The sequence below is a fragment of the Cucurbita pepo genome, chromosome 7 (genome assembly GCF_057944985.1).
Source record: "Cucurbita pepo subsp. pepo isolate OVF chromosome 7, ASM5794498v1, whole genome shotgun sequence".
In the NCBI taxonomy this organism is placed as follows: domain Eukaryota; kingdom Viridiplantae; phylum Streptophyta; class Magnoliopsida; order Cucurbitales; family Cucurbitaceae; genus Cucurbita; species Cucurbita pepo.
In genome coordinates this window covers 10,603,544-10,725,112 of record NC_141804.1, presented here as the reverse complement: position 1 = coordinate 10,725,112, position 121,569 = coordinate 10,603,544, and the positions used below count along the sequence as shown (strand labels likewise).

The window sequence follows — 121,569 nt, the reverse complement described above, 5'->3', positions numbered from 1 at the left end:
TTTTAAAACAATTTTGAAAGTTAAATACTCCTTTTAAAAGGGTTATTTATTAAAAAATCTAAATTATTAAATTTTCAAAAATATTCATTTAATTTTTTAAAATCTCAATTAAAAATTTAATTTAAAATATTATTTTTTAACTTTTAATAATAATTTATATTTAAAAAATAACTATAAACTTTTAAAAACAATATTATTGTCTTTGATACCCGTGGTTAACATTATTAACAATATTAGCGGGTTGGTGTTAAACGTGGATTAACAATATTAACATGGCTTTGATACCAGCTGTTAAGATCGATGCCATTTGTTAGCTCTGATACCATGTTAGACGAACACGACTCTCCACAATGATATGATATTGTCCACTTTGAGCGGTATTAAACGTGGGATTAACAATATTAACATGGCTTTGATACTAGTTGTTAAGATCGATGCCATTTGTTAGCTCTGATACCATGTTAGACGAACACGACTCTCCACAATGATATGATATTGTCCACTTTGAGCGGTATTAAACGTGGGATTAACAATATTAACATGGCTTTGATACTAGTTGTTAAGATCGATGCCATTTGTTAGCTCTGATACCATGTTAGACGAACACGACTCTCCACAATGATATGATATTGTCCACTTTGAGCGGTATTAAACGTGGGATTAACAATATTAACATGGCTTTGATACTAGTTGTTAAGATCGATGCCATTTGTTAGCTCTTATATCATGTTAGACGAACACGACTCTCCACAATGATATGATATTGTCCACTTTGAGCGGTATTAAACGTGGGATTAACAATATTAACATGGCTTTGATACTAGTTGTTAAGATCGATGCCATTTGTTAGCTCTTATATCATGTTAGACGAACACGACTCTCCACAATGATATGATATTGTCCACTTTGAGCGGTATTAAACGTGGGATTAACAATATTAACATGGCTTTGATACTAGTTGTTAAGATCGATGCCATTTGTTAGCTCTGATACCATGTTAGACGAACACGACTCTCCACAATGATATGATATTGTCCACTTTGAGCGGTATTAAACGTGGGATTAACAATATTAACATGGCTTTGATACTAGTTGTTAAGATCGATGCCATTTGTTAGCTCTGATACCATGTTAGACGAACACGACTCTCCACAATGATATGATATTGTCCACTTTGAGCGGTATTAAACGTGGGATTAACAATATTAACATGGCTTTGATACCAGCTGTTAAGATCGATGCCATTTGTTAGCTCTGATACCATGTTAGACGAACACGACTCTCCACGATAAATATGATATTGTCAACTTTGAGCAAAACCTCTCGTGGCTTTGCTTTGAGCTTCCCAAAATACGTCATATCAATAGATACAGTATTTATTGATTATAAACCCATGATCAATCTCCAAATTAACCGACGACGTACGACTTTCATCCAACATATTTTCCACAATTAAAATGTTTTAGAGGTAATTTATAAGGTGTTGAAAGATGTTCTTCGTCTATATATTGATGGTAAAAATGTTTAAATTTTTTTATAAAGATAAATAATCTTAATGCTATTTTTAAAATTTTAGACGTATTTTTTAATTTTTATAAAAAATTAAGAGTATTATTAAAATAAAATATTAAATTTTTTATTTTTGAGATAATTACAAAATTGGATTTTCTTTTTATTAATTAAGCGTTAAATAAAAATGTCAAACCTTCCAATTTTGTAATATTTAATCCAATAATTGATTAATTTAACTAAAAAAAAATTAATAATATTTCTACCATCTTCTTCGTCTACACTGCGGCACTGGTTTTAGGGTTTAAACCGACACTTTCTTCCTCTAGGGTTTTAGGAACCAGTCTCACAACTCCATTTTCTCCTTCTCCTTCTTCTTCTTCCTCTAGGGTTTCGGAACAAGTCTCACAAAACCTTCCTCCATGGCGCCCGATGCTTCAGACGCCCTCGCAGGTTCTTCTTCCACTTTCCTCTGTATCATTCTTCCCATTTTCATTTTCATTTTTTTTTTTTGTTGTTGTTGTTGTTGTTGTTGTTTATATCCTTACTAGTTATGTGATGCAAATTCGCGGATTGTATTCAGCGAGGCAGACAGTGCAACAATTTCTCAACGCCTCTCGCATTGGAAACATTGATCTCTTGAAGAGTAAGTTTCTGCTTAATCAGCTTGAATTTGGTTACTTTTTTCGTGTAAATTTTGTCGATCTCTTATGGAATGCTTTGGTGTGTTCGAGTAGATTTGGCTGCTAGGCTTGATGAAGGGAAGGGACTGGCGGGAACTGTGGCTGACATTAAGGATGCTAATAAGCGAGGTGCACTTCATTTTGCGGCAAGAGAGGGAAAGACTGAGGTCTGCAAGTATCTGTTAGAAGAATTGAAGCTCGACGTTGATACAAGAGACGAAGATGGTAAGTTATCGTTTCTTATTTATTTGCTGGGGGAATTTGGATTAAAAAATATGGGGAATTTATGTTAAGGAATCACGACTCTCCACAATAGTATGATATTGTCCACTTTGAGCATAAGCTCACATGGCTTTGCTTTGAGCTTCCCAAAAGCCTCACCAATGAAGATGTATTATATCGTAGTATTTTTCACCGAGTTTACATCCATTTTGAATTATATCGTAGTTGAAGTATGAGGACATTCTGGAAAATACTTATGAGATTATATTGTCCATACAAAGAGCTCTATTTACCAATTCTGTGATTAAGATTTCACAAATGGTACTCCTTAATATCATAATTTACATTTGTCAGATACATGCAGCATGCAGGCTGAGAAAGACTGTTTAGCATGAAAAGAGGAATTTGATGTTGTAAAAGCTTTCTCTTAACAAGCATAGTGTTTTTATTGATTTTATGTCTCTCCCATGGTTATTTTTTTCAAGCACAATTATGTTTGACATCATTTGGATTTTTTTACAGGTGAAACTCCACTTATTCATGCTGCTCGACAAGGACACACTGATACTGCAAGATACCTTATTGAGTGTGGTGCTAATCCTGCTATAGCAAGTGACTTGGGGGCCACAGCTCTTCATCATTCTGCAGGCATTGGTAAATTCACTTTTTTTATATTCTTTTTTTTTTCTTCTGGCGCTCCTGCAGGTAGTAGGTGTTAGGATTCTGATTATGGGCATTTTGATTTGAGTAAGCAATGGTTCCTGTAATAAAAAAAATGTATTTGAGTAACAGTAGAGTTTCTTTCTGGAACCAAGTTCTGAATCATTTTACATCTAATTCTTAGGTCGTCTGGGTATCAGAAAGGAACTATTTTGTCTTTATCATTAAACATCTTACATCTAGAACATGTATCATGTGGCGTTGCTTAGTTTCTTAACTACTTACAAGTGTCTGTTATAAGATATGAAATTCTCCCGTTGCTTTCTTGTAGAGGGGTGAGAGTTAATGGTATTGGTGGGAAGGATGGGAGAATGTTTAGCCAAACTAAATATTGGGGTTGGCAAATCTTTGCGCCATGCTTAAAAGAGATTGAAATGATCAGGGCTAATTTTGCAGAAAAATGTAGAACTTTTATTAATTCTGATTTCTAATGCAGGAGATATTGAGCTGCTAAAGTTTTTACTTTCAAGAGTTACTGATGTTAATTCCCAGAGTGATGCGGGTACCCCTTTGATTTGGGCCGCTGGTCATGCCCAACAGGAAGCTGTAAAGCTGCTCCTTGAACACCACGCTAATGTATATATGCTCACAAGTTCATCTCCAGTCTGATATTTCTTATTCTTAAACATATAATTGATTGAAATATCTTGTGTACTCAAGGTTGTTTATTTGTTTGAGTTCTTTTAATTGGCAAGTTTCTCTTATGGAAATGTTGCTTAGTGGAAATTTTGCGTTTTAACTTTGGGATGATATTCATAGAACAAGATTTGTAAAGTTTATTCTTTCTTTAAGATTTCTCTATGAATTAATCTCCATTTGTGGGAAGTTATAATGATTTAGCTGTAGAGGAGTGTTGGTTCGTCCTTAACAAAATCCAGAGGTTTTTAATGTGTCTTTGTCATTGATCGTGGTTTAGCTCCAGCTACAAACATATTCTAATTTATTGTTTCAGCTTCTCTTTCATTTTACTTCTACTAGTTTGTCATGTCTGATTTTTTCGATAGCACGTTTTAAAACATTTATATGTGGATGATTTTTTCCCTTTATATGTTCCCACTGATGCCATAAACATTTTCTAATGCCTTTCAGCCCAATGCTGAAACTGACGATGATATTACCCCCCTATTGTCAGCAGTGGCTGCTGGTTCTCTGGCTTGCTTGGATTTGTTAATTCAGGTTTTGTTTCTGTTGACCTGTGCCTTCTTTTCTCTCTCTCTTTCTTTTTTCTGTCTTATTCGGCCATATACCAATGATATTTGATCAAATTCTAATTACTTGAAGCTGTAGTGCGTAAATGATGAACATTTTGCTTCGTCTAGTAGAATTTTGACATTTTTGCATCCTTTGCACTCAATCTACAGGCAGGTGCAAAAGTAAATATTAGTGCTGGTGGAGCAACTCCTCTTCATATTGCTGCTGATAGTGGGAACCTTGAGATTATAAAGAGTTTGTTACAAGCTGGGGCCGATCCTAATGCCACTGATGAGGTAGTGTGGAGCATAGTTCATGACAAAGTTCTACAGCATTGAACTCTCAGTTATTACTCTTTAAAAGAGAATGTCTTGTTCTTACCCTTTATTTTGTTGAATTATGTGATGGGATATCAGTGCATCATCTTTTTCTTCTACTTAGTTCTTTTTTAGATAAAACATCTTTTCATTGATAAAATCGAAGTTGTTGAAAAATCGTAGTAGAAAATACAGTGGAATTTATAGACCTTCTCAAAAGGGAGCTTGCAAAAACACATCCCAACTTTAGGTAATTACTAAGGTAGTAGAGATACCAAAAAAATTTAAGTTATCAATCTATCATATCTTACTCTTTCCTGCAAGAAATTGAAACTTTTCATTGATATTTGAGAAATCATTACAGTAAATAAAAAGAAATATTTGCTATGAGAAAATAGAAACAAATGGTAGCTTACTTCTAGTAGTTCAAGATCAAATCAACTAGTAACGGGCAAATATTATTTGATGTGCCCCTCGTGGTGAAATTATGCAATTTCAGTTGAAATTGATATTAAAATCTTTCACCGTGTCAATACACCCCATTTTTAAGATTAGATCAATAAGTGCTTGTTAAGCTTCTTGTGCTGGTTGAGAATATGTACTCGATTCGTTTTGAACTCTAGAGTGTCTATATCAACTTTTACATCAGCTAAAAGCTCTATGTAGATTTCTGTTTTGATCTCTATAGTTTCTTTGTTTGCTCTTTATGGTTGTTTGTTTGCCATAAAAAAATGAAAATTTTGAATTAAAGAAAACCTCTTCCAAGCATAAAATTGTTATTGTTGTATTGTAGGATGTGCTAAGGCCAATTCAGGTTGCAGCAGCTAGAGGTAGTCGGGCAGCTGTTGAGATTCTTCTTCCCTTGACTTCAGCAATTAAGACAATTCCTAATTGGACCGCTGATGGAATACTTGAGTATATGCAGAATGAAACCATGAAAGATCAGGTATGATCTTGAAATTCTATTTTAGCTGTCTAACTAGTAGATATGTTATTTTAGAACTCAAGGGCACATTTGTAAAACCTATAGAACAGATCCTATTCAAGTAAAGATTGAAACTAGTAGATGGGTTATTTGTGGCATCTTTATTTTTTCCATCAGCATTTATAGTCTTCAAAAGCTCTTTGCCGTCACTATCAAATTATATACAGTTTATGTTGGTCTCTGCTCCGATATGAACCTTCAGGTTGCCGCATCCCTTGAATAGTCATCTCTTGGTATGTAGTTTGTCTCTCTTTACAGGGATAGAACTTTTATCAGAACAAGAAAATTGTTTGAAATAAAGGGAAGAAGGTGAGTCATATACTAAAGATAAGCCAAATGCTGCGAAATGAAATAGCTGAAAATGCATTTTTGATCATTTGTTGTTGGATCACAAATTAGACTCTCTAACAGAAAATTAAATAGTAAAGATATCTGAACTTTGAAACGGAGAGCGAAATGATAAGAATATTACTGTAAATGAGGGGAACACACAGCTTTCACCCTTCAAGTTGGAATAGAGTAGCAGTGTGAGTGTATTAACTACTTTCTATCAATTGCGGTGTTTGCGTCTGCTTGTTTATTGTTTCTTGTATCTCATAGCTGCTTCGTATCCTAACTGCAAGGGCTAAATTTTGTAGGTGACCAGAAATCTGGAGGATGTTAGTATACATAAAGACTCCACATCACGAGTTCAGGATTTGCCCGAGGTGTGTTTATAACCCTCTTGATCAGCTTATTTTTTGGTTATGTATCTGTCCAAAGTTTTCATAGGGATCCATAGAACATTCCAACGTGATTGATAAGTGATGATGATGATGATGATGATGAAAATTCTATGGGTAATTAAAATGGTAACTTGCAATTTGTCTTCCATGTCATTCAACATATTGGTTGGGAATTTTTTTTTTAAATTTTTGAGAGAGAAACAACTATAATTTCATTGTTGGGAAAGGAAGTTTGAATGTTTGTTCAAGTGTTCAACCTATCACAGCTGTGAATCTTAGAGCGAATTAAGCATTAAATGGAAACCTTTAGATGAATCATTGGACAGTTTGTGTATTGTGTTGTACTTTGTAGGACGCCAATGTAAAGGCAAATTATTTATGTTTATGCATTATTTAAAATATCCGTGTCGTAATGAGGTTTTGGAATTACGTGTCAACACAGGATATTTACCAAACTTCGATGTGGTGCTTTGAATTATATTCAAATTAGTCATAATGGCTTGATTTTGTCCCTGGTAGCTTCATGAAATAGATGCTGCTTCATTCTTTCCCATAACAATCAACTTTTTCGTCAAATTTTTTTAGAATGAGAATGCTTATCCAGAGCTTGCTTATGAAGCACACTGACTAAAATGATGTTTACAAGTGGTAATATGGTTCTTTATTGCGCCTGCTGCTTTTGAGTCTAACGCCAAATGGTACGTAACTACTAGGTGTCGCCTGAAGCAAAGAAGAAAGCCGCAGAGGCCAAATCTAGAGGGGATGATGCTTTCAATACAAAGGATTTTCATACAGCGGTTGATGCCTATACACAGGTTGATCTTTGCCTGTTTCTGTGTCCTGTTTTGTATATTTCACTTGTAAAATTGCAGGCTTATTTTATGAACTCCTACAATCTGCTTGTTTTTAAGACATGCCAACCTCTCGCTACCAACCTAAACATGTCTCTACTAACCTAAAAAAGTGTAACAGCTTAGATCCACCACTAGCAGATATTGTCCTCTTTGGGCTTTTCTTTTCGGGCTTCCCCTCAAGGCTTTAAAACGCGTCTACCAGGGAAAGGTTTCCACACCCTTATAAATGGTGGTTTGTTCTCCTCCCCAACCAATGTGGGGACATCACAATCCACCCCCCTCCGGGGCAAGCGTCCTCGCTGGCACTCTTTCCTTCCTCCAATCAATGTGGGACCACCCCCAAATCCACCCCCTTTGGGGTCCAGTGTCCTTACTGGCACACCGCCTCGTGTTTATGGAAACAACGAGAAGGTTGGCACATCGTCTGGTGTCTAACTCTGGTACCATTTGTAACAGCTCTGATATTGTCCTCTTTGGGCTTTCCCTTTCGGGCTTCCCCTCAACGCATTTCCACGCCCTTATAAATAGTGGTTTGTTCTCCTCCCCAACCAACGTGGGACATCACAAAAAGAATGAGAGATATATTAAATGCCAACCTCTCATTCTTCTTCTTTTTTATTTTAATTATTTATTATCATTTATTTATTATTATTTTAAATAATTGATAGATGCTAGCGAGCTAGGGGCAGTACCAATTTTCATTTGATACCAATGACTACTGGCTTGGGAGGGAGTTGTTAGATCTTTTTGGATAGAATTAAGCTTCTTACGGTGTGGCTTTTTTTTATAACTGCAGTGTCTGCTTCATAGATTGAAGTTATGAGATGTTTGCAGAGACTCAATTGTAAAGTATGACTGATGCTACTGGACTACTATAACGATGTTATTTTGTAGGCAATCGACCTGGATCCAACTGATGGTATGTTATTTTCCAACCGAAGTCTTTGTTGGATAAGGTTAGGTCAAGCCGAGCATGCCCTAGCAGATGCAAAGGCCTGCAGAGCATTGAAGCCAGATTGGCCGAAAGCTTGCTATCGAGAAGGTGCAGCGTTACGTTTGTTGCAGGCAAGTCTTCAGTTTTACAGTGAATCATTTCGTGAGTATCGAATTAGATGACTTCTCTTATTATGCCATTGAAGTCACTGGTCATTATTGCAGAGGTTTGAAGAAGCAGCAAACTCATTCTACGAGGGCGTTCAGCTCGATCCCAACAATATGGCATTAGTTGATGCTTTCAGGTTCTCATTAACCCTGAATCTGTTATGCTTCTCTTCTTTTGGTAGTTCTTACAGTAAAATCAGTCAGTTTCATTCAAAATCATCATTTAATATAACTACAAAATGGAAAGACTTAATGATAACATCGATATGCTTTTCGGGTTATATATGCTTCCTCCAATCTGTTTGAAGATGTTCTTAGAACCTCTTAGACGTAGGGAAGCTTTAATTGTAGCACGTATGCTCGTGTTCGCAGGAGTTTTCGAGGTGTTACGCTTTATAATCCATCCCAATATATTCGTTTTCTTTGCAGGGAAGCAGTTGAAGCTGGGAGAAAGTTTCATGGCACAGATAAACAAAAATCATAATCCAGCATCTATGGCTGATTCTAGAGATGATCGGATCTTGGTGGTGGTGAGAATCCAATTTTCTTCCCTGTAATTTATGTCTTTTTTGGGGTTTTTCGAGGTGTTAGATACAATAATCAAAGTGTTAGATTTTGATAGAGAAGTTGAGGTGTGGCATTCATGATGAGCAAACCCTCTTTAGAATAACTTAAAACCAATGTTTATCCTTCTATTTATTTGGTATTAGTATCGACGCTCTCAACGTAACTTAATTGGTTATTTTATATCAGTGAACACGAAACAAAACAAAAAAAAAAAACAAATTATAGTTTAACGTTGTATACAAGTTTATATAGATATAGAAATGTTCGGTAACTTTGAGAGGTTTAGATTGTCAAAATTTAGTGTGACTTGTTTTTAGTTTGAATTAGTTATGAAATATAGTTATGGAATCATTTAATATTTAGAAAAATATATTAGTTAGGGAATATATCTTAGATATTTGATTAGTATATTTTATTTTATTATCAAGATTTAGTTAATTTATATTTTCATTATTGGTAGGTATTAGTTGGTATCTGGTATCTATTTAAATGTTGTGAATATCAATGAAGATTAAACTTTCATTGGACCTTCGATCCCAATTTTATTTTTTATTTTTAAATCTGTGAATCTGTGTTCTTTATTGAGTAATAATATTTTCACATCTATTCATACTTTTGAGTAGTAGATATTGTGTCATAGATTAGAATTAATTAAATTACAAATTTAGTTTTTTTTTATAGTCGACTGAAAATTAAAATTTATTTGGAGCTTTATCAATTATGGATATTATTTATGAGGTTTTACGGAATTATAATATATATTTTTTTTTATCAAATTTACTAAATTTTTGGATAATTTAAAATTTAATATTATTTATTTATTTATTTATTTTTAATGAAACAGCCCCTATCGATTATTGTCATGTTAATATTTAAAAATACTATTTTGCTAATTATACCTCTAAATATTCTATTTTAAATCATAAAATTTAAAATGTTTTTGGAATCCATTTTTTATTTATTTAATTTTGTTAAATAATTATAATAAATTAGGGTGAACATGTTTTTAAATGTTTACTTCGTCAGATTCAATTATTTATTTTGTTATGATAGTTTGGATTAAAAATATAGAAATTTCTTAACCCTTAAAATAAATCAATGTGATAATTCAATAAAATTCTTTTTTTATTGACAATAATATATTTTTTTTCATGATAAAACGAATGATTTGTATTATTTTTTATAATAAAAGTTAAAACTCATTTTTGTTTTAATTTTACGAAGTCAAATTGACAAAAAAAATATATATATATATATATATATATAAATTATTGTACTTCTTTGAACTTTGTTTTTATTACAATACTTTGAATTTTATTATAATTTAATTCACATGTAAATTATCTAAATAGATAATTAATAAAAATGAATATTTAATTTTGACAAAATATTTTAAGATTAAATTAGTTATAAAAATTAGAGAGATAAAAAACAGTTTTTTCAACCAAATATTATTTAACAAAATTAAGAAATTTTCTATATATATATATATATATATATATTATATATATATATATTCCCCGTCTTCTTCCTCGGAATAGTCTCTGCAAAAGAAAGTAAACTGATTCAGAAACAGAACAGAAGTCCATTTCCATCGCTCCATTCTTCAGATCCAACGCCCAATTTCTTCCCCACAAAACTAAAACCCATTTTCCCTTTCGCCCCAACAAATTCTTCCCCCGAAAAACCCTTAGATCCGTGCAAATTTCACTCTAAAACCCTCGATTTTCCTTCAATGTCACGGGTCAAATTCGCCGCCGTCTACGGCACCGTGCCCTCTCCGCCCGCCGCCACATTCCCCACCAATTCCGGTGGAGCTCCTCCATCTTTCCCCTCCAGTTCCTCCTTTCTCGAACACGCTAAAACCACCACGCAATCCCTAATCGCCAAACAGCGGCCATGGCGAGAGCTCCTCGATTTCTCCGCCTTCTCTCTCCCTTTAAGCTCCGATGACGCTATGGCGAGAATCCGCCAGAACGTGAACTACTTTCATGTCAATTACGCCATGGTGATGCTCGTCATCGTCTTCTTCAGCTTATTCTGGCATCCGACTTCGTTCTTCGTTATCTTGCTCGTCTTCGTCGCTTGGTTGTTCTTCTACTTCCTCCGCGATCAGCCTCTCGTTCTCTTCAACCAAACGTTCGATGATAAAGTTGTTTTGGGGGTTTTGAGCATTTTTACAATCATCGCTCTTGTTTCTACTGATGTGGGATCGAATGTTTTGGGAGCCCTAACAACAGGGACCGTCGTTGTTGCGTTGCACGCGGCGTTTCGGAGTACGGCGGATCAATTTCTCGATTTGGAGACTGCTACACAAGGGGGATTGCTGTCGGCTGCGGGAAATCAGCAACAACAACAACAACAACAACGAGGCTACACTCGGATTTGATGGGTACGTCTCAATTTCTCGAACTTCAATGAAAATTGGATTGAATTCCTTATTGCTTGCTTGCTGGGATTCATCATGTCAATTGGAATCTGGTTTATTCAAGATGCATAATCAATGCATGTGTAGGGTTTATGTCAAATTGCTGTTCTTCCTGGCTGGGATTGTTGTGACATTAGAGATCCTTGATGGGATTGTTGGATTGAATTCCTTATTCCTTGCTTGCTTGGATTCATCTTGTCAACTGGAATCTGGTTTATTCAAGATGCATAGTCAATGCATTTGTAGGGTTTATGTCAAATTGCTGTTCTTCCTGGCTGGGATTGTTGTGACATTAGAGATCCTTGATGGGATTGTTGGATTGAATTCCTTATTCCTTGCTTGCTTGGATTCATCTTGTCAACTGGAATCTGGTTTATTCAAGATGCATAATCAATGCATTTGTAGGGTTTATGTCAAATTCCTGTTCTTCCTGGCTTGGATTGTTGTGACATTAGAGATTCTTGAGCTAGGATTAGATGATACTGGTATGTCAAATTGCTGTTCTTCCTGGCTTGGATTGTTGTGACACTAGAGATTCTTGAGCTAGGATTAGATGATCCTGGTATTTAATTTCCATGGCTTGATTTGTATATTTGGGATGCAGGGGTTTCTTGAATTTGGTGTTCATTTTCTGAATTTGGTGGAAGAGTTCTTCATGCTTTTGCCTGTTTTTTTCATACGCATATGTAAATTATTCAATGATCAACAGTGGCTCACCTCGCTCACTTGAACATTTAGCAGGAGGAGCTATGATTTGCCTTTGTTCTATAATCTTGTGCTTGCATCGTTTGATTTGATCTTCTCTGAATTTGTGTTTATGATTTCAATGGCTTGATTTGATAGTGTTCTAACATTAGATATATGATATGTATCTCGATATAAACCCGTCGGTCTCATCGATGAATCTCTTAAAACAAAGTTCGTAGGCAACCAAATCATATATGAGTACGTACCTCTACTCTTGGAGTTACCATACTCCTCCTTCATTGTTATACGGTGCTAAACTAAACGACAATAGCGTAGCTTCTAGCGTAAAAGAGTGGCCCTTTCTTTTGTGGTACGAGTCGTGCTATTTGAATAGCCTTCAATCATCGTAGCCGAGCTCTACTAGTTTCGAGAGAGATAAAGACCCTTTTCTAAATTAGAACCGGGCCCAAAATGTCAAAGTAGAAAGTTAACTCTTTTCGGATCTCCACTAGTTTTGAGAGAGATAGGGACCCTTCCCTAAACCATAATCGAGCCCAAAATGCCAAGTAGAAAGTAGAAGTTAACTCTTTTCGGATCTCCACTAGTTTTGAGAGAGATAGGGACCCTTCCCTAAACCATAATCGAGCCCAAAATGCCAAGTAGAAAGTAGAAGTTAACTCTTTTCGGATCTCCACTAGTTTTGAGAGAGATAGGGACCCTTCCCTAAACCATAATCGAGCCCAAAATGCTAAGTAGAAAGTAGAATTTGACTCTTTTCGGATCTCCACTACTTTCGAGAGAGATACCGACTATTTCCTAAACTAGAATTGGGCCTAAAATGCCAAAGTAGAAAGTAGAAAGTTAACTCTTTTCGGATCTCCACTAGTTTTTTGAGAGAGATAGGGACCCTTCCCTAAACTAGAATTGAGGCCAAAATGCCAAGTAGAAAGAAGAATTTAACTCTTTTCGGATCTCCACTAGTTTCGAGAGAGATAATGACCCTTTCCTAAACCAGAATCCGGTCTAAAATTCCAAAGTAGATAGTAGAAAATTAACTCTTGTCGGATATCCACTAGTTTCGAGAGAGATAAGGACCCTTTCCTAAACCAGAATCGAGCTCAAAATCCCAAAGTAGATAGAACTCTTTTCGGATCTCTACTAGTTCCGAGAAAGATAAGGACCCTTTCCTAAACCAGAATCGGGCACAAAATATACCAAAGTAGAAAGTAGAATATATGCAATTTAAAAGCTCAATTAGCTAACACCTTTTGAATAATTTAGGGTTAGCTAGAGGAATCCTGGATTCATACTTTCAGGTTCAAAACTTGAGCTAAAATTTCCTCATCTCCCAGACATTTGGGTTTTTTTATGACCCATTAAATCTAATTATTTAATTTTTTTTTTTTTTTTAAATTAAAGTTCATATAGTTCCTCCCATTATTATTTTTTATTTTCACTTTAAAAAGTCCGACTAATTACAAAAATTACTTTTTTGTCTTTAAATTTTTATTAAAAATTAAATTATTTTCTTTAAAAAATAGAAACTTAGTTTTAGCTGTCTTAGTTCACATTAACAAGAGTACACGCAAACGAAAGAGAATAATAATAATAATAATTATTGCTTATAGGGGTTTCTCTTCTCATCTTAATAATTATAAATAATTATAAGATTAAATTATCATTTTGGTCTTATAATTTTGTTTTCATTTTATTTTAACCGTTGAATTTTAGTTTTCAGGTTTCTATTTTTAGTTATTGTTAATTTTTTAAACAAATATTTTTTTTATTGGTTTTCTTTCTATTAATTTAAAAATATCCTTTTTTACATGAAATTATTAATATTATTTTACGAATAATAAATTCTCTAATTTAAAATTTACATTTAAAAGCACAGAAACTAATAATAAAATCTGAAGTTAAAGATGAGAGTTGTATGTTGACTTAATTATATAATTCCATTTGAAATAAATTCTTCAATAGTAGATGCATCTATTGTGTTCTATAATGACGTCATCGGGAGGAAATTTTAACATCAGCACTTCTTTTCATTGATTAAACTAAAAGAAGTTCGAGTAATTGTCAACTTCTCCCTACCCAAGGTTATATAGTAATTGTCAACTTCTCCCTACCCAAGGTTATATATGCTAAGCCGTTGTTATCTTTCTCTTGCTTGCTTATATAACGTCTCTTTCCAAAATCTCTCTTTCTAAAATCTCTCTCTCTTCTCATTTTCTCTTTCCAAAATCTCTCTTTCTAAAATCTCTCTCTCTTCTCATTTTCTCTTTCCAAAATCTCTCTTTCTAAAATCTCTCTCTCTTCTCATTTTCTAAAACGTCTCTTTCCAAAATCTCTCTTTCCAAAATCTCTCTTTCTAAAATCTCTCTCTCTTCTCATTTTCTAAAACCTTCTTTGTCTCTTTCCAAAATCTCTCTTTCTAAAATCTCTCTCTCTTCTCATTTTCTAAAACCTTCTTTTAAAACCGAGGCTAGAGGTTATTATCTTTCTCTTGCTTGCTTATATAACGTCTCTTTCTAAAATCTCTCTCTCTTCTCGTTTTCTAAAACCTTCTTTTAAAACCGAGGCTAGAGGCTCAATCATACGATCTCTCTCTCTTCTCGTTTTCTAAAACCTTCTTTTAAAACCGAGGCTAGAGGCTCAATCATACGATCTCTCTCTCTTCTCGTTTTCTAAAACCTTCTTTTAAAATCGAGACTAGAGGCTCAATCATACGTCGCTTGGCCGTAGGCGACGCAAGAACAAATTGGCTTAGCTCACTTATCGTTGGAAAGTGAGTGCCGCACAATCCCTAGTCTGCCTTCGAAAGTGCGATTGTGTTAAATGTTATATTTAAAGGTTTTTTTTTTCCCTGCCTAGATAAGTCGAACAATCATTTCTTATCAAACAAATACAAAAAAATAATCGAACAATCATTTCTCATCAAACAAATACAAAAAAATAATCATATATTGAAAATGTTTCTAACCCACCAAGTTCTTCCTTTATAGTTATGTGAGTCTCCCTAGAACGAACCTACCATAGAAGTAAGTGAAGTTGGTGATCCGTATAATAGAAAACTTTCTCCCTGTATTTAATTATGTCTCTAATAAAGTTATAATAATAAATCGTGGTTCAAAAACTTGTTAAACACAAAGATAAATATCAAACCACTAAATGATTTTAGATGAAACATCAACATCTAGCTGAAGGGAATATGTTCAGGTGGCACGTGCGGATCATCAAGTGGGAAGTGTCTCCCACTGTGCTTTTTTCATTATCCAAATGCTGCCATCACTAACACAGCTCCTAATTACATAACAACAACAACAATCTGTTTCTAAACAGATGCATTGGATTTTTGTTTTCCTTGCCTGAACTCTCTTTTCATCTATTCTTCATCTATACAGCCTATGGATGTAAGTTTGTTCAGATACAGTTCGGTTTTCTAAGATATTGAGCTGAACCGAGTCGTTTCGGTTTTTTACATTGCTTTTCCCTATTGACTGGCCATGGCTGTCCATGTGTGAACGAAGGTTTTAAGTTAGTTTGTGTTGGTTTTGCCTTGTCGTCGAATCAATCGAACTCATCAGTTTGATGTCATTTATTAGAGAGATCAAACTAAAACAAACTAAATAGTAGTTAGGAATGAAGTCAATTGGGTTCGACATCACTTTGCTGATTAGGTTCGTTGAGTTTCTTTTTTCTTCTATGGGTATCCCACATCGATCGGAGAGGAGAACGAACTATTCTTTATAAGGGGTATGGAAACCTCTCCTTAGTAGATGCGTTTTAAAAACTTTGAGGGGGAAGCCCGAAAGAAAAAATCAAAAGAAAACAATACCCGCTAGCGGTGGACTTGGACTTAAACTTGGGCTGTTACATCTATGGATATCGAGTAAACACTATCAACCATCTTCTATCAGGTCATTTTCTCAAATCAAAATCCAGAGGATTCCAAGACTATATGGATCATATGAGAGAATATGACATCAAGATCCAAAGAACATACATACTATCAAAACAGCTTCAGAAAAACTTATCTGTATCAATCGTAGACTCTTTGAACTTCCTGTACAGAATTTTCTTTGATTCAGCCATCTCATCTCGGCAACGAGGAAATACTTGCCTTCCTTAAGTTTTCCCACGTTCGTAATATTCTCCTCTTTCATTTCTTCCAACCTGCATGGGCAAAAACTTCCCCAATATGGAAATGAATCACTTCCTCATCACTCAGAAGCAACTCATTACTCGCATCGTCTAGATTATTGTTTGTTTCCTAAAGAAAGTAGCTGTAACAGCCTAAGCCCACCGCCAGTAGATATTATCTTCTTTAAACTTTTCCTTTTGGGTTTCCACTCAAGGTTTTTAAAGCATCTACTGGGGAGAGGTTTCCCCACCATTATGAAGAATGCTTCATTCTCCTCCTCAACCGATGTGGGATCTTACAATCCACTCCCTTCAGGGCCAACATCCTTCCTGTCACTCGTTCCCTTCTTCAATCGACGTGGGACCCCCAAATCAACCTCCATTCGGGGCCCAACGTCCTTGCTGGCACACCGCCTCGTGTCCACCCCCCTTCAAGCTCAGTCTCCTCGCTGGCACGTCGCTCGACGTCTAGCTCTAATACCATTTGTAGCAGGCCAAATCCACCGCTAGTAGATATTGTCATCTTTGAGCTTTCCCTTTCGAGTTTTCTCTCAAGGTTTCTAAAACGTGTCTACTAGGGAGAGATTTCTACAGCCTTACAAAGAATGCTACGTTCTCCTCCCGATCCGACGTGGGATCTCCCAATAGCCACCAAAGGTGAGTTCCCTATGACTTTTACAAAAACCAAAAGTGTGTGTTGGTTACAAAAATTCTCATGGTATTTGATTACATAACCAAAAGTGATCTTGAAAATTCCCCTTGAAATAAAGCTCCTAGTAAACAGAGTTGCAAGGAAAATTGCAGGAAACACAAGGTTGAAGTATTGATTAATCGCTTCACCAACTAAAGTCTCCCAAATACCACCAAAAAGTAAAAAGCTGGGGAAGAAAATAAACTTGCAGAAGAACAAAGCAAGCAAGAAAACATTGAACAAATCAAAAGCGAGCTAATCAATCCTTTGAAGAATTTATATCTCGTGATATCCCATCCATATGGCTTTTTTCTTTATCTAGTCAAAAAGATAATCAAGATTCCAGAAACAACTCAGTCGAAAATTTCAACAATTCAACACGAGAAACTCTAATTTTGTTCATATCACATCGAAACTCAAAACTCATCGGAAATTCGAAAATCGCGTCTAAAATCAAAGAGCAAAAGAAGATCAAATCATCGAATACTCAAATTCCTATGCAATCCATACCTCCGCGATTCTAATCTCGTCTTGAAGCTCGTGGAACCGATTGTTCAACCTCCGTTTCAGATCCTCCGCCCTGTGCACATTAACGAGAACGCCATTGTCAAAAGAAATGGAAAATGATAAGGAAATTTGTGCTTCAAAACGAGTTTGATTAGGGTTTTGTTACCTGCTGCAAGCTCGAACAGTCGATCGCCCCTGGTAAAAAGGAGGAGAAAGCGAAGGGGAAAGAAGGGTTTGACCGGTCAACAGATTCGAATCTCTAACTCTTAATTTATTTCCCAATTTTATTTATTTTGATTTTAATATTAATCGGATAAATAAACAACATGGTCCGTACGTACTTTTAAAAACTAAAACATGGACTGTTCATATACCATCCAACTAACTCGAAAATATAGTTACAATCCAATATGACGTTTGTAACCCTAAAACGTAACGACCCACGTCCACCGCTAGCAGATATTGTTTTTTTTTTTTTTTTCCTTTTCGGGCTTTCCCTCAAGGCTTTAAAACGCGTCTGCTAGGGAAAGTCTTCTACACCTTTATAAATGGTGGTTTGTTCTACTCTTCAACCGACTTGGGACCTCACAATCCATCCCCCTTCGGGGCCCAGCGTCCTCGCTGGCACTCTTTCCTTCCTCCAATTAATGTGGGACCGCCCCCAAATCCACCTCCCTTTGGGGCCAGCGTCCTTACTAGCACACCTCCTCGTGTCTACCCCCTTCGGGGAACAATGAGAAGGCTGGCATAGCGTCCTTACTGGCACACTGCCTCGAGTCTTCCCACCTTCGGGGAACAACGAGAAGGCTGACACAACGTCCTTACTGGCACACTGCCTCGTGTCTACCCCCTTCGGGGAACAACGAGAAGGCTGACACAACGTCTTTACTGGCACACCGCCTTGTGTCTACCCCCCTTTGGGGAACAACGAGAAGGCTGACACATCGTCCGGTGTCTAGCTCTAATATCATTTACAATGCCCCAGATCCACCGCTAGCAGATATTGTCCTCTTTGGGTTTCCCTTTCAAGTTTCCTCTCAAGGCTTTAAAACGCGTATGCTAAAGTAAGATTTCCACACCCTTATAAATGGTGGTTTGTTCTCCTCTCCAACCAACGTGAGACATCACAAAATATTTAATGTTTGTAACTCGAAAACAAAGGATTGAGTTGGAATTAAGAATATTTAACGTTTGTAACCCGAAAACAGAGGATTAAGTTAGACTATGAATATTTGATGTTTATAACCCGAAAACAAAGAATTGAGTTGGAATTAAGAATATTTAACGTTTGTAACCCGAAAACAGAGGATTAAGTTAGACTATGAATATTTGATGTTTATAACCCGAAAACAAAGAATTGAGTTGGAATTAAGAATATTTAACGTTTATAACCCGAAAACAGAGAGTTGAGTTAGATTATGAATATTTGACGTCTGTAACTCGAAAACTTAAATTAGAATTAAAAATATTTAACATTTATAACCCGAAAATAGAAGGCAGAGTTGGAACATATCGATAAAATATACAGTCATACTATAACTTATAACTAATATTTTAACCAATTAAATTATCAACCATAAATTTTTTTATTAAGCTAAAATTTAACATAAATACCCATTAAACTATTTTCTTAGTAATTAAATACAAAATAAAATAAACAAAAACTAAATATTTTCCTCCCATTAAAAAAAAATCTAAAAATTCCTCAATTTATACAAAATAAAATTATTTTATTTTATTTATTTATCTTTTTTAAAAAAATAAAAAATAAAGAAAATAATATTTAAAATCCCAAAAAATGAGAAATTTCCCAAATTTGTAAATAGAGTTCTTCTTAGATAAGAGGGTCAGAAATCATTGACGGCGCGATTTATCCACTCCTCTCTACAACTAAGCCCCAACTCGAACACTCAACTCACTCTCCAACTCACTTTTCCCTCAAAACAATGCACAAATCCACTAAATAGTGCTTGCCTCGGCTCCCCTTGATGCGTATATATATATATACACACAATTTATTATATATATATACACATATATTTATTCAAGACCATGCTATTTCATCGAAACCTCAAACCTTTCCCTTCCCCTATACCTTTCTTGTTCGAAATCCAAGCAAGAACAACCCAACCCCACGTAATTTTTCCACATTCCAATCAAAACCCATCTCTGAATTTGCCCCAAAATCCCTTCTGTTTCGCCTTCGACCTCAGATCCATAGGTTGGAGCCCTGTTTCAATCCAAACGCTGCCCTGATTCTGTGTGGATTTGTGTTAATCTGTGCGTTTTTCAATGTGGTTTGGCGAAAGGGCGTAAGAGAAACAGGGCGTGGCTATGGCAGGTCAGGTGGTGAGAGTGAAGAGGGAGATATTTGAAGCATGCATGACGTGCCCTCTGTGTAAGAAGCTATTGAAGGAAGCTACTACTATATCTCTTTGTCTTCACACGTGTAAGTTCATCTATTTGATTTATGAAGATGATTTTTTGTTGCATGTTTTGGTTTTTCGCTTCTTGGGTTATTGTTTTTTAGTTGTTTTATGATCTGGGTTGCTGCTAATTTTGCTGCTTGTGATGGATTTTTGAAGCTTTTTTCGTTTTGATTCATGAGAACTAGTGTGGTAAATTGGGTTATTTTGTTCTTGTGTTCTTTAGATTGAGCTATTCTTAAATTCTTACGTGAAATCATTCACCTTATGGTTTTGATTCTTATATCATGACATTTGGATCAATATCCGTGTTAGTGTTCATGGCTCTTTTGCTTGTTCTCTTTGAACAGTTTACTTCAGCTTGAACAGTTTACTTCAGCTTAGTTCAGCTGGATTTGGTTGCTCTTTCTTCTATCCCCTAATTAGCTTCTTTATGGATCATGTGAGAATCTCACGTTGGTTGGGGAGGAGAATGGAACACCATTTAGTTTATAAGGGTGTGGAAACCTTTCTGTAGCCGACACGTTTTAAAAACCTTGAGGGGAAGCCCGAAAGGGAAAGCCTAAAGAGGACAATATTTGCTAGCGGTGAACTTGGGCTGTTACAAATGATATTAGAGCCAGACATCGGAGGATGTGCTAGCGAGGAGGTTGTTCCCCAAAGGGGTAGACACGAGGCGGTGTGCTAGTAAGGACGCTGGGCCCCAGAGGGGGTGGATTGTGAGAATCCCACATTGGCAGGGGAGGAGAACAAAACACTCGTTGTAAGGGTGTGAAAACCTTTCCCTAGCAGACGCGTTTTAAAAACCTTGAGGGGAAGTCAGAAAGGGAAATCTCGAAAGGGAAAGCCCGAAGAGGACAATATCTGCTAGCGGTGGGCTTGGGTTGTCACAAATGGTATCAAAGCCAGACACCGGACGATATGCCAGCGAGGAGGTTGTTCCCCGAAGGGGGTAGGCACGAGGCGGTGTGCCAGTAAGGACGCTGGACCCCAAAGAGGGTGGATTTGGTTGGGGTCCCACATCGATTGGAGAAAGAAAGGAGTGCCAGCGAGGATACTGGGCCCTGAAGGGGGTGGATTGTGAGAATCCCACCTTTGTTGGGGAGGAGAACGAAACACCCTCTATAAGGGTGTGGAAATCTTCCCTCGCAAACACGTTTTAAAAACCTTAAGGGAAAGCCCGAAAGGGAAAACCCAAAGAAGACAATATTTGCTAGCGGTGGGCTTGGGCTTGGGCTGTTACAGATCATTTGGTTACATTACAAAGACTCGAAATCTCTACTGATTTAGTTTTTCAGCTCACTAACTTAGTTTCAATTCATCTACTTAAATAACGAAGTAGTGCAATTTTTGAAACATGCCGTGCAATTTACATGTGTATAAACATTGTAAGATCAAGCCATATTATGTTAGAAGTTCTTGGGATATCTATCCTGTTCTTCAACAATTCTAAACTTTCAGGATCGAACCGTCTATGTATGTAATGGTCTCTGCTGTTGATCTTTTCATCAATGTTTCTAGTGTTGCTTGTTGAATATCAAGCAATTGAGAATTTGACGTCGATATCGTTAACGATATGTTTGGAACTCTGAATATCTATTGAAAACTACTTGCATGTTGCTGTAATGCATATGTTTTTAGATGATTATGTTCATTGCTTTCTGTATTGACTTGCTGAACACTGTTGTTTCATGGAATTGTTGGCTACTAAGGCCGCTGCTACGAATGGGATCGTTAGTCTTCTTTGTATCGTCGTTAACATTTTGATTTTGAAAAGTATTGGTCGTTGTACCGATGTTAAACGAATTTCAAAATCGAAAAACAGAATTTGATAACAATTTTCAGATTTTATTTAAAAAATGTTGATAAACAAACTTATTTATGAAAACAGATAGCAAAAACAAAAAACTTGATCTAAATGTGCCATGATTTTGTTCACCTGCTACAGTGAGTGCTTTTATACCTGCAAACTGTGAAATTGCATGTGAGATCTCACGTCAGTTGGAGAGGGGGAACGAAGCATTTTTTATAAGGGTGTGGAAACCTCTCCCAAACAGACACGGTTTAAAAACCTTGAGGGGAAGCCGGAAGGGAAAGCCCAAAGAAGACAATATTTACTAGCGGTGGGCTTGGGCCGTTAGAAATGGTATCAGAGTCAGACATTGGGCGGTGTGCCAGCAAGGACGTTGGGCCCCGAAGAGGGGTGGATTGTGAGATCCCACATCGGTTGGAGAGGGGAACGAAACATTCTTTATAAAAGTGTGAAAACCTCTCCCTAGTAGACTAGGGAAGCTCGAAAGGGAAAGCCCAAAGAGGACAATATTTGCTAGCGGTGGGCTTGGGCCGTTACAAATGGTATTAGAGTCAGACATCGAGCGGTGTGCCAGCAAGGACGTTGGGCCCCGAAGAGGGATGGATTGTGAGATCCCACATCGGTTGGAGAGGGGAACGAAACATTCTTTATAAAGGTGTGGAAACCTCTCCCTAGAAAACGCGTTTTAAAAACCTTTCAGGGAAGCCCAAAGGAGAAAGCTCAAAGATGACAATATTTGCTAGCAGTGAGCTTGGGCCGTTATAAATGGTATCAGAGTCAGACACCGGGCGATGTGCCAGCAAGGACTTTGAGTCCCAAAGGGGGGTGAATTGTGAGATCCCACATCGGTTGGAGAGGTAAACGAAGCATTAAGGGTGTGGAAATCTCTTCCTAGCAGACGCGTTTTAAAAACCTTAAGGGAAAGCCCAAAAAGGACAATATTTGTTAGCGGTGGGCTTAGGCCGTTACATTGCACCTCCCATTCTATGCTTATCAATATTCGTATTTGTTCGTGAATTTTATGAGTATAACATCCCATTACTTCCACAAACACATATATCAGTGGCTTTTGAAATGCTAGCTTTGTAGTGCATTAAAATGTTGGTTGCATATCAGTTTGCAGGAAATGCATTTATGAGAAGCTCTCAGATGAGGAGGTTGATTGTTGTCCTGTATGCAACATTGATCTGGGCTGTCTTCCTGTGGAGAAACTGAGGTCTGTTCTTTTATTTTTGCAGTTTCCTCTAATGACATGATTTGACAGCTCTCGAGCGTATAGCTGTTAGGTAAAGTGCTTTGTTGGGATGAAAGAACTGTCTATGTTCGTAAAAAAATTTGTCGAGGTGTATGCTTTCGTGCTCTTCTATTTTATAAGAGTGTTGTTGATACTATTGCTAGTGGCGGTAATAGAGTCGTGTTGCTCGGTATATCGAGGCAATTTGTTTGAGGAAGGTGTAAAAACTAGAGATGAAACATTAATGTATGAAACGGGGATTGTGTGAGATCCCACGTTGGTTGGGGAGGAGAACGAAGCATTCTTTATAAGGGTGTGGAAACCGCTTCTTAGTAGACACGTTTTAAAAACCTTGAGAGGAAGCCCAAAGAGGACCGTTTTTGCTAGTGATGTACTTGGGGCGGTGTGCCAGCAAGGACGCTGGGTCTCAAAAGGGGTGGATTTGGGGGGGGGGGGGTCTGAGAACGGAATGAGTGCCAGTGAGGACGCTGGGCCTCGAAAGGGGGTAGATTGTGAGATCCCACATCAGTTGGAGAGGAGAACGAAACATTCTTTATTAGGGTGTGGAAATCTCTCCCTAGCATACGCGTTTTCAAAACTTGAGGAGAAGCCAGAAAGGGAAAGCCCAAAGAGGATAATATCTGCTAGCGGTGGGCTTGGGCCGTTACAAATGGTATCAGAGCCAGACATCGGGCAATGTGCCAGCGAGGAGGCTGAGCCCTGAGGGAGGTGGACACGAGGCGGTGTGCTAACAAGGACGCTAGGTCTCAAAGGGGGTGGAATGAGTTCCAACGAGGATGCTGGGCCTCGAAGGGGGGTGGATTGTGAGATCCCACATCGGTTGGGGAGGAGAACGAAACATTCTTGATAAGGGTGTGGAAATCTCTCTCTAGCATACGCGTTTTCAAAACCTTAAGGGGAAGCCCAAAAGGAAAAGCGGAAGAAAATTGTCAATTTTTTCACGGAGATGTCTTTTGGACTCGATTTCTCTAAAGTCTAGACGCGTTCTCGAGTTTCCAAAAGGCCTTTTTTTGGTACGAGAGCTTCAAGAAGGTCCTCGATCTAGTGTCTCCTTTGATGGGATATCGTAACGCTAAAATTTAGCCGCTTTCCTTCGACTGCTCCGGCATTTAACGTTATAGCATTTAGATGAGCTCAGCTGCAACATTAGATTTGTATTTATATTTTGCAGGCCAGACCACAATTTACAAGATATCAGAGCCAAAATATTTCCTCTCAAGAGGAGAAAGATAACCGCACCCGAAGTGTCGCCCTTGGCTACGTTACCCGTGAAAAGGAAGGAGCGATCGCTATCTTCGTTGGTGGTAAACACACCCAAAGTACCAATGCAGAGTAGCGGCTTGACTGGAAGACGATCGAAGAATGTTGCAAGAAAGGCTTCGACTTTACGAGGATGTAATGTCGGGATCGAGGAACCGCTAAAGAAAGAAGAAGATTCAGGAGAAGATCATACACCAAGTTCCAGCTCTTCTGATTATTTGACTAAAAACGTTCGGCACAGAAGGCCCGACTCATCTTTCGCCGAGCCATCTAACAGTACAAGACACGAGGATCTTACAGTAGAAGGAAAAGCCGATCTCTGGACACCCTTGAATTGTTTGGTCGAAGCTGCTAACCGAACGAAGTCAACCAAACTAAATTTCCAAGACCCGTCAATGGCCAAACTCGAACCATCGATCGTTGCTGATGCTGAGCTCAATGCACAAGAAACCAATGCAAAACCGCTGTCACTTGGAGCTCCAAATTACGGACCGTGTATGCCGAAAACAAGAAATAAAGAGCATGGAAGCCACCTAAAGTCCAAGGATAACCATAATAATGGGACGACATCACTCCCAGAATCCATGAAACGTCGAAGGTTACGAGCAGTAGCTCGTAACAAGGCAGCTTCGTCTGTCGAGCTAGGCTCGACAGCACAAGCTGTGCTCGATGCGTCGGCCGATAAATGTAGAAGAAATAACTCGATTTGGTTCACGTTAATCGCTTCGGAAGACAGGTAACATACCCAACCTATCAAATACATATTATTTGAGTTCTTGTTTGACTGATTTGTTCTTATAAATTTTAGGAAAGGAGGCTTTCCGTTGCCTCAAATATCAACTTCTTACTTGAGAATAAAGTAAGTTCTTCATTTATATTTCATGAATCTTATAAGAACAAATACGTTCTCGACACCGTGTAAGAACGTTACTGTTGCTACTCATCGGATTTTCGATACTCGCTGATTAATATGCTGTTCTAAATGTTCGTTTATTTGCTCGTTACGCTACAGAGATGGGAAAATGCCTGTTTCGTCCATCCAAAAGTACCTTGTAAAGAAACTAGATCTTGAGAGTGAAGCTGAGGTATTTAATTTCACGAGCTCGATCTCGAAGTGGTTAAGTCGAATATGTTCTTTTGATTCATGTTACGTCTCAGGTGGAAATATCGTGTCGGGGTCAGCCGGTGCTACCAACGCAGCAGCTACAAAACTTGGTCGACTTGTGGTTTCGAACGGCGTCCACGGCTAAGAAAATTCCAGCATCTGTTGGCTCGTCTGCTAAGGACTTTGTTATGGTCCTCTCGTACTGTCGGAAAGTTCATACCCCATAACGAGGTTCTTGGTTCTGTATGTCGTTTACGTCTTGGTGTAATGTTTTATGAGCATTGCATTCCGAATCCGAAGCCTTCGGGTTCGTCGTATTTACGTGAACTTGCTGATGATTTTTATATATCTGAATTCTTTGATTGTTTTATTTCATTGGTATATCCTATATAATGAACGGTTGTTCGAATGCTGTTTTGGCTCGTTTTCCTGATTCGTCTGTCACTGATCTCACTCGGGTTACTTCCGTTGCTACGATTTGAAAAGGTGGTTGCTAATGTCTTGACGAGTTGAGCTCGTTGAGCTGCAGAGCTCGACTTTTAACTCGTCTGTTACAACAAAATGTTGTTTGTATGAAAAACATCATAAGAGTAATGAAGGTGGGGATGTTTTCAAGATAAGGAGATTCTGCAAATGGCCATTTTTCTTTTAAAATGATAGTGAGCATGTCTCACGGACTCAATTGTGATAAGATTGACGTCCTAGGGAGTAGGTAACAGCCTAAGCCCATTGCTAGCAGACATTGTCTGTTTTGTACGTTACACATTGCAGTCTCACAGTCTTAAAATGCATATGCTAGGGAGAGGTTTCCACACTCTTATAAGGAATGCTTCGTTCTTCTTTTCAATTCGTTTCACTCACCAACTAACGTGGGATCTCACAATCCATCTGCGGCTAGGGAGAGGTTTCCACATTCTTATAAGGGATATCTCACAATCCATCTCCCTTAGGGGCCAACATCCACAACACTGTCCCATATTTAGTTCTGATATCATTTGTTCTGATATCATTTGTAACAGCCCAAGTTCATTGCTAACAGATAATATCTCACAATCCATCTGCGGCCAGGGAGAGGTTTCCACGTCCTTATGAGAAATGCTTAGGATATCTCACAATCCATCTCCTTTGGCGGCCAGCATCCTTGTTGGCACACTGCCCCATATTTAGTTCTAATATCATTTATAAGGAATGATTAGGATATCTCACAATCCATCTCCCTTGGCGGCCAGCATCCTTGTTGGCACACTGCCCCGTATCTAGTTCTGATATCATTTGTAGCAGCCCAAGTCTACTGCTAACAGATATTGTCCACTTTGATCCGTTAGTATCGCTTTGTAACAGCCCAAGTCTACCGCTAGTATCGCTTTGTAACAGCCCAAGTCTACCGCTAACAGATATTGTCCACAACAGCCCAAGTCTACCGCTAGTATCGCTTTGTAACAGCCCAAGTCTACCGCTAACAGATATTGTCCACCTTGACCCGTTAGTATCGTTGTCAGCCTCATAATCTTAAAACGTGTAGACTTATCCACACCCTTATAAAGAATATTTCGTTCCTCTTTACAATTAATACGAGCTATCTCACGGAAAATATCCGAACTTCTTTTCTCTCACCCCTCAAAAACAGGATGAAAGGGACACGTGGAGAGCAGGGATTGGACAAAAGAGGATTGAGAATAAAAGGAGCTGCGTTCTCCATATCCAAATTGTGTGGTGTACATAAACAACACTTCTCATTATCCATCACAACTTAAAGGAACTGAGTGTTAACAGCCAAACAAACCCTTCCCCTTCGCCACCTCTAGCACCTTCTTTCGCCGGAAAAAATGGCTTCCACTCTGCTTTCTCACTCCGGGATTACCCTCAAAGGATCACCCAAGCTTCTTCCGCCGCCACTAATGGCAGCTCACAGTGAGTTTCTTCAATTTCATCTTACCGTTTTCCGCTTATTAGCTGTTCTTTGATTAATACACGTTAAGGTCTCGAAAACAATTTAGTTTGAATCGTGTCAAAAATAGGCGACGGGAAACACTCGCACTCTTTTAACACAAATTGTAAAGATATTACAAGACACTCGGTAGAAACTACTTGCACTCTTTATTAACACCAATCATAAGGAGATTACAAAACACTCTGTAGAAACTAGTACTTTGTGCTTTGACTGATCGTAAAGATATTACTAGACACTCGGTAGGAACTACTTGCACTCTGTTAACACCAATCATAAAGAGATTACAAAACACTCGGTAGAAACTACCTGTACTCTATGCTTTGGCCAATGGTAAGGAGATTACAAGACACTCTGTAGAAACTACTTGATACTCTCTTCTTTAAATTTCTTTTGGGATAAAAAAGACTGAACAATCTATTCCTAAAATATCGAGATATCTTTATTCGGAATGAAAAAGCTCACCTAGTCTTTAGACGAGAAAGCCCAACGATCCATTTATAGGAAATGCTACAACCCAACTCATTGTTCTTCTTTTAACGATGAACTACTCTGGTACAACAAGTTAAAGGGACCTCTACGCTCCGTCTCCAGTGCGCAGGGCCGATCCCCGTGTGCTCTAGAGGGAAGATGGGAAAGTATGTGTTAAGTAGAAAGAAAGTAGGTTTTTGTCTTGTTTAGGCATTTGGTGTCCTACCGTGTATTCGTACAATTATTGGGTTTAACTCTATTGGGCCAGTGATAATAGTTGTTACTCGTTATCGAATAAAGAAAAAACACAGTTAGTAGAAGATCGAACTATCGACCATTGAACGTGAAATTTTGTAGGATTGTCGGTGGTGCAAAAGATGAAGAAGGGAGGGATTAAGTGCAGGTTGGAAGAGAAGCAAGAAGGAAAGAGGTCAAAAGAAAGCATGATTTCGGGGACGGTGGCGGCCGTGGCGACGACGGTGGTGGCAATGGCGGGTCCGGCGGTGGCGCTGGTGGATGAGAGGTTGAGCACAGAAGGAACAGGGCTGCCCTTTGGTTTGAGCAACAACCTTCTTGGGTGGATTCTGGCAGGGATGTTTGGTTTCATTTGGGCTCTTTATTTTGTTTATGCTTCATCCTTGGAGGAGGATGAAGATTCTGGTTTGTCACTTTGAATCACTCATAACATTTCTTCATCAAAATTTTATTTTGATTTACTAAATTGTTAATAAACGAGCGTTTATCGCTATTTTAGTCTCGTTTTTTTTAATGAAACGTTATTCCTCTCGACGATGTTGACCAAAATTAGTAATGAAAATAAAATGTGGGAATCACTCGGTGACTCGAGAACTCGATCAACTTGGACTATGGGAATCAATTAGGGGTGTTGGTTCATGGGTTGAGATTTTTTTTCGTCGGATCAACCCGATCAACTCGAAAATAGGGTTACAATCTAATCACTCGGTGACTCAAGAACTCGATCAACTTGGACTATGGGAATCAATTAGGGGTGTTGGTTCATGGGTTGAGATTTTTTTTCGTCGGGTCAACCCGATCAACTCGAAAATAGGGTTACAATCTAACTCGACTCTACTTTTAAGATTATCAGGAAGATTAAGAATATTTGACATTTGTAACCGATGTTAGTGATACATTGTGACTTGTGAATGATATTTGAGTTATTTGGGTCACCAACCTGACCAATTTGAAGTTGGTCCAAAAGATTTCTCTAACCTAACCCAACTCACGTCTACACACATACATAAGCTACAACACACCCGTCCCCCCAATCTCCTCACACTGCAACTAGTAGCCATCTCATCGGCACACACAACCAACTCCTCGCCCTCATAGCCATCAACATCCCCTTTTGGGTTACTTAGGTTACCAATCCAACCTCCCGAGCTTTTGAGTTTGTTCAGAAACGTAACAGCCCAGATCTACCGCCAGCAGATATTGTCCTTTTTGGACTTTCCCTTTCGGGCTTCCCCTCAAGGCTTTAAAACGCGTCTGTTCGGTTGAGCTTTCCCTTTCGGGCTTCCCCTCAAGGCTTGCTAGGGGAAGGTTTCCACACTCTTATAAATGGTAGTTTGTTCTCCTCCCCAACCAATGTGGGACATCACAATCCACCCACCTTCGGGGCCTAGAGCCCTCACTGGCACACCGCCTCGTGTCTACCCCCTTTTCGGGGAACAGCGAGAAGGCTAGCACATCCTTCAGTGTCTGGCTCTGATACCATTTGTAACGGCCCAGATCCACCGCTAGCCGATATTGTTCTCTTTGGGCTTTTCCTTTCGGGCTTTCCCTCAAGGCTTCAAAACGCATCTGCTAAGGGAAGGTTTCCACACCCTTATAAATAGTGGTTTGTTCTCCTCCCAACCAACGTGGGACATCACAAGAAAATTTCCTCAACTTAACCCGTGTATATCCCTAATTACACCGTAGTCATCCGCAATTTTCATCGTTGAAAAGATTAATTTTTATGGCAAAATTGGAATTTAAACAATAATATGTAATTATAAATAAAATAGGGTGATTTTAAACAATGTATGACATTGTAACAGGTTGAGCTTGTTCGGGTTTATATATATCTTTAATATATCATACCGACAACGTTCGATATTATTACCTAACCAAATTTTTATTCTTAATATTTTTAATTAGATATCATCATGATATTTATCAAATATTGAATCATGATGAAGTTGACAATTATATCAAAGTTTTCTATAAAAATATGAATTAAGATTAGACTAAGTTTTAAAACTTTACTTTAAAAAAGTAATTATAATCAATGCCCTTTCATATCATGAAAAGCCATTATTATTCATAAAATGAAGATAAGTTTTTAAGCAAGCGAGCACGGGTTAGGTTAACTTGCTATTTTCATCTAAATTACGTCATACAGTTACGTTGATATGTTTGTTCGAAAATAACTTTTAAAATTTAAAGTAGGTTTCACGTCAGTTGGAGAGGAAAACAAAACATTCTTTATACGAGTGTGGAAATCTTTTCCTAGTAGACGCGTTTTAAAACCGTGAGGTTGACGACGACGATACGTAATGGGCTAAATCTGACAATATCCGCTAGCAGTGAGCTTGAGCTGTTACAAATGGTATTAGAGCTAGACAACGGGTGGTGTGCCAGCGAGGACGTTGGCCCCAATAGAGTGAATTGTGAGATTCCACGTTGGTTGTAGTAGACGCGTTTTAAAGCTTTGAGGGGAATCTCGAGAGAGAAAACCTAAAAAAGACTAAAAAGAACATGACTGTCCAACCAAATTAATTATTAAATATTCGAACTTTGGAGCAAAGTAATTTTCTAATTTGCCCAATTGACGGGAAAATTATATAGTGTACTTATTGTTCTTTGTTTTTAATTCAACACGTGCGGTAGAGATTCAAATCTTCGACGTATAGGTCGAGAGTATATGAGCTATGCTTTGTTTTTAATTCAACTCGTAGAGGTAGAGACTCGAATCTCAGACGTTTTGGTCGAGAGTATATATCTTAACTAGTTGAGTTATGCTTTGTTTTTAATTCAACCCGTGAAGGCAGTGATTCGAATCTCTGACCTCTAGTCGAGAGTATATATCTTAAATAGTTAAACTATGCTCAATTTGGCTCGTATGTATTTTCTTTGTTTTAAAACACTGATTCGATATCATTTATAACAGCTCAAGCCTACCGCTAGCAAATACGTCTTCTTTGGGTTCTGCTCAAGGTTTTAAAACGCTGGCTCTGATACCATTTGTAACGGTATAATATTGTTCTCTTTGAGTTTTTCATTCTGGGCTTCGCCTTAAAGTTTTAAAACGCGTCTAATAGGGAGAGGTTTCCACACCCTTGCGAGGAATGGTTCGCTCTCATCTACAACCAATGTACATACTATCGACCAAAACGTCAAAAGGTTTTCCCACGTCCCATTTGTCAGCTAAGAAAGAAAAAAACGGTACTGAACTTTAAAAAATGTGTTCCGAAGAGAAAACATTACTTGGGTGTAGTCGGCACAATAATACACCGACCCTAAATAATCATAGTATGCATGTCTGAACAATTCAAAATAAATTCAATAATTTCGATTTTATACGCTTCGTCGTGTAAAACTATCAACCACACTATCCCGACCCGACGAGTTTTTTAATAAGGTGGGAAGTGAGCACATGGGAAGGGTACCCCAACAGCCAAAGCATGTAGTTTTAAAATGGCATTTAGGGCATACCATTACCACCCACCATCCTTGTCTAACCCAAAATACAGCATCCCATGTGGGGCCATTCCTAATCCAACGCCTCTCATTGCACCATCTTTTAATTCCTTTCCCCTAATCTCAATTCTAAGCCGTTGGATCAAAAAGGGCCTTTTGTCCTTAAAATTCAAAGGCACCCTCCTTTAATTTGTGTAGCTCATTACCCAAACACCCTTACCTGCCCATGTCCCCACCTCTTACCTATTTGATTCCCCTTGCCCTTCCCATGTCCCCTTCCGACTCTCCTTTTGATTCCTACACGTATTTCAATTTCATTTCGAATTAATTAAACGTTCGGGTCGGGTGGCAGATTCTTGGAATCTCAAAGTCGTATAGGCAGAATTCTCTGTATCAACCGTTCATGGAATAGCTCTCGGGAATCTAAATTACTATTCTAACTGAATGGAAGCGTTTATAGTTTACTATAGTTTAAGACATTTTTTAAGTTTGAACATGTAACAGCTTAAGCTTACCACTGGCAGATATTGTTCGTTTTAGCTTGTTACTATCATCATCAGCCTCACCGTTTTTAAAATATGTTTGTTAGGGAGAGATTAACTCAAGTCCACAGGTAGCATATATTATCCGTTTTTTCTTATTACGTATACCATCAGCCTCACGGTTTCTAAAACACGTCTATTAGAAAGAGATTTCCACACCCTTATAAGCACTGCTTCGTTCCACTCTCTAACCGATGTGAGATCTCACAATCCACCTCCTTGAGAGCCAGTGTGCCCGTTCCACTCTCCAACCGATGTGAGATCTCACAACCCACCCCCTTGAGGGCTAGTATCCTCGCTGGCACACTTCCCGGTGTCTGACTCTAATACCATTTATAATAGGTCACGTTCACCCCTAGCAGATATTGTTCGTTTTGGCCCGTTACGTATGGTCGTCAGCCTCACAATTTTAAAAATGTGTCTATTAGGAAGAGGTTTCCACACCCTTATAAGCAAATCTTCGTTCCCTTCTCCAACAGACGTGGGATCTCAAAGGTCAATTCCGCTAAAAATTTAAGAATTAAAATAACAAATTAAAATCTTAAAAAAAATAATAAGTTTATGAAAAAAAAAAAAAATCAATCATAATTTTGAGCGCGTGTATTACACGCGCCATGATAGAAAGTGGGGAAATGATACGCATTTTGGTTTGGTCGCCATCTATAAAATACGTTTCAGTGGTTATTTGGGCCAACGCGCATTCCATTTCTCCCCCTTCCCACTTTCCCGTCCGATTCCTCTCTGCACTTTCTGTTTGTTTCCCGAGAAAATTAAAAAAAACCCATTTGAGAAAGAGAAGAAAAAATGGCGTTTGAGAGAGATCTCAACTTGGAAGCCACGGAGCTCCGACTCGGCCTGCCGGGAACCTCGCCGGACAATCAATCTCCTCCGATCAACTCCAACAAAAGAGCTTTGCCGTCCGACGACCAAAACCTGCCGGATTCCGCCCGAGAAAATAACTCCGATCCCACAAAATGCACCCCGGAAAATCCGTCTCCCACCAAGTAAGTACGGTTGGATGAAAAGGGTTTATGATTAAGGAATACTGTATCTATTGGTACGAGACATTTAGCCTCGAGACATTTTGGGAGGCTAAAGCAAATCCATAAGAGCTTAGGCTCAAAGTGGACAATATCGTACCATTGTGGAGAGTCGTGTTCGTCTAACAAGCACTTTTGAAAAATTTAACAGAAAAGTGTTTATATTTGTCTCGTACGGGAATAATCATGGGTTTATAATTAAGGAATAGTCTCTTCATTGGTACGAGGCTCAGGGAAAGCCTAAAGCAAATACATGAGAGCTTATGCTCAAAGTGGACAATATCGTACCATTGTGGAGAGTCGTGTTCGTCTAACAAGCACTTTATGAAAAATTTAACATAAAGGCGTTTATATTTGTCTCGTCTGGGAATAATCGTGGGTTTATAATCAAGGAATACTGTCTCCATTGATACAAGTCATTTTGGGGAAGTCTAAAGCAAATCTACGAGAGCTTATGCTCAAAGTGGATAATATCATACCACTGTGTAGAGTTGTGTTCGTCTAAAAAAAATTTAACAGAAAGACGTTTTTTATTTGTCAGGGCACAGGTTGTGGGGTGGCCGCCGGTAAGATCGTTCAGAAAAAATTCTTTTCAAGTGAAGAAAAAAGATGAGGCGGCGGCGGCGGTGGCCGGAGGAATGTTCATAAAGGTGAGCATGGACGGAGCTCCCTTTCTAAGGAAGGTTGATCTCAAGATCTATGGAGGATATCATGAGCTTCTTCAAGCTTTGGAGAACATGTTCAAATTCTCTCTTGGTAAATTTCTAATTTTATTTTTCTTTTTGATCTCTAGATCTTGAAATGGAAATTTATTGAGTTTTTTTTTTTTTTTTTTTTTCTTCTTGTAGGGAAGTTTTGTGAGAGAGAAGGGTATAACGAGTCGGAATTCGTCCCGACTTATGAAGATAAAGATGGCGATTGGATGCTCGTCGGCGACGTTCCATGGGAGTAAGTTTCATATCTCTATCTATAATGAATTTTCGTGCAACTTTTTCGATTAAAACTCGTGTTCTAGGATCAGGTTTAGGGTTCTAAAATTCGATAATCTAGAAAACATGATCGATCCGATCAAACCCGAATTCACGAAACGAAATTTTTTAACAGATCCGATCCAACTCAACCCGTTTGAGTTGAATTATAAACTTATTTAAATTGGGTCGGAAAATGTCTTAACTCATACCCTTGAACCCAGTAAGTAGAGTAGCCTTGAATCCATACCCTTGATTCTCGCCTTGAGTCTCAGCCCGAAGGACCAACGGTTGCTATTTGGTCTAGATAAACAGGCATGGACAGGCTCCTCAAGCGGATACGTGTTCGAAAATTTTACAACTAAAATAATTGAATTGGGGTCGAAAAATCTCCTAACTCGATCCAATCGAACCCATGAATTCATCATCTAATAAAATTTGTATTCCCAGTAAGTAGGGTAAGTAGAGCAGCCTTCAACCCATACCCTTGATTCCCACCTTGAGCCTCAGCCCGAAGGACCAACGGTTGCTGTTTGGTCTGGATAAGCAGGCATGGACAGGCTCCTCAAGCGGATACGTGTTCGAAAATTTTACGACTAAAATAATTGAATTGGGGTCGAAAAATCTCCTAACTCGATCCAATCAAACCCATGAATTCATCATCTAATAAAATTTGTATTCCCAGTAAGTAGGGTAAGTAGAGCAGCCTTCAACCCATACCCTTGATTCCCGCCTTGAGCCTCAACCCGAAGGACCAACGGTTGCTGTTTGGTCTGGATAAGCAGGCATGGACAGGCTCCTCAAGCGGATACGTGTTCGAAAATTTTACGACTAAAATAATTGAATTGGGTCGAAAAATGTCCTAACTCGATCCAATCGAACCCATAAATTCATTATCTAATAAAAATTGTTTGTGTTCGAAAATTTTAGGACTAAAATAATTGAATTGGGTCGAAAAAATGTCATAACCCGACCCGACCGAACCCACGAACATCCCTAAATCTCGTTCCATAATTTTGCAGGATGTTTATGAGCTCATGCAAGAAGCTTAGGATCATGAAGGGATCAGAGGCCAAAGGATTGGGCTGTGGAGCAGTGTGAAGAAGAAGAAGAAGGATAACTGCTTTGGTTTTTGGTCATCGGAAAAGCTGTGAAACTTCATCACAGCCGCCGTGGATTTGCCGGCGGAGATCCGCCGCCGGCCGCCTCTCCGATGATTTGATCAATTTCTTAGAGAGAGGCTGATGAACAAGACCCGAAAATAATAAGGGAATTATTATTATTATTATTTTTTTTTTGGTGATTATTCGTATTAATTTTTTTTGGGGAAATTATGTTAATTAATTACCCAAAGAATTTGTATATTTTATATGATATAATCATCAATTCCAAGAGAAGGGTTTTTTTTTTTCTTTTTCTTCTCCTTATAATAGAATATTTACATGTAATCTTTTGCGGGTTTAAGCGTTCAGTCAAGTACGACATTTAAAAACAGGCAAGTTTCGGCTTTTTTAGTAGTTTCTATCCATATGGATCAAGTACGACATTTTAAAACGTGCAAGAGTTTCGACTTTTTTAGTAGTTTGTATCCTTCACGGAGTTGGGAATCACGGATCTTCACAATGGTATGATATTGTCCACTTTGAGCATAAGCTCTCATTACGACATTTAAAAACATGCAAGTTTCGACTTTTTTAGTAGTTTCTATCTATATGGATCAAGTACGACATTTAAAAGTGTGCAAGTTTTGACTTTTTTAGTAGTTTCTATCCTTCACGGAGTTGGGAATCACGGATCTTCACAATGGTATGATATTGTCCACTTTAAGCATAATCTCGTGGCGAGATTTAAAAACATGGTAGTTTTGACTTTTTTAGTAGTTTCTATCCTTCACGGAGTTAGGAATCACGGATCTCCACAATGGTATGATATTGTCTATCCACTTTGAGTGGACAACATTTAAAAACATGAAGTTTTGACTTTTTTAGTAGTTTCTATCCACAGTATGATATTGTGAGTATAAGCTTCCGTGGCTTTGCTTTGGGCTTCCTAAAAAAGTCTAATACCAATGAAGAGAGTATTCCTCACTTATAAACCCATCATCTTCCACTAATTAACCAATGTGGGACTCACTCCCAATAATCCTCAACACACGACCTGTTGTTGTTAGCTGTTCAGCTCCTTAAATGAGAACTAGTCTTTTCAATCCACGAAACATCCGTTGGGGTTGCAGCAAAATCGAATCCATGCATAAAGTTACCATTATAATCGAAGTGAACGGAAAAATGAAGAAAATTTTAAGGTTATGGTTATAGTTCTCATCTAAGATACGAATGACAATGAAGACTGAGGACGGATGTTGACAGATGAAAAACAAAGCTCAAGCGTGAGTGACCGAAACCTCACGAGTTTTCCACTATTGTAACTCACGAGTTATCTTTGCAACCCGAGAACTATGAAACCAATGGACCAAAAATGGTTTTAGGTTCAGAATCTCCGAACGAACCGTAAGAATAATAATGCTACTTTTAAAACGTAGGTACAACAGTAAAAATATTTATAATAATAATAATAAAAAAATTTTTTTTTTTTGAAACATAGTAATTTTGTTTTTAATTATTAACTTAATTAAAAAAGCAAATGCATGAGAAAACGTTGACCAAGAAATGCCACGTGGACAAAAAATCAAAAGTGGGACCCACAACCCTGAAGAATGGAGGCGGAATCATAAAACTGAACGTTTTCCCTCCTTTCTTTTCTTTACCGATGAACTCTGCATCTCCCAGCACCTTCGTCTTCCTCAATTTCCCCTCGTCCAAACCCTAGCGAGCTCCCCATGGTTTCCGCATTATAGATCTCCTTCTTCCTCCGTCCCCACTCGTTGGGATACTGATTCGTCCGCCCTAATCATGGCGGCCGAGTTAGGGCAACAAACGGTCGAGTTCTCTGCACTTGTTTCCCTTGTTGCCGACGACTCATTCCTCTCCCTCAAAGACCTTGTCGACAACGCCAAATCATCCAAACAATCCGACGACGAGAAGAAGCGTAACATTCTCAAGTATGTCTTCAAGACTCAACAGAGGATGCTCCGCCTTTATGCCCTTGCTAAGTGGTGCCGACAGGTTTGTTTGTTTGTTTGTTTGTTATTCTTTTCATTTTTAAATTAATGCCTCTCGAATTCTCTGTGCTGCAATGTCAGTTCGAAATTGTGGATTTTTCTTTCGGAGAGTTTTGAGGTTGGTGTTGGTAGTGTCTGTCTAACTCCTGTGGTATTCACATTTAGCATTCGAGGATCAATTTTTGTTGTTTTATATTTGCTTCAATTCTCCGTAAAATGTTTTCCACATTTTGTGTGTGAAACTCTGTTATGATCGAGGCAATGACTATTATTGCTTGAAAAATCATTTTATTGTGCTCCAACCATCATGCCAAGAATTTTTACTTTCTGATCGAGCCTTAGGTTCTATGTTAATTTTCCATTTTGCACGACTGTGTGTTTTGTATCTAACTTGAATTTGGTTAAATGTTGGACTTGGTAGAGACATTTATTAACTGTGATTTAGTCTTGTCCATGGATATGGAGGTTCGGATCATGAAAGAATGGGCATTTGTTTAGCAGTTTGTATCTCACAGGAGTAGGAATGCTAGCAGAGGTCATTGGGGATTGGACGTCCCACAATCGGAAGGTTATTGTTCTTAAAATTGATTTTGAAAGGCCAATGATCATGTTGATCTGGCTTTTTGGACAAGGTTCTGTAGACATTAGGGATAAGAGTTGCCTCCTTTTTATTTTTATTGACATTAGGGATGTTTAGTCGCAATTAGCTCCAAATGTTAGGCCCTTCTTTTTGTATGGTCATGCTTTTATTTCTTCCTTCCCCTTAAAAGGGGGTCATTAATAAAAGATCAAAAAAATTATTAGTGGCTCAATTTGCACTCAGTTGTGAGGTGGAGAACTTAGATGTGATGTTCTTTGATGTAGAATAGTATGTAGAATGTAGACATGAGTTGATCATCCTGGTCTTTTCCATTTTGATATTTTCTTTTTCCCCTTGATTAATTGTTAACGAATTATAGAAGTTAATAATATGGATAATGGGTGCATTTCTCTTCATTTGTAAATTAATTTTTGAGTTCAATAATATTTAGTAGGGAATTTGACCCTTCGACCTCTTAGTCGAAGGTACATGCCAATTACAATTTAGCTAAGTTCACTTTGGCTCTTCATTTTTAAATTATATTCTCCTCTTTTATTGTCTGCCTCTTGGCTTGCCAGGTTCCGTTGATTCAATACTGGCAGCAACTTGCATCAACTTTGTCTAGTCATGATACATGTTTTTCACAAGCTGCAGATTCTTTATTCTTCATGCATGAAGGCCTACAGCAAGCTCGTGCACCTATTTATGATGTTCCATCTGCTACTGAAATTCTCCTTACTGGCACCTATGAACGTCTACCAAAATGTGTAGAAGATATCAGTATTCAGGGAACACTGAATGAAGACCAAGAAAAGAATGCGTTAAAAAAGTTGGAGATATTAGTACGGGCTAAGTTACTGGAAGTGTCACTTCCAAAAGAAATTTCTGAAGTGAAAGTCACTGATGGTACAGCACTGCTTCGTGTAGATGGGGAATTTAAGGTTTTAGTTACTCTGGGCTACAGAGGACACTTATCATTGTGGAGGATACTGCACTTGGAGCTGCTAGTTGGAGAGAGAAGGGGACTTGTGAAACTGGAAGAAATGCACCGTTATGCTCTTGGAGATGATTTGGAACGCAGAATGGCTGCAGCTGAAAATCCATTCACTACATTATATTCAATTTTGCATGAACTTTGCATCTCACTTGTTATGGACACTGTCTTAAAGCAAGTACATTCACTTAGACAAGGAAGATGGAGAGATGCTATTCGGTTTGAGGTCATGTCTGATGGTATTACTGGTGGCTCCACACAAGTGAACCCAGATGGAGAAACTGACTTATCTGGTCTTCGAACCCCAGGGTTGAAAATCATGTACTGGTTGGATTTTGATAAAAATACTGGTATTTCCGACCCAGGATCATGTCCCTTCATAAAAATTGAACCAGGACCAGATATGCAGATAAAGTGTATCCACAGCACGTTTGTCATAGATCCGTCAACCAACAAAGAAGCAAAGTTTTCTCTGGATCAAAGTTGCATTGATGTTGAAAAGTTGCTGTTGAGAGCTCTATGTTGTAACAAATATACTCGCCTTCTTGAAATTCAAAAAGAATTGAAGAAAAGTGTTCAAATTTGTCAAGCGGCAGATGATGTTGTTCTTCAACACCATGTTGATGACCCTGATGTTGACCATAAAAAGGTTGCAATTTTTTATGGTTTCGTTTCTTCATACTTCTTTGCCATTTTACTGGGCGAGGGCCAGAAATGTTGAAAAATAAAGTTGTTCTGTCTAGTCTAGTTTACCATTCTCTTCTCCCACCGATTTATTTATGAAGGGAGCTTTGCTTGAATACCACTCCCTTTCCCATCACAGCCATCCGTACAGGATGGTATTTTGTATGTTTCCAAGTGCGGTGCAGGACTATTGATCATTGGATGAGAAAATTTAATTTGTTAAAAAGTGAGAATGATGGGATCAAGGAAGAAATGGTGAAGGGTTTGCATTCAGTTGTGTATAACGTTTTATGTTTCTGGTTTTTTGCTCTTTTACTATTTTGAGAATATTTGTATTGTTTTATTTTTCATTCGCATCTTTTATTGAGGCAAACTCAGAGGGTATATGCTTTCTTCATTGTTGGCAAAATTAATTTGCTTCATGAGTCAGTTTCATTTGGTGGTATCAGTTCTTTTTGTTATTTCTTAATTCCCGTATCCCTTATTTTATTCTATTATTTTGCTAGTGAAATAGTTTGCCCATGTGCAAATCATGGTTGTTTGCAATTAGGGGAGCGTGTAGGATTTTCAGCCTATATTCTCTTTCCTGCTGATGGTAGGAATTTGTTGTTTACTTCTTTTGTCGCATAAGTAACATGTAATGACACCTAACTACCGCTCCTTTTTCTTTACTTTTGTTATAACGTCTATTATTCTTTGCAGAAGGATAAAATTTGTGATCCTACTACATATGAGGGAGAAGAAATATTGCGGGTGCGTGCTTATGGCTCATCATTTTTCACCCTCAGAATAAATACAAGGTATCCTCCTTTTAAGATGATATTAGGTAAAAGAAAGTCGTTGCTACTGTATACTAGGAGTTGAGACAGATTTTCAATTATTTTTTATTAAAATTTCACGCCGAACCACTTTCAAATAAATTGATTTTGGTAAAGCAATATTTTAGACTTCAGTAATGGTTTGTTTTATCATTCGATAAATATCAACTCCGAAATATAAAATTTAATCACTATTTTTCATTATTTGAAATAAAAAACATGTGGGTACAAAGTACAGCAATTTTTACTTTTCCATTGATTAGAGTAACTTCCCATGTCTCCATGCTTCTCCTATATTATCGGCAAATTCTAAATAGAATTTTATAATTCATGATTCATAATTCCTTAAATTGTTTATTTGTTTTTAGTGGAATTAACGCTACCATCAATATATCTCGTTGCTAAAAAAAAATTGCATGCATTAAGGATATATGTAGATTTACGCAATGGAATAGGTAGAACTTATAGAAAGTTGAAATTTTGTTTGACTAATAATAGTAAAAAGGAAGAATAAGTGAAATTTTAACTTGAGGTTTTTGATGTACTTGGTAAATTACATAGCTCTAATAACGTACCAAATAGAGGAAGAGAAGGTAAAAATCTATTTCCAAATTGACAGTGAAGTGTACAGCAGTCAGTTGTGTATTCATATTCTTTTTAATCTACACAAATGAACGATTACATCACTAAAGAGTTTATATTTTATTTAATATTCTTTTGTGGATGGTTATGATAATAACTGTTAAAGTATTCGAAGAGTTTGTTTGTAGAATTTCTTCTATATGAATACAGTTATATTTTATGAATTGGTTGTTAAAATTGATTGAGAATTTGATCAATTCAATATTAAATAAAATAGGAGCACAATATTTATGTGAATTAACCCCAATGTTTAAGTACTATCTAAATTGTTTAGAGAAAAAAATATAAATGTCAATTAAGTAGTACTGTAAAGTGGGATTAAATGCAAATGATCATTTATAAGAACATAATAGTGCAAGTGTTTCTGTAGAATGTTGCCTTTTTAATATATCATAGATTTCTTTCTGCTTTTTTGTCTCTTACCCACGATTTTGTTTGCAGGAATGGCCGTTTTCTTCTTCAGTCCTCGCACAATAAACTTGCACCTGCCTCACTGACAGATTGTGAAGAAGCTTTAAATCAAGGAAGTATGACTGCAACTGATGTTTTTATAAGATTGAGAATCCGAAGTGTGCTGCATTTATTTGCATCTATTAGTAGGTTTTTGGGCCTTGAGGTATGATTGTATGTCTTATATTCTTTTCTAAAGAAAGAAATTCTAACCATTTTGATTGCTACTATTTATATATTCTAATGGTTATACCGAGCATGGGTTTTATGATAATAAAAATATAACTTCAAACATTTGCAGGCATATGAAAATGGTTTTTCTGCAGTTCGATTGCCAAAAAACATTTCAAATGGTTCAGCCATGTTGCTGATGGGATTTCCAGATTGTGGGAATTCATACTTTTTGCTAATGCAGCTTGACAAGGATTTCAAGCCCCAGTTTAAATTGCTGGAGGCAAGGTCAGATCCTTCTGCCAAAGCCCATGGCTTTAGTGATCAAAGCAATGTGGTCCGTGTGAAGAAAATTGACATTGATCAGATACAGATACTTGAAGACGAGCTGAACTTAAGTCTGCTTGACTGGGAAAAGCTGTTGCCCTCTTTACCAAATTCTGTCGATAACCAAACTTCTGAAAATGGTCATCTTTCTGATATTAGTCATGATGGGTCTCAGCAGATATCTGGATATCCTCCATCCAGTTTTTCATCTCTTGTTGATGACGTGTTTGAGTTGGAGAAGGGGCCTCCCCCTGTACCTACTTTCTCTGTTTCAAACATGTCGCAATCTTTCAATTCATCTGCATCTCATTATGGTTCTCTCTCTAATATTCATAATATAAAAGGAGTTCCTTCACCCAAGTGGGAAGTGGGTATGCAGCCATCCCAGGGTAATAATGTTGCAAAACTATCTAATATTACCTCGCACAGCACCGGGTCCTTGTATTCATCTAGCAATTTGAAGGGTCCAGTGCCTTCCTCATCCCTGGGTTCTATTTCTTCTGGTTCTGGAAGGGGTGCTGCAAGACGACTTTCAAACTCAAAATCTGAACAGGATTTAGCTTCCCTTAGATTCCCAAAAAATCCTGCTGAGGTTAGTTCTTATACTGCATTGGACGACGAACATACAAGTATGCCAAATGATACGTCAAAGGATGGGCTGTATGCAAATAGGTCATCTCGGCTACTGTCTCCACCTCAACATGGTGGCCCTCGAATTTCTGGAAGTATAAAGCCTAATGGTTCCAGAAGTTCACCAACTGCAGCTCCAACAGGATCTTTAAGGCCTTCTGGATCTAGCTCGTCTGTTTCAACTCCCGTATGTAAGATACTTTCCCTGAGTTTCTATGGTATTGGTTGACTGCATGTAATTTAACGATTGAATCTTTGAACTTATAAAAAGTAGACGTTTAACTTTCACTTCACTAACTTTAGAGATGTATGTTTTCAGCCCAGAATCAAGATTCTTGCTCTAGTCCTGTGGATGAAAGTGGTCTGAAAAAAGATTGTTCTCGGAAGCGTGCTGCTTCTGTTATGCTCAACTTAATCCCATCACTTAAAGGTATTGATGCATATAATGGACTGTCTAAGAGAAGGAAGGTCTCAGTATCAGCTATAATTAGTCCACCCTCATCACAGTTGCTTATTTCAAAAGAAATGGTCTCCAAAACTGAATCCTGTTATGGTAACCTTATCGTTGAAGCTAATAAAGGCAGTGCACCTTCGAGTACATATGTCTCTGCTCTGCTTCATGTAATCAGGCACTGTTCAATATGTATCAAACACGCGAGACTTACTAGCCAGATGGATGCACTGGACATTCCATATGTTGAAGAAGTTGGGTTAAGAAATGCATCAACAAATATATGGTTCCGGCTTCCGTTTACCAGAGATGATTCATGGCAACATATATGCTTGCGACTTGGAAGGCCTGGGACCATGTGCTGGGATGTGAAAATACATGATCAGCACTTTAGAGATTTGTGGGAACTTCAGAAGAAAAGCAGTACAGCCCCATGGGGACCTGATGTTCGAATAGCAAATACATCTGACAAAGACTCGCACATTAGTTATGATCCAGAAGGTGTTGTTCTCAGTTATCAATCAGTAAAGGCAGATAGCATAGAAAAGTTGGTGGCAGATATAAAAAGGCTCTCCAATGCAAGAATGTTTGCCTTTGGGATGCGGAAACTGCTTGGGGTTAGAACATGTGAGAAGCCAGAAGAAAGTAATATGACCTCAGATGTTAAAGCACCAGTTACCAAAGTTTCACCTGACACAGTGGATAAGTTATCCGAACAGATAAGGAGGGCATTTAGAATTGAAGCAGTTGGGTTATTGTGCTTGTGGTTTAGTTTTGGTTCTGGTGTGTTGGCACGTTTTGTTGTAGAGTGGGAATCAGGTAAAGAGGGTTGCACTATGCATGTTTCTCCCGATCAACTTTGGCCTCATACCAAGGTTTGTTCAACATCCCTAGTCATTTATTTTACCATATTGCATTTCCTTTTCTCATTCTTCTTTTAGGATTTCTTTCATCGGGTATGAATCAAATGAAAGAAGTTCCTCATATTCTATTTACATATTAAGTCTCTCTCTCTCTCTCTCTCTCTCTCTCTCTCTCTCTGTACATGTGGCTATCTAAGAAATATTAATAAATTTTCCTTTTAATCTAGGTTTAAATTCCTTGATTTTTTCCTTTTTCATTATTTTTGCCTGCCTTAGGACTGCAATAAGAGTGTTATATGGCTTTTGTTATTGTTGCTTGTAATAAATTTGTTTGCAATGATTGTCTTACTATCAAAGTTAAATAATCAGTCGTGTAAGAAAATATCAGTGAACTTTCTTATCTATCTATATTTAAATTTCTTATTTATTTCATTTCTAAATTTTTTAATTATTATTATTATTTTGCCTAAAGATGGAGAAGCAATTTATTTATGTGTGTGTGCGTGTGTATATATATATATATAAAGAACTTCCGTTTGCATAATGCTTCAAAAGATTTAAATCTGTCATTAATTCAAATACTGATGATCTACGCTCCTTGGTCATGTTTTCTTCAAGTCATTAGGACATGAGTTCAATATTTTGCCTAGATATATTTTCAGTTTTTATAAATATGTTAATTTGTATATATTTCTGGTGTGTACAGTTTTTAGAAGATTTTATAAATGGAGCTGAAGTTGCATCACTTTTGGATTGTATCCGACTCACTGCTGGACCACTACATGCTCTAGCAGCTGCAACCCGACCTGCTCGAGCCGGTCCTGTTTCAACACTTCCTGTCATAGCCGCAGCTCTCTCTTCCCTTCCAAAACATGGAGGACATACACCAACTCAAAATGTTTTACCTAGCAGTTCAGGCACTATCACTGGCCAAGCTACCAATGGCCAAGTGGGTAGCACTGTTTCTTCAAGCGTTGCTGGCTCTCTTGCAAATCATAGCCTTCATGGGGCTGCAATGTTAGCTGCTGCTGGACGTGGTGGGCCTGGCATTGCTCCTAGTTCATTGTTGCCAATAGATGTTTCTGTTGTGTTGCGTGGTCCATATTGGATAAGGATAATATATCGAAAACAATTTGCAGTTGATATGCGCTGCTTTGCAGGAGATCAGGTATGGTTACAACCAGCAACACCTGCCAAGGTCAACCCTTCAATTGGAGGGTCATTACCATGCCCACAATTTCGGCCATTTATTATGGAGCATGTTGCCCAAGAATTAAATGGTTTAGAGCCGAACTTCCCAGGTGTTCAACAAACTGTTGCACAGTCAGCCACAAACAATCAGAATCCAAATTCAAGTTCACAGACGACCGCTGCAAATGGAAATAGACTTAGTCTTCCTGGTTCTCCTGCAATGTCTAGGGTGGGAAATCAGGTGGCTAACGTAAATCGTGGCGGAAATGCTCTGCCTGGATCTTCAAATTTGGCTTCTGTGAGCTCAGGATTGCCATTACGGAGACCACCTGGAGCAGGCGTCCCTGCACACGTGAGAGGTGAATTGAATACAGCTATTATTGGACTTGGGGATGATGGCGGGTATGGAGGAGGCTGGGTTCCTCTTGTTGCTCTTAAGAAAGTTTTAAGAGGTATCCTCAAATACCTTGGAGTTCTTTGGCTGTTTGCCCAGCTTCCTGATCTTCTGAAAGAGATCCTAGGTTCAATTTTGAGGGACAATGAAGGTGCATTGCTGAATTTGGACCCCGAGCAGCCTGCCTTACGTTTCTTCGTGGGGTACGTGTGTTGCAGTTTTGATTCTATTTTTTTTGGTTTTGCCATTGTCGAGTAGAGTAAAGTTAGCAAATTCACTTGCATTATCTCTTTATTTTTATTATTTTTTATATCAATATTGGATATATACATATACATATATATTTTTATAATTCGTTTCCAAACAAATGCCCCAAAATGGTGCTTTGATCTTATTAATCATAACAACTTTGCTTTTCTTTTGAACTATACTCCTAAAACTTGATCCCCGTTTATCTTTCATTTTGTACAAAAACCCCAGAAGTTCTGAATTTCTCGCACACTCTTCTGCTATAGATGCAGTGATGCTTTTATCCTGATTTCTGAATTTGCGACTTGTGTTGAATGTTTTGGCAACGTGAATATAAGGGAGTTGAACCATAGAACATTGGGGCATGAGTTAATTTTGCATTTTCAAATTATTTTAATGCCGCCCACCTGTTTAACGTACATTTCGAGTCATTCATTTCATCCAATTATGTATTTTTTGTAGGGGATACGTATTTGCTGTAAGCGTTCACAGAGTTCAACTGCTTCTCCAAGTGCTCAGTGTGAAGCGTTTCCATCATCAACAGCAGCAACAACAGCAGCAAAACTCCACCACAGCACAAGAGGAATTGACACAATTAGAAATTAGTGAAATATGTGATTACTTTAGCCGTCGTGTTGCATCAGAGCCGTATGATGCTTCTCGCGTTGCATCTTTCATTACACTTCTTACCTTGCCAATATCAGTTTTGAGGGAATTTTTGAAATTGATAGCATGGAAAAAGGGAGTGGCCCAAGCACAGGGTGGAGATATTGCTCCTGCACAGAAACCTCGCATCGAGTTGTGTCTTGAAAATCATTCTGGGTTGAGCATAGACGAGAATGCCGAAAGGTTGACATCGAAAAGCAATATCCATTATGATCGGCAACACAACTCTGTCGATTTCGCTCTGACAGTTGTTCTCGATCCTGCTCATATACCTCACATGAATGCAGCTGGTGGCGCAGCGTGGTTGCCATACTGTATCTCAGTGAAGTTGAAATATTCCTTTGGTGAAAGCCCTGTTGTCTCTTTTCTGGCTATGGAAGGAAGCCACGGCGGCAGAGCATGCTGGTTGCGCGTTGATGACTGGGAAATGTGTAAACAGAAGGTGGCTCGAACAGTCGAAGTAAGTGGAAATTCAAACGGAGATGCTAGCCAAGGAAGGTTGAGAATTGTAGCAGATAATGTCCAAAGGTCATTACATGCATGCCTTCAAGGATTGAAAGAAGGAAGTGAAATAACTGCAATCGCGGGTTCAACATCGTGACGAGCAAAAGTACACTGGTACTCATTCGTTACATCAATCAATATGCAATATTTTCACATTGCCTGAGCCTTCTCCATTTACAAGTTTTGAAGTCATCAATCGAAGAAGCGCGTAATAACGGGAAAAGGAAGTCAATCGCAGCGACAACAAAGAAATTGTGGTATAAAGTTGGTGGGACTCGTAACATCAGATTTCATTGTAGATTTGGCAACACATTGAGGTAAGTTTTGGTCTAATTTGCTGATTTAGAATTTCAGATTGATAGATGCTGCTAGTTTGAGCTGAATCCATATAAAATCATATGATATTAGGGCTTTTAATATGTTCTACTGTCAGCCTATTATAGCATTGGAAAATCATTTTTTTGGCTCTGGTTTGTAGATATCACACTAATCAGGCAACTATGTAAATTTATTCTGTTACACTTGTACACCTCCGTAGCCACTCTGCCTCAGTTGCTTCAGTCCAAGTCTAGAAGATAGGTATCTTTCATGTTTTATAGAATGTACTCATTTTTTTAAATCTAATATCAAAGTTGTGGAAGATGCCATTAGCTCCTCCTTTTTTACAAGTTCTTATGGAAACCATTTGATTTCCTTCACTAACCCACAGATGGAATTCGAGCTGAGACCGATATTCATACGAACTTAAAACCGAGCTATGCAGGTCTTTAGACGTGTTTCAACTTGTAGGTTTGTGATGGAACATCAGCGTCCAAACTCTATTCCTTGTGAGAAAGCTTGGCATGGAGTAGATATCCATCCATCTTTGATGCTGCTTATTCAGTTATTTGCAGCTGTAAAATCATGGACACGTCCCATGTAACAGGATCGTTAGTAGATATTGTCTTATTTAGGCTTTCCTATTTGGGTTTTCTTTCAAAGTTTTTAAAACACATCTACTATGGAGAGGTTTCCACACCCTTATAAGGAATACTTCGTTCTCCTCTTCAACCGATGTGGGATCTCACAATCCACCACCCTTTGGGGGCCTAACGTCTTTGCTGGCACACCACTCGGTGTCTAGCTCTGATGATACCATTGTAACAATCAAGCCCACTGCTAGTAGATATTGTCCGCCTTGACCCATTATGTATTACCGTCAACCCCACGGTTATAAAATACGTCTGCTAGGAAGAAGTTTCCACACCCTTTATAAGTAATGTTTCGTTCTTCTCTCCAATTGATGTAGAAAATCACAATGATTGACATCCGACAACTTACATAACCGACATAATGATCGACCAAACATCCATAATGTTTGATACCGTATTTTGAGCCATTCTTCAACAAATGTCACACTGTTAGGCTTTGTATTGGACTGCATATTGGAGAATAGTTGCAGAGCTTTGTTTCCATATCCATGAAAGAAAATCCAGTGATCATGTCCATGTGTTGAGACATCTTTTTTAAATATGACGTCATATTAATTTATTATCAAATAATTATAATATTGATGAAAGAAAATAACCTAATTTTAAAAATGTGAAAAAAATGAAAAGATTTGTATCTCTTTAATCCATAAACTTTCAAAACGATAGAGTCTCTAAACTTTCAAATTTTGTAAAATTCACTAATCTACCCGACACAAATCTAGTATGCTGTATCTATTGCTCCCCATTTGCTTGGACTCTACAGATCCGCTTTTGTGGAGGCTCCAAGCTAGCCACTCGCTGCAAAGACTCCGATCTTTCGATCTTGTTCACAGACACAGCTGGCAGTACCAGAGAGGACGACTCCTGCTGCCCACCGTCTACATGTGAAATGTCACCCAAGCCATTGTTGACTCCTATGTCATGTGCAACCACAGGTTTATTAGATGCAGGTTGATAACCATCTTGCAATGGAACAGTGCCATCTGCTAACGCATCAGAAGGGCTACCGTCCAACGAAGAGATGCCGACAGAGGTAATCTCAGACATGGCATGGAACATCGGGTTACCAGTAACTCGTTTAACAGTCTCCTCAGCCATTTTTATCTGTCAGTATGGAAATAATGTTAGATGCATTTTGTGTTTAACCAAGATTACATCTTCAGCAAGTGGTAACTTAAAATATACAACATTTTTCTTTTCTGAAGTGAGAGGAGGGAAAGTGCAACCGCACAAACCCACCGCTAGCAGATACTATCCTTTTTGAGTTTTCTCCTTAAGGTTTTTAAAACGCGGTCTACTAGGGAGAGGTTTCCACACCCTTAATGTTTCGTTTTTCTCCCCAACTAATGCGGGATCTCACAATTCACCCCCCTTCGGGGCCCAGCGTCTTCATTGGCACTCATCGTTCCCTTCTCCAATTGATGTGGGACCCTCCAATCCCACCCCCTTTGGGGCCAACATCCTTGCTGGCTCTATAATACCATTTATAACCGCCCAAACCCACCACTAGCAGATATTATCTTCTTTGGTCTTTCCCTTTCGGGTTTTCCCTCAAGGTTTTTAAAACGCGTCTACTTAGGAGAGGTTTCCACACCCTTATAAAGGGTATTTCATTCTCCTCCCCAACCGGGATCTCAAGCATGTGAGCAAAAAAGTTTCTAAGGCACTAGGAGAGCTGACTACCCGTGGATTGTCATTGTACCTTTGCTCTTAATGTCTCAACGTTAGCTTTTAGAACGCGGTTATTGACGTTGGCTTCATTGTATTTTTGGCTTATATCGGCAAGGCGCTTCAACAAGGTCGAATTTTCAAATCTTAGTTGTGCAACCTTTGATTAAGAAAAAAAAAATGAACCAATGTATCAGTTTGGTAGATTTCAAAAGAGGTAATAAGGCACTGGACAAAGAGTTATACAGAATAGACACCTGAGTCTCGAGTTCGGTTAAATGTGCTTGCTTTCTTCTCCTTGATCGTCGAGCTGATTCTCTGTTCGAAAGCATTCTGAAAACAATGCCAACAACAAGGAGAGATATTTAATAAGAAATGGACTTTCGTAGTGTTATTAAGATAAAAGAGGGAAAGGGAACTCCACAAATAATTTGCACAATGTTTTAATCTCGATTGCAATTACCATGCAACTAAAACAACCACTTCATTTGTAATAACGACATGCAAACAGATAGTCTTTTCGGACTTTTCCTCAAAGTTTTTAAAACGTGTCTAGTAGATAAAGATTTCCACATCCTAAAAAAGAACGAAATGTTTTTAAAACGCGTCTAATAGATAAAGATTTCCACATCCTAAAAAAGAATGTTTCGTTCTCCACCTCAAACGATGTGGGATCTCACAATTCTCGGGGCCAGTATCCTCGCTCGCACTCATTCCCTTCTCTAATCGATGTGGAACCTCCCAATCCCCACCCCGTTTGAGACCCAACGTCCTTATTGGCACACCCCCTTCCGAGCTCAACCTCCACGATGGCACATCGTCCGGTGTCTCGCTCTGATACCATTTGTAACAGCCCAAGCCCACCGTTAACAGATATTGTCTTCTTTGGGCTAGCGTCCTCGCTCACACTCGTTCCCTTCTCCAATCAACATGGGACCTCCCAATCCACCTTCTTTGGGACTCACGTCCTTGCTAGCACACCTCCTTTGGAGCTCAACCTCCTCGCTGGCACATTGCCCGGTGTCTGGCTCTGATACCATTTATAACAGTCGAAGCCCATTAATAGCAGATATTGCCCTCTTTGGACTTTCCGCCTCCCCTCAAAGTTTTTAAAACGCGACTACTAGGAAGAGGTTTCCACACCATTATAAAAAATGTCTGTTCTCCTCCCCAACCGACGTGGGATCTCACAAAACACCTTTCCTCAAATGCGAAATTATCAAATGCAAAAGAACACATTAGCCAGGATGGAGGAATTCATATTGCACATAGAAAGCACAATCAGATGAGAACAAAATTTATTAACACGACTATTCACACAATGCATTTGCAATAGAACACTATTCCCTAAATTAAGCAGATGGTTACCTCCTTATACGTTTTACATCAGCAGGGTCCTTACTCTCCGTTGTGTCAGTTTCTCCCTCAATCTCCTCATCATCCCACTGATCTCTTGATGATCCACTGGTAGTCGGCGAAGAACGAACCTCAGATATTTTTGGCACCATGGGCGAGAAAGTAACTCCATTTATATCCTTATCTGGTGGCCTTAATGAAGTGTTCCCAGCTCCTACTTTACAAGCTACCAAAGTGGAGAGAGAGCTAAAATATGTTAACAATATATAGTAAACAACAGTAAAAAGCCGGTAAAGCTATATACGGTAGGTGACTATATACGTAGTAACTTGAACTGTAACAGGCCAAGCTCACCGCTAGCAGATATTGTCCTTTTTGGGAAGGGCCCGAAAGGGAAAGTCCAAAGAGTATAATGTCTGCTAGCGGTGGGCTTAGGTTGTTACATGAACAAAAAGGAAAGCCCAAAGAAGACAATATCTGCTAGCGGTGGGCTTAGTCTATTACATGAATCATATATATACCCACTACTTTGAAAATGTGCCCAAGGAGGATAATATCATAGTGGTGGGCTAAGGCAGTTACATGAACCATATATATAACCAAGTGCTTTGAAAATGTAATGCGTTCTTTATATTCTCTTTTATTATACCTACGGAATTTATCAATATAAACCTTTAGCCAATATGTAACGACTCAAGCCCACTACTAGCAGATATTGTCCTCTTTGGGCTTTTCCTTTCAGGCTTTCCCTCGAAGTTTTTAAAACACGTCTACTAGGGAGAGGTTTTCACACCCTTATAACAAGTGTTTCGTTCTCCTCCCCAATCGATGTGGGATCTCACAATATTCCTCCTTGTATTTTCTCTCTCCTGTTTTATTTAGATCGAGTGTGTGCGTTGTTGTGCGATCCTAACAATACATATAAGCTCGTAAAGAAAGGCAAAAGTCTAACGACATCTCATTAGTTGTGAGAAACGAAAATATAGAGATGCAATTAATCCCAACCTTTAGGAGCTTGAATTCCAAACGTATTAGATGCTTGTGATCCACAGTCAGATGAGGTAGAAGAAGTTGGAGTCTTTGTAAAGGATCCCTGTTTATACAGAAAACAAAAGCTCACCAACTTCACCTTGAAAAAAAGCCCAAGTTTCTCTCTAGATTAACTAAGGTGAAAGTAAAGCTATTACATACACCTAACAGAGAAGAACTATTAGTGTATGAGATTAACATCAAGATGACTAGGAGCCAGGCTAGAGGAGCACAAGTAGATTTAAAAGACATTGGAATTGGAGTCCAAAGGAAGCATTCAGCTAATTATATCCTAAGCGTGAAGTGGCCCTTAGTACTAACGTGTGCCAACGAAGACGCTAGGTCCTTAAAGGGGATGGATTGTGAGATCCCATATAGATGGAGAGACACTGGGTTGTGTGCCAGCGAGAACGCTAGGCCCTTTTAAAGAGAGGAACGAGTGTAGTGAGAACACTGGGTCTTGAAGGGGAATAGATTGTAAGATCTCACATCGGTTGGAGAAACACCAGGTGGTGTGCCAACGAGGACGCTAGACCCCTTTAAAGAGAGGAATGAGGGCCAGCGAGAAAGGTGGGTCCCAAAAGGGAATAGATTGTGAGATCTCACATCGGTTGGAGAGACACCACGCGGTGTGCCAGCGAAGACACTAGGCCCCTTTGAAGAGAGGAATGAGTGCCAACGAAAATGTTGGGCCTCGAAGGGGAATAGATTGTGAGATCTCACATCGGTTGGAGAGACACCCAGCGGTGTACTAGCAAGGACGCTAGGCCCCGAAGGAGGGTGGATTGTGAGATCCCACATCGATTGAAGAGATGAACAGTACCAGCGAGGACGCTAGGCCCTGAAGCGGAGTGGATTGTGAGATCCCATATCAGTTGGAGAGACACCGGACATTGTGCCAGCGAGAACGCTAGGCCCCTTTGAAGAAAGGAACTAGTGGAAGCGAGGACGTTGGCCCTAAAGAGGAATAGATGGTAAGATCTCACATCGGTTTGAGAGACATCAAGAGGTGTGCAAGAAGACGCTACGCCCTGAAAGAGGGTGGATTGTGAGATCCCACATCGTTGAAGAGAGAAACAGTACCAACGAGGACGTTGGCCCCGAAGGGAGTGGATTGCAAGATTACACATCGGTTGGAAAGGGAACGAAACCTTCTTTCTAAGAACATGGAAACCTCTCCTAGCATACACATTTTAAAAACTTTGAGGAGAAGCTCGAAAGTAAAAGCGCTAGGATCGATACATAAACAGATATAACAACGACGAAAGAGCCCATCCAAAATGTAAAAATCATTACTCAGATTTCCACCCTAAAAATACCCTCATCAACAGAACAGAGAAAAGAAATCAATAACAAGAAGAAACAAACAAATAAGGGCAAAGTTTACCCTCTTCTTAGCAACCGCAGCACAAGCCAATTCAAGCCTGCTCTTAAGAAACGCTTGATATTCCTCCGAATCGATCGGAATATTCGGCGGTACAGCATTGGAAGAAACGCTGCTGCAATTGCCATTACTAACACCACCATGATTAGCATTATGTTTCTGCGACTGATCACAGTCCGAGCCCTTGATCTCAATCCCTTCGCCATGGTCTGCAACAGAGCAATGAGGGAAAGTTTCAGAGGCCTCTTCAAGGAAGCGCTGGAAGGCCCACTCAGACGCGCTACGGCTCATTTTCGAGCCGCCGCCGGCCGGCGGAGGTTCGGCGACCGGAAGAGACGACCAGTACTGATCAGAAATTTCACCCGCCGAAAATACCCTATCCATTTTCTCTCTCCCTCTCTCTTTCTCCAATTGTCCTCTTTCGTCTTTGTCGACTCTTTTAACTCAGATATGCAGGGTATTTTCGTCATATAAAATAAAGTCTACGTGGCATGGAGGGTATTTTCGGGATATGTATTTTTTTAATTTAATCCTTTAAATTTAAATTAGAACTTTAATCCATAAATTTTTATGATTTTAATTTTATACTTTTAACATATTTTTTAAATCATAGAAAATTTAAATTTTAATTACTATTAAATATTTTCCATTAAATATTTAATTTCTAATTTTTTATTTTTTAAGATTAAATTAATAAATATTGCTTTTATCTTACGAGATTATTTCTTTTGTTATCTTAATTCTTATCCATATTTTTAAAAATCAACCAGTTTTTTATTAGAAAATAGTGAAATGACCAAAAAGCCCCTCGCAAAAGACAATGGATAATATCATTTTGTGGGTACCAATGGAATTTCTCCAGACAATTTTGGCCAAGTGGGTCCCACTGGTTGGCTTTCCTCTGATACGATACGCCGCCTCTATGTGGATAACCACAACGTGGGGCCCACATTGAAAAATTAAAATACAATTTAAATATTTTTAAAAGTTTTTTAAATTTTTAGATCTATTTAAATATAAAAATATTAAATAAGAAATTTAAATTTTTTAAGTTAAAATTTAAAATATAGTAACCTATTAAATATATTTGAAAATTTGTTGACCAATTAAATAAATTTATTTTTGATAATTAAGACTTTATTAAATTTATTAAATGCTTCAACTTTATATTTTTTTTAAATCATTATGTTCCATCTAATTTCTACTGTGTAATCTTTAAAATTTTGAAAGAAACGATCGTATGATACGTAAATGTTTGATGTTTTGTTGTTGTTCTGTAATGATACAGATTTGATCTGTTACTACCCACTTCAGAGCATCATAACACGACAAAAATAAAAGAAATACATAATTAAATTGGATAAAAAGAGTATTTATCGTTAAAAATAAACAAATAATAATAATTATTATTATTATTATTTAAATAATTCATAAGTCATAAGAAAATGAAAAAGTATAAGACCAATTTGTGGGGAATATGGATCGACACAACTTGGAGGCCCATATTAAAATATGGCCCACATCATGTGGGCCCATATTGATCTTTCACGTCCCTCTCTAAAAATATTATGTTCCTATTCCGAAATATGACTAATCAACTCAGCTATGTTTAAATTGGTGTGTTAGTCTATTTTAAATGCATAATTTTTCAAAAGGACTGATATGGAAATCAACCCAAGGAAAAGTATGGAACGGATTACTTGAATGATCAATATCAAAGGTAAAGAAAATTTGTTTCTAAACTCGTGATTCAAATAACTCCATAATAGGTTTGATCAATACCACTTGAATGACTCTAACATGCATGTTCTAAACACAAGAGTTTGCAAAGAAAAACTTAGCTCTCAACAAAGGTAAAATATAAATTTTATTATTAATTCCAAAATTTGATGGCTCTCATCAAAGAAAATAAGGTTTTATATAGCCTTTACAGCCTTAACTTACATAACTCCCAAATTAAATGTACTGAGAAATACCCCTAACCTCCATATTAAAATGGTCAGTTAATGTGGAATATGGTAACCTACGTGGGTTACTATATAACCTTAACTCCTATATTTAAAATTAGCTTAAATATGACAATGAAATGTGCTTATTAGTCACTAGTTTCATAAATTCAACTGAGTTCATTAAATGCAACTTAAAGTGTATTTAATTAATCTCTTTCTCGAAGCTCAACTTTGCGCAAGGTCTCCAATGTCTTTTAGAATTTTATTTGATGAGCTCACCATAGATTGAATATAAGTGTATAAGGTTTGTTGTAGCTTCTTGGCTCTCGTCCTTGTAATTGGACCTTGAGGTATGGAAATTCATTGGTCGTGGTTCATATCAAGGACATTACAATGTTTTTAAAATAATATATATAAAGCACTCTCGAGATGCTCAGAGTTATTGTGTTGGTTGTTATTATTGTTGTTTAGTTGTCGTAGATCCATTAAGTTCTTTAAAGAAAAGCGGTTGTAAGGAGCGGAACATCGGTCGAATCAACCGATGTTCCGAAGGGCCCATTACGAGTAAAAAGTACTATAGTTTCCATCCAATTTTTAAAGTTACCGTTATGAAAGTTTAGGGATTACAAAATATATATAATTTTATTAATTTTCAATTCAATAACTAATAATAATAATAATTTATGGTTTATTTATTTTACAATTTTTTAAATTATTATATAATTTTATTAATTTTCAATTCAATAACTAATAATAATAATAATTTAAGGTTTATTTATTTTACAAATTTTTAAATTATTTAATAAAGCAAAATTTTATAAATGAAAAAAAAATTGCAATTAGCTAAAAAGTCAAAAATATTTTTAATACATTAAATTATTTTAAAAATTACATTACATGTGGGACCCATATAATTGTTTTTATTTATTGGAATTAAATTGAAACCAAGTTGAGATATAATTGTAAATTAAGTCAAACATAATTAATTAATTAATTAATTAATTGTTTTTCTTTCCTCGTACGTTATTTGTACCAAAAATAAAAATAAATAATAAATATTTTCCCTATGGTCAAAAGTTGAAACTTAGGATAGGGCTTCATTTTACTTAAATATCATGATATTATGATATATTATATAGTTTTCTATGATAAACTCTTAATTTTTAATTAATCATATATATATTTCAAATTAAATAAATAATTAAACTCATATATATCATTATTGATTTTTAAAATTTTTATTTTTAACGATTTTTTATTTTTTAATTAGATTATATTGGTTGTTTTATATATGGGTAGATATTTGTGATGCTCAAATAAATGTAGATTTGAGAATGTTTGCTTAATCCACCGCACTTAAATGGTGTGAAAGTTGTCTTATTTATAATGAAATAAATTACGAGGATATGGAAAGAGTAATAAACAGAAATAACAATAAATGGAAAGATACATACAGTAAAAAGACAAATATCTAATAAAATATCAAATATGATATATATGGTAAACTATAATTTGAGACTATTTTTTAATGAGACTGATTGTGAGGATATGGTTACTAAAAAAATACTTAAAATAACTGATAGTTATTACTGATTATAACATGGAACATCTTTATTTTCGGTAGAAACTCGAAAATTAAGTGGGTTTAGTTTTTTTTTATAAAAAAACATGCTAAAATGACCCGTGGTAGATATAGAGATATGTCGGGACTATAAAAAATCGAGTTTAAATTTCAATTTTGATCTGAATTCTTGGCAATGAGAATTACAGTCTTACTATAAAATTTAAATGGTAGAAATTAAAAATATATATACATATATATACACATATATATATACATATACATATATATATATATATATATATAATAATTTTAGATTAAAAAAATAATTTGATTAATCATCCAAATGCCACATGGGCTACATGCATGGTGAAGAGGAAAAGTTTATGTCCTTACTTAGAAAGGAATCAACAGGAATAATTCTCTTCACAAGGCAAATGGGTCATTCACAATCATATCAATTTGTTACATTAGCTGTCAAGTTAGCGGGAAATAGATAAGATCCTAAATAGTTGACGAGTTAATAGTTCACGTGCTCTTCGACCATTTCCATCGAACAGCTATTTCATCTTACTATATTTAGTTGCTAAGTTAATTGGTGGGATATTCGTTCGAATCGAACCCGAATGAACTGAATTGGTACCAAATCTTAAGTAGCTGTCGAGTTAACGTGCTCCGCGACTATTTTCATCGAACAGTTGTTTCACCCTACTACATTTGGTTGTCAAGTTAACGGGTAGGATATCAAATCCTAAATAGTTGTCGAGTTAATATTTCACGTGCACCTCGACTATTTTCATCGAACAACGGTTTTACCCTTATAGGATATTGATATTTTGAACCCGTCCTCTCTAAATCTTTTCTTATTTACTTGAATTTCATATTTTTAATATTAAGTAAATTATTTTGTATATGGAAATATTAATAAAAATTTGAATAATTTTAAAATTTACAAATAATTTTGTTTTCATATTTAACATTTTTAAAATTAAAAAATTAATTAAATATAATTTTAAAATTTCTGTTCGATAGGATATTCAATATTATTTATAATACATCGACTAATTCATAGTTTTATTAGACACAAAATTAAAATTTTAAAAATTTATATAAATTGTTCGAGAAATAAATTTATAATTTCTTTTAAAATTAATAAATAAAACTCGAAATTTTTATTAAATAATATAAAAATTAGGTTTATTAAAAATATCTGGAAAAAAAAAAAAAAAACAAAGTTACACAAATTCCTGTGTTTCTTCCATTTTTGAACCCAAATTTCCTGGAAATTTGTTAGAACGTAAGAATTTATTTGTCCGAATCGATGCCGGTTGGAATCGGAACCGCCGTTACCGTGCCGGAGTTAGAGGGGCGGCAATCGGGAAGGTAAGAGAAAAAGAAATAAATGAATGGTCTTAGTTCCTCGCTCACTTCAATCTTCTCCTCTATTAATAGCGATCAGAGCCTGCAATCTCTGCGCCACGCCATTCGATTCGATCCATTTTGTCTTCTTCCCTCTTTCACCGCCATTTTTCTTCAATTTGTGGGTTCCTCTGGTTTCTTTTGTTCTTTGTTCGAATTTCTCGTTGTTGATTGTTGAAATTTGTCTGTGTTTTCGTTCAGATTTAGGGTTTGATTTCTGGGTAGTTTTTGATTTCTTGTTATCTTTATTAGGTATGTTGTTTTTGCCTCGATTCGTTTAAAATTTGCATGAACTCTGTCTCTCTTTTTCAATTATTGTAGTGAAATTCACCATTTCTTGCGATGAATCTCCATTTTGGTGCAGAATGGGGAGCGCTGGAGAAACGAATTACGGTTCATACACATATCAAGAGCTTGAAAGAGAGCCATATTGGCCATCGGAGAATCTAAGAATCTCGATCACCGGCGCCGGTGGCTTTATTGCCTCTCATATTGCTAGGCGTTTGAAGAATGAAGGCCATTACATTATTGCTTCTGATTGGAAAAGGAATGAACACATGACAGAAGATATGTTCTGCAATGAATTTCATCTTGTTGATCTTAGAGTGATGGATAATTGCTTGAAGGTCACAAAGAATGTTGACCATGTCTTTAACTTGGCTGCTGACATGGGTGGAATGGGCTTCATTCAATCCAATCACTCTGTTATTATGTATAATAACACCATGATTAGCTTCAACATGCTTGAAGCTGCAAGAATCAATGGTGTTAAGAGGTTAGTTTTCATGGATATCTCTCTCAATTCATGGTTTATAAGCATTTTTGCTGGTATTGTCTCTACCCTTTAGAGGGTTATGGCCTTTAATTTGTGGGGCTGGGCGGGGCCAGGAGTAGCTAGAATTTTTAAGGGCACTGTCCTTACCAATGAGGAAGAAAGTACCCTCAATATGTCACAGCCCAAGCCCACGGCTAGCAGATATTATCATATGCTTTCCCTTTTGGGCTTTTAAAATGCACTCGTATAAAAGGTGTTTCGTTCTCCTCCCCAATCGACGTGGGTTCTCACAATCCACTCCCGTTCAAGCCCAGCGTCCGTCACTCGTTCCTTTCTCCAATTGATGTGGGACCCCACCAAATCCACCCCTTCGGGACCCAACGTCCTTACTGGCACACCGTCTCGTGTCTACCCCATTCGGGGAACAGCCTCCTCGCTGACACATCGCCCGGTGTTTGGCTTTGATACCATTTGTAAGGGTCCAAGCCTACCTGCAGCCGATATTGTTCTCTTTGGGCTTTCCCTTTCGGGCTTTTCCTCAAGGTTTTTAAAACGCATCTCCTAAGGATAGATTTCCACACTCTTATAAAGGGTGTTTCGTTCTCCTCCTCAAACGGTATGGGATCTCACATTTTCTATCTGGTGAGTGCAGGTTTTTCTATGCATCTAGTGCTTGCATTTACCCTGAATTTAAGCAATTGGAAACTAATGTGAGCTTGAAAGAGTCAGATGCTTGGCCTGCTGAGGTACATATTTGCTTCTATGTTACCGACTAAGAAACGAAACTATGGTTAGCTATGTGGTTATTAAAACCGTGTTAACGATTGTTTTGTAGCCTCAAGATGCTTATGGCTTGGAGAAGCTTGCGACGGAGGAGTTGTGCAAGCATTACAACAAGGATTTCAGTATCGAGTGCCGAATTGGGAGGTTCCATAACATTTATGGTCCGTTTGGAACGTGGAAAGGTCGACCCGAATGCTCAAAATAGTTGTTTTCAGATCGACGAATTGTATGAAATGTCTAATGATATCGTTTTGTTCATGATAGGTGGAAGGGAAAAGGCCCCTGCTGCATTTTGTAGGAAGGCCCTCACTTCTGTAGATAAGTTTGAGATGTGGGGAGATGGTCTTCAGACAAGATCTTTCACCTTCATTGATGAATGTGTAGAAGGTGTTCTTCGGTAAGTAAGTTCAATTGCTGCATATTTCATCATCCATGCTTCCATGTTTAAAATTTGTACTTTCTTGGATTTGACGTAATCTTCTTGGATTTGACGTAATCTTGAGTATGAGTGTGAGATCTCACATCGGTTGGAGAGGAGAACGAGAACGAAGCATTCCTTATAAGGGTGTGGAAACCTCTCCCAAAACCGTGAGGCTGATGGCGATACCTAACGGGCCAAAGCGTACAAATGGTATCAGAGACACTGAGCGGTGTGCCAGTGAGGATGCCGGACCTCCTAGTGGGGTGGGATTGTGAGATCCCACATCGGTTGGAGAGGAGAACGAAACATTCTTTATAAAGGTGTGGAAACCTCTCCCTTACAGATGCATTTTAAAATTGTGAGGTTGGCGGCGATATGTGACGGGCCCAAACGGATAATATCTGCTAGCGGTGGATTATTTGGGCGGTTACAAATGGTACAGAGCTAGACACCGAGCGGTGTGCCAGTGAGAACATTGGACCCCTAAGAGGCGTGGATTGCGAGATCCCACATCGGTTGGAGAGGAGAACGAAGCATTTCTATAAGGGTGTGGAAACCTCTCCCTAACAGACGTGTTTTAAAACTGTGAGGGTAACGGCGATACGTAATGGACCAAAGTGGACAATATCTGCTAGCAGTGTAATACTTGGGCTGTTACAATATCTCGAGTGCTTTTTGGCTTATTGGTTTCAGCTCGAGATTTATTGATTAAGTTGTTGCTACAAGGACAACAATTGGTGTATATTTTGGGACGAGTGCTTAACGATTGACATCTACGTTCAACGAAGGGGCTATACAAACAACTAAATCTTAGGCTCACTCGAGATGAGATTAAAATTGTCAATTTTTACTTCTGTTTGCAGATTGACTAAATCGGACTTCCGCGAGCCAGTGAACATTGGCAGCGATGAGATGGTCAGCATGAACGAAATGGCTGCAATCGTTCTTAGCTTCGACGACAAAAACCTTCCAATTCACCACATCCCTGGACCCGAGGGTGTTCGTGGTCGTAACTCAGACAACACACTCATTAAAGAGAAACTCGGATGGGCTCCCACAATGAAGTTGAAGGTAAAAAAGTTGTCATTTCGTTTAACCTCGACGATTAAAAGTTCTTCGTAACTTTCGTCGCCGACACTTTCCCGTGCTCATCAGTTGTTGTGTATTGTGTTCTACCTGTGTAGGATGGTTTGAGAATTACCTACTTCTGGATCAAGGAACAGATTGAAAAAGAAAAGTCTGAAGGCATTGACCTCTCAGTTTATGGATCATCAAAGGTTGTTGGTACCCAAGCCCCGGTTCAACTCGGCTCACTCCGTTCTGCTGACGGTAAAGAGTAATTAGTTAAGACCTGGCTAACCCGGTCGGGTTGCCTCGGTGCAATCGAAGCTTAATTAGATGTTACTACCAAAAGTTACTAGTATTTTGATGTTATTGGATACTTTTATATGCTTACTATTCTATTCAATTTTGTTACAACACATCCTGTTTCCACAAGGAAATATGTGGTTCTTTTAGCAGGTTCATGTTCTTGTCTTGTTTGTAATAAATTTTTCCAATTAAGTTCTTGAGAAAGCCAGCTTGGCATTGTTGTGACACCGTGCATCGTGTTTCCTGATCCTTTTCTTTTAGTGCTCGACTCGAAGCAATAGCTTTATGTATCACTTTTTTGCCTTCTCTTTCTTCTGGGTGGGAGGGCTAGTGGACACGGGGAAGGAGCTGGCAAAGCATGTACTTCGTAATGCAATGAAAGAGACTACTACTTCGCTTCTTTGTTGGACCGTGAGCACAAATATAGTGGTCTCCGACTAGGATCTGGAACCCATTTGAATTTGGATCAGGAACCCAACTCTAGACATCTTGTCAAGAAGTTGGTGGGCTCATCATGAATTAGGTTGGAGTGGCTAGTTGGTTTTGAGGTCCCGTTGAAAATGCTTCTTTTATGCCTCGGGTATTAGCCATAGCTCGTATTTATTTAGTCATTTTTCGCTTCTTTGTTGGACCGTGAGAGCAAATATAGTGGTCCCTGACCAGGATCTAGAACCCATTTGAATTTGGATCAGAAACTCAACTCTAGGCATTTTGTCAAGAAGTTGGTGGGCTCGACATGAATTAGGTCGGGGTGGTTGGTGGGTTTCGAGGTCCCGTTGAAAATGCTTCTTTTATGCCTCGAGTATTAGTCATAGCTCGTATTTATTTAGTCATTTTACTCATTCTTCATTCTTAGACCTCGTTTATGAATATTTATATGGTTTCAGCATTGCTATAATGATAAATTTTAGGTATGGTAAAAACATTTGGTTCAATCTCCATTCATTTTGACCTATTAGTGCGAAAACCCGCACAATTTTTAAAAATAAAAAAATAAAAATAAAATAACTATCAAGAAAGAGACAATGTCTTGTGGTCCTTATAAAGGATCTACATTTCATTTGTCCCTTTTTTGAATTTTAAAAATATAAAAAAGAACAAAAATGGTCCTTTTTTTTTTTGTGGTCCCATGGATTTGGTGTACCCTGAGTTGTCATTTGCCCAGGTTGTTTACAAATAAAAATTTATTATAATTAATAATTTTAATTTGTATTAAAAAAAATTATGATTTATTGACCACCGTCATCTTAGCCTTCCATCCCTTGTCGGGACCTGAGAGACTTTTAACAACAAAGAGTTCGTACAGTCATTCAAGTTTGTCTCAAAATATTCGTCATTAAACTTTAAAAAGAAGTTCAATAATACCCTTACCGTTAGTTTGAGACATAAACGGTTAATATTTTGTTTGAAAAATACTCTTAAACTTTCAAAAATACCGAGTTTTCAAAAGTTTCATTAATAGCCGTGATGTCCCACATTGGTTGGAGAGGAGAACAAAACACCTTTTATAAGGGTGTGGAAACTTTCCCATGGTAGACACGTTTTAAAGCAATGAGGGGAAGCCCGAAAAGGAAAGCACAAAGAGGACAATATCTGCTAGCGGTGGATTTGGGCCGTTACAAATGGTATTAGAGTCAGGCATCGAACTATGCACCAGCGAAGAGACTGTTCCCCAAATGGGGTAGACACGAGACGGTGTGCTAGTAAGGACGCTGGCCCCAAAGGGGGGTGGATTTGGCGGAGATGGTCTCACATCGATTGGGGAAAGGAAAGAGTGTCAGCGACGTTGGGCCCCAAAGGGGGGTGGATAGTAATGTCCCATGTATGGTTGGGGATGAGAACAAAACATCCTTTACAAGGGGGTGGAAACCTTCCCCTAACAAACTCGATTTAAAGCCTTGAGGGGAAGCCCAAAGATTTGGGCCGGAAACCTTCCCCTAAGGGACTCGATTTAAAGCCTTGAGGGGGAAGCTCAAAGATGTGGGCCGAGCGGTTTTCATCCAAACTAACCGTAAGGATATTTTTTAGATTTTTGAAAGTTTATGAGTATTTTTGAGATAAAGTTTAAAGTTTATGGGTATTTTTATTAATTAATATGGGACAGGGCAGGGATTTGGGCGAGTGTCAGAGACAAGGATGAGGACGTTCTGGAACGGAGATTCTTTGAATGGAATAACGAACGACCGTAACGGATATCAGCTCAATCTGAAAGAAGTTATGCGGAAGCTCTACAACCTACAGAAAAGTGGGCTAATCCAACTAATCTTCACTCCCTCCCCGGATTGGACGGTATATAAAAAGCAACTAAAGCTCTCGAATAATCATCTCCAAATCGAATCATCATATCACGAAAAAGGAGACCGCTTTGAACTTTCGTCACAAGTTTCTTGCATACATTTATAAACCTAAAAGTTCTTAGAAATTCCTTTAGAATAAATAAAGCTCTAACCAAAGTTTTAAATATCGATCGTTGATAAAAACGTTATAACTTTAATTTTATAAAAACGTTCATGAAAATATCGATACTTTTTTATATAAAATTTCTTAATATTAATATTAATTTCACATCAACAATATTTTTTTTATATTTAATAAATTTATATATTACGATGGAATAATGATGTCAGACTCACGAACATATAGAATATGGATGAAAATGTTGACAGAATTTAATATCATAGTTTTATGACATTTTATCACGTAGTCTATATTAGTCGATTGTTACGTAATTTAATCAAAATTTTATTATTATTTTTTATAAGATAAAGTTTACTAATATTTTTTTTATTTGACTTGGAAACATTCGAATGAAAAAAGACTTATTCTCTAGGTCAATAAGAGTCCACGGTCAATGTAGATAAAATACAACGAGTCATGCTTCTTACATGGGGTGAATGACATCATTATACACCTTATATATATATATATATATATAGATAAAGTAAATGCTCGAGATTCGTATTTGAACCTCTAGTCTTTTGGTCAATGATACACGTGAATTACAGTTGAATTGTATTCATTTTGACGATAATACATACATAAAACTTTACAGTGAAGAAATTACGTTTTGACACGTGATGACCCACATTGGTTGGGGAGGAGAACAAACAACCCTTTATAAGTGTGTGGAAATCTTCCCCTAGTAGACGCGTTTTAAAGCCTTGAAGGGAGCCCGAAAGGGAAAGCCCAAAGATGACAATATCTGCTAGCGGTAGGCCTGGGTCGTTACATGAGTAGCATGGGACAAGTGGAATTTCGTGGTGCTAGGTGAACCGGTGAGTGTTGCAGTCGGAAGCACCACTAGCTTATATTTTGACCTGAGTAGCATGGTACATGTAGAATCGGGAGTATTGTAGTAAGAAGCACTATTAACTTACGGTTTGATCTGAGTAGCATAGTACATGTGGAATCCCATATGACGTGAGTGCTGTAGTAAGAGGCACCACTAACTTACATTTTGACATGAGTAGCATGGGACACACGGAATCTCGTGTAATGTGGAGCTAGGTGAACTGGTGAGTGCTGCAACTGGAAGCACTACTAACTTACGTTTTGACCTGAGTAGCATGGTACATGTGGAATCCCGTATGACATGAGTGCTGTAACCAGAAGCAACCCTAACTTACATTTTGACCCGAGTAGTACAAGACACGTGGAATCCCGTGTAAATCAGAATACATTGTTACACTAAAAAAAAATATAGCTAACTTATTTGACTAACCAAAAAAAGAAAAGATTATTTATTTTATAAATAATCAAATAAAATTGAAGAATTTTATTTTTAACTATTAATTTCTAGACCTTTTTTTTCAATTTTCTCAAAATAAATGGTCCCTTGTAAGGAAGTAATTTGACCCTTTGACTTATCCAAAATTCCAAAGAAAATTTCTTCCATTTACACAAGGAAATTTCATAGAATTTTAATTTTATCATTTTCATAATAATAATTAATTTCATTAATTTTTCATTTACTATTTAATTAATTTCTAAATAACTTTCTACCCATATTTAAAGATTAATTATATAAAAAAAAACCTTATTTATATATATATATATATATATATATATATATATATATTATTTTAAAAATTATAATATTATATTTCAGTGCTACGGGAACTGGGCATTTTTTACTTCAAAAATAATTTTGAAATGTTTGTGAAAGGTCAATGATAATATTATAAATTTTGAAATTACGAACAAAATTTATAATTATTTTGATAAGAAAACAGTTATATATATATATATATATATATATATATATATATATATATATATATAAAATACACGTACGAACGAGAATGTGAAAGGGGGTGGAAAAAGTTTTTTTCTTTTTTATGTTGGCTAAACGGGGATCGAAATTATATTATTTGTCCCTGATCGGGTCCCTTTCCCACCATCCCTTATGTCCTTCCACCTAATATTATTATTTATATGTTATAGGTCAAAGTAGAGTCAATACAAAAATATTTAACACGAATAATATAATCACGTTGATATTTGTTTCATAAAGTAGCATAAAAAATATATTATTAGAAAAAGTTGGGTTAATCATTTTCTTCTTAAAATTAATAAAATTTTGCATTATAGTCGACAAAAAAATTATATTTATATGATAGATTATATTTTAAATTATATAAATTACGAGATAATTCATATAATTTTTTTTTAAAATATTTTTTTAAACTAATATAATATCTTAAAAACAAATCAAATTTATATATGTTTTTAATTAATTTCACACCATAAATAACTTACCATATTAGATTTTTGTTAAAAATCTATAAAATTAAATAAATTACATTTATATAAAAATCAAAATAAGGGTATAAAAGTAATTTCATGTCATAGCTTTCTACAAAAGAATTTGTATACTTTAAACGTACGCTAGTAAAGAATAAACTTAGGCACCAAGATAAATTATAGCCACATGTCTACGAGCGAATAATTGCTTCATCGTCATAAAAGGAATCACGATGAGTCGACCTGAACAATTTTTTACAAGTCCTTGTAAAGTTATTAGACCGTGCATAAGACTGATCGATCGCCTAAAGCCTATCGACACGGTTAAGGAAGTTAACGACTTTCTTTTGCTTGGGTATCTTTTGAAATAGAATATTGACGGTTTAGGGCATGAAAAGTAACTTAGGTCATAGTTACAGAAAAACTCGAACGACCTTCTACAAAAGGCCTCCTCGTGAACAGGTCGGTAGGTAGAGAATAACTAAGGGCACAAATTAAATTATAGCCACATGTTTCCGAGCGAACAATAGCTTCCTCAGCACAAAAGGAATCACGATGACTCGACTTGAATGACTTTTTACAAGTCCTCGTAAAGTTATTAGACCGTGCATAAGACTGATCGATCGCCTAAAGCCTAACGACATGGTTAAAGAAGTTAACGACTTTCTTTTGTTTGGGTATTTTTTTGAAATGAAATACTAACGGTTTACGACATGAAAAGTAACTTAGGTCATAGTTATAGAATAACTCGAACGACCTTCTACAAAACGTCTCCTCGTGAACAGGTCGGTAGGTAGAGAATACCTAAGGGCACAAATTAAATTATAGCCACAAGTTTGAGCGAACAAGTGCCCACTAATCACAACAAAACGACTAGACCCGAACAACTATTTACAGATGGTCGTATAGTCTTTATACCGAGCATAAGACTGATGATCGCTGAAAACCTAACGACACGGTTAAGAAAGTTGACGTCATTTTTTTTTTTTGTTGGGATAAGTTTAAATATTCAAATTCGAAATCTATTAGTCAAATTAAACGTATAAAGATGAAAATAATAATAGAATTTTTAGGAAATTTCGACCAAATTTCGAATATTTTACCAAACTATATCACTGTAGTAATAATAATAATAATAATAATAAATTTCCTTAAACATTCGATTAATTTCTCAAACACGCACAATCCATAAACGGTTAGGAAGGAAGCTACAGTGGAAGTTCGTGGCTTAATTTCTTTCCTATAAGAAGGAATTAAATCCGTGGGTTTCTTCAATCCAATTCATTTTCTGTTTGTTCATCCTTTGATTTCTTCATCAAAATCATTTTGTTGTTGCGTCCATGGCGTTGAGGTGCAGGAGAAGTGATGAGGTAGTTGAAGTTCTTAATCGTGAAGAACGCCTGGTTATGGCTAAAACTCACAAACGGAGGTGGAAGATGGCCTTTGCCGCCATTTATTTCACCAGAGCTCTCATCTCTCTGACGAGGAAGGTCACTGACCGTAAATCCGGCGCTCTTTTGCGGTCGCTTTCGTTTGTTACTCTTGATGTGCAGGTTAATGATGATAGTACGGATTCTGGCGAGCAGCCGTGCATGGCAGGCTTTTTCGGCGTTGATCAGAAAGTTCTTAGTGAGATGGTGAGGGAGAAGGATTGTGAGTGTTTGAATCGATTTGGAGGCGTTGATGGACTGGCCAATCTTCTTAAAACTAATCCACATGACGGAATTTGTGCAACTGAGGATGATCTTAATTACAGAACAAACGCTTTTGGAACAAATACTTACTCGAAGCGCCACGGCAAAAGCTTCTTTAGGTTCGTGATTGAAGCGTTTAACGATACAACAATAATCATTCTATTGATTTGTGCAGTGCTTTCTTTGGGATTTGGTATCAAACAACACGGTTGGGATGATGGATGGTACGACGGTGGCAGCATTGTCATCGCTATAGTTCTGGTGGTCGTCGTTTCCGCCGCGAGCAACTTCAAGCAATCGCGACAGTTCGAGAAGCTTTCAAACGAGAGAGACGACATAAAAATCGAGGTCACCAGAGCCGGTCGACGCAAATCAGTATCGATATTTGAACTCCTTGTCGGAGACATCGTGTATTTGAAGATCGGAGATCAGATTCCCGCGGACGGAGTGTTCCTCGATGGACATTCGCTGAAGATCGACGAATCGAGCATGACTGGAGAGAGCGAACACGCTGAAGTAAATCACGAAATTAATCCGTTTCTGCTATCAGGAACCAAAGTGAACGATGGATTTGGTGTGATGATGGTGACTTCTGTGGGAATGAACACAGCCTGGGGAGAAATGATGAGTTCAATTAGAAGGGAAATTAATGAGGAAACTCCACTGCAAGCTCGTCTGAACAAGATGACCGCCATTATCGGGAAGCTAGGACTGACGGTCGCAGTGGTGGTGCTTCTTGTTCTTCTGGCTCGCTATTTCACTGGTAGCACCGGCGAGTTCAATGGAAGCAAGACGAGGTTCGATGATGTTATGAATGCAGTTCTTGGCATGGTTGCGGCGGCTGTTACAATCGTTGTGGTGGCGATTCCGGAAGGTTTGCCTCTAGCTGTTACTTTAACTTTAGCTTACTCCATGAAAAAGATGATGGCGGATAATGCAATGGTTCGGAAACTCTCTGCTTGTGAGACCATGGGCTCAGCAACAACAATTTGTACCGATAAAACTGGTACCCTTACTTTGAATCAGATGAAAGTTACAGAGTTTTGGATTGGGGAAGATAAAATTATGAACACAGATTATTCCAATTCAAGGATTAGCAGTAAGGTTGTTGAATTACTGCACCAAGCAGTTGGATTGAACACAACTGGTAGTATTCAAACACCAGCTTCTTCATTGCCTCTAGAAATCTTCGGGAGTCCGACCGAGAAAGCGATACTTTCGTGGGCGGTATTCGACCTGGATTTGAACTTGGATGAACTGAAGAAACAACATGAGATGATCCTGGTAGAGACTTTCAGTTCAGAGAAGAAGAGAAGCGGAGTTTTGACACGACGACACGGGACGAGGCTTGTTAATACACACTGGAAAGGAGCAGCAGAGATGATATTGGCTATGTGTTCATATTACTATGAGAAACAAGGAACAGCTAGAGCCATTGATGGTGAAATGAGAAGACAATTGACTGAAATAATCACAGCCATGGCAGAAAAAAGCCTGCGATGCATAGCTTTTGCTCACAAGTCGAATGAAGACGACGATATCCGAGACGTTCCTGCAAAACTCGACGACTCGGAGTTGACATTACTGGGAATAGTTGGTTTGAAGGATCCTTGCAGGCCAGGAGTTAGAGAAGCTGTGGAATCATGTAGAGCTGCTGGAGTGAGTATCAAAATGGTGACAGGTGATAATCTACACACAGCAACAGCCATAGCAATTGAATGTGGAATACTAAATCCCGATGACGACGCTATGAACAGCGAAGTAGTTGTCGAGGGCGTAAAATTTAGAAACTACACACCTGAGGAGAGGCTCGAAAAGATTGGGACCATCCGCGTGATGGCTAGATCTTCCCCATTTGACAAGCTTCTAATGGTACAATGCTTGAAGAATCAAGGCCATGTAGTGGCAGTCACCGGGGATGGAACAAATGATGCCCCAGCTCTTCACGAGGCTGACATTGGCCTTTCCATGGGAATTCAAGGAACAGAAGTGGCAAAGGAGAGCTCCGACATCGTCATCTTAGACGATAACTTTACGTCGGTCGTCACCGTCTTGAAATGGGGAAGATGTGTTTACAACAACATTCAAAAGTTCATTCAATTTCAGCTCACTGTGAACATTGCAGCATTAGTCATCAACTTCATCGCCGCTGTCTCGTCCGGTAAAGTCCCGCTAACAGCGGTACAGCTACTATGGGTGAATCTCATCATGGACACCATGGGAGCTTTAGCCTTAGCTACTGAGCTACCCACCAACGATCTCATGACGAAAACGCCAGTCGGTCGATCCGATCCATTAGTAACGAAAATCATGTGGAGGAATCTCATAACTCAGGCTGTGTATCAAGTGACAGTCTTGCTGGTTTTGGAATTTAAAGGAAGTTCCATCTTCAATGTCAATGAGAAGGTTAAGAGCACACTGATCTTCAACACTTTTGTTCTATGCCAAATCTTCAATGAGTTCAATGCAAGGAAGCTGGAGAAGAAGAACATATTTGAAGGGCTACACAAAAGCAAGCTGTTTTTGGCAATAATTGTGATAACCTTAGCTTTTCAAGTGGTAATGGTTGAGGTTTTGGGAAGGTTTGCCAATACATCGAGGTTGAATTGGGGCCAGTGGGGGGCATGTCTTGGCATAGCAGCTTTGTCTTGGCCAATTGGATGGCTATCCAAGTTGATACCAGTTTCAGCCCTGCAGCTTCCAAGGGGAAGAAACTCAGCACAATAAAGCTTCCATCAACACAATCAGGTCCAGTAAAAATTATGTCAATTTGTTTTCTCTAGTAGAATTAACCCTAACTTAGCAATATCTTTAATCAATATAGCAAAAATGTCATTTGGTTTATGAGTTTATAATTGATAAAAGTTAATATAGCTCGTGTTTATATAGCTTGTAGAGTTAACAACCCTAACTAAACATAGGCTCGACTTCTTAACTTTGAGTTGCACAAGCCTAACTTATTAGTCATCCATACAAGACGATACCATTTGGTGGGAGAAGGGAAGGAAGTGACTTACATGGTCGAGAGTATACGCCTTGATTGATTGAATTGTGCTGTAAAAGAGCTAAACTTTAGCAACCCACGAATGAGCTCGAGAATAGCTCGATTGATTCGAATCTTCAACTCTATATATTGTGGATAAAATAAAAAAACCCCTTCTCTTGTAACAATTTGTTTTCTCTAATAGAATTAACCATACCTTAGCAATATCTTTAATTAATATAGCATCATCCTACAAGGTCAAATAATCCCGGATTTAGGGATCTCGAGTTTATATAGCTTGTAGAGTTAACAACCCTAACTAAAACATAGGCTCGACTTCTTAACTTTGAGTTGCACGAGCCTAGCTTAGAAGTCATCCGTCTAGCTACTTCAAAGCAAATGAATATAAGACTGAACTTTAGGGACTTATCTAGTCGAGAATATGTCTTGACCAGTTGAATTATGCCATAAAAATGGTCCCACGAATTAGAATCTTCGCCTAATCTGCCAAAACTCAGAACATGAATGGGAAACAAACAAGTTTTTATTAATCGAATCTCTATAAAAGAAATCTGATGATAAGCAAGAGAGGAAAAAGGGTGGATCGAAGAACTGGGTGTGATGAATCTGTGCTCATTTTGATCATATTGAATGAAAATAAAATTAAAGAAAAATAAAAAGAAAATAAAAGAAATGGGGCCGATGGCTGACCTTTGATGGAGACGAGACACAGTCCTCTGGTTATTCCGATTTTTCTTTTTAGATTCAGTGATAGAGAAAGGAACAAACAATAATGCTAGAAACCTCTGTCTTTTTGTTGTTGTCAATCGATTAAACAAATGTACAAACTGTGTCCACACGTGTTATTAGGGCTATTCCTATTTTTCAATGCCTAGAAACCTAGTCTTTGTCTGTTGTCAATTGACTAAACAAATGTACAAATTGTGTCCACACGTGTGATGAGATTGATGGTCGAGATATTCTTAAATTAGCGTCTAAATTGTTTATTAATAGTTTACGACTTTAATTAATATAATAATAAATTACGATGTATATAAGTTACAAACAATTTTCATAATAATGTAGGATATAGTTGGTAGGGTATTATTATAACTCTATTTTTTTTTGGGTTGGACTGGTTGGCCCTGAAACGCCTTGGTAGCACTTTTTTAGTGCTTATTTATGCAGACTTCTGAAGCTGGCTGAGGAGTTGAGTATCCAAATACCGAAGTGAAACTGGGAAATCAAGGAATCGAGGTAAGTCCCCATTTAAATTTTCCCGTTTCCATTATAAATTTTGTCGTAGAAACTGTTTTTGATCGGTGGAAATGGAAGCATTATCCTTCAAAATCTCTCCTCATGGTCCCTTATGTTGACTTCTAGAGCTGAACAGTCTGCTAATTTGATCAACTGCTAGGTTTTTGCTTACTCAGATCTTGAAAATGGAAGAGAGAATTTAGTAATTGGAAGGGAAACAAAAATCCCTTCTAGTGGGGTTAACACTTTTAGCTGCTTCATTGAGACCGTTTGATAACCCTTTAGTACGACTAAATACTAAAAATCCCTTCTATATGTTCCGATTTGAAGTGAAAGACTGTGATGTAAGCAATGATGAATAAGAAGTCCAATACATACATATATATATATATACATACACATATGTATATATTATATTTTCAATTTGAAGTGATAGACTGTGATGTAAGCAATGATGAATGTCATTTTGTTGATTCCCCACGTGATATTCCCTCTACTCTTGGTCCTATATATACATATATATTTGAGGATTGGTTCAACAGACTACTAAAAGAATTCACTAACTTTCTGCTCACAAGATTTAGAGCGAAAATAATGGCAGAGGGGCAAGGAGTTCAGATTCCCAGAGTGCAACTTGGAAGCCAGGGACTTGAGGTAAAACTCATATGCTTTTAGCTGAATGTGAGATCACATATCGGTTGAAGAGGGGAACGAAGCATTCTTTATAAGGGTGTGGAAACCTCTTCCTAGATTTTAAAACCTTGATGGGAAGTCCGAAAGGGAAAGCTCAAAAAGGACAATATTTGCTAGCGGTGGGCTTGGGCTTGAGCTGTTACAAATGGTATCAAAGCCAGACACTGGGCGGTGTGCCAGCAAGAACACTGGACTCCCTAGAGCGTAGATTGTGAGATCCCACATCGATTGGAGAAGGGAACGAAGTATTGCTTATAAGGGTGTGGAAACCTCGCCCTAGTAGACACGTTTTAAAATCTTGAGGGGAAGCCCAGGAAAAATTTAAATAGAACAATATCTGCTAGCGGTGGGCTTGGACTGTTATACGAAATGTTTATTTGCAAAACACTTCTAAACGGGATGTTAATATTCATACTTCTCTTAGTTTTAGACCATTTTCTCCATTGCTAGTCCTCCTGTCACTTTTCTTTCATATCAACAGTCATTTGATTAATATGCTTTTACACATATTCGTGCTCAGTAATTCTACATTACGTGCAAGAGTACATGGAAATGTTCATGAAAAAATAACCAAACATGGCTGAAATGTTCATTCTCAAGCTTAATGAAAAAAGTTCATGAACAAAAGCTTTCTCAAGCCTTATTTTCTCATATTTTTATGAACTTCAGGTCTCAAAATTGGGATTTGGATGTCTGGGCTTGACTGGAATCTACAATTCTTCTCTATCTGATGAAGATGGCATCTCAATACTAAAGGAAGCTTTCAATAAGGGAATCACTTTTTTCGATACAGCCGATTCATATGGACCCCATTCTAATGAAATCCTGATTGGAAAGGTACTCAGCTCTGCTTTTGAATGAAGGTTCCACAGCCAATAACAAGCACATAATAAACAGGTCTTTCTCTTCACTATTAACCCCTTTCCAGGCCTTGAAACAGTTACCAAGAGAAAAAGTTCAGATAGCCACAAAGTTTGGAATTACATGGGTTGGACATTCTATGACAGTGAAGGGAACCCCAGGGTATGTGCGGTCATGTTGTGAGGCTAGCTTGAAACGCCTTGACATAGACTACATTGATCTCTATTATCAACATCGTTCTGATACATCTACACCTATAGAAGAAACTGTAAATAGCCCTTACTCATTTCCCCACTTTGTTGTTCATTATACTAATTTTTTGTTCCTTTTTTCATTAGTGATAGCACTAACAAGTACTTGTAGATTGGTTTTGAGATATATGTTCTTGGTTTGTAGATGGGTGAGCTGAAAAAACTGGTGCAAGAGGGAAAGATCAAGTATATAGGTTTATCTGAAGCCAATCCACAGACAATAAGGAGAGCACATGCAGTTCATCCTATTACGGCTCTACAAATGGAGTGGTCGATCTGGACACGTGACATTGAGGACGAGATTGTTCCTCTCTGCAGGTATATGATAGACCCGTGATGTATTGAAATATAAAGGACAATCGAAGTACAAGATAAACCTGTTTTGAGGTACTTGAACCCTCCCTTTCTTGAGATCACTCAACCCTTAAACCAACTAAAGCCCAAGTCCACCGTTAGTAGATATTGTCATCTTTTGGCTCTCCCTTTCGGGTTTCTCCTCAAGGTTTTTAAAACGTTTCTGTTTGGGAGAGGTTTCCACATCCTTATACAGAATGTTTCGTTTTCCTCCCTAATCGATGTGGGATCTCACAATCCACCCCCTTGGGGCCAGCGTCCTCGCTGGCACACCACTCAGTGTTGGCTTTGATACCATTTGTAACAGCCCAAGCCCACCGCTAGCAGATGACCCATCGTCCTCGTTGACACACCACCCGATGTCTAGCTCTGATACCATTTGTAACAGCCCAAGCCCACCGCTAGCATATATTGTCCTCTATGGGCTTACCCTTTTGGGCTTCCCCTCAAGATTTTAAAACACATCTGCAAGAGAGGTTTTCATACCCTTATAAGGAATGATTCATTTCCTCTCTTCAACCGATGTGGGATCTCACACACTTGTTCCCCTCGCCAATCAATGTGGGATCTCACAATCCACCACTCCTTTGGGGCCAACGTCCACGCTGGCACTCGTTCATCTCCAATCGATGTGGGATCTCAGAGCTTAACTTTCCTCTTTCCCACTTCCTCTATTTATAACCAAAAGCCGTAACAACTATTCCTAATTTCCTTCTAATGCCATTCCTATCAGTATGATTTGATATTTTAAACCCAGATTCTCCCAACAACTGTGATTTATTAAGTTCAAAGCTAGGAACTACAGTTTGGCTTTATTGTATTTGGTAGTAAGAAATAATTGTTCCATCAATGTTCAAATCTTGGACTCTAAATCTACACCTCTTGAGTGGTCCTATCCATGTTTTGCATCTGTATCTTGATCACTGGTTGGATTCACCCATTGGTAACTGAATCTCTTCAAGGAGTAGAGAACCATAATTTCTTTACTTTGTAAGCTTCGTTTGATAACCTTTTTGACTTTTGGTTTTTTGTTTTTGAAAATTAACTGTTCTATCTATGAGTTTCTTTGTTTTTTCAAAATCCAAACTAAAATTTGAAGATTAAATAGAATAGTTTGTAAAAACTTATTTTAGTTTTTGGAGTTTGGCTAAGAATTCAAACGTTTTCTAAGAAAAGATAAAAACATACGGTAAAGAAATGATGAGAAAACAAGTATAAATTTCAAAAACAAAGAACAAAAAACGAAAAAAATCAAATAATTATGAAATGAGACCTAAATGATTAGCTTTTGCCTTGTTACATAGCTTGTTTTTCTCGTTTTTATGCCTATGCTGCTGTCATATTTTTCCTTTGCTAAATAAGAGGACATTGCCCCTTGATTGTTTTGTAGAAATCTAGGGATAGGTATTGTTCCTTACAGCCCCCTCGGTCGAGGCTTCTTTGCCGGTAAAGCCGTTGCGGAAAGTTTGCCTGCTGAGAGCCTATTGGTATCTAATTTGCACTATTTCTCTCTCAGTTAGGAAACAATAATGCTTTGATTAGGACATTTTTTTTTTTTTTTTTTGAGACGATGGTAAGATTAGTCTGAAGTAAATTTCGAAACTCGTGTCTAATCTCTTCTTTTCTTCGAGCTTGCATCCTCGATTCATCGAAGAAAACTTGGAGAAGAACAAGTGCTTTTACACACGAATAGAGAAGCTTGCTGAAAAGCACCATTGCTCTCCTGCTCAACTTTCTCTTGCATGGGTTCTCCAACAAGGAGATGACGTTGTTCCAATTCCAGGTGATCCTCAAACCATCTTTCGGCTAACTTAGTCTCGTTCTTGTCTAAATATTAGTTGATTTGGTTAGAAGTAGTAGACCCGTGGTGGGTCAGCAAACCGGGCCTACGGTTCTAATGATTCTGTAGATATAGAAAGAGCTTCACTGATTGCTCGGTTTTCTATTTCTTTTTCAGAAAATCGATATTAAAACGTTAAATTTAGGCTTTGTGAATTAAGGACTCATATGATTCTCCTTCCTCGACTTTGGTTCTCTCTCCTGGTTTTCAATAACACAGAAACTTGCTTGGTCAGGTTTTCCTTTTATTTGAATTCGTAGAGTAGGCAGAGACCCAACTATACGATCGGAGTTTAGACACGTAAACCATGGGTCCCCCGAATATCCATCATCAACCAACCCCCTTTCCTGGCTAAGAAGTAGAGAAGGACCTAAGAACTAAATAAACAAAGCCGTAAAAGTTTCGTGACTAAATTTATAATTTTACGGAAGTTATAGCACAAGAACAAAGATGGGAAATCTTTCATAAACCTATTATTTTGAGCTATCTTCTACCTGCTGCATACAAATTCCCGTACAGATACTTTCTTTTCTTTTCAGGACTTGTTCTTGTCCTTTTTTGTTACTAGGCACAACCAAGATAAAAAATTTGGAGCAGAACATCGGTTCCTTGACAGTGATGCTCGACAAAGACGACCTGAACGAGATTTCCGAGGCAGTACCCGAAAGCGAGGTAGCTGGAAATAGAAATTATGATAGCTTGATGTATGCAACATGGAAATATGCTAACACACCTCCAAAAATGAATGACATCTGAACCTGAGACATTCAAAGGTTTGCATACACCTTAATGATGGTTCTACAAGATTTGGACAAAAGGAGTTCAACTTATTTTACCATCATTTTCAATAAATGTATGAAGAGTTCTATAAATGATGTTGTTTATCAGGGATAGATGTACTGTGAACATTGTTCACAGGTTACCGAGTAATGTTTTGAGATAGCTCCCAAGATCTTCGGTTCATGCTTGTAGGTAGAAAACTTGAAAGGGCTTCACTTAAGGGGTTACCGAGTAATCGGTTCACCCATGTGGTTGCCGAGTAATGTTTTGAGATAGCTCTCAAGACCTTCGGTTCATGCTTGTAGGTAGAAAGCTTGAAGGAGCTTCACTTAAGAGGTTACTGAGTAATCGGTTCACCCAAGAGGTTACCGAGTAATGTTTTGAGATAGCTCCCAAGATCTTCAGTTCACACTCGTAGGTAGAAAACTTGAAAGGGTTTCACTTAAGGGGTTACCGAGTCATTGGTTCACCCAAGAGGTTACTGAGTAATATTTCAAGATAGCTCCCAAGATTTTCAGTTTGCACTTGTAGGTAGAAAACTTGAAAGGGCTTCACTTAAGGGGTTACCCAGCAATCGATTCAGCCATAAGGTTGCCGAGTAATGTTTCAAGATAGCTCCCAAGATTTTCAGTTTGCACTTGTAGGTAGAAAACTTGAAAGGGCTTCACTTAAGGGGTTACCCAGTAATCGATTCACCCATAAGGTTGCCGAGTAATGTTCTGAGATAGCTCCCAAGATCTTCGGTTCACGCTCATAGGTATAAAACTTGAAAGGGCTTCTCTTAAGGGGTTACCGAGTAATTGGTTCACCTAAGAGGAACCAAGTAATGTTTTGAGATAGCTCCCAAGATCTTCAATTCACACTCGTAGGTAGAAAACTTGAAAGGGGTTCGCTTAAGGAGTTATCGTATAATCGGTTCACCCAAGAGGTTACCGAGTAATTGGTACACTCATAGGCTAACACCAAAGTTTGAAATCAAGTAAAAATTATGTCATTTTGTTTTGTCTAGTAGAATTAACCATAACTTAGCAATATCTTTTATCAATATAGCAAAAATGTCATTTGGTTTATGAGTTTAATTGGTAAAAATTAATATAGCTCGTGTTTATATAGCTTGGATTTAGGCAACTTGAGTTTATATAGCTCGTAGAGTTAACAACCCTAACTAAATCATATGCCGACTTCTAAACTTTTAGTTGCACAAGTCTAGCTTAGAAGTCATCCGTCTAGCTACTTCAAAGTAAATGAATATAAGACTGTACTTTAGGGACTTATCTAGTCGAGAATATATGTCTTGACCCGTTGATCTAAACTTTAAAGACCCACGAATTAGCTCGAGAGTTGCTCGATTGAAAAAGTAATATATGTAATTTCGACTTAGAGATTTGAATCTTCGCCTAATCTGCCAAAACTCAAAACATTATTGGGAAACAAATAAGTTTTTATTAATCGAGTCTCTATAAAGGAAATCTGATAAGCAAGAGAGGCAAAAGGGTGGATCGAAGAACTGGGTGCGATGAATCTGTGCTCATTTTGATCATATTGAATGAAAATAAAATTAAAGAAAATAAAAGAAATGGGGCCGAGGGCTGACCTTTGATGGAGACGAGACACAGTCCTCTGGTTATTCCGATTTTTCTTTTTTGCTTCAGCGATAGAGAAAGGAACAAAAAATAATGCCTAGAAACCTGTCTTTTTTTAGTTGTCAGTCGATTAAACAAATGTACAAATTGTGTCCACACGTGTGATGAGATTGATGGTCGAGATATTCTTAAATTAGTGTCTAAATTGTTTATTAATAGCTTACAAGTTTAATTAATATAATGATAAGTTACAATGTATCATTAGTGTAAAAAAATTTCTTAATTTTTGGGACAGGTTGGCAGCATTTTTTAGTGCGCAGACTTCTGAAACTGGCTGATGGGTTGAGTATCCAAATACGGAAGTGAAACAGGGAAATCAAGGAATCAAGGTAAGTCCCCATTTTAATTTTCCCGTTTCCATTACAAATTTTGTCGTAGAAACTGTTCTTGATCGGTGGAAATGGAAGCATTATAGTCCCTTAGGTTGACTTCTACAGCTAAACAGTCTGTGCTAATCTTATCAACTGCTAGGTTTTTGCTTACTCAGATCTTGAAAATGGTTGAGAGAATTTAGTAATTGGAAGGAAAACAAAAATCCCTTCTAGTGGGGTTAACCCTTTAGTACGTACTAAATATTATATATGTTCCAATTTGAAGTGAAAGACTGTGATGTAAGCAATGATGAATAAGATGTCCAATAAATATATATATATATATATATATATATATATATATAAAAGATCCCACGTTGGTTGGGAGGAAAATGAAACCTTTTCCTACTAGACGCGTTTTAAAAACTTTGATGGGAAGCCCGGAAGGGAAAGTCCAAAGAGGACAATATTTGCTAGCGGTGGACCTGGGCCGTTACAAATGATATCAGAGTCAGACACTGGGCGATGTGTCAGTGGGTAGGCTGAGCCCTTAAGGGGGTGGACATGAGGCGATGTGCCAGCAAGGATGCTGGGACCCCGAAGGGGGTGGATTTGGTAGGGTCCACATCGATTGGATGTGCCAGCAGGAAGGCTGAGCCCTGAAAGAGGTGGACATCAGGCGATGTGCTAGTAAGGATGATGGGCCCTAAAGGAGGGTGGATTGTAAGATCCCACATCGATTGGTGAGGAGAACGAAACACATTTTATAAGGGTGTGAGAACCTTTCCCTAGTAGACACGTTTTAAAAACCTTGAGGGGAATCCCGAAAGGGAAAACCCAACAACATCTGCTAGCAATGGATCTGGGCCGTTACAATATAATATTATATTTTTAATTTGAAGTGATAGACTGTGATGTAAGCAATGATGAATGTCATTTTGTTGATTCCCCACGTGATATTCCCTCTACATCTTGGTCCTACATATATATATATATATATATATATATATATATATATATATATATATATATGAGGATTGGTTATCAGACTACTAAAAGAACTCATTAACTTTCTGCTCACAAGATTTAGAGCGAAAATAATGGCAGAGGGGCAAGGAGTTCAGATTCCCAGAGTGCAACTTGGAAGTCAGGGACTTGAGGTAAAAGTCATTGAATGTTCATTCTCAAGTTTAATGAGAAAAGTTCATGAACAAAAGCTTTATTTTCTCATATTTTTATGAACTTCAGGTCTCAAAATTGGGATTTGGATGTATGGGCTTGACTGGAATCTACAATTCTTCTCTATCTGATGAAGAAGGCATCTCAATACTAAAGGAAGCTTTCAATAAGGGAATCACTTTTTTCGATACAGCCGATGCATATGGACCCCATTCTAACGAAATCCTGATCGGAAAGGTACTCAGCTCTGCTTTTGAATGATGGTTCCACAGCCAATATAAGCACATAATAAACAGGTCTTTCTCTTCACTATTTCCCCCTTTCCAGGCCTTGAAACAGTTACCAAGAGAAAAAGTTCAGATAGCCACAAAGTTTGGGATTACAAGGGTTGGACATTCTATGACAGTGAAGGGAACCCCAGAGTATGTGCGGGCATGTTGTGAGGCTAGCTTGAAACGCCTTGACATAGACTACATTGATCTCTATTATCAACATCGTACTGATACATCTACACCTATTGAAGAAACTGTAAATAGCCCTTGCTCATTTCCCCACTTTGTTGTTATGTAGATTGGTTTTGAGATATATGTTCTTGATTTGTAGATGGGTGAGCTGAAAAAACTGGTGCAAGAGGGAAAGATTAAGTATATAGGTTTATCTGAAGCCAATCCACAGACAATAAGGAGAGCACATGCAATTCATCCTATTACGGCTCTACAAATGGAGTGGTCGATCTGGACACGTGACATTGAGGACGAGATTGTTCCTCTCTGCAGGTATATGATAGACCCTTAATGTATTGAAATATAATGGATTATTGAACTGTAAGATAAACCAAGTGTTTTGAGGTACTTGAACCCTCCCTTGAACCAACTGAATGAATCAATGCTTATGTAATAGCCCAAGCTCACTGCTAGTAGATATTGTCTTTTTTGGACTTTTCCTTTCGAGCTTTCTCTCAAGATTTTTAAAATGCGTCTGCTAGGAAGAGGTTTCCACACCCTTATAAAGAGTGTTTTGCTCACCTCTCCAACCGATGTGGGATCTCACAATCCACCTCCTCTGAGCGTCCTTGCTGACACTCGTTCCCTTCTCCAATCGATGTGGGACTCTCCAATTCACCACTCTTTGGGCCTAGCATCCTTGTTGGCACCCTGCCTTGTGTCCACCCCCTTCGGGGCTCAACTTCCTCGCTGACACTTCGCCTGGCTCTGATACCATTTGTAACAGCTCAAGTCCACCGCTAGCAGATATTGTCCTCTTTGAGCATTCCCTTTCGGTCTTCCCCTCAAGGTTTTTAAAACGTGTCTACTAGGGTGAGGTTTCCACACTTTTATAAAGAGTATTTTGTTCCCCTCCAACAATGTGGGATCTCACAATTTGACTTTTGGTTTTTAGTTTTTGAAAATTATGCTTACAAATACTATTTCTACGTCCTATCTATGAGTTTGTTTGTTTTTCTATCTACTTTTTACCTATGTTATCAAAATCCAAGCTAAGTTTGAAGATTAAAAACGAATAGTTTGTAAAAACTTGTTTTAATTTTTGGAGTATGACAAAGAATTTTGATGAGAAACAAGTTTAAATTTCAAAAATAAAGAACAAAAGCGAAAAAAATCAAATAGTTATCAAATAAGACCTAAATGATTAGCTTTTGCCCTGTTACACAGCTTGTTTTTCTCCTTTTTTATGCTGCTGTCATATTTTTTTTCTTTGCTAAATAAGAGGACATTGCCATGTGATTGTTTTGTAGAGATCTAGGGATAGGTATTGTTCCTTACAGCCCTCTCGGTCGAGGCTTCTTTGCCGGTAAAGCCGTTGTGGAAAGTTTGCCTTCTGAGAGCCAATTGGTATCTATTTTGCACTATTTCTCTCTCTCAGTTAAGAGTTTAATAATGCTTTGATTAGGACATTTCTTTTTTTTTTTTTGAGACGATGGTAAGATCAGTCTGAAGTAAATTTCAAAACTCGTGTCTAATCTCTTCTTTTCTTAGAGCTTACATCCTCGATTCATCGAAGAAAACTTGGAGAAGAACAAGTGCTTTTACACACGAATAGAGAAGCTTGCTGAAAAGCACCATTGCTCTCCTGCTCAACTTTCTCTTGCATGGGTTCTTCAACAAGGAGATGACGTTGTTCCAATTCCAGGTGATCCTCAAACCGATCAACTAACTTAGTCTCATTCCTATCTAAATATTAGTTGATTTGCTTAGTAATGGTAGGCATGTGGTAGGTCAACAGGCCGGACCTACAGTTCTAATGATTCCGTAGATACAGAAAGAGCTTCACTGGTGGCTCGGCTTTCTATTTCATTTTTCAGAAAATCGATATTAAAACGTCAACTTTAAGCTTTGTGAATTAAGGAGGACTCATATGATTCTCCTTCCTCGACTTCGGTTCTCTCTCCTGGTTTTCAATAACATAGAAACTTGCTTAGTCAGGTCTTTCTTCCTTTTATGTGAATTTGTAGCTTTTATGTGAATGTATAGAGTAGGCAGAGACCCAACTATACGATCGGAGTTTAAACACGTAAACCATGACTAAGAAATAGAGAAGGGCCTAAGAACTAAATAAACAAAACCGCAAAAGTTTCATGACTAAATTTATAATTTTACCGACAAGAACAAAGATGGAAAATCTTTCATAAACCTATTACTTTCCCATACAGATACTTTCTTTTCGTTTCAGGACTTGTTCTTGTCTTTTTTGTTACTAGGCACAACCAAGATAAAGAATTTGGAGCACAACATCGCTTCCTTGACAGTGAAGCTCGACAAAGACGACCTGAACGAGATTTCCGAGGCAGTACCCGAAGGCGAGGTAGCTGGAAATAGAAGTTATGATAGCATGATTCATGCAACATGGAAATATGCTAACTCACCTCCACTAGTGAATGACATCTGAACCTGAGACATTCAAAGGTTTGCATACACCTTAATGCCAGTTCTACAAGATTTGGACAATAGGAGTCAATAAATGTATGAATGAGTTCTATAAATGATGCTGTTTATTAGGTATAGATGTCTTGTGAACATTGATGATGTATTTGAATCAATATGAAGAATTTGCCTGTGTTCCTTCTCCATTTGTTACCTATGTTTCATCTTAGCTCTTTATTAGAACCTAATTCTTGAAACATCTAACAGGTCACCGAGTCATGTTTTGAGATAGCTCCCAAGATCTTCGGCTTACACTTGTAGGTAGAAAGCTTGAAAGAGCTTCACTTAAGGGGTTACCGAGTAACCGGCTCACTCAAGAGGTTACTGAGTAATGTTTTGAGATAACTCCCAAGATCTTCGGTTCACACTCGTAGGTAGAACACTTGAAAGGAGTTCACTTAAGGGGTTACCGAGTAATCGGTTCACCCAAGAGATTATCGAGTAATGTTTTGAGATAGCTCCCAAGATCTTCGGTTTACACTTGTAGGTAAAATGCTTGAAAGAGCTTCACTTAAGGGGTTACCAAGTAACCAGTTCACTCAAGAGGTTACTGAGTAATGTTTTGAGATAGCTCCCAAGATCAGTTCACACTCGTAGGTAGAAAACTTGAAAGGGTTTCACTTAAGGGGTTACTGAGTAGTTGGTTCACCCAAGAGGTTACTGAGTAATGTTTTGAGATAGCTCCCAAGATCTTCGGTTCACACTTGTAGGTAGAAAACTTGAAAGGAGTTCACTTAAGGGGTTACCGAGTAATGTTTTGAGATAGCTCCCAAGAACTTCGGTTCACGCTTGTAGGTAGAAAACTTGAAAGGGCTTCACTTAAGGGGTGTTACCGAGTAGGTTCGCCCAAGAAGTTATCGAGTAATGTTTTGAAATAGTTCCTAAGATCTTCGGTTCATGCTTGTAGGTAGAAACCTTGAAAAAGCTTCACTTAAGGGATTACTGAGTAATTAGTTCACCAAAGAGGTTACTAAGTAACGTTTAGAGATAGCTCCCAAAATATTTGGTTCACGTTCGTAGGTAGAAACCTTGAAAGGACTTCACTTAAGGGGTTACCGAGTAATAGTAATCACTTCACCCAATAGGTTACCGAGTAATTGTTTTGAGACAGCTCCCAAGATCTTCCGTTCAAAAAATCACTCGAAATATGTTTAATAATATTTTTAAAATATGTTTAATAATATTTTTAAAAGATAATATAATTATAATATGTAATGGTACGCCTGATTTAATTTTGACGAAAATTAAATAAGTTTATAAGTTTATAGCATAAAATAATATATTTATATATTTTAAAAAAATATTCTTTTAGTGTAATTATATATTTCATGGATACGTATTTTCATAAATTTCTACTATTTAAATTACATCATTTTAAAATATTTTTTCAAAAATAAATTTGTAAAACACATAATCTCCAAAATAGGGCGTTTGAGGCTACTAATTTCAATGTTGCCATTCATTTCTCATTTTAAATTAAGATTTCTTTATAAATTATAATAAACAAAATCATATATATATATATATATATATATATATATTTGATATCTAAAATTTAAAAATTTATCAAAGTTGAAGGTCACGAGCGCAACTCTAACAATTAAGACACGTTTTTTCTTCAGTTTTTAAATTAGAGTTTTTGTAATAGCTCAAACTCACCACTAACAGATATTGTCTATTTTGGTTCGTTATATCGCTGTTAGGCTCACGATTTGTTTCCCTCTTCAACTGATGTGAGATCGTGGGGAGCGTCCAAACTCTAATATCATTTGTAACAGCCTAAGTCACTGCTAGTAGCAGATAGCTAGAGATTTCTACGCACTTATGAAAAAGTCTTTATTCCCATAATACAAATTAATACTTAAATTTTTTGAAACGGAAGTTTGCATTTAAATTGATGTTGTTTATTATTATTATAATATTTGAGGGAATTACGGTTTTGCCAACTGTTTATTTATTTAAGCTATTATAGAATCCCGCCGAGGTTATTTCTGTTTCCCGTCGGTTACAGCTTACAGCGAAGGAAACCCGGGAAGGAAGGTATCAAAACCGAAGTCATTTGTGTTTTCACTGTTGTTTCTGAAGTGAAGAGATTCGATGAAAACGATGCGATTCATGGCTGTATATACTGGACAAGTTTCAGTTGTTGTGATCGACTAGTGAAGAAGACAGCGTATCAGAAGGAGGAAAATCAACTTAGCGTGGAAAGAACTCTTACGGAGTTGCTGGAATCCGATCAGAAGGTTTTTTGTTTAGTAATTCGATCAATTTTTGTGTGAAGATGATTCAGTTCAGCGTTATTGATCTTCGTTTTTCGTGTTGGAGAATGTTTGCTGTTATTTTCTGATTTTGGGACTGAATTTAGGAGGAGGAGATGGCGTCTGTGTCGAAGAAGCTAGTTATGGATGATAGTGCGGAGAAGTTTGTGAGGAGGATAAACGGCTATATTGATCAAGTTCGCTTGGTATTTGCTTTTTTTTTTTTTTCTTTTTTTTTTTTTTTCTTTTTCCGTTTAAGCTGTGTTTTTAATTTGATTTTCCTTTGTACGTTTGGCATGAGAAACAATCGACATTGAGAATTTTTGTGGTTAAGTTGATAACTGATGATGTTTGTGAATAATGATGTGTTGGTGTATCCATTTTTTGTATTGTCCGTGCCAGAATTGTTTGTTCTTTACACTTTTGACGACCTGCTATTTGTTGCAGTATGAGGATCCAATAAGGCAAGAGTCTGCAAGGAAAACTGTTCCTGTGGAAGAGCTTCAAGAGAAAGCACTTGTCTCCCTGGCCAAGGTATCACTTAATTTGATGCCATTTCTTTTGCTTGTTTGTTTGTTTCATTCTTTTTTCTTGATATGTCAAACGATTTTACGGGCAATTTGTTGAAACCATTCTCCCTGCTTACCAGTAAACCGCTCCATTATCATTTTGAATATAGTAATGCCTATGATTGGAGACAAGGGAGTGGATGCTTGTAGTGTCCCAGCCAAATCTCTGTTCCAAACTTATTGGCACAACTTTATTCTTTTTATTCTGAATTTCAGTATCTTGGATATCTTAACTTGGTCAGTTGCACATGGTAAGACATAGATACCAAAATATTCTGGCATTCTATTGTTAAAGCATTCTAATTGCATATATATGTTTTTAATTAAATCAATGGAGACAAGGGAGTGGATGCTTGTAGTGTCCCAGCCAAATCTCTGTTCCAAACTTATTGGCACAATTTTATTCTTTTTATTCTGAATTTCAGTATCTTGGATATCTTAACTTGGTCAGTTGCACATGGTAAGACATAGATACCAAAATATTCTGGCATTCTATTGTTAAAGCATTCTAATTGCATATATATGTTTTTAATTAAATCTAATTGATTTTTGTGGCTTTGCAACTTTCCACGGACTGTTGCAATTCTTATTGTTTTTAATTAATGACTTTATTTTTCAAAGTTTGGTTGCTCTAGCTTAATAGGTTTAGGCATCTTCATATGGAAAAGCTTGTGAAAGCTTGACAATTAGTCATTTTGGTGAGCCTGTTGTAGGAGGGAAAGTACGAACCATCCAAATTGGAACAAGACCATGCCTTTTTGTTGCAGCTTCTTTTCTGGTTTAAACAATTATTCAGGTACTTGCCTTGGACGACTGTATTGGATGGATTATTAAACTGCAATTACTTTGAGAGTCAAGTTGTAATCCTTGGTCAATATGCTTCTATGGTTCTTTATGGATGTAACCTGAATCATGTGATGCACTAACATCATTGGTTTATGAAACTTCTGATTTAATTTATTACTTTTAAAGGTGGGTTAATGCACCTTCTTGTGAACATTGTGGAGATGCAACAACATTTCAAGATATGGGCGATCCACTTCCTTCAGAACTTCAGTTTGGCGCTAACCGAGTTGAAGTATATGGGTATGTGGAATGCTTTTGGTTAGGCTTATGCTTCTGGATTCATCATTCTATATTGCTAGATTTCTTCTCTGTTTTATTACACAGTTATGATTATGTAAACTATATTCTTTGCCAAACTATGAAGAAAACTGGGCATAATGAATTGTTTTCTTTTTTCCTGCTACTTAACAATTTCTCTGCCCCTATGCCCATGATCTTATTGAGTGGTGTGCTAATTAACATCATGTTAATCTTTGATGATGACTAATAATTTTTCACATTAGAATAAATAGTCATGAAGATGAATATGCTGTATTTTATTTTCATATCCTTCTTTAAATAGGTTAGTACTGCAGGTTGCAATTATCCTGCTTATGCTACTTTTGGGTTAAAAGTTCAATAACTAATCATTTCTACGTTTTAGCATGCATGATACGGCAGATTTGAAGGGCATTGCTGCTGAACCTTTGCAATAGCATTTAGAAAACACGACGTCATATTATTTCTCAAAACCTGAATTGATTAACTAAGGCTGTTACAAGCGTTAATATACTTGGTCTCTATATTTCTTGTTCATTTCAAATTTTCTTACAGTCTTCAAGGATAACTTTTCTTCTTGTCTTTTGTGGCTCTGTGCGATTCACGGCCTCCTCTTGGAGTGCAGTTTCCAATTGTTTTTCTGTAACAACACATTTTTTATAAATGTTGGTTGAAAGGAATTTTTGTATTAGTTGGTTGTGTCAGGGGGTTCTCTACTGGCGATCCTAGGTGTTCTTTTTCCATGTATTATATAAATCCTATCCATTTATCGAGAGGTGGAGACCTATAGATTTCAATCTTTTGGTGAGCCACTCTCCAAGAGCTCCCAACAATAGAAGCTTCTCTGTTTTTACCTTTTCCTTGCAAATCTTTTTACCTTGCATGAGAACTTTTCTCATTCAAGCTCTCTCCAACGAGTTTCATTAAGCCTTACTTAGGGGTTGTGCCTTGCAAGTCTATTAAGAGCGAGTTGATCTTTTAGAATAATTAAAAATGCTTTAACTAATGAAAATCACTTTTTGCTGGTACATTGCCAACAGTGCATTCGAAAATTCTAACATTTAAATTGCTTATAGGTTCAACATTTAACTAGTGTTGTTTCCAAAAGTGTTATACTACAAGTACTCTTAATAGTTATCCCAAACTCACTCTAATTGTCACGTTGGGAATATCTTCAAGAGCCACTCCGGTGGTAGGGAGCTTTATTATCTATTCTATTATAGCCAAGATGAAACCAGGATAATTTCCCTTCACTTTGACCCATGCCTTTTTGGATAAAGTTTATTTACACAAACTTAGCATTTTTTACGATTTTGAAGGTTTAGGTTTTGCCTGGCTCCCATTATCAAGAAAATTTTCCTACTTTTTCCTTCTCTTCGAGTAGTGGTCATCTTCAAATCATCTTTTCTGCATTATTATCAATCGTCATTTATGATTGTCTCTTTTTTATTTCAGTTCTTCTCAATCCACATCAAATAGTTGTCACTGATATGTTTCCAAAAAGATCTGATTGTCAGGAAGGAAGTTTTCTAAAACATTCACAAAGCAAAATAGTCCTTAGAAAGAGTATGTTATTACTCTTGTCACCCATAGACAACCAAAACAAAATTAAAGAAGCACAATGTCAGTCTTCCACAGTGAACAAACCTAACTAAAAGAAAAGAAACACCTAATGGCTACCAGAACAATGCAGGAATGATAAGAAGGAACTTGTACAGAATTCTATGCTGAGCTAAACAAGCAAATATATTATGTGCTTGTGTTCTCACTCTCTAAATTAAAGGTCACTTTGTTAATGTTATCTTTTTTGAATGGCCTTTATATATAATATGGAAGAAAAGACTGGCTGAATTGAGGACCATTTCCAATTTTGTTCAACTTTTTGATAGTGGTAAATAATAGGCATAGATGTTCAGTTTCAGTTTCAGGCTTTAGGTGAGTTGGTGAATGATAGAATTACCTCACGTATTTGATGTTCTTTTTTCCTTGTTCCCTTCTCGTCTAATCTTCATTTTTTGTCTACTCTCTCTTTTCTTTCTCCTTTTTACACCTCCAGCTGTAACTCATGCCAAATGGTTACACGTTTCCCACGCTTCAATGATCCAATAAAGGTATTCAACTTTATTTATCCCATCAACAAGTCCCTATATAATTATACATGTTTTAGTTTCACTCTCTCTTGCATGCAGCTTATTGAAACAAGGAGGGGACGCTGTGGAGAATGGGCCAATTGCTTTACGTTCTACTGTCGTGTTTTTGGCTATGAATCTCGATTTGTGAGTGGTCTCATGATTTATTCCTTTTCTTGTTAAATGATGTTGAGGGGAGATTCCGAAGGTAAGGAATCTACATGTCATATTATATTGAGAAGGCTGGTATCTTTTTTTTATTAATTGAAGTCTGGCAATGACGAACTTCCATGCTTCAAATAAATAAGAATCGAATGGTAAATAACTGATGTTTTTCCAACTAGGTAAGGATCCTTATGCTGGTGCCCGAAGAATCTTGAAGTTTTAACTGTTTCTATTAAGCTCCTCCACTATAATAATTCCATCTTGGTTAGAATCATTACTATATTAAAAGATAGGGGGTTGGAGAATCATTTTTGGACAATGTTAACCCAACTTCTCAATTGATAGTTTCAATAATGTGATTAATGTAATTTTTCAAATTTAGTTAATTAATTATAAAATAAATTTATGTTGTTGTAAAAAAAAATCTATTAAATTAGTGAGAAGTTAGCCTTCACACATGCAAGTTGTGAGAAGAATTAACTATTTTGCTAAAAAAAACAAATAGATAATTTTTTTTTTACTAAATTAGTGAAAAGTTACCAAGTATGACTACTGTCTTTAGGAGTATAGAAGGAACCCTTGTACAATTAGAAAATCCAAACTCTAAAAAGGTTACAGACGTCTCTAGTAGAAGTTACAACATAAGGAAAATTACAAAAATGATCTCCAACTATGCAAGATATTCTATAAAATAAAAGTTGCAAATAGTTGATGAAGAACATCAAGAGAGTGTCTTATGTTTAGCTAATCGACTCTCTCATCCCACATAGTTTATCAGATGCCTTCAATTTCTTTCAAACCATATTTCTGAAACAATTTTGTTCACCCCCCCCCCCCAAAGAAGTTGAGTATTGTGCTTGACATCACTATCCATCACCCAAGCATATCGAATTATCCAGTATTTTAATTTACTTCTTTTAAGAAGAAACTGTAGTATGATATAAATTTGGCTCTTTTGTACTAATTTTTGTTCCATCTCCAGATTCTTGATCTTACAGATCACGTTTGGACTGAATGCTTCTCACATCTTTTAGGGAGGTTAGTTTAATTTATAGATCTACTGTTCTTAAAAAAAAAAAAAAAAGAAAGTTACAGGCACCACTGTGTTCCTTCCCCCACCATTTTTGTGGTAGTAGTTTTATATTAGTGAGCCTTTAAAATATGCTGTTGACTGCTATTTTTAATCAGATGGATGCATCTAGATCCCTGTGAAGGAGTATATGATCAACCATTGTTGTATGAAATGGGGTACTTATTCTTTTATCACTTCATTACAATAGGAAGCCTTTATTGACCAAAAGTAATTGTCTACTCAGCAGAGTTCAATTTTATTTGTTTCTATTTGCAGGTGGAACAAGAAATTAAATTATGTCATTGCTTTTTCTATAGATGGAGTTCGTGATGTCACTAAATACTACACGAGGAAATGGATTGAGGTATTAAGTAACCACGATATGTTTGTTCCACAATTCAATTCCAACTCTTCTTCCAAAGAAAAAGAGGGGAAAAAAAAAAAGAAGATATGAATGTTGTCATATGTGTAAATTTCTTGCCATTTCTTGTTAACCGATGCATGTGAAAAACATAGGTTTTACCTCGAAGAGATATTATCAGAGAAGAGATATTGTCAAACTTGCTTGCAGAAAAGACAAGACACTGTCGATCAACCTTTACATCTCAATTACTGTCTGAACTTGAAGATCGCGATGAAAAAGAAAAGCAAGCAAGAGAAATAGACACCGACGCTATGGACAATTCTTCAGTTTCATTACCTGGAAGACAAAGTGGAGACAAGGAGTGGCGCAAATCAAGGTCGGAGATTGACTCTGATGAGGAGGGCTCTTTGAGTTCTTCTGCATGTCCTGTCCGTAAATGTGCGGATGAGCACGTGACAAGGATTTATGAGGGATTTCAATCTATTCTATCTCGACTTCTGGATGAAGAATTTTCCAAGTCTACAGCTATAGAAGCACTGGTATTTATTCAAGGGATTGTAACTAATCTCAAGAAATCTTCCTTTAGAACAAGAAGGGTTTTGGTAGATTCAGACTCAGATGAGATGAAAACCCTTTTGCATCGGTTGTTTCCTTCCTTGAAGTATTTTCTTGGTACTTTGTCACTAGACAGCAATCTGGACACTGATGGGAGGGTTCACATTTGGTTGGCTAGTGAACCTGTTTATACATCTTTAGCATTGCCTGTTGTGCTAGATGCTCTTGAAGAAATTATACAAGATATTAACAAATGTGATAACTTTGATAGAGCCTTTCTATGTATTCCTCGTCTGAAGTTTAACAGAATGCATTCTGGCTCAGTCCTTGCAAGTGGCGAGGAACTTCCTTCTGGAATAGTAAGTTCTGTTTACCGTTGCTGATGATTTATTAGTTTAGGAAGCATGCGTCTTACAGATTTTGTTACTCTACACTTGGAAACTTGCAGGCAACGTCGGCATTTGATGGGATTCGTTCATCCAAATGGGAAGAGCCAAGTGGTGCAAAAGGTATATATTCGGCTCTCGAATAATAAGAACAATGCACATGAAACACAAACATAGCACAGTTTTTGTAACGGCCCAAGCCTACCGCTAGTAGATATTGTCCTCTTTAGGCTTCCCCTCAAGGTTTTTTAAACGCGTTTGCTAGGGAAAGATTTTCACACTCTTATAAAGGGTGTTCGTTCTCCTCCCCAACCGATGTGGGATCTAAACCGTTTTCCTAGGTGGTTTTTTATAATTATATATCTATTTTATAAAAAGATTGCTCATGTCTATGTTTTTAAGTTTCATTCTTTAAAACTCAACTGTCACAACAACTTCTTCTAGTTTGTTTTTGCGTTCATGTAATATTCTTCTGTACTTTTTCTTGTAGGTTGTTGGATGATATATAAGGTATTAGACAACAAGAAGGAAGAACTCGTTGCCTATGAGTTGATGTCCGCTAATGATGCGCCTGAAAGGGATCCGATGGATTGGTATTATTTTCAATGCAGTTAATCAAATATTACATTCTTTATTATAATATGCTTGCCTTATGTTTTCATTTTTTAAGTTATCTATATGAACAATTGATCAAGTTTTGTGTTCTTTCTTCATTTTTGGCATTCGTTCATTAGAATTTTTATGAGCTCACATTATTTTAGATTGGAGTCCCAAATTTAGGAATCCTTTTTGTGGACTTGTTCTTGTTGGTCTTTATACCGTCTTTCATATTTCTCACTGAAAAGATCAAAAACATATTTGGTGGTCTGTTTGACCATCAAGTCCGAAATAGGATTATAAAGTGGAGATAAAGAGAGGAAAGAAATTTTCTAAGATTATTTTTTTTCATGGTGATCTTACTTTTGGCCATTTGTGGAGGCAGGTTGGTTGAGGGAAGTGAAGATGGGGGAAGCAGTTGGCATCTTCTCGATGAACAAACAAATCAGATGTTTGACAACCGTTTTCAACGTAGGAGTTTCTTTGTTGCCAAAACTGGTTACTTATCAAATGCTTTCAGGTAAATCTTCGGGAAAAATTCACTTTTTACTCGCTTTCTATCAATCTTCTCGATGAATAGATAAATTAGATGTTTGAGAATACTTTTGTTAATGAATTTTCAAACCAAATCAAAATAAAGGGCCGAAATTGCTCTATTCCAAGTTTAATATCTAAGTAGGTGTAAATTGATGAAATTGAAAGTATAGGATAAAAATTGATACAATTGAACAAGTTTACGAATAGATATGAATTTTTTCCTTTTGTAAATTCTATTAAAACTTATAATTATAAGATTGAAGCACGATTACTTGCACTTCTCTAACTTGTAAAACATGGGTTCAGGTTTACATTCTTGACAGTTCGTGACATCGACTCGACATCAAAGTTCCAAATTGGTAGCATTGATTTGTATTCTCGCAAGTTTTAGCTCAATAAAAATGAGAGCTTCGAGATCCGTATGGTTCTCTTCAAGTTGGCCGAACAGAGTTCATAAGAAATCATGTGGTCGAGATGATTTTGAAGGTTTGCTGCAGTGTGTAAAGCGGATCTTCAATAATCTAAATTGTGGATCAGCAAGTATGTCTGATAGCGTTAATCCTATTTGATGAGCTAATTTATGGGTCAAAAATGAATAAAAAATGAATGTAAAAATTATGGTATCAAAAATTATGGTATCAAAATTATGGTATCAAAATTATGGTATATGTAAAAACTCATTTTAAACAAAAATTATGGTATCAAAATTTTGTCAAATAATCATTTAGGTTCATTTGATGTAAAAACTCAAATCCACTTAGCAGATATTGTCCTCTTTGTCCTCTTCAGGCAGATATTATTCTCTTTGGGCTTCCTCTTTGTCCTCTTCAGACTTCCTCTCCACGTCTGCTAGGGAAGGTTTCCACATCCTTACAAAGGTGTTTTGTTCTCCTCCCCAATTAACGTGGGACATCACAATCAACCCCCTTCGGGGCCTAGCGAACGCTGGCACTCATTCATTTCTCCAATCAATGTGGGACCACCACTAAATCTACCCACTTTGGGGGCCAGCGTCTTTATTGGCACATCGCCTCATGTCTACCCCGCTTCGAGGAACAGCCAGAAGGCTGTCACATCGTTCGGTGTTTGGCTCTGATATCATTTGTAATAACCCAGATCAATCGCTAGCTGATATTGTCCTCTTTGGACTTCTTCTCAAGGCTTTAAAACGTGCCTACTAGGGGAAGGTTTCCATACCCATATAAAGGGTGTTTTGTTCTCCTCTCCAACCAATGTGGGACATCACATTTGCTAAATTACAGTTTGATTTTCTAAAATTGTACTTAGTTTTTTCATCCTTTCACCATAATCTAATGTATTTTATTAAGAAAATCATCCTTTCACTATAATCTAGTGATCCTTGATAACAATATGTTCCGGAGTCTTGCAATCTATCCTGCTTCTATATTCACCTATCAAAGCACTAATAACAAAATCTTAACCTTCAAATAAACTATCAAACAATCTCTACTTTCTGGATCCATTAGCAGTTTTTGAGCTTTTCCCCCTTTTTCAGAGAAATTCTCACATAAGATGATGATCTTAAAGGGTCATTCATTAGTATGGTTGGATCAACCTTAATGAGAACAAATAACTCATAAGTTTGAGCACCATACATAAACCAATATGCCCCTTGTATTCTCAACCATGTCCAAGCAGAGCTAAGAGTCAGAATTTATCACCATCAAATTACCTAAAATAATGTGCAAAGATGTGAAATATTGAATGAACTACGCATCGCCATCAAATAAACAGATGTAACTCATCAAAATTCCAGGATATGACATCGAAATCTATTATAAGTTGGTTCTTATCTTCAAAGCAAATTGATCTTTGATATCAATTACTCACAATCTTTGATTCGTGTCTTGTTGCATTCAGTGGTCCTCGATCTTCTTCAGACCCTTCATGTCTGTTGTTTCAACCCTGCATAACAGATCAGTAATACTTTCAACATTTCGCCAAGCATAAAGAAAAAATGGAATGGAGTTGAATGCCGCTCTCCCTCTATTCCTATCCCACCATGGGTGGGATTGTGCAATATAAGTTCGGATTATAATACACGAGATGGTCGACATAGTTCATGGATGACTGACCATAGTTTGTACTTTGATGCTGTCCCCTAAAGCATAATACATGCATCACTCATTGTGGAATAAAATACGAAAAACAGAACTCGAGAGGATTATCCATTATATAAGTACTACCTTTGCTGATAAGAAAATAGTCTATAAAAGAAGTGATGAGATTTAAAATCTTTGTTAGCCAACATCAAGTAATGATGAAAATGGCAAAACCCTGGTATGAAATTTCCGAAGATGAACTAATCAGAGCATTGGTTAGTGGATAAAATACCTATTACTTTTTTGGAAGATGAAGGTCTAATCTTCAACCCCACATTTGTTCAAATCAAATGTCCGAGGAGCATTTTCAGATGCACACTCCCAAGTCTATACTATAATGGTCATTTCACAAAAGTAGTTTGAAGTTTGTGATAAAGACTACTGACATAAGTGATGCCTAATTGATATTCTTTTCAAAAGATCTTCCTACATCATAAATAATGTCACTCTAGGCTCTGACCGATTCCAGAATGGTATATGTCACAGAGGCGAGCAAATGATCAAGCAGTTAATTGTTGGTTGTTAGTTAGTCTCCAACAACAGCCCAAGCCCACCGCTAACAGATTTGTCCGCTTTGGCCCATTACGTATCACCATCAGCCTTACGGTTTTAAAACGCGTCTACTAGGGAGAGGTTTCCACACCCTTATAAAGAATGTTTCATTCTCCTCTCTAACCGACGTGAGATCTCACACAGCTGCACTTAACATCCCAACAATAAGATAGTGATGCTAGCAACTGCATGTAGTTGGTAGATATGCAAAGAAGGGAGAGCTAATCTATGATGAAAGAGCTCCCAAATGCTTGGACATTTTAAAACACCATTCTATAAGTCAATAAGGACAAGCTACCTTGAGATCTGAGACAAATGACAAACCCTTCATAAACTCTCTCTCTCTCTCTCTCTCGCAAACCCAACATAGAAGATCCAACTGTATACGACCATCCAACCTTACCCCCTCGTCAGGGCACACAAATGCTATTATAAGATTGATTACTTATCAACCCAAATTCTACACTGAAGACTGAAGACCTTGAGAACAATTGCAAGTGGGGTGTGCTCTAATCCATTTGGATGTGGCTCATATGCAATCGCTCAGTCATAGACAAAGTAATTTAATTATAAACTCGCCTTATCTAAGCTTATTGATTGTGGAATAGAGTAATTCAGTTAAAACATAGCAAAGGAAGAAGAGAAGACAAAAATAACTCAAATGAAATATAATGTTAATTGTTAAAAAAAAACTTACGTTGTTCCATACAAGGCAATCTTTTGAACTTTTGTAGTATCAGCACCAGATTGGTTGTCCTCTATAAAAATTGTCAAGCTGATAAAGATTCAAATTATTCAGAACAATCAACTGATACTTTCAATATACGATCTAATTGAAGACAAATAAAAATGACTCACCTGCGAACATTTTGAAATTTCACGTACTTTACAACTTCTGGCTTTCCCTACAAAGCATAGCAATAAAACAATGCTGTCCTAATTCCTGTGTATAGTCTCTCCTAGAGAGTTTTCCATTTTTGTGATGAGATACAGATACAAGTATGGAAAATCTACCGTAAGATTATCTGGGGAAAGTACAATCGTGTCACTTGGAGGGTAGTCATTGACGTTGCTGCAACAAACATGAAATAGACAATCCTCAACTGATAATATTTAGAAAATACTTATACTAAATATCAACTAAAGAACACAATTAGTTTACCCAAATCCCATATTCTCCTTGTTTGAGAAAAGCTTTACAGTCCTAGGGCCTGGAGAACAACCTCAATGTTAGAATCCTGCAATTTGTTATTAAGCAGAATTAAAGAGAGCAATCGTTCCTGGTTAGGCGATTGCAACATTCCATGGCAGTAATTTTCCATTTAATAAGAGATACTAAGATATATTTGTTTGACTAGAAAGAAATATATAAAGGTACGAGAGAAACCAAAGGGCAGGAAAGATTAGAATTCAACATCCTCCCACAGCAAAGAATTACTAAAAAAAGAACTTCTCAATTGGCTGGGATTAAGAGAAGAGAAGTTCACAAAAGTTTTGATAGAAAACCAAGAAAGCAGAGTTATACACCCCCAAACTCAAGGTTGTCTTTCTTTCTAACCCTGAGAAATTTTCTGTTTCTCTGTTTATAGTCCATTACTCCATCACCACAGCAAAAAAACTGTAGACGCAGTGACAAGGGATTTACAAGACTAGAGCACAGGAGGGACAAGGGAAAGGGAGTGAACAACCCAAAAAAAAAAATCAAACAAGTAAGACTTTAAATGTAATGATCATACCCCCATTGGCCACGTTGGACATGTAAGACATGTTAAAAAAAAATATGCCAATAGATTAGATGAACTATAATTATACATGAAAAGCAATACTGAAATAGGAATATCCAGAAGAAAATAAACCAATTAGAACTAATAAAAGGTGTAATAGAATACTTGCCTTCCTCTTCAGGTCCCTTGATGACCAAGGAATGCAATTTAATGACTTGGTTAAAAGGTATGTACATCAAAATCTGCTCATCCGCATCACTCTCCAAAAGCAAGCTATCATTATCCCTACAAGTCTATTTTAAGAGAAAAGTTGCTTCAAACCCTCGGTATAATAATTTCCCTTGGCTGTTGGGAAGAAATTACAGGGAAAAAGAGATGCCTATTTTATCATGAAAATTTTCTTTTAGGTCAAAAATACCATTTTGACCCCAGAATTTGATACTTTTTTTATTTTAGTCTTATGTACTTTCAAATGTAATAATGTAGTCTCCGTCTTCTAGTAAATCTTAAAATTAGTCCCTATATTGTTCATGATTAACTTTCTCAAAAAAAAAAAAAAAAAAAACTTGTATCTATTAGCCCTCCCTCTATAAATGTTGAAAAGATACTCACAATGTCTTTCCTTTACTAAAAATTATTATTTTACCATTCAAATTAATAATGACTAAATTAATTCTACATTCGAAAGTATAGGAACTAAAATGGAACAAGTCGAAACTAAAATGGAACAAGTGTCAAATTACATGGACCAAAAATGGTATTTTAGCCTCTTGCATTATATAATACATCAACTTTTAATAAGCTGAATGAATACACAAAAGGAGTGGCCTAAAAAATAGACCCAAACAGATAAGTCTATAAACAAAAACTTGAAACAAAATTACAGTAGGTTGGTTCAATGGTTAAGAATAAAAAGATAAAGAGAACGCCACAAGAGATTAAAATTTTCCAAACTCCAAACCTCTTCCAAGACTTCGGTACCCTCGAAATACTTTATTTCTCGCAATCCATAGATTCAACAAAATAGTGAGAAAATTGCTTGCCACTGAATCAGACCCTTATTATGGAAAATTGGGTTAATAAGCACCTTCGCCACCATATCCCACAACCTTCGGGAGTAGCTACACTGACTCCAAACATGTGAAAAAATCAACTCTAAAGTTTCACGACAAAGTGACATCTCTATAGCAAATGATCTTTTTTCAGACAAAGATGAAGGCTTCTAGATGAAGTCTATGGTGTGTGTCTAATCCTCCCAAAGAAACCAGCCAGGTGAAAACCTGATCTTTTTTAGATTTTAGCCTTCGAAATCAGAGTGAAAGAGGGGGATGGGGAGAAGGGTAAAAAAACAAAAGATGCCCGATGGCTGAAGAACCAACTATGCGTATTACTAAAAATGGAGATAATATTAGGATAAATCTCGACTCAATATCACAAAGACATCTTCTAAAATGAAAATGAAAATCAAAATCAAAATCAAAATCAAGTGGAAGGAAGGAAGTTCATTACGAATTATCAATGAATTGACCAACATCTCTTTCACAGGGAAATATTATAAAGACGAGAAGAGAATTTTGAAAGACGTTGATACCAGCCCAAAATTCTTCCCATAAACGAATGCAAGCCCTGCTCCCCACAGAGAATTTAATGTAGTTGATAAAGCTCGGTATGCAATAGAAAATGGCTTTCCAAGGACTTTTAATATGTCTTTAGTTCAGAGACCACAGACGTGACCCACCCCTGAAGTTGACAGTCATGCTAACAATAATCATACGCCATAAAGAATAAGACCCTAAAAGAAAGCGGCATAGCCACTTGGCCTAAGAGAGCTAAGCTCATATTCACCAACTTCCATATAGCTAGCCAGACATTTTAACGTGGCAAGAGTGCCCGTGCCCAACATGTGTTGGACGCTTCGACACTTTAAAACTTATTGAACATATATCGGACACTTGTTAGCACAACAGATATGTGTTAAAAAATACGAGCTGTACAAAGTCAATACACTTCCAATATTTGTTAGACACATATTGAGAACTCATTAAGTATACACCAGTCCCACATAAAGTCTCAAGAAGATATTAAAATCAAAAGATTTACAATTAGAAGAAAAGAGAGAAGAAAATTATATTCTGCAAGAAAGCTAGTCTAACTCAGCACCATCTTTAACTTCATTGAATCGAGAAACGAATTATTCAACCATGTAAAGAAATTCAAAAAACTACAACGAAGTACATGCAACTGATAAACATCTCTGGTCAAAATATTAACAAACAGCACCTGGCTAAGAGCATTTGTAAAAGTGTGGCTGAAATTCTGGTTAAGGCACTCGATACCAGACCAGTTAATGAAGTCGGACAGATCAACCTGGTTAAAAACGAAGCATCAGTATGAAAGAAAACTAAGCTTAAAGCAATAAAATCCTGATACTCCTGTACTCAAAACTCATTCGCTAGATTCAAGCATTAACATCATCTTTCATCATTTCTCGAAACTTCAACAAGAATTTGTGAATCAAACACCTCAAAAACCTGCATCACTCACCTGATTCCGATGAATGGCGGTTGCAGATGCGGCAGCCATGGCTAATCGAACGTGAGGAGAAGGGAGGAAAAAAAAAATGAAGTGAGAATGAATTCTGAGTAAACTCCAATGCTTTCAAAAGTGGTAGCGTGGGGAAGAAGAAGAGTCCGGCAGGAATCGGCCTTGACCCGACAACCCGATTTCATATTCTACAAGCTTGTGGGCCCATGGGCTCAAAAATATTATTCCATAATTGCCCCTCTAAACCCTAGATGTTCCAATAATCCATAACATTTATGCTTAACTCTATCTTGTATTGTATTCATTCCCTAGCTGATATTGTCATCTTTGGGTTTTCTCTCTCGGGTTTCCCCTCAATCCATCCTTATAAGGCCCAACGTCCCCTTTCGAGCTTCCACTCAATCTACCCCTTGGAGGCCCAGGGTCCCCTTTCGGACTTTCCCACCCTTTTAGGGCCCAACGTCCCCTTTCAGACTTTCTCTCAATCCACCCCCCTTGGAGGCCTAGCATACTCGCTGGCACACCGCCCCCGTATCTGGCTCTGTGGCTCTGATATCTTTTATAACAGCCCAAGTTCACCGCTAGTAGATATTGTCCTCGTTTTACTCTGGAGAGGTTTCCACACTTTTAGAAGGAATACTTCGTTCCCTTCTCCAACCGAGGTGGGATCTCACAAAATCTAATTTGGATGTTTACAAGCTAAACGTGAGTCCTTTTAAAACTCGTGAAACGTATTTCATTACCATCCCAACATCGAACTCAAAGTCGAAGCTTGTTGCAATCCATAAGGTCCAACACAACAAAACAAGTACTAATAGATTAGGTTAAGACAAACAAGACCCACTTCACGAAATACAAAATCATCGATCGCATTTGAAACAGAACCCTTTTCTCTCGAAAGTTATGATCGTTAAGACATGCAAGACCTACTTGTCACGCTTGTTGCTAAAAAAAACGTAATGGTAGTCAGTAGGAGATATCTAATAATCGTTGATCTATTGCCAACAAAGAAACGAAACTTTTACCAAAATCTATGCAACTATGCTCGAGTCAGTAATAAGAAGAGAATTCTACCACTAACATACCGTCCATGAAATCTCTCGGGTTTTTTAGTATTTAAAAAAAAAAAAGGAACAAAATCCAATAAAGAATGAAAAAGAAAAGCCAACCAAAATTGAATGAAAACCCCAACAACACCACAATGATCCTTTTACCAACCCCAAATGTCCATTTCAAAAGCCACACTTTCTTCTTCCTTTACATATAAAAGGAAGAAAATGCAGAGACATTAGCCACTAGAAACTCAAAACCCTATCCCTTTCTCATCCATGGCTTCCCTCTCTCTCATCTCCCCTCCTTCTCTCTCTTCCTCCCGCCATGTTTCCTCCATAGCCAACCTTCTTCTCCGATCACCAAAGCCTCTTAATCTTTCCGCTCATAACCACCACCGCTGCCGTCCTCTCTCCGTTCAAGCCCGCTCCGTCTCCACTCTCACTCAAGACGACCTCAAGAAGCTTGCTGCAGACAAGGCTGTTGAGTATGTCAAGAGTGGAATGGTCCTCGGCCTTGGCACCGGCTCCACCGCCGCCTTCGTTGTCGCGAAGATTGGCGAACTTCTCAAGAGTAATCAATTGAGTGACATTGTTGGAATCCCTACCTCCAAGCGGACGGAGGAGCAAGCTAGGGCATTAGGAATTCCTCTCTCTGTTCTTGATGATCATCCGCATCTCGATTTGGCTATCGATGGCGCTGATGAGGTCGATCCAGATCTGAATCTCGTTAAAGGCCGCGGCGGCGCTTTGTTGCGTGAGAAAATGGTGGAGGCTGCTTCCGATAAATTCGTCGTCGTCGTCGATGATACTAAATTGGTCGACGGCCTCGGCGGAAGCGGTCTCGCGATGCCGGTGGAAGTCGTTCAGTTCTGCTGGAAATACAATTTGGTGAGGCTTCAAGACCTATTCAAGGACGAAGATTGCGAGGCCAAGCTCCGATTGGACGCCGATGGGAAGCCATACGTCACCGATAATTCAAATTACATAGTCGATTTATATTTCAAGACTCCAATCAAAGACGGATTAGCCGCCGGAAAAGAGATTTCGGCGTTTGAAGGAGTGGTGGAGCACGGACTGTTCTTGGACATGGCGACCGCCGTGATCATCGCCGGAAAAGATGGAATCGACATCAAGACCAAATGATTTCCGTTTCCATTAACTTCCATTGGTGAGTTCTGCTAAAAACTGTAAGTTCGATTCCTTTTACTTTCTTCTAATCCGTATATTAGAGATTTGAATCGCAACTTTTCCATTTTTGTTCATGATTTCTTGGTGATAGTGAGCATGATTTCATCTCTGTATTATAAGAAATCTTGTGCAAATTTTTGCTGATGATCTGCTCAATCTGGGATGGGATATATTTGTAAATTGTACCAAGATGATTATTTGGGATGGGATATATCTTGTGCAAATTGTAGAAATAATATAGTAAGATGAATATATGTACAAGAACAGTGATCAGCAGCCTCTAATGACTAGAGCTATGATTTATTTATTATATGTAATAATGTACCAAACTCAGACATAACATATAATAACAATCTATATGAAACCAAAACATAGTGTAAACAACATAAATGAATATCAATTATATATATAATCAAGGATCTGCTAGTTCCAAAGCTCCATAGTCATGCCAAATAAAATTGCCATAGCCACCCACCCAAACTTTCCTGGTAGAAGGGAGTTTCCTGATGAAAGGAAGAAGGAAAAATGAGCACTAATAACATCTTAGGGTTTAAAAATATGACGTTCTTGTGTATCTTTATATCTCTCGTGACATAATTACATTATATACTTGTTTTGAAGTAGTTGTAAGACGGAAAACTATTCGTGACTTGCTTATCTTGAAGTCCTAAGATCAATAGAGTTTTTGTAAGATGTTTTATCTTAAGAGTGAAGATTGTCCTTATAGATCAGTACGTGTTATTTTAGCACGTTTTTTCCCCACTCACGTACTTATTAGAAAAAGTTTGTCCTCTTTGGGCTTCCTCTCAAGGTTTTTAAAACGTGTCTGCTACAGAGAGGTTTCCACACCCTTATAAAGGGTGTTTCGTTCTCCTCCCCAACTGACGTGTGATCTCACAATACACTCCCCTTCAAGGCCTAGAGTCCTTGTTGGCACTCATTCCTTTCTCCAGTGGGACCCCCACCAAATCCACCTCCCTTCGAGACCCAGCATCCTTACTGGCATTCCGCCTCGTGTCTACCCCCTTACGAGGAACAACCTCCAAGTTGGCACATCGCCTGATGTTTGGCTCTAATACCATTTGTAATAACGGCTCAGGCCCATCGCTAGTAGATATTGTCCTCTTTGGGTTTTCCCTTTCAAGCTTCCCCTTAAGGTTTTTAAAACACGTTTGTTAGGGAGATGTTTCCATACCCTTATAAGGTGTTTCGTTCTTCTTCCCGTCTCACAGCCACCCAACTAGAGATGTCTATTTTATCGACAAGGACTCGCTCCAAAGAGGGAAGGGATTCTCCATTTAGATAAGGAATGAGGAACATTTTTTTTCCTGTTAGATAAATTGGGTTGGGGACAAGATTATATTCCCCATACCCACCCAATTACTCGCCTTGTCCCATGGACATCTCTATACCCAACATAGGATTGCTACCTCCAAACCAAACATTCCCAACTTTAGAGTTTTTATAATCTAGTCATCGAAAATTATAATACCTTATTGATATAAGTAATAACTATCAATTCTTATGTCCTTAATATTACTCTCATTTAAATTTGATATTGTTTCGTTCATGTATTCTTCACAACACGGTGTCACAAAAATAGTTGAAGTTAGACCTATGCTATTGTATTGGTAATCTAACCAAAGAAATTAAAATAAAAAAATAAAAAATAAAAAATAAAAACTTTATTTTTTATATATAAAATACATCTAAAATCTCAATAAAAAGGTATATATATATATATATATATATATATATATATATAGGTAGATTAAATTGTAAGGCAACATTTTCAATGACTTTGTAGGTTTATGGAAAAATAACTTTTTTAATTGTTTTTATAAAGCAAGTTGGTGGACTTGTTGCCACGTGTCATAATGTCAAACTTTGCAAATAAATATATAATACGTGGAAATAATTAGCATACTTTTTCAACGAGATGATGCGCAAGGCATGACTTATTTATTTATTTTATTTTATTACAAATAATCAAGATCTTGAATGCTAAATAAAATCATGATTTTTTTAAAATAAAAAAGTCCAAGATCTTGAATTATTTATAAAATAATTAAATAAAAGTAAAAATTTTAAAAAAATTAATTTGACTTTTAATCACCATATCATTGTCATTATGTAAATTAAACTAATTATTTTATTAACCCTCAAATTTTAACATTAATTAAATAATAAATCAAGAAATTGACAAAACTTTAATTATAAGCAATGAATAAAAAAATTTGTAGAAAACAAGAACCACATGGTTGAAAATTTGACCCAATAAACCATAATTTTTTTTTAAATTTATTATTTATATATATTATTCAGAAGAAGATGAATATTTTAATTAATGGTGAATAAATAAATTATTTAAAAATATCACGATGAGGATTTTTTTTTATTTTTTTAATTGATATGTTTTTTATTATAATAATGTAATATCAAAATTCAAAACAATTTTTTTTTATTTAAATGGAATTCATGTCTTTTATTATTTATTAACCATTTCCTTGCTTATTTTATTGTGATTCTAGAACTATTTTTAAAATTCTACCAATCTTTTTTAATATTTTCAAAATATAAAACGAAAAAAATAATCGAACATCGTACCTTGTCCGGTACCAGAACCCCCACTTCCATTATCGCTTGAATTTACGTTAGCAACTTTAATCCCAAGTTTTGCACAATCCGACCCGATCGTACCTATAAATAATATAATAACAAAAATTAGATCGTAATTTCAAAATTACATTAAAATACACGTTTATTCCAACCGAGGAACAAATTACTCGAAAACAATATTTTAAGAATTTAACGACCAAATATTACCCGACTTAATTGAAATTATATTTTTAGTTGAAAAAAATTGGATAAATAGTGAATCTTACAATCACTATAGCAAGGGAAGGCAGAAATGTTGAGGAGATTGTAGAAGCCAGAGCTGCATTCACACGTGTGTGCATACGTATTGTTCTTCTCGCACGTGCCTTCTCCACAATAGGCCCAATAGCAAGCTGCAAGACAATTTATAAAAATTTAAAAAAAAAAAATCAATTATATATTTTTTTTTTGAAGACTTAATTAATTTCGTTTTTTTATTAAAAACAATAATTAAAACGCTAATTATATTAAAAACAATATAAATAATTTACATAATCAAGTCAACCTAAGCATATATAAGGTGGCAGTCTCGTATATTTAAAAACTCCAAACATTTAAAAATAAAATATTTTAAAAATAAAATATTTTAAAAATAAAATATTTAATATTAGCAATGACAGGTTAAGAGATTGAATTAAGTATACAGATAATTAAAACGCTAATTATATTTTAAGTGTTTTTTAAAATTTAATCCTTATTATTAAAGAAATTGGATTAATAATAATTTAATTAGAATTTTTAAAATATTAAAAACAATTACCAAAAGAAAAAAGAAATATTATCCAAATATTAAAAACTAAAATTATAGTTATCAAAGAAAATATAAAAATAAAATAACATATTTATATATATGTTAAAATTTTAATTTTAAAAGTTAAAATAGACTAAATAATTGAAAATTTTAATTATCGAATAAAATAAAATAAAAATAAATACATAGAATCATAAACAAAAATAATTATATTTTAAATTCGACTTATAAAGTTATCCAATAAATAAATAAATAAATAACTAAATATCTAAATTAGGGTTTTGTTCTTCGGAAATTGCGACGGAAAGCAACGAAGAAAGATTTGGGGAAACTTGGCCGGAAACTGACTTACGATTGAAGAAGGAGGAGTTCCTCGGAACTGGCTTATCTGGTACCGGCGGCGGCGCCGACTGGCAGCCATAGTCAAGAGAACCTTCAAAACAAGAAGAAGAAACAGAGAGTTGGATGATTCGATTTCGATCGCCATTTTCGACGAACAGAGAAATCGGAGAGAGAGAGATTGAGAGAGATTGAGAGAGAGAGAGAGAGAGAGAAGCTTACAGTTAGGGATGACGCAAGGAAGAAAAGTGAGATCGTCGTCGGAGTCGCGAGTACGCTTCCAGCCGGAATCGCACTCGCATTTGAAGAACGGATATACGTCGTCCGTTGTGCAATTCCCCTTTCCGCAGTTCACTTCATCGCATATTTTATCTATAAATATAATAAACATTTTGTTATTTTTTCTTTTTCCTTTTTTTAAATTCACAAATTAAAATTTATAAAAATTAGAAAAAAAAAAAAAACGATATACTTAAAAATTTAATAAAATTTCAACTTCCTTTCAATAAAATTTAAAATTAATATATTTATTTATTAATTTTTTAAAATAAATATTATTTACATGATATTTTTTCTTCACTAATATAATTTAGTTACATCCCATTAAAAATTAATTTTAATTTAATATTAATTTTAAGAGTCGAGAAAAATAAAATTTATATATTTAAAAATGTAGAGACTAAAATGAATGAGACTCGAACTATATATATATATAATTCTTAGATAATTTTTAATTTTTAATTTTTTATATTAATTTTAAACGAGCAATCGCTACAAAACACAGTTCTCGTCAAAAGCAAAAGGTTTAGAGAAAGGAAAAATACCGAGAAATGGAAGGTGACCATCTACCATTATAACAACAGCCGGGAGGAGGACGAGGTCAACAGTGAGACTATATATATATATATATATATATATATATATATATATATATATATATATAGGTAGATAGATAATTCTCTGATAATTTTAAATTTTCAATATTTATTTGAAACCAGCACTAGTACACAGAGTTCTGGTAGAGAAGAAAAAAGTTAAGAGGAAGGAGAAGTACCGAGAAACGGAAGGTGATCATCTGCCATTACAACAACGACGGGGAGGAGGACGAGGACAACGGTGAGAAAGTCAACGGCTCGACGGGAAGAAGCTGCCATGGTGACCTCTAGAGAGAGAAAGATGGAGGAGAGAGAGAGAGATGTAATAGAAAATGGTGGATTGAAGTAATAGGAAGCAAAATATAATATATAGAGAGAGATGGATGAGGAGAGTTTGAAAATTTCAAAAAATGTGGAAAATGATTTTATTTTTTAATTATAAATTTTAATTAAAAAAATTGGATGTATATTATAAGGAGATTCATTGATGCCTTAAATGAGTTAGTTTTAGCTTCTTTGTCTTCTCCTCTTATTTATATATATATATATATATAAATTGGACAAAGATTTTAGGTCGGTTTTCTAGAATGTAACATAAAATCTTATCGTCATCTTGTTTAAATGGACGGGAATAATACAGTGAAAACTCATTTAATTCAGGGGTCGAGATGACTCACCTCGAACAAAGTGGAAAATCGCAAAGAACGAGAGAGGGAGCGGTGAAAGATTTTTCTCCCTAAGCTAAATAGGGACGGGATAAGGATTACATTCTCAGTCCCGACTCCGACCCTGTTCCAATTTCTTTCCCTCTCCGCTCTATTTATATGGGGAACACTCTAAAATACTACTCAAATTTAAATTTTTTTAAAATTAGGTTGAATTTATATTTTATTTTTTCTTATAAAAATATTTTTGGATTTATTGAGATGTTTTATATTTTAAAATAGAAATTCGATCACAAAACATAAATTATCAGATATTTAAAAATTATAACAAAAAGGAAAAATTCTCGCCCGGAATCTAATCCTCGCAAATTTTCTATTGAAAATTTTCGCTCCGATTTCGGCAAAAATAAATGTGATGTCCCACATTGATTGGGGAGGAGAACAAACCACTATTGGTGTGGAAACCTTCCCCTAGCAGACGCGTTTTAAAGCCTTGAGGGGAAGCCCGAAAGGGAAAGCCCAAAGAGGACAATATTTGCTAGCGGTGGATCTGGGTTGTTACAAATGGTATCAGAGCCAGACACCAGACGATGTGTCAGTCTTCTCGCTGTTCCCCGAAAGGGGTAGACATGAGGCGGTGTGCCAGTAAGGACACTGGGCCCAAAAGGGAGGTGGATTTGGGGGTGGTCCCACATCGATTGGAGGAAAGAAAGAGTGTCATCAAGGACGCTGGGCCCCGAAGGGGGTGGATTGTGGTGACCCACATTGGTTGGGGAAGAGAACAAACCACCATTTATATGGGTGTGGAAACCTTCCCCCTAGCATACGCGTTTTAAAGCCTTGAGGGGAAGCGTGAAAGGAAAAGTCCAAAGAGGACAATATCGGTTAGCGGTGGATCTGGGTCGTTACAATAAATGAAGAATTTTGTGGGGTTAATAATTAATTGAACAAATATAATTCTTGAAAATATATAATAAAAAAGAATAAGCACGTATGCTCAACCCTACTTCGACTATCTTACGCAGAGCAAAATTAGGTTTTTTACGTGTTCGGCCCGTAATTAAATAAGTGAAAGGTAAGTACAAGGGTAAAAGTAAAATAAAATAAAATAAGGTTACTAGAAAATTCAAAGGAATTTGGTTTTATTATTTTTTTTTTTAATGTGTGATGCTTCAATATTCAACAATAAGGCTATAAAATAAAATTATTAAGAGATTTAATTGCCATTTGGTCAATAATTGAGGCCTTTAATTATTAATTCCAACTAAGCTAGAAGCTTCCAACATCCTTAGGCCTTAAACAACTTATTTAAATTTTAATTATTTATTGTTTTATAAAATATAATTTTAGATTAGACCCTAATCCCGCGTCGAAAAATAACCATAGGTGACCTGTTTTAGCCTTCTTGTTTTAAAACGTGTTATAGAACTATGTTCAGAGTGTGAAAGAGCGTAAGTGCTACCCTCACATTGAGTGCGTTCTAGACTCTTGCTTGTCTCTAGTAGCTGGTTAAGTTTCTTTGTCTTTCTCTTGTTTTACTATGTCAAGATGTAAGGTGTCGATGTACGTTAAATGTGTGGAAGAAGGCAAGTGCGGCCCTCACGTTAATTGTGTCTTTGGTTCTTTCTCGTCTCTAGTAGCTGATCGAGCTTCTTCGTCCCTTTCCCGTTTTACTATGCCAAGATGTAAGGTGTCAGTGTACATTCAGTGTGTGAAAGAGGGCAAGTGCAACCCTCACGTTCAGTGGTCCCTAGCTCTTGCTGATCTCTATTAGTCAATCGAGTTTCTTCATCCCTCTCCTGTTCTACTATGCCAAGATGTAAGGTGTCAGCGAACGTTCTGTATGTGGAACAAGACAAATGCAGCCCTCACATTGAGAATGTCCCTGACTCTTACTCGTCTCTAGTAACCAACCGAGTTTCTTCGCCCCTCTTCCGTTTTACTATGCCTCTTGTAAGGTATCCGTAATGATGATCACCTCGAAGTATGCACGGGAGCCCTCAATTGATTCCATTGATACCATTGAAGCTTTGAAGCCGGGAGCCAAGAAGAAGAAGCCACCGTCAAGCGTTCAAAATGCAGCTGCTACGACGATCCAATCCACATATCGGTCCTATTTGGTAACGGGTTTTTGTCCCTTTGATCTTTAGATAGATATATCGATAAAACGTCGACTACGGCGTGTTCAATTCTTGTGATCTGCTTATGTTAGGCAAGGAAAGCATTGCATTCTTTAAGGGCACTGGTTAAGATACAAGCCCTTGTGAGAGGTCATCTTGTGAGGAAACAAACAGCTGCTACCTTAAAGAGCCTGCAAGCTCTAATGGCAATCCAAGTTCGAGCTCGGGCAAATCAAATCCAGCTGCTCGAGGAGGACGACGAGCTTCTCGAAAGGAGACGACATGAACATCTCACTAACATCGATCTCGAAAAAGTATACAAAGTAAACTCCGTGGTTTATTTCATAGCAGTTCTTTCACTTCGTAACTTTTTTCCTTTCCTTTAGGAGATGCTAAACATGAATCTCGACGAAACTTGGAGATCATATAAGAGCAAAAGTGGATATATAAGTCGTTCTCAAGTTGAACAGATAAAGAACGGACCAAATGCTTGTTCTTGTCGACGAAATCTTTCGATCCCAACAAGACAACATCAGCACAAAAACCACTCCATCTCCATAGAACCAAACAATTCCGAGTACTATGTTTTAATGTCGAAACCAACCGCTAACAGAACATTATGTTCCATGGATCCGCCAAGGCATTCAGACTTCGTGCCTGATGAGTATCCCTGCTATCCAAATTATATGGCCAAGACAGAGTCCTCGAGGGCAAAACTTCGGTCGCAAAGTGAACCAAGACAGCGACCCGGCTCGAGCGCCTGGCCGAAGTGCAAGCAAGCAGAAAGTGCTTTACAAAACATGAAACATAATGGTTATGAAAGTCACAGCCACACCTGGTTCATGAAGCTTTATCAGTTAACAAAATCGTCCAAGAACAGCAATGGCGATTCAACGAGCAGCAAATTTAGTTGCCCCGACGAACCACGTCGACATTAAAAGAACAGCCATTGAAACCGAGACCATCTTAGCCATCTAAACTGTTGTAAATTTACATTCCTACAACAGAACTGCTGCATATAATCTACTACTACCGACAAGTTAAAACTAAGAATGACGAATAACCGCTACTCGTTACGTCGTCTATCGAACTAAAAGAATTATAATCTACAGTGACGAGATATTCTTATCGTCTTCCCGGAATCTGCCTAGGTGTCAAATATACCTTGAGAAAATGTAACGAATCTAGATCATACACTTAAAAATTCTACCGTAGTTACGAGAGCGGTTTACGTTTCCTGCTTGACGGTGTTTTCTTTGAAGCTCTTACTCAACCAGATAGCAGTTTCCCTTGGGGAGACCTTTCCAGGTCCAAATGGCTTCAATAACACTCCGAGCTCTTCGTACCTCTCTTGCTGCAGCAATCGGGCACTAAACTCGAGCAGACCTTCCAAAGCCTCGGCTCTCTGTTGTAATGATGAAGTATCGAAATGGCGTCGTCGTAAATCTGATGAAGTATGGCTCGATGCTCCTGCGGTTGCATTCTGATCCGAGGAATCACTTCTAGCTTCTCGGTCGTCTTGAAATAAGCTGCATTGTATACCCTGCCATGCGCCGGTGTATCCAGGAGTTGAACGAACCTTATCACAAACTTGGATTGTACATTTGTCTTTGGTAATCGAACAATCAATGTGCTGTACCGAGCCGGTTGATCCATGCATGGATGGCAGTGAAGCTCGACGAACAGGAAGAAAGGTATCATCGTACGATGCTAAAGGGAATTCTGCAATCCTGTCGATTCGCGGAGAATTCACCGACACGTCTGGAGAGTTCATATGATGAAGAATACCAACATTCGGTCTACAAGGGCTTTGATCAGTGATAGCTTTCGTATGCAACGGAAATGATGCCCGACGAACATGAGATTTAGTAGTAGATGAAACCGGTAGCTGTAGTAAACAAAGATAACGTCTCAGTTCGTATCGAAAAAGCTAGACTATCCAGACTTTAAAGATCAACTTCTACTCACCAACTTTTTATTGTTCTTCAATGGTTCGTCCCATTTTTTCGGAGTGGCATAAGCTTTCGATAGAAGCCGTGAAGTTTTCGGGTTAGCTGCAGACTTCGAAGGTGTCTTGTGAACCCCTACTCCGCCACGAGTGGCACCAGTAGACGGTTTGTAACTTGGGTAGTTTTGTGTATCGTGTATATCCTGTGTTGAGCTGAGAGAATCGTATTCTATTACAGAAACGCTTGGATTTAAAGCTCGATCGTTGGTTAACGAATGTCGTTTATTGGGCAAGAGCTCTGAGAACCTCGTCTTCTTCATATAATTAGGCGGTTCAGGCCAGTGTGCTGGTAACGTATTGCGTCTCGGATTATTCAGTTTGAGATGAATCTGAACAATATAAGGCTGCAAGTGAGGATGGCCAAGTAGCTCCCCAGCCTGCCAAACAAAACGTACGAAGTCGAGTGACGAAAACAAAACATATCGAATCAAAGAATAAATCATTAAACGTTTAGATACTAGAATGAAACAAGTATGAAAGTTAATATAACAGCCCGAGCCCATCTCTAACAGACCCCTGAAGGTTTTTAAAACGCGTCTGCTAGGGAGAGGTTTTCACACCCTTGTAAAGAATGTTTTGTTGTCCTCCCCACCCGTTACCAGATACTGTCCTCTTTGGGTTTTCCCTCTCGGGCTTCCCCTGAAAGTTTTTAAAACGCGTCTACTAGGGAGAGGTTTTCACACCCTTATAAAGAATGTTTCGTTCTACTCCCCAACCGTTAACAAATATTGTCTTCTTTGAGCTTCCCCTTTAGGGCTTCCCCTCAAGGTTTTGAAAACGCGTATGCTAGGGAGAGGTTTCCACACCCTTATAAAGAATGTTTCGTTCTCCTCCCCAACCGATGTGAGATCTCACAGTTAAGGTGCGGAAATGCGATTTCTATCCAAATGGAATTCATTGATTGAATACGAAACTCGAGGATTGGATAGATCAGATAGACTATTGGATGGTTTTCGTTTGTTTATATCAGAGTAGAGTATGAGAGGAGGGTACACGTACACTCGGCCGAAGTTCCGGGTTTTTGCGTAGCATGCTTTTAACGAGACCTCGACTACAAATCAAAGAAGAAAGCGATTAGATCAGCAATAGTGCAGATAAAACTAAGTGGCAAAAGAGGAGGGAAACTTACAATGCACCAGAGTATTTTGTTGGAAGAGGAGCCACTATGGACTTGTTAATTTTGTTGATAAGTGCTTGCATATCCTGCCCAAAAGAAAGTCCGAATTAGAGAAAGCGCCAAACCGAGAACACTCATCGACACTAAAAGCATCGTGAGATCCCGAGAACGAGTGCCAGCGAGGATGCTGAACCCCAAGGAGGTGGATTGTGAGATCCCACGTCCTCAAGGATTGTAAAACGTGTCTGCTAGGAAGAGGTTTCCACACCCTTATAAGGAATGTTTCGTTCCCCTCTCCAACCGATGCGGGATCGACGGGTGATCTTAGTTGATATACATGAAGATACCCCCCCTCCCCCCACGTCCTCGACTCGAACCACTAGGTAGAAAACTCAATAATTTAAATCCTTTCAAGACGAGAACAAATGGCGTTCGTAACTTACAAATGCTTTGAATGCAGGCTTTAGAGAAGTCATCTCATATATACAGCATCCTGACAAACAGATACAAAACAGAATAATTTTCAGTCGATACGCCAAATAAGGTTCACGGTCAAGTCGAGTTCAGCCATTCCTACCTAAAGACCAAATATCCGACTTCGAACCATAAGGTATATCAGCAAGAAGTTCTGGACACATATAACTCGGAGTTCCTACGACCTGTATTATCAAGCCAAGCGTTTTAAAGAACATTAGTAAGATATCAAACATCTCTTCCTTTTTGCCTTGCCTCGAGGGCTTACAGGTCCGTGGGCACAGTTGAACAAGGCTCGTATTCAAATACAAAATATATACTAGTATATACAAATTACACACCGAGGAGGCAAGATCATCCGACGTCAACATTTTAGCTAATCCAAAGTCACCTGTTCCACAAATGTGAATTCTTATCAATAGTACGCTCAATCGACAATTTTCCGTATATTGGTTGGAAGGGAGAAAGATTTCACGTACCAAGGCGTATATCTCGATCTTTAGTCAAAAATATATTCGAACACTGTACAGATCACACGATATAGATAGTTAGGAAAACGCTTGCCATTGTTTGCATTGACTAACTATGATTCATATGCAAGTACTCGAGCGCCTTGGTACATTCAAACACTGTAAAGATGAACGTATATCGAACCTTAACATCCCGATGAAGGATATGATTCATATGCAAGTAATCGAGCGCCATCAAAAGTTGAACTAACCACTTGCAGAGCTTCTGCAAACGGAAACGAGAGATGAATAAGCTGTACTAAACAAACCCAAAAGACATTTTCAATGAAATTTCGACGATTCTCGTAGCAACGAAACGAAGAACACGAGAACCTCTTCGGGGAAGTGAACACTGTTAGCCTTCTTTATCGCGTCGGCCCTGTAAAATTTGAAAAAGTGTAAGCTACATAGATAAGGAACACATAGACATTGAGCTGGAAGAATACTTACATGTCCCCTCCTTCACAATAACCGATAATAATGCACACGTAGCAACCCTGTCGACAAAGAAATAACAGACCGAACTTAAACCATATCGTTACAACGATGAGCCGAAGAATTCAAATGGTAAGAAAGAACAGGTTAAGAATAAGAGGAGGCATTTAGTTAACCATCTGTCATCGGTAAAACCGTGTGTTTAAGAGTAGATAGCAATACTAAACAACAATAGCTCGATTTACCTTCTCGACCCAAGAATCTTTGTACTCCACGATAAATGGATTCCGTAATCTAGAAATGAGCTCCATCTACACGAAAATGGAGAAGATATTAGTTTAGTATAGACCGCAATTTTGTTAACGTAACCCCTAGTGCGATCAAAATCACGGGGACGGTTGAAGAGAATCTAAATGTAACAGTCCGAGCCCACCACTAGCAGATATTGTCCTTTATGGGCTTTCCCTCCCGAACTTCCCTCAAGGTTTTAAAACACGTCTACTATGGAGAGGGCCTAGCCCTACTCCGACTAGAGTCTCGCACCAGTCACTATTTATAACAGCCCAAACCCACCACTAGTAGATATTGTCCGTTTTAGCCCGTTATACATCTCTCTCAACCTCACGGTTATAAAACGCGTCTACTAGAGAGAGGTTTCCGCACCCTTATAAGTTATGAAGCACACCGAGACAGTTGAAGAGAATCTAAACGTAACATCCCAAGCCCACTGCTAGCAAATATTGTCCTCTTCGGGCTTTCCCTTCCGAACTTCCCTCAAGGTTTTAAAACACGTCTACTATGGAGAGGGTCTAGCCCTACTCCAACCAATGTCTCGCACCAGTCACTGTTTATAACAGCCCAAACCCACCACTAGCAGATATTATCCGTTTTAGCCCGATACGCATCGCCCTCAACCTCACAGTTTTAAAACGCGTCTACTAGGGAGAGGTTTCCACACCCTTATAAAGAATACTTCGTTCCCATCTCCAACCAACGTGGGATCTCACACTAAACAAGTCATAAAGCACAACAATACTATCACAAACTCGAATAGTTATTACAGTAGTAAGACGAGAATCTAAACAAGTTATGCAGCACGCCGAGTCGATTATCATAGTCAACAAGAATCAAAACAAGTTCTAAAGCACACCGAAACAGCATAACGATCCAACAACAAATCTAGACGATGTTATTAAAGCTAAAGAAAAATGTCAAAGCAAAAAAACACAAACCTCCTGGTGTGCAGATCTACGGGACCGATCGGTCTGACGAGCGAGACGAATCTTTTTCAACACATACCTTAACATACAAAGATCAAAACAATCAAAACCAAACCAAACCAATGCACCTACAACACTATGTTTTACACAAATTTAATGTTTTAAAGCAGAGATGAACAAGAACAAGAACAAGAACAAGAACAACATCAAACATGAACAGCATTGCTTACTTCTTCTTTTCATGTTTATGTCTGACAAGAAGAGCAGAACCAAAGGATCCCTTCCCTATTTGCTCCAGAACTTCATATTGCTCCATTTGAACAGACTAATGATACCCTTTTTCTGAGTACACAAAAGAAAAGGTATCATTTCACTCAGCATTTCAAAGGGGAAAAAGCTGGGAAACAGAGATATTATCCAAGAAAACACATTGAATCGTATGGATTCCACTCTATTTCTCCTACCATTACAGCTTGTTCTTAGCTTCAAACAAAAATAAAAGATACCCATCAACCAAATTTACAAGATTCACCCATTTCATTAAGAACACTGCAAAATCTTAAAAACCCACAAAGAACACTGTCCATTTCAATAAGAACACTGCAAAATCTCACAAACCCACAAAGAACACTGCAAAATCTTAAGAACCCACAAAGAAGAACACTGCAAAATCTTAAAAACCCACAAAGAACACTGCCCATTTCAATAAGAACACTGCAAAATCTTAAAAACCCACAAAGAACACTGTTCATTTCAATAAGAACACAGCAAAATCTTACAAACCCACAAAGAAGAACACTGCCCATTTCAAGAAGAACACTGCAAAATCTTAAAAACCCACAAAGAACATTGCAAAATCTTAAGAACCCACAAAGAAGAACAGTGCAAAATGTTCAGTTCATCACAGAAAAACCCCAAAAAGATCGAATGCAGCAAAGAAAAAAGGGAAAGAGAGAGGCACCTGAAAGTGGAAGTAGAAATGTGGATCCAAGCAAATGTAGAGGAAGAAGAAGAAGAAGAAGAAGAAGAAGAAGAAGAAAACAGGGTTAGGAGAGGCAGCTACAGAGGAGACAAGGAACGACACCGTTTTCGAAGCAAAAGGAAGACAAAGAGAAGCTGAAGGGGAAGGGGAAGAAGATAGTGAAGGGCTTTCTCCATTGTTGGAAACTTTAGCAGTAACCCCAAATGAAACAAAGAAGACACTAGAAGACAAAATCCTGGAGAGAGAACCAAAATGGGAGTGTTTTAGAGAGAGAAGAGGAGGGGTTGGAACTTGGAAGGGGAGAATACTGTATGAATCTAAAGCAAAAAGTATTTAATGGGTTTACTTGGAATTCTTGAGAGGTGGGAATGATGGGTCAAAGTGAAAGAGAAATGGAAGAAAAGGGGGCTTAGAGAGGAGAGATTTTGGGGGATGGTGGGTCAAATCTCAAATAATGTGGTTTCTGAGAGCAAACCAAATCATGGAATAGACTTAGAGAAAGCAGGTGAGAGAGGTGGGCGGTAGAGCTCATGGGGTGAGGATGAATCAATCAATACACTTGTGGAAAGAGACTATGAAAGTGGCCATTTTGGAGACACAAAAGACGAGTAGGAGCTTCTACTCCACTCACCTATCTCGTGCTTGTGTTTAATACCTCACATTTATCAACTTAAGCATAGTTCAACTCATTAATGTAACCGTTCAAGCTCATTGTTAGTAGTATTGTCTTTTTTGGGCTTTCCCTTTTAAGCTTCCCCTCAACGTTTTTAAAATGGGTATGCTGGGAAACAATGTTTCATTCTTCTCTTTAACTGATGTGAGATCCCAACTCGGTTGAGGAATAGAACGAAGCATCTTTTATAAGGGTGTGGAATCCTCGTCCTAGCATACGCGTTTTAAAAACCCTGAGAACAATATCTGCTAACGGAGGGTCTTGGTCGTTACAAATGGTATTAGAGCCAGACACGGGGCGGTGTGCTAGCGAGAAGGCTGAGCCCCAAAGGGGGTGGACACGAGGTGATGTGTTAATAAGGACGTTTGGGTCCAAAGGGGGTGGATTGGGGGTCCCACATCGATTGGAGAAGAGAACGAGTGTTAGTGAGGACGCTGGGCCACGAAATGGAGTGGATTGTGAAATCCCACGTCGGTTAGAGAGTAAAACGAAGCATCGTTTACAAAGGTATAGAAATAAACTTGAAGGGATGCCCAAAAGAGAAAGGCCAGATAAAACAATATGCGCTAACGGTGGATTTAACCCCCGAGAGGGGCGGAAACAAAAGAAAGTGATGATTTCATGGAGAGACCAAAGGGTCAAAGTGAAAATAATGAGAAAAAACAGGGAGCACCAATGGAATACTTTGGGGGACATTTCTGTAAATTTGTCAGCTTTTTTTTTTTTCTTTTTTTTTTCCCTCTTCTTTGTATTACCCTTTTGGGTAATTTCCCCTTTTCTTTTTCCAATTAATTATTTTTTTTTAATTTGTTTTTTAGTTTTGATTTGATAATCTATGTAGGGAATCATGAAAGCAACGAAAAAGATGGGAATAATTAGCAAAGTATAAATAAAAAAACATTAAAATATTTTGAACACATTTTCCAAAACATTTTCAAATAAAAAAAGCAAAAACTTTAGGATAAATTTGTGAGTGACAATTAATGGATATATTTTTTTATATTATAAAGTTAGATATAGTGGATAATAAGCTTTGAAAAATATGGATTTATTGATCGTGTTGGTAAGGGTGAGGCTCAAACGATAGATATCCAGATACCCAGATACGAGGAAGGACGTAGTACGTGACGAAATGTTTCGGGGAGTTAGAAATAAGTGTAGATCGAGAAATTCCCGAATAGGTCAAGCTTTCAAAATGGAGTAGCTTAAACAGTGAAAACAGGATTGTGCGAGAGCAAGTGTAACAGCTCAAGCCTACCGCTAGTAGATATTGTACGCTTTGACCCATTTTGTATCGTCATTAGTCTCACGGTTTTAAAAGACGTCTACTATGGAGAGGTTTCCACACCCTTGTAAAGAAGCCTTCGTAGCCCAAGCTCACCGCTAATAGATATTGTTCGCTTTGACCCGTTACGTATCGTCATCAGCCTGACGGTTTTTAAACGCGTCTTCTAGGGAGTGGTTTCCACACCCTTGTAGAGAAGGATTCGTTCCCTTCTCCAACCGATACGAGATCTCACAATCTACTCCCCTTATTAGAGACAGCGTCCTTATTGGCACATCGCCTGGTGACTGGCTCTGATACCATTTGTAACGGCTCAATCCCACCGTTAGCAGATATTGTCTGTTTTGGTTTGTTATATATCATTGTCAACCTCAATTTTAAAACACGTCTACTAGGGAGAGGTTTCCACACTCTTATAAACAAGGCTTCGTTCCTCTCTCCAACCGATACGAGATCTCACAACCCACTCCCCTTGAGGGCAGCGTCCTCGCTAACACATCGCCAGGTGACTGGCTCTGATACCATTTCTAACGGCCCAAGCCCATCGTTAGCAAATATTGTCTACTTTGGTTCGTTATATATGGTCGTCAACTCACAATTTTACAACGTATCTACTAGAGAGAGGTTTCTAAGAATGTTTCGTTCCTATCTCCTGCCGATATGGGATCTCACCACAATACACGTGTCAATTAACCTCGGTTACAACGTCAATTTACTACTATATATATATATATATAGAATATATGTTTAATTAACTATTTTTTATCCATTTTAATTTCATTAAAAACATTATTCCATTTTTTAGTTGATATAAAATGTTATTTTGTTAGTCATTAAGTATAAGATGATAAATGGAATAAAGGGAAAGAATTTCAATACTTATTATTATTACAAAACCATTCTAGCATTAAAACAAAACATTTAAGGTTTTGAGATAAATGATGTTTTTTTCAGACATCATTTGACTTTTATAGTCGATTCTCCACTTAGGGTACGTGAATTTATTTATCATAGGCTATAGCCTCTAGGTTTCTTAATTTCACGGGTCACATATATGATATCTGTACTCCCACGAACATGACTCAACTAACATAAAATGCGTTCTTGATCGAGTTAGAGGCTCGAGTTCTCTAACGCAGTCAATGTATGAGTATACTGATTACGATCCAACTATCTAGAGATGTTTAGAAGAGATTTCTCTCTATTAGCTAAACATGGATGGGGATAGGGAACGTCCCCACCTGCCTATCTAATAATAAAATACAATTTTTTTTTAAAATTATGTTGACATTATTTATTTTCTTATGAAATATTATTTGATTTATTAGAATATTTAATATTTTTTGAAAAATACAAACTATCGTGAAACGAATTTAGGTCCCGAATTTTATAACGATGGAGTTTCTCCGTCTCCATCGTTGCCTCTCGGGTTTAATCTATTTTTACCAAAATAATAAGAATATATTATAAATCAATTTCTAGTTGGAGAAAAAATGAAAATAGAGATTAAAAAATAAAATAAAAAATAAAATAAAAAGCAGAAAAAGACATAGAAGTAATAAATGTATAGGAACATTGCATGTGATAGTTCAGTCCAAGATTTCCTTTAATATCTCCTCCTCCCATTTCCATCACACACTCTTTTCTCTTTTTTTTTTTTTCTTTTTAATATTTTACATTTTTACCTCTATTTTATTCGGGTTAATTATATACGTGGTAAAACCGAATCTATAAGAATAAACCCAAGTAGTACGAAACAGAACAAAAGGGTCCGACCCACATCGAGCAAACGAGAAGGGACGAGTCTGGGTCAAAGCCTAAACCCACATAGTCAACCTCGACACGAGGTCAAAGCAGACCCTACGATCAGCCTCATGAAGCAATCCTAATGCAACCCGAGTTGATTCCTTTTAACTTAATTCGAAAAAGGGTCGATGAAACCCTAAGAATTCGTCGACTCTTAATAAAAATATACCTAATTCAATTAAAATAAATAAATAATTACAAGAAAAGTACACCCATAAAAAATATATATATATATTACGTTATTATTTTATATTTAATTATACCATATACTATAAATAAAATTAATTTTAAATCCACAAAATTCAAGTGAGCATGGCACGCACAATTATAAAAACTATTGGGATCTATGACAAGCACCAGTATATATATATATATATATATATATATATATATATATATATATATATATTATCCAAATGATTATTTAATTTAATTATTTTTTAAATTTTTTAAAATTTTTAATTTCTTTATATTTTTTTAAATTATTTAATAAATTTGATATAAGATTTAAATCTAAAATAATTAAAAAATAAAATAAAATAATTTTATTGGGAAAGCCGACCACATACGAGGAGTGGGGCCCACCTCTTCTTCGATCTGCAGTCAACCGGCTTAAGTCACGCGGCTTAATATCTCTGACGCTTTAATTAATTAATTTATTTTTATTTAAGTAATAAAATAATAATGTAAAAATAAAAATAAAAATAAAAATAATAATATTATTATCCTTTAGAAGACAAAAAACGACCTGCTTGCGCTTCGATGTATTTCGTCTAGCTCTTTGGCTGAGTGGGTCCCTCTGAAACAGATATGTTTGGTGATTGAGATATGCTGTTCCTTCCCTGGATTGCATTATTCACTTTTCTACCACCGTCAGCATTTGCAAACTCGATATTGTCAACTTTGACCCGTTACGTATCTACTATCAGTCTTACGGTTTGTTAGGGAGAGATTTTCATGTCCCATTTGACACGTTATGTATCCGTCGTCAGTCTCATGGTTTGTTAGGGAGAGGTTTCTGTATCCCATTTGACCCGTTATGTATCTACGAAGGTTGACTATGGAGCTTGATGCAAGCCTTCCCCAAACGGAATTCATATTTCAGTAGAACTCGGGAGCGGATTCTGGTGCTTGAAAGGGGCGATGTTCCGTACGGAAAGCCTAATCTGCACTCTTCTTTGCCCGCCAATTCGGGTTTAGGCAAAGTTTGCGTCAGCCTCATGGTCAGTTAGGGAGAGGTTTTTCACGTCTGCTTTGGCCCATTACATATCCATCACCAATCTCACGGTCCGTTAGGAAAGTGTTTCCACACCCTTATAATGAATGTTTCGTTTCTCTCTCCAACTGACGTGAGATCCCACAATCCACCCTCTTGGGGGCTAATGTCTGGTGTCTGGCTCTGATACCATTTGTAACAGCTCAACCCCACCGCTAGTAAATATTGTCTGCTTTTGCCCATTACGTATCATCGTCAGCCTCACAGTTTTAAAATGCGTCTGTTAAGAAAAAGTTTTCACACGCTTATAAGGAATGTTTCGTTTCTCTCTCTAACTGATTTGGGATCTGAAAGGTAAAAAACAAAATACGAGTTCAAAGATAGAGTAAAATCATTGATTGTGTACAGCTAGCTTTCAGTCGAGAAATTTGATCGTAAACTTATATCTACTCCGAGCACTCGTTGATACTATTGATGGGACAAATTTGGTTGTTTTAGTGTAAGATGGGAAAGAAAAATTATTTGGTGCATTCAATGCATTCAAAATGTGAGAAACTTATGCCTATCATTCTCTAAATAATAGAATTTGTTTCCATTTGATTGTTTGCATTCAAATTTTAGTCATAACATATCACATGTCAAATCAAAACAAGAGTTCGATAGATGGACAAACAAACCTATGTCTCTCGGTTATGGATATAAGTGGG

General features: G+C 37.3%; 16 protein-coding genes, 1 long non-coding RNA gene and 1 pseudogene across 26 annotated transcripts; 13 read left to right on the top strand and 5 right to left on the bottom strand.

The window, feature by feature from the left end:
- Positions 1-1,762: 1,762 nt before the first annotated feature.
- LOC111798913 (uncharacterized) lies at positions 1,763-9,037 on the top strand. Its single transcript, XM_023682262.2, has 13 exons — positions 1,763-1,962; positions 2,093-2,155; positions 2,247-2,417; positions 2,937-3,068; positions 3,571-3,710; positions 4,224-4,310; positions 4,496-4,621; positions 5,436-5,588; positions 6,266-6,334; positions 7,066-7,167; positions 8,101-8,271; positions 8,365-8,444; positions 8,737-9,037. Exons 1-13 carry the CDS (start codon positions 1,932-1,934, stop codon positions 8,789-8,791), a joined length of 1,380 nt encoding a protein of 459 aa, XP_023538030.2. The 5' UTR covers positions 1,763-1,931; the 3' UTR covers positions 8,792-9,037.
- A 1,359-nt stretch (positions 9,038-10,396) lies between these two features.
- On the top strand, positions 10,397-12,099 carry LOC111799113 (PRA1 family protein F3). 2 transcript variants are annotated; one of them, XM_023682517.2, is made up of 2 exons: positions 10,397-11,266; positions 11,907-12,099. In XM_023682517.2, the coding sequence occupies exon 1, from the start codon at positions 10,610-10,612 to the stop codon at positions 11,261-11,263; it is 654 nt and encodes a 217-aa protein (XP_023538285.2). In that variant the 5' UTR covers positions 10,397-10,609; the 3' UTR covers positions 11,264-11,266; positions 11,907-12,099. The 2 variants fall into 2 exon arrangements, with proteins under 2 accessions (XP_023538285.2, XP_023538284.2); XM_023682516.2 differs by having other exon boundaries at positions 11,390-12,099.
- Positions 12,100-17,079: 4,980 nt separating this feature from the next.
- Positions 17,080-17,695, bottom strand: LOC111798135 (uncharacterized). The gene is made up of 2 exons (XR_002815655.2): positions 17,497-17,695; positions 17,080-17,403 (listed from the first exon to the last, which is right to left on the bottom strand). It is a non-coding gene; the product is annotated as an uncharacterized LOC111798135 (long non-coding RNA).
- Positions 17,696-19,200: 1,505 nt separating this feature from the next.
- Positions 19,201-25,598, top strand: LOC111798084 (E3 ubiquitin protein ligase DRIP2-like). The gene is made up of 6 exons (XM_087125746.1): positions 19,201-19,779; positions 22,686-22,785; positions 23,996-24,820; positions 24,893-24,943; positions 25,097-25,169; positions 25,243-25,598. Exons 1-6 carry the CDS (start codon positions 19,665-19,667, stop codon positions 25,414-25,416), a joined length of 1,338 nt encoding a protein of 445 aa, XP_086981872.1. The 5' UTR covers positions 19,201-19,664; the 3' UTR covers positions 25,417-25,598.
- Positions 25,599-26,932: 1,334 nt separating this feature from the next.
- On the top strand, positions 26,933-28,397 carry LOC111798254 (photosystem II reaction center W protein, chloroplastic-like). Its single transcript, XM_023681287.2, has 2 exons — positions 26,933-27,100; positions 27,966-28,397. Exons 1-2 carry the CDS (start codon positions 27,016-27,018, stop codon positions 28,280-28,282), a joined length of 402 nt encoding a protein of 133 aa, XP_023537055.1. The 5' UTR covers positions 26,933-27,015; the 3' UTR covers positions 28,283-28,397.
- A 4,147-nt stretch (positions 28,398-32,544) lies between these two features.
- LOC111784755 (auxin-induced protein 22D) lies at positions 32,545-35,273 on the top strand. Its single transcript, XM_087125528.1, has 4 exons — positions 32,545-32,859; positions 33,437-33,651; positions 33,744-33,843; positions 34,886-35,273. The coding sequence occupies exons 1-4, from the start codon at positions 32,660-32,662 to the stop codon at positions 34,962-34,964; spliced, it is 594 nt and encodes a 197-aa protein (XP_086981654.1). The 5' UTR covers positions 32,545-32,659; the 3' UTR covers positions 34,965-35,273.
- Positions 35,274-36,631: 1,358 nt separating this feature from the next.
- On the top strand, positions 36,632-47,263 carry LOC111784756 (mediator of RNA polymerase II transcription subunit 14). Its single transcript, XM_087125330.1, has 8 exons — positions 36,632-36,985; positions 38,140-39,204; positions 39,942-40,039; positions 41,141-41,315; positions 41,451-42,468; positions 42,597-43,603; positions 44,298-45,379; positions 45,888-47,263. The coding sequence occupies exons 1-8, from the start codon at positions 36,773-36,775 to the stop codon at positions 46,690-46,692; spliced, it is 5,463 nt and encodes a 1,820-aa protein (XP_086981456.1). The 5' UTR covers positions 36,632-36,772; the 3' UTR covers positions 46,693-47,263.
- Positions 47,264-48,182: 919 nt separating this feature from the next.
- Positions 48,183-53,426, bottom strand: LOC111798217 (light-inducible protein CPRF2). Of its 2 annotated transcripts, XM_023681231.2 has the most exons (6): positions 53,007-53,426; positions 51,596-51,683; positions 50,603-50,816; positions 49,492-49,567; positions 49,269-49,394; positions 48,183-48,670 (listed from the first exon to the last, which is right to left on the bottom strand). In XM_023681231.2, exons 1-6 carry the CDS (start codon positions 53,385-53,387, stop codon positions 48,299-48,301), a joined length of 1,257 nt encoding a protein of 418 aa, XP_023536999.2. In that variant the 5' UTR covers positions 53,388-53,426; the 3' UTR covers positions 48,183-48,298. The 2 variants fall into 2 exon arrangements, with proteins under 2 accessions (XP_023536999.2, XP_086981457.1); XM_087125331.1 differs by lacking the exon at positions 49,269-49,394.
- A 4,309-nt stretch (positions 53,427-57,735) lies between these two features.
- LOC111798673 (GDP-mannose 3,5-epimerase 2) lies at positions 57,736-61,507 on the top strand. 3 transcript variants are annotated; one of them, XM_087125749.1, is made up of 7 exons: positions 57,736-57,896; positions 58,297-58,707; positions 59,360-59,453; positions 59,543-59,672; positions 59,755-59,887; positions 60,775-60,982; positions 61,096-61,507. In XM_087125749.1, the coding sequence occupies exons 1-7, from the start codon at positions 57,835-57,837 to the stop codon at positions 61,249-61,251; spliced, it is 1,194 nt and encodes a 397-aa protein (XP_086981875.1). In that variant the 5' UTR covers positions 57,736-57,834; the 3' UTR covers positions 61,252-61,507. The 3 variants fall into 3 exon arrangements, with proteins under 3 accessions (XP_086981875.1, XP_086981874.1, XP_086981876.1); XM_087125748.1 differs by lacking the exon at positions 57,736-57,896 and adding an exon at positions 57,906-58,053; XM_087125750.1 differs by lacking the exon at positions 57,736-57,896 and adding an exon at positions 58,042-58,184.
- Positions 61,508-67,262: 5,755 nt separating this feature from the next.
- LOC111784747 (putative calcium-transporting ATPase 13, plasma membrane-type) lies at positions 67,263-70,446 on the top strand. Its single transcript, XM_087125335.1, has one exon. It carries the CDS (start codon positions 67,366-67,368, stop codon positions 70,444-70,446), a length of 3,081 nt encoding a protein of 1,026 aa, XP_086981461.1. The 5' UTR covers positions 67,263-67,365.
- A 1,451-nt stretch (positions 70,447-71,897) lies between these two features.
- On the top strand, positions 71,898-78,710 carry LOC111798283 (perakine reductase). Of its 3 annotated transcripts, XM_087125341.1 has the most exons (9): positions 71,898-71,959; positions 72,538-72,613; positions 73,322-73,489; positions 73,581-73,781; positions 73,910-74,082; positions 75,509-75,605; positions 75,748-75,901; positions 76,527-76,731; positions 78,617-78,710. In XM_087125341.1, the coding sequence occupies exons 2-8, from the start codon at positions 72,554-72,556 to the stop codon at positions 76,712-76,714; spliced, it is 1,041 nt and encodes a 346-aa protein (XP_086981467.1). In that variant the 5' UTR covers positions 71,898-71,959; positions 72,538-72,553; the 3' UTR covers positions 76,715-76,731; positions 78,617-78,710. The 3 variants fall into 3 exon arrangements, with proteins under 3 accessions (XP_086981467.1, XP_086981466.1, XP_023537106.1); XM_087125340.1 differs by lacking the exon at positions 78,617-78,710 and having other exon boundaries at positions 76,527-76,900; XM_023681338.2 differs by lacking the exon at positions 78,617-78,710 and having other exon boundaries at positions 76,498-76,635.
- Positions 78,617-83,353, top strand: LOC111798282 (putative aldo-keto reductase 1). Of its 3 annotated transcripts, XM_087125339.1 has the most exons (9): positions 78,617-78,710; positions 79,777-79,852; positions 79,941-80,108; positions 80,199-80,399; positions 80,475-80,647; positions 81,625-81,721; positions 81,866-82,019; positions 82,588-82,792; positions 83,018-83,353. In XM_087125339.1, exons 2-8 carry the CDS (start codon positions 79,793-79,795, stop codon positions 82,773-82,775), a joined length of 1,041 nt encoding a protein of 346 aa, XP_086981465.1. In that variant the 5' UTR covers positions 78,617-78,710; positions 79,777-79,792; the 3' UTR covers positions 82,776-82,792; positions 83,018-83,353. The 3 variants fall into 3 exon arrangements, with proteins under 3 accessions (XP_086981465.1, XP_086981463.1, XP_086981464.1); XM_087125337.1 differs by lacking the exon at positions 83,018-83,353 and having other exon boundaries at positions 82,588-82,956; XM_087125338.1 differs by lacking the exons at positions 78,617-78,710; positions 83,018-83,353 and having other exon boundaries at positions 79,700-79,852; positions 82,588-82,956.
- A 1,343-nt stretch (positions 83,354-84,696) lies between these two features.
- PNG1 (peptide-N-glycanase 1) lies at positions 84,697-93,270 on the top strand. The gene is made up of 15 exons (XM_087125336.1): positions 84,697-85,053; positions 85,176-85,274; positions 85,516-85,602; positions 86,351-86,433; positions 86,610-86,723; positions 88,798-88,852; positions 88,931-89,017; positions 90,018-90,073; positions 90,224-90,283; positions 90,384-90,471; positions 90,624-91,385; positions 91,475-91,535; positions 91,903-92,005; positions 92,395-92,529; positions 92,853-93,270. Exons 2-15 carry the CDS (start codon positions 85,185-85,187, stop codon positions 92,935-92,937), a joined length of 1,866 nt encoding a protein of 621 aa, XP_086981462.1. The 5' UTR covers positions 84,697-85,053; positions 85,176-85,184; the 3' UTR covers positions 92,938-93,270.
- Positions 93,271-94,163: 893 nt separating this feature from the next.
- LOC111784750 (PITH domain-containing protein At3g04780) lies at positions 94,164-99,646 on the bottom strand. Of its 2 annotated transcripts, XM_023665361.2 has the most exons (8): positions 99,490-99,646; positions 99,226-99,312; positions 97,115-97,238; positions 96,384-96,432; positions 96,236-96,293; positions 96,080-96,126; positions 95,919-95,996; positions 94,164-94,472 (listed from the first exon to the last, which is right to left on the bottom strand). In XM_023665361.2, the coding sequence occupies exons 1-8, from the start codon at positions 99,526-99,528 to the stop codon at positions 94,424-94,426; spliced, it is 531 nt and encodes a 176-aa protein (XP_023521129.1). In that variant the 5' UTR covers positions 99,529-99,646; the 3' UTR covers positions 94,164-94,423. The 2 variants fall into 2 exon arrangements, with proteins under 2 accessions (XP_023521129.1, XP_086981468.1); XM_087125342.1 differs by lacking the exon at positions 99,226-99,312 and having other exon boundaries at positions 99,490-99,621.
- Positions 99,647-100,766: 1,120 nt separating this feature from the next.
- LOC111798831 (putative ribose-5-phosphate isomerase 3, chloroplastic pseudogene) lies at positions 100,767-102,041 on the top strand (annotated as a pseudogene).
- Positions 101,997-106,689, bottom strand: LOC111798832 (uncharacterized). The gene is made up of 6 exons (XM_023682170.2): positions 106,532-106,689; positions 105,700-105,849; positions 105,491-105,571; positions 104,615-104,740; positions 104,337-104,429; positions 101,997-102,232 (listed from the first exon to the last, which is right to left on the bottom strand). Exons 1-6 carry the CDS (start codon positions 106,629-106,631, stop codon positions 102,153-102,155), a joined length of 630 nt encoding a protein of 209 aa, XP_023537938.1. The 5' UTR covers positions 106,632-106,689; the 3' UTR covers positions 101,997-102,152.
- A 1,807-nt stretch (positions 106,690-108,496) lies between these two features.
- On the top strand, positions 108,497-110,075 carry LOC111799089 (protein IQ-DOMAIN 19-like). The gene is made up of 3 exons (XM_087125645.1): positions 108,497-109,137; positions 109,230-109,451; positions 109,524-110,075. The coding sequence occupies exons 1-3, from the start codon at positions 108,985-108,987 to the stop codon at positions 110,073-110,075; spliced, it is 927 nt and encodes a 308-aa protein (XP_086981771.1). The 5' UTR covers positions 108,497-108,984.
- LOC111799088 (serine/threonine-protein kinase Nek2) lies at positions 109,952-116,402 on the bottom strand. Its single transcript, XM_023682485.2, has 15 exons — positions 115,862-116,402; positions 115,131-115,242; positions 114,913-114,979; positions 113,926-113,991; positions 113,696-113,742; positions 113,579-113,624; positions 113,391-113,471; positions 113,216-113,258; positions 113,078-113,127; positions 112,840-112,921; positions 112,706-112,755; positions 112,275-112,348; positions 112,145-112,196; positions 111,106-111,522; positions 109,952-111,025 (listed from the first exon to the last, which is right to left on the bottom strand). The coding sequence occupies exons 2-15, from the start codon at positions 115,214-115,216 to the stop codon at positions 110,366-110,368; spliced, it is 1,821 nt and encodes a 606-aa protein (XP_023538253.2). The 5' UTR covers positions 115,217-115,242; positions 115,862-116,402; the 3' UTR covers positions 109,952-110,365.
- Between the last annotated feature and the right edge of the window lie 5,167 nt (positions 116,403-121,569).

Bases quoted from the DNA above. Each gene is read 5' to 3' on its own strand.
- LOC111798832 (XM_023682170.2), bottom strand. From the start codon at position 106,631: ATGGCAGCTTCTTCCCGTCGAGCCGTTGACTTTCTCACCGTTGTCCTC. The intron at 105,850-106,531 runs GTACTTCTCCTT...TTATATTTATAG, and splicing joins TGATCACCTTCCGTTTCTCG to ATAAAATATGCGATGAAGTG. The intron at 105,572-105,699 runs GTAAGCTTCTCT...CTTGTTTTGAAG, and splicing joins TCCTTGCGTCATCCCTAACT to GTTCTCTTGACTATGGCTGC.
- LOC111798084 (XM_087125746.1), top strand. From the start codon at position 19,665: ATGGCAGGTCAGGTGGTGAGAGTGAAGAGGGAGATATTTGAAGCATGC. The intron at 22,786-23,995 runs GTCTGTTCTTTT...TATATTTTGCAG, and splicing joins CTTCCTGTGGAGAAACTGAG to GCCAGACCACAATTTACAAG. The intron at 25,170-25,242 runs GTATTTAATTTC...GTTACGTCTCAG, and splicing joins ATCTTGAGAGTGAAGCTGAG to GTGGAAATATCGTGTCGGGG.
- LOC111798673 (XM_087125748.1), top strand. From the start codon at position 57,920: ATGGTCTTAGTTCCTCGCTCACTTCAATCTTCTCCTCTATTAATAGCG. The intron at 58,054-58,296 runs GTGGGTTCCTCT...ATTTTGGTGCAG, and splicing joins CCGCCATTTTTCTTCAATTT to AATGGGGAGCGCTGGAGAAA. The intron at 59,673-59,754 runs GTCGACCCGAAT...TGTTCATGATAG, and splicing joins TCCGTTTGGAACGTGGAAAG to GTGGAAGGGAAAAGGCCCCT.
- LOC111784755 (XM_087125528.1), top strand. From the start codon at position 32,660: ATGGCGTTTGAGAGAGATCTCAACTTGGAAGCCACGGAGCTCCGACTC. The intron at 32,860-33,436 runs GTAAGTACGGTT...TTTATTTGTCAG, and splicing joins GAAAATCCGTCTCCCACCAA to GGCACAGGTTGTGGGGTGGC. The intron at 33,652-33,743 runs GTAAATTTCTAA...TTCTTCTTGTAG, and splicing joins CATGTTCAAATTCTCTCTTG to GGAAGTTTTGTGAGAGAGAA.
- LOC111784756 (XM_087125330.1), top strand. From the start codon at position 36,773: ATGGCGGCCGAGTTAGGGCAACAAACGGTCGAGTTCTCTGCACTTGTT. The intron at 40,040-41,140 runs GTATCCTCCTTT...TTTTGTTTGCAG, and splicing joins ACCCTCAGAATAAATACAAG to GAATGGCCGTTTTCTTCTTC. The intron at 41,316-41,450 runs GTATGATTGTAT...AAACATTTGCAG, and splicing joins GTAGGTTTTTGGGCCTTGAG to GCATATGAAAATGGTTTTTC.
- LOC111798282 (XM_087125339.1), top strand. From the start codon at position 79,793: ATGGCAGAGGGGCAAGGAGTTCAGATTCCCAGAGTGCAACTTGGAAGT. The intron at 79,853-79,940 runs GTAAAAGTCATT...TATGAACTTCAG, and splicing joins TTGGAAGTCAGGGACTTGAG to GTCTCAAAATTGGGATTTGG. The intron at 82,020-82,587 runs GTGATCCTCAAA...TTTTGTTACTAG, and splicing joins TGACGTTGTTCCAATTCCAG to GCACAACCAAGATAAAGAAT.
- PNG1 (XM_087125336.1), top strand. From the start codon at position 85,185: ATGGCGTCTGTGTCGAAGAAGCTAGTTATGGATGATAGTGCGGAGAAG. The intron at 88,853-88,930 runs GTATTCAACTTT...TCTTGCATGCAG, and splicing joins GCTTCAATGATCCAATAAAG to CTTATTGAAACAAGGAGGGG. The intron at 91,386-91,474 runs GTAAGTTCTGTT...GGAAACTTGCAG, and splicing joins AGGAACTTCCTTCTGGAATA to GCAACGTCGGCATTTGATGG.
- LOC111798913 (XM_023682262.2), top strand. From the start codon at position 1,932: ATGGCGCCCGATGCTTCAGACGCCCTCGCAG. The intron at 4,311-4,495 runs GTTTTGTTTCTG...CTCAATCTACAG, and splicing joins GCTTGGATTTGTTAATTCAG to GCAGGTGCAAAAGTAAATAT. The intron at 5,589-6,265 runs GTATGATCTTGA...TAAATTTTGTAG, and splicing joins ATGAAACCATGAAAGATCAG to GTGACCAGAAATCTGGAGGA.
- LOC111784750 (XM_023665361.2), bottom strand. From the start codon at position 99,528: ATGGCTGCCGCATCTGCAACCGCCATTCATCGGAATCAG. The intron at 95,997-96,079 runs GTGAGTCATTTT...AATCTTTATCAG, and splicing joins AAATTTCAAAATGTTCGCAG to CTTGACAATTTTTATAGAGG. The intron at 94,473-95,918 runs GTAAGTTTTTTT...TCTGTTATGCAG, and splicing joins ATTGCCTTGTATGGAACAAC to GGTTGAAACAACAGACATGA.
- LOC111799089 (XM_087125645.1), top strand. From the start codon at position 108,985: ATGATGATCACCTCGAAGTATGCACGGGAGCCCTCAATTGATTCCATT. The intron at 109,138-109,229 runs GTAACGGGTTTT...TGCTTATGTTAG, and splicing joins CCACATATCGGTCCTATTTG to GCAAGGAAAGCATTGCATTC. The intron at 109,452-109,523 runs GTATACAAAGTA...CCTTTCCTTTAG, and splicing joins CTAACATCGATCTCGAAAAA to GAGATGCTAAACATGAATCT.
- LOC111798217 (XM_023681231.2), bottom strand. From the start codon at position 53,387: ATGGATAGGGTATTTTCGGCGGGTGAAATTTCTGATCAGTACTGGTCG. The intron at 51,684-53,006 runs GTAAACTTTGCC...CTGTATAAACAG, and splicing joins CTGCGGTTGCTAAGAAGAGG to GGATCCTTTACAAAGACTCC. The intron at 48,671-49,268 runs GTACAATGACAA...CCATACTGACAG, and splicing joins TTGAGACATTAAGAGCAAAG to ATAAAAATGGCTGAGGAGAC.
- LOC111799088 (XM_023682485.2), bottom strand. From the start codon at position 115,216: ATGGAGCAATATGAAGTTCTGGAGCAAATAGGGAAGGGATCCTTTGGT. The intron at 113,625-113,695 runs GTAAGTATTCTT...CAAATTTTACAG, and splicing joins TATTGTGAAGGAGGGGACAT to GGCCGACGCGATAAAGAAGG. The intron at 113,128-113,215 runs GTACGTGAAATC...TTTGTGGAACAG, and splicing joins AGATCGAGATATACGCCTTG to GTGACTTTGGATTAGCTAAA.
- LOC111798283 (XM_087125341.1), top strand. From the start codon at position 72,554: ATGGCAGAGGGGCAAGGAGTTCAGATTCCCAGAGTGCAACTTGGAAGC. The intron at 72,614-73,321 runs GTAAAACTCATA...TATGAACTTCAG, and splicing joins TTGGAAGCCAGGGACTTGAG to GTCTCAAAATTGGGATTTGG. The intron at 75,902-76,526 runs GTGATCCTCAAA...TTTTGTTACTAG, and splicing joins TGACGTTGTTCCAATTCCAG to GCACAACCAAGATAAAAAAT.
- LOC111784747 (XM_087125335.1), top strand. From the start codon at position 67,366: ATGGCGTTGAGGTGCAGGAGAAGTGATGAGGTAGTTGAAGTTCTTAAT.
- LOC111798254 (XM_023681287.2), top strand. From the start codon at position 27,016: ATGGCTTCCACTCTGCTTTCTCACTCCGGGATTACCCTCAAAGGATCA. The intron at 27,101-27,965 runs GTGAGTTTCTTC...GAAATTTTGTAG, and splicing joins GCCACTAATGGCAGCTCACA to GATTGTCGGTGGTGCAAAAG.
- LOC111799113 (XM_023682517.2), top strand. From the start codon at position 10,610: ATGTCACGGGTCAAATTCGCCGCCGTCTACGGCACCGTGCCCTCTCCG.